This window comes from Trachemys scripta, chromosome 2 (genome assembly GCF_013100865.1).
Source record: "Trachemys scripta elegans isolate TJP31775 chromosome 2, CAS_Tse_1.0, whole genome shotgun sequence".
NCBI classification, from domain to species: Eukaryota; Metazoa; Chordata; order Testudines; family Emydidae; genus Trachemys; species Trachemys scripta.
In genome coordinates this window covers 78,776,358-78,920,536 of record NC_048299.1, presented here as the reverse complement: position 1 = coordinate 78,920,536, position 144,179 = coordinate 78,776,358, and the positions used below count along the sequence as shown (strand labels likewise).

Sequence of the window (144,179 nt, the reverse complement as noted above, 5' to 3'; positions counted from 1 at the left end):
CACCATCGGATGGCAAGCAACCTTCCTTCTGACAAGGGAGGGCTGGACAACACAGAGTCCATCAATATCATTCCAGGCTTCTACCACAAAGGGATTAGTGAGCAATCTGAGGTGCTTTCTTCCCCCAGGAGCCAGGCAAACTAGTCTCTGCAGTGCTCCAGAAACAGGAGCTCATGCTCAGGAACTGAACTCAAATTCCCTCAACCTGATCACCAGGCTAGTCTAGACAGAGACTTCATAATACCTTGATTTTCTTGGTTTTATCTACTGGTCTGATTTTCAAAGTTAGGCGCACACATGCAAACTAACATGACTGTGCTCATAAGGCAAGTATGTGCCCACACAACTGGGCAGTTATGTATCCAATCGGCCATTTGCACATGCAAAAACTCAATGTGCATATGCACCAGCAAACAGAGTTGCCATATGTTCGTGCGCAAATTGAACTCATGAAATTGCATGCACCCAACTTTGCAAATCAGTTCCACAAAGTGCTTTAAGTGAATTTTATGCTTATGTAGGTGATGGAAATTACTTAAATATTAGCTATATTTGTGCAAAACTGGTTTCAGTTCCCAGGATTCATCAGAATCTTTTTTTTTCCCACCCAATTTCATTTCATATGGGCTAACAGCCTGGAAAGCTCAGGGTTGAACAAATCCTGTATTGCCAATCTCATTTGTTAAGAAAATCATGAGCCGGACTCTCCAAAATCATGAGACTGGCTTAAAAAATCATGACATTTAAAAAAAAATAATTAATGTGGGGTTATTCTATTTGCCTTCTGTTTTTTTTTTTTCAGCTTTTACAGTAAATCTTAATGAGCTTTTCTTTGCAACCACAAGGGCTCGAAACTTTTTTTTTTTAAAGGAAAAAAGGTAAAGCTGAGATTCTCATGTCATCAGTTATTTCCAGGAGATGCGACTTCAAGTAAAACATCAAATATTCTGAGATTCATAAAACCGTGAGAACGGGCAACATTGCAAATCGTCAAATCTCAATGCAATGGTTGAAATAGCCACGTTTTGCCTGGTTTTATGTTGAATCTATGTGAAAACACCAAGTTCCACGTGATTTTCATCCAGAGGAATAAACTGGCCCATAAAACCCAGGTCCACTTGCAACTCGGTCTAAGGATACAGCTACACTGCAAGCAGGGGGAGTAATTGCAGCACATGTAGACGTACCTGTGCTAGCTTCAATCGAACTAGCTCAGGTACTAATAGCAGTTGGCAGCCGAGGTGCCTTCAGCATGAACTAGCCCCACAAGTAATGACCTATAATCCCAGCTGGGCTTGAGCAGCCCATGCTGCCATGGGCGTACATGAGCTAGCTAGATCAAAGCTAGCTTGGATATGTCTACACATGCTGCAATCACTGGCCCCACCCGATTGTAATGTAGATGTACCCTGAATTTGCTCAAAACTCAGTCCAAGTTCTCTTGAAACTTTTCCTAGGCTTGCTCAGAACTTGGATCAGGTTCGCTCAGAGACCTGGCCTGCTTTGAGTCTACAGGGAAGCCTAGAACCAGGCTCTTTCACCTACCTTCAGGTTTTTAGTTCTGCTAGTAACACTGGTGCAAAGTAAGCAAAATGCAGGCAAGCACTACACAGGGCATGTGCCACTCCGTCAGCGTACCTCACTTGCGAGCTCCAGAAAGTGTTGCTCTTTCAGTCTGAAATCCCCCAGCCACTGCCAAGCCTATTGATTGCATGGTGGTGTGGGGATGTGCATGTTTCTGTAAAATCCCGATCCCACCTGTGTAAGAGACTTTTCTATAAGTCAATGAAAGATTTTCTATGTCAGCAGGGAGAAACCCAAAGCAGGCTACATTGTTCAGACGGCAATCCTGTCTGCAGCTGTCCCAGGACTGCTGCTTCTCCTCCTCCTCCTCCCTGGCACATTGCGCTGCCTCAAGCCAATGGCCCTTTGCTTGCCTTCCTTTGTCATTTTTTCCCCCAATGCTAGGGAGAAGCACACTGCTTTGCCCCACATTCATCTCCTGTCTCTTTTTCCCATTGACTCAGGGTAACAACAGGAGAAAATGGATGCAGGTGGTTGCCCATTTGGCTGCCCCATTTTGTCCTTGTTGGGCTGCACGTGAAGGTTTTGGCTGAGTACTGGGTTGAACTACATCAGAATCGCTTGAGAGCTGCATGTGGCCTGCTGGCTGCCCTTTAGTCACTCTGCGCTGCAGCTCGTGTTGAAAGGAAACGTCAACTGTGCCATTTTATCTCAGACTCAAGAACATCCTGTGAAATCTGAAACTTGCATTTCATCCAGACAGGCCACTTATGTTGTAGCAGACGTTATTGACATAACCCAAGAATGTTGATGTAACCCAAAAGACATTCTTCCTAGTGTCAACTGTGTGCGCGCAAGTGGAGCCCTTAATTACAGCTCCTTGTCAGAGTCCAGGGAGCAGGTTAAGCAAAGCTAAATTTCAAAGACAAACAATATGCATAAATTACCCTGCTATTTTCAAAACATAGCACAGAGGTTTCAGGCAACCTAAACAGCACTGAAAATTTACCCTTTGATGAATCTTTTCATGAAATATTGAAATAAATATGTTTGAAAGGAGACCTGTGAAGGGAGAGGGAGGGGAAACTGATATTGGGTCAATTTGGGCATCTTTATGATGAATAAAGAAGGCTTGAAAGGTTAATTTTCTATTTGTCTTTTCACCTTAGAAATATCAGGAATGTCAAGTCTAGTCTCTCATGTCATTGCTGGATGACACCTTGGAGGGTTCAGAGATGTGCCTGGTGATCTTCAACCTATAATTGCAGGGAAGGTTGCTTTGTTGAGATCTTTAACAAATACATCTTTTCTTCTAAGTATTTCTTGGGTATTTGAGTTACATATGTGTTAATGGAAATAATTTTCTCACTAACATACCCAAGGAGGAAACCTCCAGCTATTGGCAAATGAATTTAGATAAAGTGCACTCAGTGGAAATGTTTATATTTTTTTAGGGAAAAAAAGGTCTTATTAGTATAGTGACAGTACAGCACAATGTTCAAAGTGTGTAGCTTGAAATGTGAGTAAGTAAAGACCCTGTAAAGAGCTCGGTGTGCATCTTTACCCAGGATTTTTTTAAAATACCAATGTGATGCAAGCTAGTTCATTCCATTGGCAAATACACTCCTCAGAACCCCAGGGATACCTGCTAGAGATAGCTTATCATGCTGTATCCAGATAGGATGTAAAATCCACTGGGGGCAAGGAAACCACTCACCCTTCTCTATAGTCGTGAGTTTTAAGCAAGGATCTCCCATGACCCATTTCCAGCACATATCTGGAGGCACTCCAAATCTGATTAGATAATAGGGAAAGCACCTTGATCTGCACAACACAAAGTGCACTGTTGACACTCAACAAATAATAAATATAATAATTGATAATATCAAGTACGAGTCAGATCTTCAGTTGTTGGAAATCAGCATGGTTCTGGCTCAGTTGGCCTCAGTAGAGATTTGCCAATTTATATCAGCTGAGGACCTAGTCTTGTATGTATATCTAAGGATATAGGTAGTAGATACATAATGGGTTGGTGTGGCATAAAGCTGTTATTGACATAAGTTTCAGATGCCGCCTTTATTCATGACTAACAAAGCCACAAGTGAGTTATACAAGTGATCCCAAGTGAATGACAATCAAACTTTTATACTATGCCACATTGTCTTGTTTTGTTTACAGCACAGAATCTGCAGGGAAAAAAACTAATTAAGAAACATTATTAAAAGGTATTTTATTAATCCCTCCACCTGTAAAGCTAAGTTGCCTTAGCAGAGGCCTAAGAGGGAGAGGAAATTATAACCACTACATTTTAGAAACCTCTAAGCGCTCTCTAAAATAGCTTTTCTATCCATCACAATGTCACGAGTCTACAGCCTTGATATTTTCAAACTGCCATGGCTAGAAACACTTGCTGTGTTGTGACAGGCTGTATAAATCCTGCACCCATGATGAAGGGGGTAAAGAGCTTCTGTGTGCCAGGCTGGCCCTGTCAATCTTGTCAAGGGGGGAATAAGAGCTTAAAATCAAGACGTTTCCAGCAGTTGCTGGGACAGAGCAGATGATGACGCTATAGCTCCTGATGGTGTTCAGGCAGGCTGTTTATTAGCCTTCCCTGCGCTTACTAGGAGACAATAACCCTGGTATACTGGCAAGTGAGTAAGTTTGGCAAGCCCCAGGGCAAGTCAATTGGTGCTGCTATCCTCTACCCCTTTTGGGGTTAAAGCATCTGAGAACAGACCAAGAACAGACCCCAGGGACTAATGGAGTGAGAGCCAAGCCCATCCCCATCAACCTAAAAAGACTATCTAATGATTTGTGTTGTAGGGTCTCCTCTTTAGGCAGATGGGGGTCCCCTAAAGACTTTTCAGTGCCTGTCCGTAGGAGGAGCCTGGCAGCTGCCTGAGGACTGTGGCATGTATCCAGTTGCAAAGGTTGTTACCTAGCTTTTCCTAAAAAGCCTCCATTTCTAGCCTCAGGGATGATTCATGAGATATTTGCCCTTATGACTGTGACTGGCTGAGGACTGAATAGAGTTCAGACAACAAAACAGACTAGTGACTTATTTCGAGAGGGAGGAGTGATTTTACATTTGAGGGGAAAGATTTTTTTGTGGGGGAATTAGATAAAGTGGCTGCAGCAGAAAACACTGCTCAGAGAATTACAGGGATGGGGTGGGGTTTCCAAAGCTGCCAAAGGGTATGTTTACATTGCAGTTAAACACCTGCAGCTGGCCCGAATCAGCCGGCTTGGGCCGTGTGGGGCTGTAAATTGCAGTGTAGACATTGGGACTCTGGGACCCTCTGTACTCGTGGGGTCCTAGCTCAAGCTCGGGGGTGTCCAAGAGCCTGGCTCCAGCCTAAGCCTGAACGTCTACACTGTACTTTTGCAGCCCCACAACCTGAGCCCTGCCAGCTGACATGGACCAGCTGTGAGTGTTTAATTATAGTGTAGACAGACCTTTAGGGAACCAGGTGTGCAATTCCCATTGGAAATCCCACCCAAAAAGTAGTCTTTAGAGGGAATGGCTAAAGTGAACTGGGGGCAGGTGAGTGAGGAGGTCATGATACCGGAAATACAATTAGCCCATGATTCTGCAGTTTAGCACATATATTCTGTGCTATAAATGTGTGTGTGCATATCATATATATAATTACGGGGCAATTTTTCTGACACTAGCTTCCATTGTTGCAAGTGCAAACAACTGTAGTAGTCATTTTGCACCCTTACCTTTTTGTAGTTAAGGTCACTCTAGTGGCTAAGGGCTTGTCTACACTGGAAAGTTATACTGGTATTAACTAGCATGTGAATTTAAACTGATATAGTTATAATGATATAACCCCTCCCCCATGTAGACACTCTTATTCTGGTAGAAAAGGGGACATTTTCTCATTTAGCTTAGGTCACTTAGGAGGGGTTGAAATTAAACTGAATAAAAAAAGTCACTAGCAGAAGAGTGTCCACACAAGGGGTTATAGCTGTATAACTGGTAAAACCTTCCTGCACAGACATGCCCAAGTCCCTGACTCAACTGCAAAAAATGGCTTAAGTCCCTAAGTGAACTACATTGCCGGCACAAAACTGCATCTAGTTATTTGTGCTGGCAGTTTTATACCCACAGAGATGGAGGGTCAATAAAGGCTAAATTGAAAATCTGACCCTGTATATCTATGTATGTTGCTATATAAAGGTATATTATATTTACAGCCACAAACATACATTTCCTATAGCTTATACCACATAGGTGAATGTGTATAGCAACAACACTAGTATTTTACTTCGTGAGTCTGCATGTTTAACAAAGGAGGGCATGGAGAAGAGGGCTGAAAAATCTGAGGTGGTGGAAGTTTATTAAAGCTGTTTCCAACAGAGTGTAAAACGTTTAATAACTACTGTGTAAGAATGGGTCTGTGTGAGATTGGCAGTGTCCACCCTGGTGCGTGTGCCAATCTTTTTGGGGGAAAAAGAAGCTAGAGAAGTGGCTAAATAAAGTTTCACTGAAGTGCCAAGGCTGCTAGAATGTTCCAATATGATTGAAGAGGTGAGAAGGATTGGCCATGGCAGGGCTGGTAAAATTTCCATCAGTATTAAAGATGTTCTATTCGGTTACAAGTTCCTGTGACAACCTTTTGGCCCCAACCCCTCCTGGGGTTGTTCCTCCTGTATATTACTTAAAGCATATTTCTTTTCCAGGGGCAAATGTCTCAAGATTTTATACTTTGCTTTTGTAGAGGAACAGTTCAAGCATACAGAATAATCTCAGTGAAATGAAGGATGGAGATAGGGGAGGGAAAGGTTAGGAAAAGGGCAGCTGAGGAATATCAAACTTAGCTAATAATAAAACAAAAAGTGTCTAGATGATTTACAGTTACCTCTTCTCTTTCTCCTCCTTGCTGGTCTCTTTCCCCAAAGTGAACCTGGACCAAAACCACTGATCTGAACACCCCAAAACTTAGATGTGAAATTAAAAAACCTCTAAATTTTCTAGTGGTATCTCCTCGAGCAAATATTTTTGTATCAGTGATATTTGCATTGATGTTGGACTCATAAACTTTTGCACTATCGGGCCGTCTATGGAAATTTTCAGCCAGCTTTAAATGTGTGTGTTTCTAACGGGTGGAAGTCAAATCATTGTAGAAGTCACATGGTACTTCTTCTGGTTTCCGGATCAGCTGAGTCTAGCCAATGTGCTTCAGGTGCCTCAGCAAAACTAGCCATTTGACTCACTTTCTGAGAGGGAGTATCTTTAATTTATTTGCTCTCTGAACCAATGGGGAAACAACTAAGGTCTTAGGTTTTTTTTACAGTAGCCTGAACTTTGGAGTTTCTTTAACAGCCACCCACAATAGCTTATAGGATATGTCACTGTGCCAGGTCTCATGGTAGCAGGGAGTGGCTCAGTATGCTCCATGGTACAATACAGGGGAAGAAAAAAAGCAGGCTGGAAATCAGTGTGATATGGTCTCTTTGAAGATGGATTCCATTGACATGAACTTGAAATAGTGTGTGACAGGTTGAATCACAGAAACCCCCTTGGGGCTGCTAACTGATGTGCCAAGACTACTTCTGCACTTGCTTTCCCTGCCAGCCTGGGACTCCAGCACCCTGTCTTGTTGAGCCGGACATGCCAGTCTGCTCCAACACAGACCCAGGGTCTGAACCACGTGCCCCAAAGCTGCAGACTTAACTGAAAGCAACTTATGGAAGTGTTCCTGTCTTTAATATTCAGATGCCCAACTCCCAATGAGGTCTGAACCCCAAATAAATCCGTTTTACCCTGTATAAATCTTATACAGGGTAAACTCATAAATTGTTTGCCCTCTATAACACTGATAGAGAGATATGCACAGCTGTTGCCCCTCCCCCCCAGGTATTAATACATTCTCTGGGTTAATTAATAAGTAAAAAGTGATTTTATTAAATACAGAAAGTGGGATTTAAGTGGTTCCAAGTAGTAACAGATAGAACAAAGTGAATTACCAAGTAAAATAAAATAAAATAAAACAAAACACAAATCTAAGCCTAATACAGCAATAAAACTGATTACAGATAAAATCTCACCCTCAGAGATGTTTCAATACGTTTATTTCACAGACTGAATGCCATCCTAGTCTGGGCACGATCCTTTCCCTGGTACAGCTCTTGTTCCAGCTCAGATGGTAGCTAGGGGATTTCTCATGATGGCTGCCCCATTTGTTCTGATCCACCCACTTATATATCTTTTGCATAAGGTGGGAATCCTTTGTCCCTCTGGGTTCCCACCCCTCCTTCTCAATGGAAAAGCACCAAGTTAAAGATGGATTCCAGTTCAGGTGACATGAACACATGTCACTTTAAGGCTTCATTACCCACTTGCTAGCACATAGGTATACAGGAAGACTTACAAGTAAAACAGAGCCATCTACAGTCAATTGTCCTGGTTAATGGGAGCCTTCAAGATTTCAAACCACCATTAATGGCCCACACTTTGCATAATTACAATAGGCCCTCAGAGTTAGATTTCATATTTCTAGTTTCTGATACAAGAGTGATACATTTATACAAATAGGATGACCACACTCAATAGATTATAAGCTTTCTAATGATACCTTACAAGAGACCTTTTTCATGAAGCATATTCCAGTTACATTATATTCACACTCATTAGCATATTTTTATAAAATCATATAGAGTGCAACGTCACATAGTGAAATAGTAAGTCACACATGCTGTCCACAGTACACAAATGCAGATAAACAACAGGTGTACAAGTTGCCTATAGAACAGGAATACTAGCAAAACCTGAAATTTATTTCGTGACCCAGTCACATGATCTGGGACATTGTCCTAATACCCTTGTCACATGACAGGCCTCAGACATGTCTCCAGGGAGTACTGTTTCAATCAGAAGTCTTTAGAAGAAAGGTCATCTCAGGGAAGAGGTATCTTACTGACAATGCCTCAGGCCCCATCCTTGCAATGAATCCTTGCAGATTGGCACCTACACCTCTGGAACTCATTGTAGTAATGGATGCTAAATCAGTAACTTGTGTTAAGAATTGTCCCAAACTTCCAATGGATTAGATAAGCAATCAATGATTTGGGAACATCAACTTAAAATCTATTTACTATTATACAAATAACGCTTAAGATTGCTATAACTGAACAACATTAAAGACAAAGTGGCTTTTTTCCCAGTTTGTTTTGTTGGTGCATTAGACAGCACTTTGTGTCTAGTCAGCTTCACTTCCCAAACAAACATCCCTAGTCAGACTGTGAAAGTCACTAGGATCAGCTGAACAGGGCACTGGAGAACAAACTATTTTAAGAAAAAGTGTATTAAGAGCTGATGGAAAGAGCTGCTCAGAGGAAGTTGTTTGCAGTGTCCAACAAGAAGTTTCACTGGCTTTACAAAACCCAAGAATTATGCTGCTGAGCAGGGCTGGCCTTAGGGAAAACGACTCCCTGGACGAACTTGTATTTTGGTGCCCCTGACCCCTGCTGCCTTCCCACGCTCCCTCCCATCCCCTCATTGTCCCTGGGCCCCCTACCTTCTCCCCCTTCCCCAAGCTCCCTTCGGTGGCCTTGCACCCCAGGCCCATCCTGCTCCTTGACTCCTAACGACAGCACCTCCCTGATCACAGCACCTGGGTGGTTGCCCATCTTGCCCACCCATAAAGCTGGCCCTGCTACAGAGCACCATCTACTGGCACCTTCTATTAACCAACTATTTCCATATATACAGATACATAGCACTCCTGTAACAGACTAGTTTGAGATTGCAGTGCAGTTGTAGCGGTGTCGGTCACAGGATATTGAGAGACAAGGTGGATGAGGTAATATCTTTTATTGGATCAACTTCTGTTGATGAGAGACACACTTTTGAGCTTCAAGGTGAAGTGGTCCCATATGCTAAACAATCTGTTCCATCTTGTATTTAACTGAATACGTTTTCCAGACCTGAAGAAGAGCTCCGTGTGGCTCAGAAGCTTGTCTCTGTCACCACAGAAGTTGGTCCAATAAAAGATATTACCTCACCCACCTTGTCTCTCTGGTTTGAAGTTGCTGGTTTTGCAGTAAACACAGCAGACAGTGGATACTGAGACCTGTAGTACAGGGGTTCTCAAATTGGGGGTCGGGATCCCTCAGGGTGTTGTGAGGTTATTACAGGCGGGGTCGCGAGCTGTCAATCTCCACCCCAAACCCCGCTTTGCCTCCAGCATTTATAATGGTGTTAAATATATAAAAAAGTGTTTTTAATTTATAAAGCGAGTCATACTATATGAAAGGGGTCACCAGTCAAAAAGTTTGAGAGCCACTGCTGTAGTACAACCAGCTACTGGAAACCTGCCCCAGGTCAGCTGACTCGGGCCAGGCAGTTCAGCTTCTTATCAGCCCTCCAGCATGTCATAGCTTTATTACAGCAACCAAGGAACACAGGAAAGGTGATTAAGTTGGCATCCCTGTGAAGCAGAGACTTAGCTTCTGTGCCTCACTTAAATGTCTTTTCTTTGTACCTTTATGAAAGGTTTGAAGATCAAGGGAGAGAGTAATTTCCATTTCCAGTAATATTTTATTGATTTACTTCATATAATGCAGTTCAATAACTCATCCCCAAATAGATGAATCTTTAGCTCCATATAAATAGGTATTAATAACAAGTAAGTTACTGAAGAGTCTTAATTAAGCAATAAGATAGGACAGACAGTACAGTCAGGCAGATTAATGGCACACCTTGGATATGTATTGAGGCATAGGACTAAGCCAAGTGTTTCCAATACACCCATGACATGTAATTAATCAGTGTAATAATAGCTCCAAAACCTTCCCTGTACATTGGTGCAGTCAAAGGTTTGAATGTTGATTCAGCCATGACTATGCAACTTTCAACATTGAATTAATAACTAAATAATAATAATTTTAAAAGCCTAGTTTGGAAGCTACTCCTATTTTCCAAAGCAGCAGAGGTGGTGGGTTTATTTTGCTTTCCCCCTTAATAAAAAAAAATTAATGAAGCAGCGGTGTAGGTCTAGGGGAAGGGTGTGCATGGCGGATGCACTGTCTGGAGCCTAGAGAGGCCTTTAAAAATCATTGTGAAAGACCAAACTCTGAGCCTGTTAATGATGATGTAAATCCAGAATAATTCCATTAAAGCTAATGGGCCTAATTCTAATTTCACTTACACCATGGTGAATTAGGAGTGACTACACTGGGGTCAGTGGAATTAAAGGAATGTAAAACTGATGTAAGAGAGAAGAGAAAAGGGCCCCTGCATTTCTCTTTCTATATGGTGAGGGCAGAACTTGGTTCCTGGAGTGTAGGAGCATTCTATACTCCTTTATAGTTCCTCCTAGAGGACTGGAGGGGTAATTAGCATGGAGCTGCGCCTCTAAGGAAAGTAGAGTGGAAAGAACCGGGTATTTCTGCCTTACACCAAAAAGTAAAACCCATACAGAGGGAAACAAGCCAAAGCAGATTCTCAGCTGGTATAAACTGATTTACACCATCTAGATGTCTGGCCCCCAGGAGTCAGCAGGTTTCGAAGTTGGATCATGTAAGACCAGAGAGAGAAATCCAAATTGCCAAGATCTATGCAGCAATGAGATGCTTCAAGACCCAAGTTTAACAAAGCAAAGAATATAGCCAGAGTGAAAACGGAAAAAAAAAGATGAGTTACAAGCTGGAAGAAGTTTCTAGACTGTGAGACTCCAGTGGAAACGGTATTACAGATGGATAATCCAAGAAGCCAACATTCTTGTCATGACTTCTGAGACCTGCTGAAAACCTGCTAGATGAACCACTATTGCAGGAGAAAAAACACCTATAAGCAGTGAGTACACTAGAGGGTTGCATATTTTGTAGCTTCTGTAGGCCAAGCTCATTGCACACATCAGGGGCTCCTGGCATCCCTTCATTCTCCCACACAAGTTCCTTGTGTGCCACCTTCCAGCTCCTGTCTCCTATTTCAGAGACTTGCTGCAATCTCCACCCCTTCCCTCATGCAAGGGAATGTGTTCCCTGCATTCCTCACTTCCCCATGCTCTGCATGCCCCTCTGGCCCCATGCCTTCCTGTTTCCCCCTTCTACTCATTGGGGGGGTTCCAGGTGCAGGGGCAATGGAACTCTGCAGGGGCTTCCAAGTGAAGGTGGTTGGGGCTCAGTAGAGGAGTCTGGGTGCTGGGAGAGTGGGGCTTGGTGGAGTGGGGGTCTGGATGTTGGGGCTCAGGGGGTGCAGGAGGGTGGGGCTCATTAGGGTAGGGACTTGAGTGCAGGGAGCTCAGTAGGGGTGGTCTGGGTGCAGGGGTGGGGGTCTGGAGGCCTGGGTGCAGGGGGGCTCCAGATGCAGGAGTTGAGGTTCAGTGGGGTGGGGTTTGGGTATGGAGGGCTAAGGGAGTTCTGGGTGTACAAGGTGAGGCTTGGCGGGGGTGTCTGGGATGGGAGGTCCAGATGCATGGGGGTTGGGCGGATGGGGGAGCAGCTCCCTGCACAGTGACCCCTCCCCCTGCAGTTGAGGAGTGATGGGGCAGGAAGTAGAAGAGGATGCTGAGCTTCCTGCAGCTCGGGGGAGGTTTCTGGGGGTGGGTCTGACACAGCCCCAGCCACTCTTTGCACGGGAAGAGGAAGTTTCATCCTCTCCTGCCTCCAGCTCAGCTGGGACTAGCAGCTGATCCTGGCTCAGGGTAGGAGTCACTGGCTGGGGTTTCCCCAGCCCTGCGGTGATTTAACTCTCCACCGGCTGCTCTGGGTGCTTGAAATGATGTACCTGCACAGCTAGGGAGTGATGCGTGACTGCTCTGGCAGCTTCCCTTTGCTTCCATGTCAGAAAGTCATTTTTCTGCAGGGAAGCAAAGAAATCTGCAGGGGTCATGAATTCTGCGCACATGCAGTGGCACAAAATTCCTCCAGGAGTAGTCAGAAGACTGGATACTGGGCTAGATGGACCTTTGGTCTGACCCAATATGGCCATTCTTATGTTCTTAAGCCATTTTTTAAATTACTGTGTATAGAGCTGCCAGTTGCTCAATGGAAAAAAGCTCCAATAAAAATATTTGGCTTTGGTGTAGACAAGGCCACCTATGCATCTTTTCCTTTCCTCTTCTCTCCCTCCCCCTTCTCTCCCAGCCATTAATTTACTAGCAGCAGCTGTGATTGTTTGGAGATATGGAGAGAACCATAAGAGGACCATACCTATGCTGTTAGTTCTGGAATATTAGGGGGATTATTTTTAAGACTTTTTCCTGTTGTACGTAGAGCTGGAATTGAAAAAAGGGAATTTAAGAGGATTTTCATGTAATATATTTGTTATTCTTTTTGTTGTTGCCACCGCATGTGGGATTGGTGGGCATTTAGGATATCAACTTAACTGTGTTCCCTTCACTTCTTTACTTATATTTGCCAGTTGACAAGATGCCATGGTGCAGCAACTGAATCAAGAAGATTTAAAGTAAACACCATTTAGAATATAGGCCAAATAATGTAATGGTAGAGAGGTGGGGGGTTTCACATGCTGTTTTTAACAGAGGATGCATCTCCTAAATGATTGGACTGCAGTCAACTGATGCCTTGAGAAAACAAATCTGCATATTGCCAAATACTTGAATTGTCATCAGTCCCCTTTTTTGCAGGATTGTTCCATTCTAATTTTATTTGCCTATATCTTTTATAGTGTTTTAAAGGGATTGCAATCATTTGTCATCATCATGAGGTTTTGCCTTGCCTGCCTGCATTGTACAGCTGATTATTTTGTTCCCTTTTTCACAGTTTCCTTACTGGATAGAACTGATCAGTTCATGCCTGGGGAGTTGCCCTCAAACTCTGCAATGTAGGACCTATCTAAGCACGTGTGTACAGAGCTTTTGCCTTTCATCTTCTTGTTCTCCTCCTCCGGGGTTCTTTTTTGCAGGTGCCCAGCAGACAAGTGGCACTATGGGTCCAGGCACAGACACATACTATATCCTTTATTTAGACAGGCATTATTATTTTAGACCACACATCTTTCATAATGCACATACCTGTCCAGGGACATACGTGACCCTCTACCTTCTCTCTTTTTTAATTAGAAGCACATGAATTGTCAAACCAATGGTCTGTCTAGTCCAGGATTTTGTCTTTCAATGGCCAGTAGCAAATGCTTCTGAGGAAGATGTAAGAAGTTGTAGTTGTTATGGAATAACCTGCCCATAGTTCTTTGTGTAGATCTTACCTTGCTCTACAATTCTATTTTGTCAAGAGCTCTAGGTCTCTGTCCTTTACATAGGGTGCTTGCCACTTTGGCTCACTTAGTTAAACTCTATCAAACAGGGACTCATATTTGTTTACTGGGAACACACTTGGTCAAGGGGCAGAGTTTAAAAGGATGGTCTCTCTCTTTCATTCGGTCTCTCTCTCTCTTTAAATTGTCATTTTCCAGAAATGGATTACTATGGCAATCTAGAGAAGATACAGTTGAGGGCAAAAACATCCAATCACTATCATAGTGTGTGGAAATATTCCTGCCATAGTCTTAAGAGACTATACATCCTCTGCACAGCTTCTCTTAAAAGGAAAGGAGTCTAGTCTGCTTCTGGGATGTAACAGACTTCATGTACAGCAGAACCTCAGCATTATGAACACCTCGGGGATGGAGGCTGTTTGTAACTCTGAAATGTTTGTAATGCTGAACAAAACATTACGGTTGTTCTTTCAAAAGTTTACAACTGAACATTGACTTAATACAGCTTTGAATCTTAACTATGCAGAAGAAAAATGCTGCTTTTAACCATCTTAATTTAAATGAAACAAGCACAGAAACAGTTTCCTTGCCTTGTCAAATCTTTTTTTTTTAACTTTCCCTTTATTTTTTTAGTAGTTTACATTTAACACAGTACTGTACAGTATTTGCGTGTTTGTTTGTTTGTTTTTGTCTCTGCTGCCTGATTGCATACTTCGGGTTCCAAATGAGGTGTGTGGTTGATCAGCCAATTTGTAACTCAGATGTTCGTAACTCTGAAGTTCTAGTGTAATGCGTTGGGAACCAAAGACTAATTTAACCTGGTTTATTTTGATTTCCAAATGTCTTTCTCTCTTTATGTTCTTAAATAGTCCCACACACGTTCATGGATTTATCCTCACAACAGTGTTGCGAGACAAGGAAGTATTATTCCCATTTCACAGATGGAAAAGGTCACATAGGAAGCCTGGGGCAGGGCCAGGAATTGAACTTGGATTTTATGAATGCCAGTCTAGTGCCTCAACCACAAAATCATCCTTCATCCAGAAGAGCCCCCTGAAAGGTGCATTTCACCTGATAGTTGTCACCATCAGCATTCCAGTGCCTTGTCTCAGTCACTGCTTCTGGTCCAGTGTACTGGACTGGAAGTCAGGAGACTGAGTCCAGTCCTGGCTCTGCCTGTGACCTTGTGCAAATCACTTCACTTCTGTGTGCCTCCATGTGCCTAAACAGTACAATATTGCTATTAATGATTGTTCTTACAGCATCCAAAACTTCATTGATCCCCTTCCTACTCCTATTTGCAGTACAGCTTAAAAGGACACTGTCAAGAACTCTCCAATAGTTTTACTTTTTAAACTCTCTATTGCTTTCAATATCTCATTTAAAAGCTTGAAAATAAAATTTCTCTCTCTATTGATTTTTTTTCCCATTTGGCAAACATTGATTTTGTTGTTGTTGTTGTTTTTAATGGAGCTTGAAATTAACATGAATCTATTTGTTTCTTCCTTGTTCGCATTAAGACAGTTCTAGTAATAGTTGCTTAGGTAGATGTCACTACAGAGTCTGGAACGAGCGCTCAGCATTGCAAAACATTTTTATATGGGATCTATACAAGCAGAAGTATTAAAATAAATTTTCTTTGCAATAGATTTGTGGGTTTTGTTATTGGTCAATTGTTTGGTCAATATTTCAAACCTGGAGGGCATTCCCTACAAAATTCTGACAGCTTTAAAAGTGTGTCAGATTTGGGGCCTTGGCTATTTTTCAACGTTTTCTTAAGTTTCGGTAGATAAAGTTTTTATTCCTTGCATAATATCACTATGTCACCATTCAACATGAGGGGTGATCTGCCCCTGAACAAAGTTGATATTACGTTAGTTGGCACAGCTATAGAAATATCTGTGTTTATCCTCTGCCTGCCATTAGAGGGAAACAAAGACAAACATGCTTAAGTAGATCTGACACTTCATCTAGTAGAGGCCAATAGTAAACATGCATGGAACATTCGTACACGTCCACACTTTATCAAGACTATAATTTGAAATGGGAACACGGCAAACCAAGGGTATCAACTCTACCAGATTAATTTAAAGGAGGCTTGCTTCTGACCAAACCAGTGGCAGCTGTACTAAGCATGCACCAGCAGGAAATTGCTTTTTACCTAAGAACATAAGAACTTCCATACTGGCTCAGACCAATAGTCCATCTAGTCCAGTGTCCTTTCTCTGATAGTGGCCAGTATCACAGGTTCAGGGGGAGTGTACAGGACAGGGCTGTTGGAGTGATCCACCCATCTTCCCCTTCCAGCTTCTGGCAGTCAGAGGTTTAGACCCCTTCACCAAAACATGGGGTTGCATCCCTGACCATCTTGGCCAATGGCCATTGATGGAGCCATCCTCCATGGATTTATCTAGTTCTTTTTTGAACCCAGTTATACTCTTGGCCATTCACAATCTCCCATGGCAACTAGTTTCACAGGTTAATTGTGTGAAAAAGTACTTCCTATTGTTTGTATTAAACTTGATGTCTATTAATTTCATCAGGTGACCCTTGGTTTTTGTAGTGTGGAAAAGGGTAAATAACACTTCTGTATGCACATTTTCCATACCACTCCTGATTTTACAGACCTCTATCATGTTCCCCCCCCCCACCCCGCCTTGGTCGTCTCTTTTCTATGCTGAGCAACCCTAATGTTTTGTTGCCCTTTTCTGAACCTTTTCCATTCCACTGTATCCTTTTCGAGATGAGGCAACCAAAACTTGACAGTATTCAAGGTGTGGGTCACACCATGGATTTATACAGTGGTATGATATTTTCTAACCCTTTCCTAATATACTGTTAGTCTTTTTGACCACTGCTGCACATTAACAGCTAATTCAGAACCCATTACTATAGATATAGATAGGTAGTTGGGATTATTTTTTCCAATGGGCATTACTTTGCACTTATTACTGTTGAATTTCCTTTGCCATTTTGTTGCCCAGTCACACCACTCTATGAGTTCCCCCTGTAACCAGGGGTGCTGGAACTAAGCGGTGCTGGGGGGTGCAGCAGCACCTCCTGGCTTGCAGTGGATTCCATCATATACAGGGTTTACAGTTTGGTTCAATGGCTCTCAGCACCCCCGCTATAAAAATTGTTCCAATGCCACTGACTGTAACTCTTTGCAGTCAGGTTTGGACTTAAGTATTTTGAGTTATTTTGTACCATCTGCAAATGCTGCCACTTCACTGTTCACTCCCTTTTCCAGATCATTAATGACTATGTTGAACAGCAGAGGTCCCAGTATAGATCCTTGGAGGACCCCACTGTTTACCTCTTTTCATTGTGATAACTGACCATTTATTCCTACCCTCTTGTTTCTTATCTTTTAACCAGTGACTGATCCATGAGAGGATCTTCCCTCTTATCCATTGTTAGTTTCTTTGACAGCCTTTGGTGATCGACATTATCAAATCCAAGTATACTATATTGACTGGATCACCCTTATCCATGTGCTTATTGACACCCTCAAATAATTCTAATAGATTGGTGGGGCAAGACTTCCTTTTACAAAAGCTGTGTTGACACTTCATGAACAAACCATGTTTATCTAAGTGTCTGATCATTCTGTTCTTTACTATAGTTCTACCAACTTGCCCAGTATTGAAATTAGGCTCACTGGTCTGTAACTGCCAGGATCTCCTCTGGAGCCATTAAAAAAATTGGTGTTACATTAGCTACATTCCAGTCATCTGATACAGAGGCTTGTGTCAGTGATATGTTACATATCACTGTTAGCAGTTCTGCAGTTTCATATTTGCATTCCTCCAGAACTCTTGGGTGAATACCACCTTATCCTGGTGGCTTATTTCTGTTTAATTCATCAATCTGTTCTAAAACCTCCTCTACTGACACATCAGTTTGGGACGGGACTAAAATTTGTTGCCCAAAAAGGATAGCTCTGATGTATCTCCCCCCACATCCTCTTCATTTAGCTTTTCTGTTGAATGGCCTTGTTGTCTCCCTTGAGTGCTCCTTTAACACCTTGCTCAGCTGGGGGCCCCACTGCCTGTTTGGCAGACTTCCTGCTTGTGATGTACTTAAAAAAATTTTTTACTATTAGATTTTGCAGTCCGCTCTCCTCTGCCTGGTCTGTGCCACTTCCCCAGTGGTTAGGGGAATCTGAGCCCACCCTCTACTCTGGGTTCCAGGGCAGGGGCCCTCTCTTTAGCACCCAAGGTCTGTACTATCCCAGACCATCCTGGTTTTCCCCTGAACCTTTCTTACCTTTGTGGATCTCCACCCCTCTCTGGGTTTGCCAACCCCAACTCTCTTCTCCCAGGGAGTAACTGCAGACCATTTCCCTGAAACCTCTTCTCTGCTATCAGCTTCCTGCTTTTATAAACCGAACTTGTTCCTCCTCAGGTCCCTCATTTGGTCAAGGGATCACTTAAGCCACCTGATTCCCCTCAGCTGTGGCCTGTCTGGTCAATTGGCTCCCTTCTTAGCCTACATTAACATCTTCAGGGCAAGTGTGGGGCGAACACCCCCACCACACAGCTCCTTTTAATTTCTAACAAGCATCCTCATTTTTATGTACAGTATTTCTCCTTTTCAAAGTTAAATATGACTGAGGTGGGTTTTTTGGTATTATCCCCCATACAAGGATGTTTAAATTTAGCTACATTACAGTCACTGTTGTGTTACTATTACCGAGTGGTTCTTGGACCAGATCGTGTGCTCCACTTAGGACTTGTGAATTGTGTCTTCCCTTGTGGGTTCCAGGACTAGCTGCTCCAAGAAACAATCATTTATGGTGGCTAGAAATTGTATATGTACATCACGCCCTGAGATGACATTTATCCAGTCCGTATTTTTATATATTTAGAAAGGATTCATCTTTCTCAGTGTCTTCAGATTACAGTAATTCACAACTGTGCACAAGGTATAACTTTTCCTTCTAAAGGGAGTATAGCACAATGACATACACCTCTACCTCGATATAACGCTGTCCTCGGGAGCCAAAATATCTTAATGCGTTATAGGTGAAACCGCGTTATATTGAACTTGCTTTGATCCACCGGAGTGCGCAGTCCCGCCCCCCCCGGAGCGCTGCTTTACCACATTATATCCGAATTCGTGTTATATCGGGTCGCGTTATATCGAGGTAGCGGTGTATATACACACACAGAGACTATACATACACAATCTTCCCAATGTAGCTATTTTTAATATTTCCTTGAAAAATGCCCTTCATGCATGTTCAAATCACTTTTGATCAGGAGGCTAAAGGTGTTGGTAATCTGCTTGCTTGGATTTTAATAAAATAAAACTAACAAAATACTGAAGGAGGGATGATATGCAGTTCTGCTGAGGTTTGCTTTTTGTGATTGTCTCTGACTCACAATATCACCTAGAATAAGAGACCTCTAGCTTTACAAATTGCTGACTGCTGGTTACTAATTTACTTATGTATATCTTCAGTGGATGGGCACCGAGACAAAGAACAAATGATAATGCTTATGGTCACCTCTGCATTGTAGTATAGTGTAATTGGTGGTTAGCAGCTGCATTTGAAGGGCTGTTAGTGAGGCAAAGTAGAAGTGATATGTGTGCATGATGTAATTACAGCAGTAATTATATAACATTCCATGTTACGTTATTACAGGGTCTATTCTGCCCTCGACAAGCATGCATAACTCCCATTAATGCTAATTGAACTTGTGCACATGAATCAGCAGCTGAACAGACACCTAAATTAATTACATAGAAACTATCAATTTAGGTGTTATAAATCCACTGAAATATTTGCCCAATACAAATATTTATAGCCATAGGAAGACCTATCCTGGGCAGAAAAAGAAGGGGTGGGGAAGAGAGCGCTGATTTAAAATCCCTGTTGAATACTTGGATTGTGACAAATGGTGTGGATGAGGATCTGCGGAAATGCTGGCTCCTAGCCACACCTGCCGAATGCTTTTGGTACATTCTTCCGAAAATACGGAGTTCCATTGGAATGAACAAGATGAGAATTCTACATTTCCATAGCACCTTTCATGGACAAGGTCTCTCAAGCCTTTACAAATAGATGGTTTGTAAACAGGGAGTGGCGAGGCAAATGGGGTGGCCATGTGAACAGCAATAATTGTGCACAGGCTTGGATGTGACACACCACTAGTTTTTTTCTTAGCTCTTGCAAAATATAACTTTCTATACAGGAGCACTTGGATCAAGTGAGCTTGATGGTGACTGGGCAATACAATATTGAAGCCTATGCATGTAGTAGGAGATGCTTGTGTCTGAAATTTAAACTATTGTTCTAATGGTGGGTCTGATCCTGTAAACATTTTTGCATGACTGTCGGGAGGGAGTCGGGGGGGGGGGGGGAAGAATACGGTCCAGAGGACTGAATTTATCCTCTCTCTCCCTTTTTCTTTCTTTTCTTTTTTAAGTACTAGGAGAACTTGAGTTTCAATTTGATGACCACTAGAGGTGGGTACCAAGATCATTGTCAAAACATTTCATTTGAAAGACACTGAATCCCCTTGGATATCAACACTAATATTACCACATTTATATCCTGTAATTAAACTATAGTAGTGGTCCCTTGAAATGTGTTAACTGCTTGATGCTAAACAATCTGTTCCATCTTATATTTAGCTGTGACCCTCGGAGTATCTTTCCCAGACCTGAAGAACAGCTCTGTGTAAGCTTGAAAGCTTGTCTCTCTCACCAGGAGAAGTTGGTCCAATAAAAGAGATTACCTCACCCGCCTTGTGTCTCTTTATTCTGGGAACTTCTAACCAACAATAAAGTCTCTGATCTTTCAGACCCTTGCTCAGGGGATGCGTACTCCTGATAAATAGTCTCACCTGACGTCAATAGGAACTAAGGGTCCCCAGCACTACTGAAAATCAGACTACATATTTATTTGTTAATAGCACTAAATATTTATAATCTGACAGCACCTTAGGCCATTTATGCTAACTGGCATACAGACACAGGAATGGTCTCTGCTCTAAGAAGTTTAGCATTAAAAAACGACAATCTAACAAGATTTAGGTGCTAAACATGGATGTTTAGGCACCTAATTATGAATTTAGATGTCTAACTTTAAGGTCTCAAGTTGAAAAATGTTGGCCTACGTAGTTGCTTGACAAACCAGAATGGCACCACGTGTCAGTCTGTTGGTTTTATTTAGGTTAATAAGCCACATTCTAAGAAAGTCTCTGAATAGAGTTCACAAACCATAGTATAGAAAGGCATTTTATGATCTATAACAGATTTAGGCTCTAATTCAGGCAAGTACTTAAAGACGTGCTTAAGTACTTGGCTGAATTGGGGCCTTAAAGAGTTGCTACAGTGGCTGTCATGCCACTTGTTTGTCTCTTGTTTCCATTAAAAAAACGCAATAGAAAAAGAAAGAAAAAATGAGCACATCAAAAACTCACAGTTCATGGAAGTTGCATTATTGCTGCAGCACAATCCAATGAGAGCAGAGAAGAAATAAAAGTTAAGGCTAGCACTCTGCCCTTGTCTTGTCCTGTTTTTGGTTAGAATTGGAGCACCTCAATGCAATCTTCACAGAAACCAATTACACTGTGTCACTAGGCATTTGACACACACAGCAGAGTTGTGTGTGCATGCATGACAACAATTATAAGCCCCAAGTCCTGCTCCCTCTAAGGGTATGTCTACACTACAAAATTAGGTCGAATTTATAGAAGCCGGTTTTATAGAAATCGGTTGTATACAACCGATTGTGTGTGTCCCCACATAAAATGCTCTAAGTGCATTAAGTCAGCGGACCACGTCCACAGTACCGAAGCTAGCGTCAACTTCCAGAGCGTTCCACTATAGGTAGCTATCCCACAGTTCCCGCCGCCCATTGGAATTCTGGGTTGAGATCCCAATGCCTGAATGATGCAAAACAGTGTCACGGGGGGTTCTGGGTACATGTCGTCAGGCCCCTCCCCCTCCATCAGAGCAACGGCCGACAATCGATTCACGCCTTTTTACCTGGGTTACCTGTGCAGACAGCATACCATGCCAAGCATGGAGCCAGCTCAGCTCAGCTCACCGTCACCATATGTCATCTGGGTGCCAGCAGACGTGGTACTGCATTGCTACACAGCAGCAGCCCCTTGCCTTTTGGCAGTAGATGGTGTATTACGACTGGTATCCATCGTTGTCATACTGCAGTTCGATCAGATGATGGCTGAAACTCTGTATGTCCCCCAGTCATATTCTGCTGCCTTCCCAATGATGATGGCAGCTATTAGTCATAGTACACTATTTTCTGCCAAGCGCCCAGTATTTTCTGCTCGGCACCCAGAAGATGCCGAGGGCTATCAGTCATGCTGCACTGTCGGCTGACAGGTTAAGATGTAAAAAATAGATTTGTTCTGTATTCATTTGCTTCCCCCTCCCTCCGTGAAATCAACGGCCTGCTAAACCCAGGGTTTTGAGTTCAATCTGTGGGGGGGCCAGTCTGTGTGACAGTTGTTTGTGTTTCTCCCTGATGCACAGCCACCTTTGTTGATTTTAATTCCCTGTACCTGTACGCCATGTCGGCACTCGCCCTTCCCTTCCTCCCTCCGTCAGACAATAGTTTCGCGCCTTTTTTCAGACCAGACGCCATAGCACTGGGATCATGGAGCCCGCTCAGATCACCGCCGCAATTATGAGCACTATGAACACCACGCGCATTGTCCTGGAGTATATGCAGAGCCAGGACATGCCAAAGCAAAACCAGGGACCAGCCGATGAGGCGATTGCAGCGCGGCGACGAGAGTGATGAGGAAATTGACATGGACACAGCCCTCACACAAGGTACGGGCCCCAGCAATGTGCAAATCATGGTGTTACTGGGGCAGGTTCATGCCGTGGAACGCCGATTCTGGGCCCGGGAAACAAGCACAGACTGGTGGGACCGCATCGTGTTGCAGGTGTGGGACGATTCCCAGTGGCTGCGAAACTTTCACATGCGTAAGGGCACTTTCATGGAACTTTGTGACTTGCTTTCCCCTGCCCTGATGCGCCAGAATACCAGGATGAGAGCAGCCCTCACAGTTGAGAAGCGAGTGGCGATAGCCCTGTGGAAGCTTGCAATGCCAGACAGCTACCGGTCATTCGGGAATCAATTTGGAGTGGGCAAATCGACTGTGGGGGCTGCTGTGATCCAAGTTGCCAGGGCAATCAAAGACCTGGTGATATCAAGGGTAGTGACTCTGGGAAACATGCAGGCCATAGTGGATGGCTTTGCTGCAATGGGATTCCCTAACTGTGGTGGGGCGATAGACGGAACCCATATCCCTGTCTTGTCACCGGAGCATCAAGCCACCGAGTACATAAACCGCAAGGGGTACTTTTCAATGCTGCTGCAAGCCCTGGTGGATCACAAGGGACGTTTCACCAACATCAACGTGGGATGGCCGGGAAAGGTACATGATGCTCGCGTCTTCAGGCACTCTGATCTGTTTCGAAAGCTGGAGGAAGGGACTTTCTTCCCAGACCAGAAAATAACCATTGGGGATGTTGAAATGCCTATCATGATCCTTGGGGACCCAGCCTACCCCTTAATGCCATGGCTCATGAAGCCGTACATAGGCAGCCTGGACAGTAGTCAGGACCTGTTCAACTACAGGCTGAACAAGTGCCGAATGGTGGTGAAATGTGCATTTGGATGTTTAAAAGCGCGCTGGCGCAGCTTACTGGGCTCAGACCTCAGCAAAAAAAATATCCCCATTGTTATTGCTGCTTGCTGTGCGCTCCACAATATCTGTGAGAGTAAGGGGGAGACATTTATGGCGGGGTGGGAGGTTGAGGCAAATCACCTGGCCGCTGATTACGCGCAGCCAGACACCAGGGCGGTTAGAAGAGCACAGCAGGGTGCGGTGCGCATCAGAGAAGCTTTGAAAATGAGTTTTGTGACTGGCCAGGCTACGGTGTGAAACTTCTGTTTGTTTCTCCTTGATGAACCCTCTGCCCCCGCCCCCCACCCGGTTCACTCTACTTCCCTATAAACCAACCACCCCACCCACCCCTCCCCCCTTCGAGCACCATTTGCAGAGGCAATAAAGTCATTGTTACTTCACATTCATGCATTCTTTATTAATTCATCACACAACTAGGGGGATAATTGCCAAGGTAGCCCGGGATGGGTGGGGGAGGAGGGAAGGAAAAGGACACACTGCAGTTTAAAACTTTAACTCTTATTGAAGGCCAGCCTTCTGATGCTCGGGCAATCATCTGGGGTGGAGTGACTGGGTGGCTGGAGGCCCCCCCACCGTGTTCTTGGGCGTCTGGGTGAGGAGGCTATGGAACTTGGGGAGGAGGGCTGTTGGTTACACAGGGGCTGTAGCGGCGGTCTCTGCTCCTGTTGCCTTTCCTGCAGCTCAACCATACACTGGAGCATATCAGTTTGATGCTCCAGCAGCCGGAGCATTGACTCTTGCCTTCTGTCTGCAAGCTGATGCCACCTATCATCTTCAGCCCACCACTTGCTCTGTTCATCCCGCGATTCAGCCTGCCACCGCTCCTCTCGTTCATATTGTGCTTTTCTGTAGTCTGACATTGACTGCCTCCACGCATTCTGCTGTGCTCTGTCAGCATGGGAGGACATCTGGAGCTCCGAGGACATATCATTCCGAGTCACCATTTTCTCCTTCTAATCTTCGCTAGCCTCTGTGAACAGGGCTGGCTCCAGGCACCAGCCCACCAAGCATGTGCTTGGGGCAGCGCCTGGATGGGGCGGGCTCGCCACCCTCCCCCCAGCGCTCTGGCCGCTGGGGGCTCTCCGCCCTGCTCCCACCGCTCTGGCCGCCGGGGAGAGCGGAGAGCCCTGGACCGGCTCTCCGCCCTGCTCCCGGCACTCTGGCCGCCCTCCTCCCAGCGCTCTGGCCACTGGGGGCTCTCCGCCCTCCCCCCGGCGCTCTGGCCACTGGGGAGAGCGGAGAGCCCCAGCTGGGCTCTCCACCCTCCTCCTGGCACTCTGGCAGCCAGGGAGAGCGGAGCCACGGCAGATTCATCGCCCTCCCCCCGGCGCTCCGGCCGGTCGGGGATTGCGGGCCCGCGCCCGGGCTCGGCACCCTCCCCTGCCGCGCTGGGGGGCGGGTGGCGGTGGGTGGCTTTTTTGCCTAGGGCGGCAAAAAAGCCAGAGCCGGCCCTGTCTGTGAAGGAGAAACATTTGCAGCTGGTGGAGGAGAAGGGAGAGGTGGTTAAAAAAGACACACTTTAGAGAACAATGGGTACACTCTTTCATGTTAAATTTTGCTGTTCACATTACACAGCACGTGTGCTTTTGTTACAAGGTTGCATTTTTCCTCTTATATTGGGGGCCTGCCGGTTTGGTGTGAGAGATCACTCACGCAGTACCAGGCAACAGATTTCGGCTTGCAGGCAGCCATGGTAAGCCACAGTCTTTTGGCTTTTTTAACCTTCTTAACATGTGGGAATGGTTTCAAACAGTAGCGCCCTCATTTCACATACCAAGCACCCCTTAGGTTGGCCATTTAAAATGGGTTTGCAATGTAAAAGGAGGGGTTGCGGTTTCCGGGTTAACATGCAGCACAAACCAAACTACCCTCCCCACCCCGCACACACACACCCAATTCTCTGGGATGATCATTTCACCCCTCCTCCTTACTGCGTGGCTAACAGCAGGGAACATTTCTGTTCAGCCGAGCAGGAACGGGCACCTCTGAATGTCCCCGTAATAAAATCACCCCATTTCAACCAGGTGACCGTGAAGGATATCACTCTCTTGAGGATAACAAAGAGAGATAAGGAATGGATGTTGTCTGCATGCCAGCAAACACCAGGACCATATGCTGCCATGCTTTGTTATGCAATGATTCCAGACTACATGCTACTGGCCTAGCATGGTAAAGTGTCCTACCATGGCGGACGGGATAAGGCAGCCCTCCCCAGAAACCTTTTGCAAAGGCTTTGGGAGGACATGAAGGAGAGCTTTCTGGAGATGTCCCTGGAGGATTTCCACTCCATCCCCATACACGTTAACAGACTTTTCCAGTAGCTGTACTGGCCGCGATTGCCAGGGCAAATTAATCATTAATCATTAAACATGCTTGCTTTTAAACCATGTGTAATATTTACAAAGGTACACTCACCAGAGGTCCCCTGCGTGCCCTCAGGGTCTGGGAGCACACCTTGGGTGAGTTCGGGGGTTACTGGTTCCAGGTCCAGGGTGATAAACATATCCTGGCTGTTGGGGAAACCGGTTTCTCCACTTCCTTGCTGCTGTGAGCTATCTACATTATCTTCATCCTCATCTTCCTCGTACCCTGAACCCGCTTCCCTGTTGCGTGTTTCTCCATTGACGGAATCATAGCACACAGTTGGGGTAGTGGTGGCTGCACCCCCTAGGATCGCATGCAGCTCCGTGTAGAAGCGGCATGTTTGCGGCTCTGCCCTGGACCTTCCGTTTGCCTCTCTGGCTTTGTGGTAGGCTTGCCTTAGCTCCTTAATTTTCACGCAGCACTGCTGTGCGTCCCTGTTATGGCCTTTGTCCTTCATGGCCTTTGAGACCTTTTCTAATATTTTGCCATTTCGTTTACTGCTACGGAGTTCAGCTAGCACTGATTCATCTCCCCATATGGTGAGTAGATCCCGTACCTCCCGTTTGGTCCATGATGGAGCTCTTTTGCGATCCTGCGCCTCCATCATGGTTACCTGTGCTGATGAGCTCTGCGTGGTCACCTGTGCTCTCCTTGCTGGGCAAACAGAAAATGAAATTCAAAAGTTCGCGGGGCTTTTCCTGTCTACCTGGTCAGTGCATCTGAGTTGAGAGTGCTGTCCAGAGTGGTCACAATGAAGCACTGTGGGATAGCTCCCGGAGGCCAATAACATCAAATTCCGTCCATACTACCCCAATTCCGACCCACAAAGGCCTATTTTAGCGCTAATCCCCTCGTCGGAGGTGGAGTAAAGAAACCTGTTTAAAAGGGCCCTTTAAGTCAAAAAAAAGGGCTTCGTCGTGTGAACGTGTCCAGGCTTAATTCGAATTAACACTGCTAAATTCGACTTAAACTCGTAGTGTAGACCAGGCCTGAGTCAATGGCAGAAGTCCCATTAAGTTCAAGGTAGTGGGATGATGCCAATGGCTTGTACATATCTGGAATGCTTTGTATATTTAGGTCTCATTTATGGCAAGAAGTCACAACCCTGTACAAGGAACATGTGCCAGTGGGAGCTCCCGGGGGCATCAGGCCTCAAGCAGCTGCAAAGCTTCCTGCAGATCCTGGTGAACACAGCCACTGTTACCTTCGTAGGGAGTGCAACATTAATTTCCCTTGGAGTATGATCCTCGCTCTTCCTTTCCTTGTTTTGGGGTGACTAGAACTATTAGCAATGCAGAGTTGGTTGAAATTTTTTTCAATTCAATATTTTGACCAAAAAATTATGAATTTTTGTCATGAATATTGCTTCCCATATTTGTGATCAGCAGTAGAACTAATTTGGAAAATCTTAACATTTTCCTTCAATTTCACATTTTGAGGATAAAAAAAAATGGGGAATGGGGGAAATCACAATTATTTTACAGTGTTTTTCTTCTGATTTTTTTTTTTTTAAACCAGCCCTAGGAGCAGTCACTGCACTCAGGAGAGTTTATGGACAGCAGTTGTGTCTGGTTCTGATGTGGTGGTGGTGGGGATACCTTTGCTCCTTTCATGCACCCACATAGAGGCTGAGTGTAACCTGGCTTAACTGCATAACATGAGCGTTGCTGTATACCAGGAGCTAAATTATGTTTCCTTCAGAACAGAAAACTACAAACACTTTTCTGAAAATGGGAAATGTAATAAAAATAGTAATAGTACCTAGCTCTGAGATAGCACCTTTCATCTTCAGCTCGCAAAGCATTTTACAAAGGAAGTAAGTATCATTCACGCCACTTTACGTGGCTCAGAGTGTGGGAGTGACTTGCCCAATGTCAAGAATAGAATCCAGGTCTCCTGATTCCCAGTCCAGTGCTCTCTCCGGTAGGATACACTGCCTATTGTATATAAACAAGAGTTCAGATTCAAAGATATATGATAAAATTCATCCCTGATATAATTCCAATCACTTCAGCCCATGATGTTTAAGTCTTGTCTTTCTCATATGTCTTATATTCATACAGGCCTGGTGTAATCACATTATGTGGGGTGACCAAATATCCTTTTTCAAACATATAGTGGTTAGAAATTTAATTTTATAATTTTACAAATATCAATACATTGATTTGAACTCTACTGCTCTTTATGATATATGTACATCACGTTTTATTAGAGTTTTCCCTTTTGCATTACAAATAACACTTCAGCTGATGGTTTAAATATTTAACTCGGGTTTGTTTTGCTTAATAAAGTGCTAGGCACATCTGTGCTGCTAAATAAGCCATAAATAATCATGACTGATAGGTCAGATACCTCAAAATATAACCTGTCTAATCAAAGGGAATTTGCCTGATTTAGACATTCATGATGGGACGTTTTAGACAGCAGCAAACACATAGGGCTGTTATTACAGTTGTGAGCACTTACGCAGGTAATCTCAGTGAAGTCAATAGAAACTTCTAGCATGAGTAAGTGCTCACCAATGTGTGTAAGGGTTGGCATGATCCAGCCCAGAGCTAGGATCCGGTAGGTAACCTTTATTAGGGCTTGATAAAGGAAGCCATTTTTGTCCTGGCCATCACCTGAGTCTGCGTTCTCTCTACAGCAGGGGTAGGCAACCTATGGCACGAGTGCCGAAGGCGGCACACAAGCTGATTTTCAGTGGCACTCGCACTGCCCGGGTCCTGGCCACCGGTCCAGGGGCTCTGCATTTTAATTTAATTTAAAATGAAGCTTGTTAAACATTTTATAAACCTTATTTACTTTACATACAACAATAGGTTCGTTATATATTATAGACTTATAGAAAGAGACCTTCTAAAAACATTCAAATGTATTACTGGCACGCGAAACCTTAAATTAGAGTGAATAAATGAAGACTCGGCACACCACTCCTGAAAGGTTGCTGACCCCTGCTCTACAGTATTTTAAGGCTGTCTTACTGAGCACTGTTTGTCTTTTTTTGTATCCTTATTCCCCCATCATCCCTCAATTAACTCAGAAGCCATCAGATGTGTATGTCAAGGTGAGAATCGAATAGGTTGCTCTAATACTGCCTTGTTGACTGTTCAGTGACATAGGGCAGTGCATGAGCCTGTGTCAGCAACTCCCCCCTAACCCATTGCTATAACATCTAACACGCCCTGAGTTTACCGTACAATTCTTCTGTGGCTCATTACAGCAGAGGAGCAGGTAGTATTACCCCCTGGATAGCATGTACCTTGCTATAACATATGTCAGTGTTTAAGAACAATCTTACAGAAAAAGAGTGCACAGCAGGCCTCCTCGGTGCTACAAGGAATTCCATTTTGCTGAATCTGAACAGAAAATAATAATACTAATAAAAAACCCTACAGAAAGCTGACATTTTTTTATCTCGGTTCTGGCAGTACTTTGTTTCTCGTTCATCTCAAATTAAATAAAACCTAAGCAGCAGGTGTTACTGTAGATATGGGGGTGGAGGGAAATGTGCCATGCAACACTTATGCTGAAAAACCTAATGAAAAACACACAGCGTTTCCAGAACCCTCTTTCTAGTCAGACCCCCTGCTGAGATAAAAGGTCAGGAAAAGAAAGCAAGCAAGAGAAAAAGGTATTTCACTGGGAAGACAACGGAAAATTTAATACAAGCCAGTACCAGCACTGATAGTCCAGAGTGATTATATTCTTTGAATGTCAGATATTAAAAGCTTTAATAAAGGAAACCCAGATATAATCCATTTAAAAACAAATATAGCCTAGGTAGATTTCCCCTGCTGCAGAGGAGAACTTTTTGAGCTCTGCAGTGCTGTATTCCTGCAGAATAGAAAAGATGGGATGTGGAAGCTCTGTCCTGGATGGTGTGCTGCTGCCACCTGCAGTTTCTGAGCCTCATTGCAGGAGGGGAGGAAGCAAAGGCATCAGCTAACAATGCAATCGGTAAAGAAGTGTCCATTTGTCTCAGAATGATATCTTTCAAATGTCCCCCATTTCAAGGGTCATCTTCTGCTTTTATCCCAAAGTGCGCTCTGTTGTGTCCCCTCACTTTGATTGTTGAAAATGATTGACACTGGAAATAAAGAATCATGGGGGTGACAGTATAAAAAGAGTGGTTTGTGTTAAGGTTGGAATCCCACAGCCTTTTAAGTGTCCTGCATCAGTAATTTTTAATCCCTCACTTTGGGCCACTGGCACACATTTCATCCCACATTTGGGTCTTGACTGAGTGAGAGGCATGCTCACAATTTCAAGTTATTGTCAGGAGGTAAGAATGAATAAAATCTTATTTGCTCCCTTTTTGACGGTGCTCATCGGTTTATGATACTGAGTAAGACACATTCAGAATCAAGATGGGGGAGTGAAGGGAAAATAACAAAATATTTGGTGATGAAACATGGACAATCAGAGCCAGATTAAAATGACCAGAATTTATTTAAATGAGAAATAATGTCCATTTGGAGGTGGGTTTTTTTTCTTTTTAGGGGAGTGGTAGCAAGGCAAGTGGGATTAAACTGTAATTCTCTCTTTACTCAATAACGGAATCATGTTTACCTACATAAAGGCAAGCTACATTCTGGTGCTTAGTTGAAATCCTAATGTAGTCATAAACCAAGTCAGACAACGTCTAGAGCTGCTAAGACACAGCAGAGAGTGTTGCTTAAAACACACACATACACACACACACAAATTTTGCCCCTTTTCTGGTAGAAGGGAAATGCTAAAAACTTAACAAGATGATTTGCACTTGCTAATTTTTTATTTAATGCAGATCGTTTTGTTTTTAGATACGGCAGGTGCTGAGCTATTGACGATAAGCAAATCCAGTCCTCAGCATTTAGCCCAAGTATCTCAGGCAGGTGCTCGGGAGACCTGTAAGGGAAAAGAATTGAAGGAATCCTCTCCCAATGCCATGGAACAGCTGTCAAGTTGCTCTATGAAAGCTACTGTGCAGCCTAACACGCCCCCACAGCATATGAGGATCTGAGCAACAGCAGGCCATCCTGCCCTGCCCCCATAGCTCCCAGGGCTCTTGCAAACATCTCCTTTATAAAGCTACCTATGGTGCACCCAATGAGCTTGTTTCCAGGCTGTCCAAGATGTATTTTCCCCCTGCCTGGCACTCCCCAAATGCTGCCCCCTCTGTGTAGCTGAATCACACCAGTTCTACTGGCAGGTACCTTCCAACTCCCAGATAAGGGCTCTGATGATCCAACACACACACGGCTGCCAATTCTATCAGAGCTCAGGACTCGTCCTAAAGATGTGACAGACCCACTGTTGTGGAATTGTTGAATGATCCCTTTCTCCAGCAGATTTCAGGCACAGATGTGGAAAGCCAGTGTCATTGTGTGTTGTTCTAACTATAGTATCAATAGCTCATGTAGAGCACTAGGCCTGCGTCACCTAAAAAAGGTACTATTTGACCAGTGGGGACCTGCAAGTCTTCTCCCCCACTCTAAGCTTTGATTAATAAATCTTACTAAAGAAACAACCAGCTGAAGCAGGACAAAATTCTGCCCTGGCATCCCATTGATTTCAGGTGTAAATTAAGGCAGAATTTGGACCTTGGTGTAACTGGTTGCAAATATCCCAGAAGTCTCTGAGCAAAATTCTCCAGTGATGTAAGTGGTAGTTGTGAAGTAATTGGCTCTGACTTTAGTGTGTTTGCAAAATAAGTGTAGCTTATGTGGCAGGGCAAGAGGGGAAAGCAGAGGAGGGGTAGGGTGACCAGACAGCAAATGTGAAAAATCGGGACAGGGGGTAGGGGGTAATAAGAGCCTATATAAGAAAAAAAACCGAAAATTGGGACTCTCCCTATAAAATTGGGACATCTGGTCACCCTAAGGAGGGGTAGCCTCCTCTGCTTTATCTCTCACCCTCCAGTTGCTTCCCCCCACACACTTCCTCTACCTTTTGAGTGTTACTAACACTTATTTTGCACCAGCTAAATGCCAGATTGATACAATTCACACAACATTACCGCTTACCTCCAGTCCCATGAATTATCTGAACAATGTGTACCTGATATGTAACTTATGCTACTATTATCTTACCACAGATTGGTGGCGGGAACTACCTAGCAAAATCATTACGTGCGAGCCACTTCCAAACAGTGATTTATTTCTTCTCAGATGGCGATGTTGGTGCAAGAGGTAAATGACTATTGTCACCGCTGCTATGGTTCAGTGAGCTCCCAAAGAGTCATTTAGCTAGGATTGGGATGGGGCAGGGCTTCTCCTACCTCACTTCTAGTGGGGGGAAGTTACAGCTGGACGTGCAACAAAACACCTGAATCTTGGGATAGTTCATATCTAAATCTGGATTCAAACTTTGTAGCCCAATCCTATCTCTGTACTGAGAGGGGCAAACCAACACCCAATACCTGACCCACCTCTGAACTTCAGCTAAGTATGGATCCTAATCTTCACACAAATGTTACAGCTTGGTCACATCTCTAGGAAAAATGTAGATTTTTTTCCTCCTCTCTCCCCAATCAAGATTTTATATAAACAAGGCAAGAGATCCTGTCCCCCCAGCTAAAACTCTCTTCTTGGCCCTCACCGTCTCCCAAGTTGACAACTACTGCAAACTCCTGCTCTCTGGCCACCCTGACACCCACGTTGCCTTCTCCCTGCGGCCCATACAAATGCAGCCACCAAAATCATCTTCCCTGTCCATGCTTCTATCCATGTCATCACACCGAATCATTACATCAAATTAATTTTAAGCTTCTTAACTCACCTTCAAGGCCTTTTACAACTCACCTCCTCAGTTCTTTTATCTTACTGATTTGCTCCCTGCAGTCCATAATCAATCATCCACCTGCTTGTCCACTTAAGAACGTAAGAATGGCTAGACTGGGTCAGACCAATGGTGCATCTAGTCTAGTATCCTGTCTTCCAACAGTGGCCAGTGCCAGGTAGTTTAGAGGGAATTAACAGAACAGAACAGCACAAGACAATTATTGAGTGATTCATCCCATCATCCAGTGCCAGCTTCTGCCAATCAGAAGTTTAGGGACACCCAGAGCATGGGGTTGCATCCCTGGCCATTTTGGCTAATATCCATCAACAGACCTATCCTCCATAAACTTATCTAGTTTATGGAGAACGTTGTACTTTGGCCTTCACACCATCCCTTGGCAATGAGTTCCACAGATTGACTGTGTGTGGTGTAAAGAAGTACTTACGTTCGTGTTAAATCTGCTGCCTATTAATTTCATCAGGTGACCCCTGGTTCTTGTGTTATGTGAAGGAGTAAATAACACTTCCTTATTCATTTTCTCCATACCACTCATCTCTTTTATAAGCTTAAAACTTCTCCCACAAGTGTGTTTGCATCTTCTGTCACCCCTTCTATGCAGTGCTCCCTTTGTATGAATTCATAAAGCCACCATTCTATCCTTCAGCTCCCTCCTTGAGACCCATCTCTACTTTTATCCCTTCAGAACGCTGCCAGCCAAAAATCCTATTGATGCTCTTTATCATTAGCAAAGAAGAGCCTGGAAATGGATAGAAGCAATTGGAGCAAGGAGGAAGAGCCAGACTAGATACTAGCACTGGGGGCCATTGCAACAAAGGAGGAGAAGAGAAAACAGAAGCATTGCTCAGGGACCATCAAGGGGACTGGAGCTGCCAGTCAGCAGCAGGAGCCAGCAGCATCTCACTGAAAACTAGTGGAGGACAGATAGTAGGTAAGCTTTCATGGATAAATAAACTACCATTTACAATAAATAAATAAACCAAGATGGATCAGATTATCATCTGGAGTAAATTAGCATAATGGATTGTGACGGAGCTACACAGATTTACAGTCACTGGGGATGGTATGTGGCCCCAAGTGTTTTAGGAAAAATGAAATAAAACTAGACCGGATGCTTGCTCAGTTAAAAAAATATTTATTCCTCTATAGTTATATTGATTAGTTTGAGGTATGAATAGCAATGCTATTCTCCTCCGCAGAGCATTCATGCCAGTCAATACCAAAATTAATTTGTATACGAACAAATCCACAGCTGTCCAGGAGGGAAATGAATGTGGTATATAATAGAAGGAGTGGGAAGAAGAAAAAAGAGACAGTGAGTGTACACAGAAACCTGTTTATTAGAATTATTGATAAAGGAATTAAATGTTTATAGGATTCAATTGTGTCCGAAAACATTTTATATACTTACTTCTCAGCAATAACTGCAACTGTTTCAGTGATTGCTGTTAGGTGACTAAAATGATTAAAAGTCCTTTTAAAAATCTTTTATGAATTTATAAATTATTATTTGTATTACAGTACCAGCCCAGAGGCCTCTACAGGGATCACTTGTGGCAGGCATCATCCGGTGGTTGGGCATGGCATGGCAGGTTCTCTTCTTTCTGCAGTGGTCTGCCCATTCTGTGACTCAGCCCTCAGCCAGGTCACGTGGATTATGTCTGCCCTTTTCAGAGTATATAAAAAGTCCAGCATTCTGGGTTAGGCCAGGGGGCTTGGGGGCTCCTTCACCTCCTGGGTTGAGGTCTCAGGATCTTGACCTTCTCTCCGCAAGGCCTTCTCTTCCCTAGACTCCCCAAATCAGGGGTCAGCTTCTGTCTTCAGAACCTCCCTAGAGGTTGGTAGGGGAACCTGGGCCCACCCTCTCCACTGGGTTCTGATCTAGGGCACAGTGTAAGCAGATAAGTCCTGTACCACCAAAGTGCTACACTGCTACCTCCCTGGATCACTCTTTCCCAACCGGTAAAGTACTGGGAATCAAACAAAGGCTCAGACCTTCTTAAACTCACAAGTCCCATCCCTTTGAGTTTGGCAGTGTCGCTACAGCCCGGTGTCAAGCAGCGGGTGCTCCTGCATAGCTCCTTCTCAGGAGCTCAGGGTGTAGATCAGTTCACCTCCGCTGGCTGCTGCCCTGAGCTGCTTACTTTTTGGGCTCCTCCTCCAAGCCATACGCACTTTGCAGATGTGGCAGAGGGGAGCTGCCTGGTCCCAGAGCAGCTGCTTAACCCCTTGCTTATCAGTGCATGGTTTGTATACTCCAATACTAGGCCCTAACCCAGATCAGGGCTTCTCTGTGACAGGTGCTGGACAAACACATAGATGAACTGTAAAATGGGGACAATGAGCAACTAAGGGGCTTGCTCAACGTCACAGAGGGAGTCTGCAGCAGAACTAGGAATTGAACCCTAGAGTTTCCAGAGCACAGTCCGGGGTCTGAACAACAAGACCATCCTTCTCTCAATGGCAGTGGTAACAAAAGCGCAAAGAACCTCAACTCCTCTTTATAGTCAAATAATCCCATCTGATGTGCTGTGCACCCAAGAGAGGAAAAGTGAAACTAGTGCAAGACACTTAAAAAGGAAGCATTCATAAGCTCACCCTGGGTGAAATTCTTCCCTATGTAGAAGGCCAGGACAAGGCCTATGTACCTTACCTGTGACTTAAGGGGTGCATGGACTTTGTGCAGGCTCACTGCTCAGGGATGAATTTCATCCCCTGAGTACACTGAAGCACAGACAGTTAAGCATGAAGAATGCACTACAAAGATGGTGATGTGATCTTGGGGGGAAGGTAGTGGTGATCTGGACAAAACTCTGCCAGGTTTGTCCCCCACTCATCTCCTGGAAGTTTTATTACTAAAGCACTTACACCTACTGTAAGCCTAAAGTGAAACAGCCATAGAAAACTGCTCTTGGCCATACACTCTAGCGGTCTGCTCTAAAGCCTACTGAAGTCAATGGCAGGCATGCTCAAAAGCCAGGAAGACCAATGAATGTGGCCAATCTGTATGCAAGAGTCAAGGGTGACCAATGAAGCACAGGGGAAAGGGAGGCAGTAGGGCTTGCTGACTATTATGGTATCTGTAAGAAAGTAATGGCAACCCTCTCAGTCCATACCAGATAAGACAACTTGATGACAGGACAACAAATGACAGTGTGGCCAACTTTTGTGATATATGGTGTTTTTCTTAAAACTCCAGCTCCTGAAGCCGTATGATTATGTGAGAATTACAGTTGTAATCAAAAAATTAAAAAGTAAATTTCTAGCCCTGAGGGTTGTGGCCAAAATCTTGAAAACATGAACACTAAAGGCTTAAAATTAAATAAAACTCCAAAGTGAATTACTGTAAAAATCTCAAGTTTTTAAGACCATCTCCTGATTTGTAAAGGCCTGACTCATGATATATGAACACCACAGCCTGGTGATTGTCACTGCATAAACAGAAGCTGAACACAGAAGCACCACCGGTCACTAAAGCCATGTTGCTAGAGCCTCATCTTGTGTAAGCTGGTGTAGCTCCACTGATTTACACTAGCTGAGCATCTGGGTCATGCAATACAAGCTTAAAATCAGGGGGAAATCAGGTGTTCCAACCCCCCCACCCCAAGTATTTTAGCTTCCTTTCCCCGGGTTCCTTCTTTTTATTTATCTAACTTTTTCCCCCATTTGCATTGGCACTGAAAACATGCCGAAGAGTTGCAAAAGACACGATGATGAAGAGAATTCAAGCTGCTCTGCCTGATATTAAAATATGTGGCATTTGGTAATATTTGGACAGAGTCCAATTGCTAAACTGCTGAACTGCAGTTTGTAACATAAGCACAGCTTGAAGGGAAAGATGCAAAAAGGAGACTAAATGAAAGTTATCAACAGGAATAAAAGAACAAGCAACAGAAAAGCAGCAGGAGGAATACAAACTGTCGGAGGAAGAGGGGGAAATGTACTGAATGCATAAAATGTGATATTAGTAATTTCACACAGCCACATGGTGAAACAGAGCACTGGACTGATGATAAATTGAACTGGGAAAGGACGCAATGAAATAAGTGAGTGGAAGCATAGCATATGGTCAAACTATGATGGGTTAGTAAATGAGACTAACCCCACCTAGAATGTTAAATGCCAAAAAATGATGCTTATTATATCTTTGATTTGAAGAGATAAGAGCAAGCAAATTCACAGGGACTACTCTCAGCCTGGGTAAGATTCTGATCTCGGGGACACTGGTGTAAAGCTGCAGTAATTTCAGTACCGTTACTCTGTATTTTCCTCAGTGTAACTGAGATCAGGATCTGGACACAAGTGACCTAGTTGTATCACCCCTAAGTACACTGTCTGAGAACAATTGGTGGTTGTTTTATAATTCTTACAATGTATGCTGCAATTCCTATTAAATGGTAGTCATGTTGGGTTATTTAAGGATGGGGTGCCAACATTAAGCTTTGAATTTCTTGGATGTTGTCAGTTCAAGTCAGATTCCAGACACTGTTATAGCATACTTTGCCTTTTAAATGTAATGGTAAGATCCTAGAAAGACCACATCTGTCTTCCTGATCAGGAGTTGGGAACAACCAAGGTAAAGGCTACACCCAAAGAATCCTTACCAGGTTTTACCTATGTGGGGGGGAAGGATTTGGGGAATTTGTTTTAGTTACGTCTGCTCCGTATCATAGTTTCTTTGCCGCTGTAATTTCACTGAGACCAATAGAGTCACAGCAACAGAGAATTTGGCCCGATGTCACCAGGGCCGGCTCTGGCTTTTTTGCCGCCCTAGGCAAAAAAGCCACCCGCCGCACCCCCTTCCCCCAGCGCAGCAGGGGAGGACGCCCGGGCGTGGGCCCGCAATCCCCGACCGGCCGGAGTGCCGCGGGGGGCGGGTGGAGAGCCCAGCCTGGGCTCTCCGCTCTCCCCGGCGGCCAGAGCGCCGGGAGCAGGGCGGAGAGCCCCCGGCAGCCAGAGCGCCAGGAGGAAGGCGGAGAGCCTAGCCGGGGCTCTCCGCTCTCCCCAGCGGCCAGAGCACCGGGGGGAGGGCGGCGAGCCCGGCCGGGGCCCCGCCGCGCCGCCCCCCTCCAGGCGCCGCCCCAAGCACATGCTTGGTGGGCTGGTGCCTGGAGCTGGCCCTGGATGTCATGCCAGAGTAAATGCGTTCAATAAAGTTATTCCCATTCACTTGTAGTATATGAAGTCCAAGCCTTCAATGATCTGACACAATTTATTTTGGATGGCGAAAACATGCCCGAACAACGAGACAAACAAAATCAGCTTGTGGCTTGGAGATGTTAATAAACTCTCTTCGGTTTGATACAATGAAAAAACTCCAAAATATTGTCTTTCCATGGATGAAATTCACTCACCTGTGCAGGCTGGCACAAGTCCCACTTAAGTTCAAAACAGTGTGAAGTGGGACATAAATGCTTCATAGATCCTCTGTTGACCTTCTGCCTATGAATTAATTTTCCTCTATATTAGTATTGAAAATATGCAGAAGTTTATTAATCATGTGACTTTTAGTTCAGAACTGTATCACGTTGAAGTAAAAGTGATCTCACTAAAAATTAAAGGGCCTCAATCACTATATTGTACTATAAGACTGATCCTTTGTTCTGGAAGCAGGGTAAATCTCACAAATACAGCCTCTAACTGATATAAAGATCAAGATACATACTAATGGGTCCTAACCAGCAGCCAAGGCTGATGTTGCAGAGGGAAATCTGATAAGTACCACCCAATCCAGTATGTAGTCACTGCTCTGGGCCCGGGAGTCACTTGAACTAGACTTTACAAGTTAGTATCTTTTTAAGTAGAGGCTAAGCAAAACCCAATTAAATTAAATTATTGCTCTTAATTTGTCCTTTTTCTAATTTTGATTTTTACAAATTACTTAAAACCATTTGGCATCATTAAAAAAAAAACATTTAAGGCTGGAATTTTCAAGGAGCCTAATGAAGTTGGATGCCCAACTTCCATCAACATTCCACCGGCATTGAACACCTGACTACCGTAGGTGCCTTTGAAAATGCCTGCCTTGAATGTTTGATCTGGTTGTTGTCCACTAGAATCTAAATAGCTTGAAGTCTGTTGGTTTTCCGTACAAATTTAGTCTGTCTGCAATAATTTACCACAATCATAAAACTGATTTAAATTCCATCCAGTACTCCATAAATTATTTGTAGCCCCTAAATTACAAAACTGGAGCTGATTAGAATGATGTTTAATTTATTCTCTATAGATAGATGGCATGTCAGAGGAAAAAGGGAGAGACTGGCAGCTAAATGATATTTTTGCTAGTTTTACTGGCCAAAATAAAACAGTATGATTCTTATGCTCCAGTCCCATCTTAACGGTGCAGATCAAATATATATTTCCAAAACAGCGGTTCCATCCCTTCTCCCGTTTCTTCTCTATTTAAGCCTGAAGAGAGCATGTCCTAGTTTTACCAGGACAGTTCCTGTTTTGGAGACAATGTCATGCTGTCCCAAGAACTTCTTTGGGGACACATGATGAAATGTCCCAGTTTTCATTTAATCAATCAAAATATTCATTTTTTTTTAAATCACTACAAAATGTTTGTTCAAGACCTATTTCTACATCAATACAAAAAGTTTTGTAAATCCCTGTTTCACTTTCATCACATAGCAAGCATCTGTTTTGTGCCAACATTGTTCCAGGCCGAAGCTTGTCCCACATTTGCCCTTCTTCCTTTTAATATATTTGTAGATTTTTTTAAAATGTATTTATTGTTATACACCTCTACCTCGATATAATGCTGTCCTCGGGAGCCAAAAAATCTTACCGTGTTATAGGTGAAAGCGCGTTATATCGAACTTGCTTTGATCTTGCGCAGCCCTGCCCCCCCCGGAGCACTGCTTTACCATGTTATATCAGAATTTGTGCTATAGCGGATCGCGTTATATCGGGGTAGAGGTGTATCTATATCCTTTGGCTAAGATTTTCAAAAATTACTGGTGATTTTTAGGTCTTAAAAGGCCTTGCCCTCATGAATTAAAAAGGCATGTTCTTAACTAACATCTTGGTAAAATCTTAATGAAGACAAGGCAGTTTGTAGTTTTAACATATGTTAGCAGGTCAAGGTAAACCCTAGGCTTCCCCAGAGCCTTTAACTCAACCTGTTAACTTGTGTGAAAACTTCAAATTGCCTTGTCTTCATTAAGATTTTTACCCTCATGTTAGGTTGAGTTAAGAACACACTTTTTTTCTAATGAAGACTCATCCAAAGTGGCGTGATTTTTAGACGGCAGGGGCTTGGCCTTTTCTGAAAATCATGCCCCTTTAAGATAGTAATCATCTTTCTGTTCTGTGTTTGCACAAACACCTAGCACAACCACGACTAAGGCTAAGATTATGTCACAGTTATTTTAAAAGTCACGGACAGGTCACAGGCAATAAACAAAAATTCATGGAAGCCCGTGACCTGTCTGTGACTTTTACTAAAAACAACTGTGACAAAATGGAGTGTGGGGAGTCCAGCACCCATTGCTGCTGCAGCTCCAGAGTCCCCTTGCCACCCACAGTGGCTGGGAGCTGCAGGGTCCCCTTGCGGCAGCACTGGCTCAGAGCTCTGGCTGGCAGCTGGCAGCTCCCCAGTGCCCCCCACCCATGGCAGCTCAGAGCTCCAGGGCTGGCAGCTGTTGGGAGCCTGCCGCAGCCAAGAGCTCTGGGGCCCCCGTTGGCTGACAGCTCCAGCCCTGTGGCCCCAGGGCTGAAGCAGAAAATGTCATGGAGGTCTCTGGAAGCCACGGCTTCTGTGACTTCCGCGACATAATCATAGCCGTAACCATGACTAGGTCTCCTAGGCACTACAGTAATATAAATAATAATCTGGCCCAAGGTGATTAGTCACTTTTGAAAATCTTGGCTCTCATCTTTTGTTCAGATTGTCTCTTTCCTGTTCTGTACGTTACCAAGACTATCTATGTTCCATTCGATTTGTGATGTTCAGGGATGGTTTTCACTATTGTTTAGGAATACATATTTAGTCTTACTATACTCATCCTTCCACCTTTTCACGTTCTCTGTATGTATAAATATCTTCTGTGCGTTCCATTCTATACATACGAAGAAGTGGGCTGTAGCCCATGAAAGCTTATGCTCAAATAAATTTGTTAGTCTCTAAGCTGCCACAAGTACTCCATCCTTCTCTCTGTAACCATGCCACTTTCACTCTCCCTCCTTTACATACTTTTGCTCAGAAGTATGCAAACCATCTGCATCTATAATATGATGTTCTTAAATAGCTTCCAGGCAGATCATATGTTTTTTAAGTATTTTACTGTGCCCTTCAGTCTGCTAATTGTAATCCTCATAGCCCTTTCAAAGTTCATTGTTACGGTGTTGTGTCTAAGGAAGTAACTCGCTTTCATGATATCAAAATTAAAATTGTGCAGTGATCACTGTTACCCAGTGGCGTTTCTACAACAACCTCCTATACTAACTCATGTGTATTACAGAATATAAGACTGTGGCCTAAATTCTCCCTACTACAAATAGCCCTAGTAAACTGGCATTACACCAAGGCGGTGGTTTTCATATTTTTTGTATTGGTGACCCCTTTCACACAGGAAGCCCCTGAGCATGACCCCCCTTATAAATTAAAAGTAGGTGGGTAATTTAATTTAATGGGGGCTCAGGGCTGTCAGCCCCACAGTGCTGACAGCTCATGACCCCCATGTAACCACCTTGTGACGCCCTGAGGGCTCAGAGTCCCGTTTGAGAATCTCTGCAATGAGGAATGATGTGGGTGCCAAGGGGGATGGAATCTTTCACCATCAACACTAGAGTGGCAACAGAACCACTTTACTGTACATGCTCTTTCTCCACATGGAAGTAGACCAGTGCTTAATGCTACTGCTAGCTGTCACTTTAGTTCAGATGACAAGCTGTCCTGATAAACTGATAGAAAGACATGACTGCAGTAAATGGGAACTGAATTGTCCCTTCATGGAAAACCTACAGGAGGGGATTAAGTGGGAGGAAAACTCCACAAATTCAATCTCATGGAGTTTTCACCAAATTGTTCCATGGGGCAAAGTGGGTGGAGTCAGGTTGCCACCAGGAGCCTGGACCCAAGAATTAATTTATCCTTGAGATCCTGAGAGATCACTGCAGCACACTGCCATTCACACAGAGATCTTATTCCTCTATACTAATTCCAGTGGGTACTCCTGCTATTCACAGCACCTAGAACTCACTTAAAGAGGGAAAATCTCTTCTTAAAAATGAATATCACCTCAATATGGGGTTGGAGATAGCAGCATGGTGCTGCAGAGGCAGCTGATATTCCACCCCTTTTGTGTGATCAGTGCACAGAGCATCCACTTCATGCATGGTTTTTGGCAGGGGAGAGAGAAACAGGATAGCATGATCAAGGTTCAAGTTACTGTATTAACTGGCTTCATTGGAGAATACTTGCTGAGACTGTATATCATACCTCTTGTGCTACACCAAAGGTAATGACTCATTTTCAAGCATGCCAGGTGTCCTTGAAAATGAAATCAGACCTCTGTAACCATATGAAGCATCTCCATTTCCCTTTTCTGTATTGTATTTTCAACTGAAACAATGACAATCCTGCTTCATTATAAATCTGCATCTTCTTAACAGGATTATACATTAAAGCACTGTAAATGAAAACAAAAACAAGTATTGAAGCTTATCAAGAATATTTAAAGCACAGTTAAATACAGGCTTCTGGTGCTCCTGGCATGCTCAAAGGACACTCTTCTCGCCACCTTTTACAGCATATGGTGTTTCCTTTAGAAAGTGTAGCACTGGAACAGGTTACCTAGGGAGGTGGTGGAATCTCCATCCTTAGAGGTTTTTAAGACCCAGCTTGACAAAGCCCTGGCTGGGATGATTTAGTTGGGGATTGGTCCTGCTTTGAGCAGAGGGTTGGACTAGATGACCTCCTGAGGTCTCTTTAAACCCTAATATTCTATTATTCTATGATATAGACACAGTAAGAATAGGATTCTTGTTCTAACTTCTGGTTAGTCCAGTGAAAATCATTTACATGTCCTCGCTGATTTATTTGGTCTTACTTGGAGATAAAATTAACCTCAAGACAACTTAAATATACAATCAGGAGCGGATTCTTTTGGGAAATGTCCCCCCACTGTTACCATTTTCTTATTTGCTTTGGCACATGTATTTGCTTTTAATAAGGCTTGACCAGTCAGCATACTGAGGATTCTCACCGTTTTACTTCTATTTTTTCCATTGTCTCTCTTTTAGACAAAGGTGCTATTCCTTCTGCAGAGCAATCAGCTTCCTTCAAGGCTAGCACCAGGGCTGCTCTGAAATCAACTGCTAGGAATTGCTCAAGAAAGGTGAGACAGTTCCAGTTCTGCAACCTGACAGAGAAACACACTGAAGCCCAAGGTAACTCTCAAACCTAGGCATCTATCGTAGTAGTGCTGCTCTTGTCTGCTGGGCTAGTATCAACTTACTGCTTAAATAAGTAGAAGAACTACTAGCATGGTCACCAATGAATGTTTCATTGTCTCAGATGAAGCAAGAAAAGTTCCTGGAGCCTTTATTTAAACATCAGAAAGTGAAACCTGTGCAAGAGATTTCCATATTAGGCAACCTGTCTTAAGTGTCTGCCCAATAATATCCTCAAATAATATAAAACCTAGCTATTCTATAGCACTTTTCTTCCATAGATCTCAATCCACCCTACAAAGGAGATAGATACCATATTCCCCCAGAGAAAGATGAAGTGACTCCCTGTCATAGTGCACTCTACTGACCTCTGGATGGCACCCCTTTCTGGTGATCAGCTCTGCCCGGTTCAGCACTCCCTTTCTTCTCTTCCATCGTTGCAGCTCTTCTCCCGCTCATGGAGTCACAGTAGGTCTGCTTTGTGCCTTCCTAAGTCACACTGTGATTTCCCCTTCCAGGGGAGTCTTGCAAAGTCCCTCAGCACAAGCAGTCCGCTGCCCTGATTGTGTCACTCCCACAGTGACTCAGGCAGTCTTCCCATTCACAGCTCCAGCGGATGGTATGGGAACTCAGTCCCACTCTCTACTCTGGGTTCCAGTCCAGGGCTCTATAGTGAGCAATTAATATTAAGACTTCAACCGTACTGCTCTCTTCCTTAGACTGCTTCTTCCTGTGCTTCTTTAAGCTTCCCCCCCAACAGCTTTCCTAGTCAGACCCCTGTCTCTTAGGCCTATTAGGTAAACCTCATGGGTTCCTATCCCTTTTCTCAGTTCTTCTCTCCACTTCCTTCTCCCTTACCTGAGGAAAAGAGATTGCAAACTTCCTCCCTGCCAACCTCCACATGACCTAAATCTCCCCCCTTTGCAGCTTAATTGTCTGATTGGGCCCACTTGGCCTAATTCATCTCTTTCAGGTCTGGTGGGGAGAGTAAACCACATCATACTTGCACAAAATCACCAAGCAGGCCAGTGAGAGAGCCAGGGATTGAGTCCCAGTTCCCATGCAGGTGTCATTTTGAGCTAATAGTGTGTCTAATTCTCCTGGTGTGTCACATTAAGTGTAGTGAATTCCCATGTCTAATTAGCTAAATTTTTGTGTGTATCATTCACTTTCCAATGAAATATATCCAATTAGTTATATGGTTAGCGGTAGGTGCAATACAAATAATGCAAAGTTCTCCTGCTTGGAATTCTATAGAACTTAGAGTAAAGGAAAGAAGTTGGGATTCTATATTTACATTTCCTTTCCCTGATATATTGCCTCAAGACCAGCATGTACTTTCATTGTTATTTTCCCACTAAACTGGCAAGCCCACTTCAATTTAATTGCATTTTAGTGGCCTGTGCATCTATTACTGTACCAAGTGAGTAGGGTTTGATGACTCAAAAATACTACACTTAATACTTTGAAATAATTCTTCTCTCAATCTTATAAATTTCTTTCACTACACAATAAGCAGCTCTATTTAAGTGTATTTATTCACTGTGCTCAAACAACTTATCAGTCTTATTTTGAACATGCAGAATCTGTGGCTCTTTTTAATTTTTAGGTAAATCCAAATTCCCTCTGATCCCTTGGCAAGCATTTATCTCCTGATAACCATGTCCCTGGAACTGCCTTGCAGCTAATGTGAAGAGTGTTCAGGCTGTATGAGAAAGATGTAAAGAGTATTTTTAAACTGACAAATAGGTCCAGAAAAGTTTAAGTATGCACTGCTGTACTCACAGATTAACTCATTCTTTCAAATGGGTTTTAGTGAGTTAGAGCAGTGGTTCTCAACCAGGGATACATGTACCCCTGAGAATACAGAGAAGTCTTCCAGGGGGTAAATCAACTCATCTAGATATTTCCTGGTTTTACAACAGGCTACATAAAATGCACTAGCAAAGTCAGTATGAACTAAAATTTCATACAATGACATTTATACTGCTCTATATACTATACACTGAAATGTAAGTACAATATTTATATTCCAATTGCTTTACAGGCAGTTCTCGACATTATGATGTTCAACTTACGATGAACGGCACTTATGACATTTCTGAATGGATACCCTGATTCGAACTACGACGACTGGTTTCGACTTATGACGCTCAGTCCTGCAATGGAGCATACTGCGGTTCCAAGTTATGATGTTTCGATTTGCAACACAATTTTTAGGAACCAAATGTGTTGTAAGTCCAAGGTCTGCCTGCATTTTATAATTATATTGTAAAAATGGGAACGTAAGCAATTTTTCAGTACTAGTGTGCTGTGACACTTGTATTTCTATATCTGATTTTGTAAGCAAATAGTTTTTAAGTGAGGTGAAACGTGGGAGTACACAGGACAAATCAGACTCCTAAAAGGGGTACAGTAGTCTAGACAGATTGAGAGCCACTGAGTTAAAGTATTTATTTTTTCAGTCCAAGAAATATATGTTGAAATGTTCATGGCAACATGCTGTAGATATTTTAAACAAGATTTTTCATTATCATATTACGTTTTCCAAAAAACTGGACTCAAATGAATTTTTAGTGCACATAATTCACTAGTTGCAACACATAACTTACCAACTATTTGCTGTGATTTTCTTTGATATGTGTTCTAAATATGGGCAGAAAACATTTAGAAAAATTCAAACCAAATCCATAAATGCACTAGTGACATTCCCATTTAAATTACATATATTAGAAAATATTGTTTTGAGACATTGGTACTGGGATCACTGCAGGTGTTGTATGACAGCATAAATTTTCATTATGGGCATATTCACTGATTTAGAGTGCTTCAAATCAGATGGATTAGATAACCGTGTCACCTACTGAAATAATATATTTTTGACCACTTATAAAACATGCACAAAAGATAAAATTATTTATCACACATTCAATGTTTTAATACCAATATTATCAGAGTTAAACTAAAAATAGCTGTCTCACACAGCAACTTTAGATCAGCTCCTTAACGAAGCTCTGCATTCCCATTCATTTCACATGTTCTGTCACATAACCAAGGAAATGGGTTCCTGGTCTTTTATCCTATAATTCTGCATCAGTCTACTATCAGCTCCTGGTTACATATAATTACAGAACATACAATACGTCCAAACAGTTTCAAAGGACATAGTATTTTCAAGAGGATTTTGTTGTTGTTGGAAACCACATCAGCTCTCAATGTTATCTTGAATCTCAGCAAGTCCTTTCTGTGTAAGCCATTTAAGAATGGTCACTTTCATCCGCTGTACGCGACAGTAGAAGAGTTCACAAATTAGATATTGTCCCAGCTACACAACTTCATGACTTATTTTATATCTCATACTATAAAATCTGCAGCTTTCCACAACAGTTCCTGCTTACAATGTTTCTACTCTAAACAAACAGTTTTCTATAGCTTAAAAGTGAAATATTTTACAAGCTGTCGGAGATCCAAAATAATCACGAATACATAGACAATTACAAAAAAAAAAAAAAAAAACTTTCTATCCAGTTTTTTATGCATAGCCCATCACCATGGTATCCAAAATGGACTAAATGGCTTTCCCTACATAATCTCCAAGTTCACAGTTCAGATTTCTTTCCTGTGCAAGATCTGATGCAATCACTAAGGATCCAATCCTGTAACCCTTATTCACAGAGCAATTCCACTGAAGTCAGTGCTTACAGGCTTCATCTGCATCCACTGAGGACAGCAATCAAAATTCCCATGGCTTTACTAGGTGCTGAGTCATACACATAAAGACAACAAGACACAGACCCAGTTATTCAGCCCATACATATTGGGGAGGGGGGAGATTTCAAGTTGTACCTGAGAAAAGGTCAAAGATTTTAGTCTCCAAGTTTTTATACTGTTTTGACTGTTAGGGAGGTCAACTCTAACAGGACAAAAATATACAACTATGAACTCAGGTCTTTGGCCACTTAGAAAACAGAAAAAAAAATGTAAATGGGGAAAATGATTTTAAAATATTTTGTTTGCAAATGTATTAATAAGTTTTACATGTACACAATTATATTGCTAATATATGGGATCTTAAACAGCCATTTGTATGGGTTTTATTTTGCACACACATTTAAGTTCTCTTTTAAAAATACAGTCCAAAATACTGTGCATGCAGTACCATCTGAACTGAAAAATTAGGGCTTGACTCTCACCTCACACCAGTTTTATATGGTCTTCCTCTGACATCAGTGGAGTAAAAGGAGAAGCAAGCCCTAAGTCTCCACCTAAAAGATGCACCTCATTTTTGCCCTAATGCTTGTAAGGGAAAGTATGCAAAACAAAAACATGCACAACTCCTAATCATCATTTTCTTCATCATCAAATGAGAGGAGGCTGCTATTTTTAATTTGTTTAGCTGCATTCTGAGGGGGTGTTGAGTCCCTCTTAGTTTTCTTTGATTCTTTTTTCTTCTTACTGGAACTTGCAGTCAGGCCCGAAAATTTCTCTTCTGATGAACGCTTACTTGGCTTTTTGAACACAATTTTTCCATCATCAGGCTCTGGTTCTTCATCTATAACAAAAGATAGCAAAATCAAGATTTCCTTTTATATTATCATACATGCTGAACTTCACTTTTCCTCAGCTAAAATCAGCATGAGAAGACCTCTGAAATAAAAAAAATTCACCAAAATAAAGTGTCCCATTTCCTGTTTACTATAAAGTCATCATGGAGTAATTTCCTTGATGCACACACATGGTTGCTCTGAGGAGTGCATCCACGTATCTGTTTGACCCATTTCTTCTCCCACAATAGCATGGCTTCTGTGGATGTTGTCGGAGTTATAAGGAGAAGAGGGAGCATGCTGCAGAGCTAGAAATCTCTTGTAAACAACCTATTTGTAGCTCCATCCACCTGCAAAAGTAGAGAGCAATTGTGCCTTTAACTTCTCGGCCTTCATTTCACCCTTTGATGGTGATAATACACTCTCAGTAATGTCTCACCAAGCTCTCTGAAGGGCTACATATGGTAAATTTATCTTAGTGGCAAAGGGTAGATGATGTGCATATGCTTCCATAAACTATGTCCAATTGCTGCTTTGAGATTAAAACCCCCAAACCTTGACATTACTTCTTTTGCAAACAACTTCGTAAGGTCTCTTTACTTTATACATCTACATACAGTGTATCTGCATAGTCATCACACTGGATCCTGAAAACGTGTGAGGATTAATGAATTCTGCTCATCTACCTCTGCTAACGAAGATAAGAATTTGAAATGAGAGATATTCTGGGATTACCAAGGTGGGGGAGAACAACTGCTGCATGAATGTACCATCTTGTTTTGGTAAATGTAAAACCACTGTTATGAATTAGAAGCAAAGCCTCATGCTGCAGTGGCTTACAACTGAAATGATTTATAGACAAAAGGACATTCATGAATCAGAGATTCGGCTGTGCACATTTTTCTTAAGTACAGTAATTTGTTTTAAAAATCAATTGTGCAATAGAAACTTCCTGATGACATAACAGCAGTGTTTGACAAGGTTATGGTTTATTGATCTCCATTTAATAATGTACTCTGTGCCCTTTTACCACTATTATCATGAGGTTTATTATAGAGAGGAGGTGCATTGTAACTTTTCAGTGTTTCAGAAAGCCTTGTGAAATCTTATTTGAAATTGACCAAGATTGCTTAAAGTGCATGCTCAGACTGTAAAACTGTCTGATTGTTTATATTATATTAATAGTTTTAGGATCCAAAGATCTCAGATATGCATCCACAGAGCAGGTCAGACAACACCGCTGTTTTAGTAATATATGAGTAATAGAGGAAATATCACCTAAAAAAACCCCAAAACTCTCTCACCTTAACAAATCTTTTCCAGGAGCAAACATAACCTTTAAAGGACTAGGAGTTCCAATCCTGCCAATGACTTATACTGGAGCAGGTACTACAGGCATAATACTGTTCACAAAATCAATCAACTCAGCAGCTTCTTGGTTTTGGAAGAAGAGTAAACTTGTGCACTGTAAAATGTAATGGTGGTTCCCATTAATAAAAATTATGGCTAAAGAAAAGCCCTCCAGTAACCTACTATCAAAAGTAAATGTGAATAAGATATAATTTTTATAGTAATATAAGCATTTTTATTAGCAGGCCTATTGTGAATTATACATAAGATGAATTTGTTGTTCATGCATCCTATTGTTTATTAATTTGTCTTGTATTTAATACACAAAAATAAACTTAAGAAGCGTTCACTCTTTGGCTCTAGAATGGATGGTAAAGATTTGTTAGGTTTTCAACAAAAAATATACCCCATCCTCGACTACCAAAATATCATCACATTCAAATGTTGATACAAGAGACTTAAAAACATTTCCGACGCCCCATCTCTCTATTTTTTTAGATTTTGCTCTCAGAGGTTTAATAGTTAAATAATTCCCTTTATTGAGTATTCTTCGTATTTGACAAACATTGAGCTTTAGTCTATTTGGAAACACGGCTTTGGTTTAACAAGATCTTCTGTTTCTGTGGCATGTGACAAAAACCCCACCACACTTACATACCTAATTAACTTTATACATGAATACACCCAATTACCAAGTATATAAATTTTTGTAGGATCAAAGCCTCTATGCATACCAGCATCAATATATGTCAATACAGCTTTGTGAATAGGATTCACTAATAAATTGCTGCTGCAAAAGCAAAGGAGCAGCACAAAATTTGCTTTGTTCAGTCCTACAAACACAGGGATTACTGCATTTCTGTGGAGCGACAGCCTTTTTTTTTTTTTTTTTTTTTTTTTTTAAAGACAACCAATAATTTGTCCGTCATAATATAAACAACAGTTTAACCAAATCAAGTCTGGGACTAAAATGCTTTGAGAGTTTTTCTGGTCACTACATTTCTTCACTGTATTCTGTGTGCATAAGTTGGCAGAATAAGTTTTAGCACATAGCCTAACCCAGAGACTGAACACGAAGGAATGGAATGAATGTACATAATAAGGATAGGGTTGTGGAGGGACAACTGCATTAGAATTTTTTTTAAAGTAGTTGAATAGTATCTCACTCGAAAGCTTGTGTCTCTCACCAATGAAAGATATTACCTCACCCACCTTGTCTACTTAATAACATTATTCAAGGAGTCAGCATAAACCACATATGACCCTTTCAGACTGACTAGTTCCCAATGGGGAAATTCTAGAAGAATAAACATAGCAAAGGAATGTAGTCTAGTACAGAAGAATGGTGGGTCAGAAGTTCCAAGATCTATTACTAGCTCTTCTTTCTGTTGACCTGGTGTGACCTGGGACAAGCCAATTCACCTGTTTGTTTCCCCATGTATAAAGTGGAGAAACTGGTCAGAGGTCTTTGTAACCTGGTTTGAGGTCTTTATAAGGAAGGGTATGCTAGAGAAAGGGCAAAGGATCAGGGCAACAGCAACACTGTAATTTCCTTAGCATTGGCTTTCAAGGACTGAACACTGTTTATGGAGTATTCAGAAGTAGCTGGATAGAGTTTAGATTTCTGCCTGGAAAGACATTATCAAGTTTTTATTAAATGTTCAAGGACACTCCTTCCAGCAGGAAAAAACAACAAACAACAAACAGACCAATTTCAGGCAGCCCTATATTCTCACCTAAAACATGTCAGTAATGTTAGACAGAGAGAATGAATCAGGTGAGGAAATATGGTCTTACCTAAGCAATCTGTGGAAAGAGTGAGAACAGGAAAGTGAGATCCTAAATCAAATTTATCTAAAATGTTTAAGGAAAGCAGCGTTGATTTGTTAACGTCTGCCAAGAGTGCCTTCTTTCAGCTAGTAATAAACTTCATCTCATCCTTTCTCAGATTACATTGAACTGATTAGTCTTTCTTCCCTTTTATAGGTGTATTGATGACCTCCAGAAATTGATAAAAATGTGTCCTGGAAAGGGTCAGTGAAAAACTTAAAGAATCAACCTCAGCGTTGGAAGTTCTTAAACCAAAACCTGATAAAAGCCAACACCAGGACTACAAATCAGGGAAAGGGGGATTTCTGACAATGTACTGAAAGAGTTGAAGACAGCAGAAAAGTGAGCAGACAAGCAAATGTAAGAATGCAAAATATAATGTTACTGCTGAAAACAAGGACTAAACTGCATTAACAGGCTCTTTTTAAAGCACTGTATGACCTTAGGCATAGTTTCTTTTGCCTGAATCCCAAATCCATATCTTGAAAGTTTAAGAGGCCTGCATTCAAAAGTGATCTAAAATTCTAACTTTAAAAAAAGTAATCTTCTAAAAAATGTGGATTTCCTTTTTGTTACAAGTCACACCTTACAAGATAACTATAACTGAAAGACTGGGGCCAGAGTGGAAAGTAGCATTTTTCTCTAGTTTGCTTACTTTTTCTTTGACAGCAACTTGTGTAGTCAGTTTCACCAGTTTTCCTGTAAAGTCAGTCAATTTCTATTTACATGGGTCAGTCACACAGCAACAGAAGTGATACCAGAGACTTCTGTGTTCTTGGGGAACCAGGGTGCAGTATCCAGCCGGACTCATGAAAGACACACACACCCCCGCCCCAGCCTCTGCTTAAACCAAAACCCATCAGAAGAAGAAAACTTACAGAGAGCAATGAAGGGCATTGGGAGACACACCTAGACCCCTCCTGACAAGGGTGACAAGATTAAGACATCTCCATTAGCATACTGAATGGAGAGCAGAGACAACTCCCCTAGCCTCATCTGCATGAAAGATGGGACAGGAAGACATCTCAATTTACATACAGAATGGAGAACAGAGAACCACACTGAATTCTGGGACCAGAAAAAGCAGGGAAGCACTGCATCCTGGGAATCTCTGCTCCAGATGCTAATGAACCTATGTCTGCACACACCCAGCTCAGCAATTATCAGACCAATTCTAGTAATGAATCCTTAATTGATATCCAAATACTGAAGCAGCCTAGTTGCATTGTGAGCTCCCTGGAAGAAAACACCACCCATAGCTAAGAGTGATCAGCTTTACAGCGCTGCACTCACTGCGCTCGGGGGGGGGGGGGGGGCGCGTTTTCACACCCCTGAGCGCAACAAGTTGCAGCGCTGTACAGCGCCAGTGTAGCCAAGGCCTAGGCATCAGTTCCACTGGAACTCCATCATCTCCTCACTGATTGTGCTGGGGACTCTGCCTGCCTCTTGCCCTCAGGACCCTCAGCTACTACCATCATCTGGGAACCCCGACCAGTTCAAGCTTCAGGGAGCGGTGAGACCGCCTTCTCTCTCTCTCTCTCTCTCTCTCTCTCTGTGTTTTCCTGTCTATCTTAGGTATTAGCCTTTAATCATGTATGTTATGTTGGTTTAGTCCTCCTTGTGTGGTTATCACTATTATTCAATAAATAACTTCTATGGTTAAGTTGGTTGCTTCTCTCTCTCTGGCTGAACTTTACTCATGTGTGTTTTTAGCTTCCCCCATTCACTCTACAGCAATGCTTCTTTTACCTAAGCTAAAGATCCCTGCAGCGCCCAAAATACCGTAGGGTTTGCTCATCGAGTAGGTTACTGCCAGTATAATTGTGTTGGGGGAGTGGGGATAGGGATGTGCTGAATTTGGGACACATAAGGGTAACAGCTTGGAAGTGCTGCTTCCTCCAGCCCAGTGAGTCCAGAGACATACAAGGGGTCAGCTTGACAGTGCTGATTGACCCGGTCTGCTCAGACTTGCTCTCTTAATGTACGTGTGGGGGTGTGGGTGTTCATACGGTTCTGGGGTGGGTGTAACCCAATCCTAGGGATCCTAGGTTCTGCAGGATAGCTCCATTGGGAGAGGACTTGCAGAAGGGAGAAGTAAAGCTCCATATGAAAATACAAGTGACACAAGCAGAACATTGACAGGGTTAAAGAACCCCCTTCCCCAGAGGAGTAACCCAAATAAATGAGCATACCCCAAAGTAATGGCACATCTGGTAACAGAAGACACAAATGCCACAAAAAACTCACAGGGGCTCAAGGTCACATGTAATACATAAAACTCTTATAAATGTGATTGGACTTCAAGTTGTAAGTGTCCCTTTAATGAGAATGACTAAAGAGGTTTTGTAGCAGCCCGATGAATTTCTCTCTGGAGGTTTGGATACAATTGTTTTATAACTGATTAATATATTCTCACTTAGCTGAAGAGTACTTTTGGGCTTTCTCCCTCCATCTCCGTACCTGCCTCACTAACCATTTATTACAGAAACTCTCCAAACCACTGTTTTAAACTATGTAATACTTGATGTTCCTTGCATAATCAGCCTCATTCATTTAAGGAGGTAATCTAAATGCAGTGAAATGTTACTGCAAACTTTTGATGCATTTTGGAAGTCAAAATTGACGTTTAATACAAGGTTTTAGAAACAGCTAAAATCAAGGCCACTTACTAAGGCTACAGACCAGCTAACCAGCAGCTTGACCTCTAGAACTGCAAGAGATCAGGCAGTATCCCCCCACCCCCACCAAGCAAAATGAACAAGCCTGGAATAATATTAAGAGACTTCAAATGAGTAAGGACACCTGCTTCTAAGTTTTGGTCCTCTGCATATATCAGAATGTCTCAGAGACCAGATGAACTAGAAAAGCACCAGAAAAATAAATTCTAGAGCAGGGGTAAGCAACCTATGGCACGTATGCCAAAGGTGGCACGCAAGCTGATTTTCAGTGGCACTCACACTGCCCGGGTCCTGGCCACCGGTCCGGGAGGCTCTGCATTTTAAATGAAGCTTCTTAAACATTTTAAAAATCTTATTTACTTTACATACAACAATAGTTTAATTCTAAATTATAGACTTATAGAAAGAGACCTTCTAAAAACATTAAAATGTATTACTGACACGCGAAACCTTAAATTAGAGTGATTAAATGAAGACTCGGCACATCACTTCTGAAAGGTTGCCAACCCCTGTTCTAGAGATTATAATGAATGCAGGGACAAGATATCTTGTATCAATTACCATTTTTACTTTTCTGCAATCTTATTTTTCATGAAACTATTTTTATTACCATTGACCCTACAATCAATTATTTTCAGAATGCTGCATGAAAGAAAATTTAAGCAAAAAGATTGTTAGTAAATAAATAGCAACTTTTAAAAAACCTCTAGCAAGTCCTCCACGGATAAAATGATTTCAGTAGAGAAGATTACGTATAAAGGTTAATCATAGCTAAAGTGCTCACCATGACTGTATTTCCAAAAAGCCAATGTAAGAGCATTACTAAATTTTGCTCTGCCTCGGAAGGAGGCTAAGTGAAGCTGAAACATTAAATCAGCTATTTTTTCCAGATTAATGCAAGAGTATAGTTCATCGGTTTCAGAAAAAGCCAGTCACAGGGCGGACTGTGGCTTGAAATAAAAAAGGTACAGTCATGTCAAACTGGTTAGTGAACAAAGCTGTATAGGGAGGAATGTAAATGAGGTTTAGAAAATCCCAGAATAATATCCCAATCTGATGTCTGTGGGCAGGGACCTTTGGAATGAAGAATCACTGTAGTCATATTAAATGAGAAGGCAGAACATCAAACCTGGATATTTTAGGTACTTTTGAATACTTTCAACAATACCCTTAGTGTAAATCAGCCTCCATCCACATCTGGTTGTTGGGCACAGGTTGCTTGGAACCTGTTTGCCTTTGTTCTCATCCTGATATGTTAAATGGAATGTTAATTCTGGCATTTTCTTCCTCCGTCTCCATTCAGGCTTCATATAAATACAAGTTAATGAACTGTCTGTGTGATATACACTATTAGAATTACATTCATTCCACTGTCAACTCAGAGGTTGACAACTTCAAAAATAAAATGTAAGAAATAAGAAATTACTCTACAACAATCTTTTCATGATACTTTGCTATTTTAAAACATGGAAAGTAACTGGCAAAAAACACAAACACAATATTCAAAACCTCTAATAAAGAATGGAGCTAGCCAGCTGTACCTACCAATGGTTAACAGAGACCTGAGTTTGAATCCTTATAACTGGAAATTAGGTAAGCAAGGTAAAGATGATTAAAGAGAGCTGCAGTACCATCATACCACAGCCATCTACATGGCAGTAGAAACTTTCACAGCAGAAATCTCCTAGTACAGATGCAAATGCTAGCACTTATGTTGTTTGCTCCCACTGTTAACACAAGTCAACGGAACAAAGGCAGGAGATGAACCCATGGATATTAACTTCATTGGCAGTCAAGCAAAGCATCAGAAGCCTAAGACAATGCAATGTCTAGGCAAGAGAACAGCAGTCATCACAGTGAAGCGTCTCAGAGCCCCTGATTGTAACCAGTACGTGGCCCCTTGCAACAGTGGTTCTAAAGCCCAAGTTGCTACTATTGGCCATATCACAAAAACCTACACAATTTGCCACAACTGATAGCCATTACTCAAAAGGCTTAGGACTGAAGATAAATGCAGAGGTGCTAAAGCTCAGGACTAAGCTACAGTGGCAAAACTGTACAGGTGCATTTGCATATCTCACTGACCCTATTTATGAAAGATATTACTTTTATTCCACACAGATTATTATTCTACCCATTAGAGTAGATCAGTTCAGATTTTTTTCATAGTGTGGACCAGCTCCCTTTCCATATATGATTATGCAGACCACCTCCCCTTCACAGTGATTAACTGAGATTCCTGTGGCTGCTATATCAATTGTTTACATGGAAAAGTAATACCTGAAAAACCATTGAATGTATTTTTCAGAGTGGTTGAGGTTTTTGACATGCTGGAAAAAAAAAATCCACTTCTCTGAAGAACCCTTGAAACCTTTACAAAATGAAACACAAAGCACATTATACTTGAGTAATAAATATCTTTGTGTAAACAGGTTTATGCTTATTATTCATAGTCTCAGAAATTAAAAGTTTGCAATTCTGTGAATAGATTTCGCCCCCACCTCCAGTCTACTAACTGATAAAGGCCCACTACTTTTTTGTATTTTATTTTTAATAGTGATAAGAAGCAAATAATGTTTTCCCAAGTTAAGTACTTAGCCTGTTATGCAGATCAGACCAATACAATCCTGAAGCACTACTAATAAAAAACTTTCATTGCTTTACTGGCTGGACAGGAATGAAAAATCTTTTAAAAACTGGCAGAATTCTGGATTCAATTGTCTTCTCTTCTGTAATTTTACTTCTATAATTTCCCACAATTTTGCTGCAATTAACTATGACACAACCTCCTTCACAAGCACAAATTTTTACTACAAAAACTGTATCTTCTATTTTAAATGGTAGAAAAGAAAGAAGGAACTCAAAATTTCATTCCAGCAGCTACATTTCAGCTTTTCTGTTTTGGGAGGAAGGAAAACATACTGGAAAAAGAGGCAAAAATTCCTAGCTTCTCTGGATCATTCCCCCCCGTGCAGTTCTTGTTCTTGGTTGTTAAGAGATTTCTACTCAGACAACGTCATCATCTGATAAACAGTCAAAGCCTCCAAAACCTCCTTCAATTCCTTTTATAAGTTTAGAACTTCTTGAAATAGTCGCTTGTTGAGTAAGTGCATGCTATGTGTGACAAAGTCCTTTTCATGCTCTCTTCTAGTTTCAATTTACTTAGTAGAGCCACAAACTCTGAGAGTTCCATCATCATCTGTGAAGCTGGGGCATCACTTTAAACAAAACACACAAACAAAGCAGCTATCATTGTGAAGGAACTTCTGAACTTTCACAGTGTGTTTTAGAAATGTGTTCAGAGTTGACAATGTTTGAATATTATTCTGAACACCCATACAACCAACCTTCTAAGATAACTGCACCCATTACATTATTTCATTTCATATTTTACTTACATTGTCCAATAAATTAGAGACCTCCCTAGTGTCATTTTCTTCTTTGTATTCCTGAATGGCCTTTTCAACAACTTGGATACAATTTTCTATGGTTGTCTTTACAGATGGAATCAAAAGCAGCATTAAGTAAGAACATATTTTCCTGTACTTGTTTGTTGCCATTACTGAATCATTTCTCATGTTCAACCAACAAGCTTCCATTTGAGTCACTGGATTCCTTTAGTTCCTCCTTTAATTTTCCACTATTTTATCACTTGCACCATCTTGTACTGTGCATACACGTTAAGATCTGTCTGGAGGAGTATATTTAGGGTGAAATTAATTTCTTTTAAATTGCTCATTTGAGCTACATTCAAAATAATGTTTGGGTCAAAGATTATAATTTTCTTATTAAATTCAAATCTGCCTTTTGGTTTATTTTAAAAATGGAACATTTGAACTTAAGCAGTCTGAAGAAAATGATTTTCTGTACTTTGGGAGGAAAACAAATCTTTTCTATCTTGATAGATTACTCTTGTCAAGGTTTAAATTTTACTAAAGAAGAAGAATTTTATTTTATTTACTTCAATCTATTCAATTGCTTGTTCGCTACCTCTTCTTTCAATTTTAAGCCTGTTGAATGGATAATTCATTCAGATATTTGTTAGTCACTATACATTAAATTACCAATATGTAGTACTGATCAGCTTTCACATTTCCTGGTGTTAGAATGAGAAACTACCACCAGGTGAATTCAACATTGTGGAAGTTGAAAAAGAGGATGAACTACCCAGTTCTATAGAGAACCATGCAAACAGATGTCCTGCTTACCTCCAGAAGCCTCCAGATTCTAACAACCCAAATCCCACTAGCAGTTCAAATCTGCACCAATGACAGTTGATTCCACACACTAGCTATATCCTTCTTTTCTATCACCTAGAACTCTATTGAGACCTCTTCCCTTCTAGGCTTCTAGAGAGTTCTGCAACTTTCTTATTGTTTCTAGTAAGTTTAACAGGCATAACAAGTGATATGCTTATCACTTCTTTTTTAGCATTGTAGGAAAGTTAAATTTTCATTCACAGCTTTAAATTAGACCCTAATGTTCTAAGGATCATATATTTTAAAGTTTCTTCTATGTTCATTTAAATATGACAGAATGGCACAGAAATTGAAAACAAAATGTTAAACCAAACACCACTGAGCTGATTATTCATTAAGGGCAGGTGAGAGGGAACCAAAAATGACTGTCACAAAATCATGGTATTTTTAGCTTATTGCTATTTCACAGCTGCAACCACAGAGCCAAGATCGTGTAACTAGTCAGGTCTCTGGAGATCAGGCAAGTGCTATGCGAACTACAGAGCTCAGCCTGGGAACCACTGGGGCAAATTATTTAAATGAGGAATTGTGAATCAGAGGTAATAAGAAACTGTAGAAAATTAATCTTACATCTGCAAGCATGTTCCTTTATTTGCTTACTGTCTTTTCGTTTTGGGCTATATAAAACAAAAGATTAATATTCTAAAATTCATTACGTCTTAGTACTTGCCTGATTTTGAAGCATCTTTGATCTCCTGTTTAATTTTCATCACTTCTTCTGAGGTCAGGTCCCCTTTTTTCAGTACTACCACTTGGGGTTGTTCATCCTCTTTGTCACTGCCACTCTCACAATCTTCCTCAGGAGCTGGGAGCTGCTCTCTCTAGATGAGAGACAGAAATAAAAGCAACTTTGATCATCATATCAACCCAACTCTTGTGGTAAGGTCAGTTAGGAGAGAGATTTGGCCATCAGTGTCAACCTCTCTCAACAAGCACTGCCCAAATAGCTCGAAGTTATAGTTAAATCATCCAAGAGAAACGGAGACACACTAATCAGCATGACATCAAGCTCAGAACCACATTACTTGCCTTTCAATCATGTAGCACATCATCACAGAAGAATTTATGTTAAGGTATGATTTTAAAACAAAACAAACAAACAAAAACACATTATTGTAACATTTTGCCCTTTTCCATTATTTTTAATACCCTCTTAAAACCTAAAGAGATGCCTTTCCATAACAATGCTCTCCATTTTCTATTGAGCAAATATTAACATTTTCAGTTAGCCATGTTGATCAGAGTTTATCTCCCCCCATTGGTTGCTTGCTTGTTTAGAATAATCAGTAATATCGGTCTTTACAACAGCAAACCTCCAGAAACAGCTCTTTTTGGTTAACATGCTCCCTCTGCTGGCAAATTCTGCAAAAGTAGACTACAATAAAGCAGGTAGTGTAGTAGCTTTTTAGATATATATCTATATATATAAATAAACAAACAAAAATGACAATACTGGTGTCACGGAGTGGGGGGGGGGAGAGACACAAGGCCCTGCACCCCCGGCTTCCTGCGATTCACCATGACTCTCAGCCAGCCAGTAAAGCAGAAGGTTTATTTAGATGACAGGAACACAGTCCAAGACAGGTCTTGCAGGCACAGACAACAGGACCCCCTCAGTTAGGTCCATCTTGGAGCACCACAGCCCCGTTGGGGGGGGTCAGAGCCCGTCCGGGCTCCCCTCCATTACCAGACAGTTCCTGAAACTCCAACTCCCTCCAGCGTCTCTCACCCAGCCTCCCCCCAGCTCCTCCCCCCAGCCTTTGTCCAGTTTCCTGGGCAGAGGTGTCACCTCGCCTCCAACCCCATTCCTGGGTTCTCATGTTACATGCTCAGGTATCTTCCCTAAAGGCCAGTCTCCTATCCCCCAATGCAGACCGTCCCAGCCAAACACCCCACTCAGCATTCAAAGACCACATTAAGAACAGTCCCAGTTCTTCACATCTCTTACCCCGCTCAGTTCGGTCTTGAAGGGGGGAACTTCAGCCAGTGACCTGGGGAAGTTTAAACCTACCCACGTTCCCATGGATGCCCCCGCATCCCTCCCATTCCTTGGTGAGAATTACACCAGGCCCTTCCAGTTTCACCCCCCCCCCCCCCGCCTTAGGTCATGTGTGCTCGATGACACTCGTAGTTCGCATGTGGGAAGGCTTATGCAGCCCGTGCCCTTTTCCCACCCCAATACCCCTGGGGTTCAAACTGGGCTGGGGTCTTCTCCCAGCGTTCCAGTCTGGAGGTCTGTGATTTGGGCTCTCTTCGTTCAGAGCCCCCCTTTTGATCTTGGCCACCCTCTAGAAAGGCTCCTCTATGATGGGCAAGGGTCCTAAAGCCATTTCCCCCTTGTCCCAGGCCTTCCTCATACTCTGACAGGGGTCACAGGATCGGCAGTACTGTCGAACAGTAATAAAGACCCCAGGCCACTAAAAGTTCCGTAGCAGCCTTTGCTGGGTACGCCAGGTTCCCTGGTGCCCTGAGAGGGGGATGTCATGGGCCCGGCACAGCAGCTGGCAGCAATACTTCTGGGGTACCAACAACTGCCTCCTGATCCCCCCCGACTCCATTTTCCCTGGGGGAGCCCATTCTCAGTACAGGAATCCCTTCTCCCACAGGAACCTTTTCCAGCAACCTCTCCCCATGGTCTGTACCACACTGAGGTCGGCCAGGTCCCTTATCTTCCGCAAGGAGGGATCTTTCTGCAACTTGGCCTGGAACTCAGCAGCTGGGACAGGGATGGGCACCTGCACCCTTCTGCTGGCTGGGTCTGAAGCCACAGCCTCCCTGAGCCGTGTCCCTGGGCGTTCTCTCCCCACCAGGTTAGGGTCCTACACCTCGGGCAAGGCACCCTCCCCGTTGCCAGGGCGCAGTGCCCCTCGCCGGCTCTGGCTACAGGTCACGACCAGGGCACCCTGGGAGTTGCTTGGCCAGTCCTCCAGGTCCCCCCCCATTAACACCTCAGTGGGCAAATGGTTGTGCACCCCCACTTCTTTGGGGCCCTCCTTGGCCCCCCACTTCAGGTGTACCCTCGCCACAGGCACCTTGAATGGGGTCCCACCCACCCCCTTCAGGGTTAGATAGGTGTTGAGCATCACCTGATCTGGAGCTTCCACCTCGGGCCGGGCCAGCGTCACCTCAGCACCCGTGTTCCAGTATCCATTGACCTTCCTCCCATCCACCTCCAGGGGAACAAGGCACTCGCTCCGCAGTGACCGCCCCACGTCCACCCTGTAAATGGAGAACCTGGTGTCCGGAGCATCCAGCCCCCCAGAGGAGCTGGCCTGGTGCACTCCTCCCTCCTGAGCAGTTGGGAAGCTGTCAGCCCCCCTTGCCTGGGCCGTCTTCCCCTTGTCCGGCTGGGTCTCTACCAAGTTGACCCTCTGTGGGTTCGGTCTGCTCAGTCTGTCCCTGAGCTTGGGGCACTGGGTCCATATGTGGCCTCTCTGGCCACAGTAATAGCAGCCCATGTCCCGTGGTCCCCTCGAGCCAGTCAGTTGGTCCTGATGCTGGGTGTTCCCCTTGGCAGGGGGTTCTCCACGTTTTCTCTTTGGGAGGTCCCAGGGTCATTCTCTTCTTGCATTGTGGCGGGCCTGTTCCTTTGGGACTCCTCCCTGTCATCCTCTGCCCGACTGTCCACAAACTCGTCGGCCAGCTGGCCTGCGTGCTATGGGTTCTCTGTTTTTTGGTCCATTAACCATCGCCTCAGGTCGGATTGGCACTGCTCATACAGGTGCTCCAGTACAAATAGGTCAAGCAGGTCTTCTTTAGTTTGGGCCCCAGCTGTCCACTGGTGGGCATACCCCTGCGTCCGGTTGGCCAGCTGTAGGTATGTGACCTCTACAGGTTTTATGCTGACTCTGGAATCTTTTCCGGTACATCTCAGGAGTCAGCCCAAACTCGCGGAGCAGGGCCTTTTTGAACAGTTTGTAGTTCCCTGTCTCCGCTCCTTTCATTCGGCTGTCACCTCCATGGCTGTGGAGTCCAGTAAGGGGATGAGAAACTGGAGCCTGTCTGTGGGGTCAACCCGGTGCAGCTCGCAGGCATTCTCAAAGGCCGTCAGGAAGGTATCCATGTCCTCCCCCTCCTTACGTTGGGCCAGGAAGCACTTATCAAAGCTCTTTGCAGTCTTGGGTCCCCCTCTCACTCACCGCAGCTGGGGCCCCACTGCTCCTCAGCCTGGCCAGCTCCAGCTCATGCTGTTTCTCCTTCTCCTCCCGCTGCTTCAGTTCTTGCTTCCTTAACTCAAGCTCTTCCCGTCTCATCTCCCATTCATATTCCAGCCGCCTCCGCTCCAGGGACGGGGAGCTCCGCCGAGATGATCCCCTGCTGGCCACCGGGGTCAGGGTGCCTTCGGTATTCACTGGGCTTCCCCCAACTTCTTCCCTAGGCATAGGTAGGCAGGGTCTCGGGATATCTTCGGCAGTAGTCTGACCCCTCCCAGCCATGTCAGGCCCCGGGGCCCACACTGCATCCGCCGGGCGGCTTCCCTCAGGGACAGGGCTCGGTTCATCCAAGCGATCCTTCTCCTCCAGCTGGGCAATTAGCTGTTCTTTGGTGGACCTCCCAATGCACAGCCCCCTCTGTCTGCACAGCTCCACCAGGTTGCTCTTAAGGCGTTTAGCATACATCTTCCTGCTGGCCACTCGCCAGCCTGTGCTCTCAGCTTTCCACCGTTCCAGGGAGACCCCTAGCGTGCCAGCCCTTCTTCAGGTCACCATCTCTCTGCCAGGGTCGAGCTGCAGACTTCTCCGCCCCTGGGGGACCCTGTTACTGCAAAAGTCCTTCTCTCGTCACACACTCCCAGGGGTTATCGCCCCCTGAAACAGTCTCTTGCTGACTCTTCAGTATGCCTGGTCCCCATCAATCCCCCTTCATTTTACTGCTCCCCAGTCACTTACTGTAGGAAGCGTCGTCCACAGGGTGTAGTAGATCCCACCTCTGCCACCAGATGTCACGGAGTGTGGGGGGGACACAAGGCCCTGCACCCCCGGCTTCCTGAGATTCACCATGACTCTCAGCCAGCCAGTAAAGCAGAAGGTTTATTTAGATGACAGGAACACAGTCCAAGACAGGTCTTGCAGGCACAGACAACAGGACCCCCTCAGTTAGGTCCATCTTGGGGTCCCAGGGGCACCACAGCCCCGTTGGCGGGTCAGACCCCCATCCAGGCTCCCCTCCATTACCAGACAGCTCCTGAAACTCCAACTCCCTCCAGCGTCTCTCACCCAGCCTCCCCCCAGCCTTTGTCCAGTTTCCTGGGCAGAGGTGTCACCTCGCCTCCAACCCCCTTCCTGGGTTCTCATGTTACATGCTCAGGTATCTTCCCTCAAGGCCAGTCTCCCATCCCCCAATGCAGACCGGCCCAGCCAAACTCCCCACTCAGCATTCAAAGACCACATTAAGAACAGTCCCAGTTCTTCACAACTGGATTTTAAAATATTGCTTAGAAGCTGAAGGAGAAAACTATCAACTTTTTTTATATAAAATTATTTTTCTTGCTGTTAAAAGTAACATCTTAGATTACTATTTTTCTCTAATCATTCAGTATGAAGAAATATCTTCCTAGTTTGTTTACTTTAGGTCTTATCCTGTGCTACTGAAGTGAACTGGAGTTTTTTCATTAACTTTAACGTGCGCAGGATCAGACTCTTTATGCATTTGACAGCACTTTAGGCATACACAGTATCCCGGTGTGTTTAAAGAACGTCAGCGGAGATTTCAGGTCAGGTATAGTATCTAAAATAACTTTACAATTAGGCAGTCAAGTACTTTAGGATGCTGACTCAGTTTGGCCAGGTTACTTCCTTTCTTCTCTTCCCTCAAGGTTCATTTGGGCCCAAACACATGCACCTAGGAGCCAGGTGCTACTACTAAAGGCCATTAGCAATCAGAAGCCGAAGAGTCTGAGCTGCAATCTTTTAGCCCACAAAGGTAACAGGAAATTGAATATATTGGATAAAGAGGCAAACAGAGATGAGAGTGCAAGTACTGTCTTGGTTACTATCCTTGAGTCTAGGTGTTAGTGATGACAACCTTGTTATGTGTGGGTTTTTTTTATTACTGTTCTTTTCCCAAAAATCTGGAGTCGAGTAGAATATATGAGATGCTCGATAGACAGTCATTTTATTCTATGTTTTTACAGTGGCCTAAGACAATAGGTCCATGACTAAGATTTCTAGGTGCTATGATAATAAAAATGCTAAATAATATTTACTCAGTTAATTAGAGCATTGGTGTGATACTTACAAGCTAGTGCCTGATCAGGCCCTTAGATGCAATTAACTCAGTTTTTCACTTGTCTACCTTTAAAGATGACAGTACCACTATAAGTACAAATTACTCAAGTCCTCACTTTAAACAGAATAGTTTCTGGACAACACAGTACGGGGAGAGAGAGAGAAGAAGCTCATTTGGGGCTAGATTCTTTTCCCCTTGAACAGGATAGAAAAATAGAGGGAGAGGACCATTTTTGTTTTAAGAAATAGAGAGAGTTTGTGTTATAAGCTTCAGGGCAGTTTGTAAGGCTGCTCTAAATTATGCACATACTTTTAAAAATAACAGTATTAATTGACAGCATTTACTTGAAACAAAGTGAGTTAAAAGTAATTTCAGATTTAAAAATCTTATTCAAGTTAATGTTTAAAATCAAATTTACACAAATTAAGAAGGAAGGTATTGTAATCCCTCATAACCCAAGTCTGACCCCAGATGTACAAGTATCAGTTACAAGGTTCATAAGATATATACATAGTACATAACAAGCATAGACCCAGATTGGGGGGCAGGAGTTTTTAAAACGTCAGTGGATAAGTGATCTCTGGTATGCCACCCATAGTATGTATTTAGAGTCCAAGTCTACATCTGCCTGTGTCCCTCTTGCCCACTTGTGATTTTCTAGGCAGTTTCCCATTTTAAAAGGCATTTGCTCATCTCTGCTCCTGTGTGAGCAACCCACACAAATAAATAGGAGTAACTGACTCTGTAAGGGGAATAGCGGTAATGTACAACGTAAACAAATGAAAAATGGGGGAAATGATTAAGAAAAGTGATCTTAGGAATTGCCTAACAGAAGCGTTAACTGTTTTAAGTTGAGTGTCCCTTTAAAAACTCCCCTATTACACATCTTAGGGCTTGAAGGTTACCGGTTTCTGTTGATTTTTTTTAAATAACTTTATTCACTTGCTAGTGCAGCTGGCTGTTGATGCAAGAGGGCAAAGGAGAGCCCTGATGACAGCCCTTGGCTCGGAAATAAACCTCGACCTCAGTTGGTTTCCCAGCGCCTCCTAGGTCTGAGGCGAGCTCCCTTGGATCTAACGTTCCGGGATCTTGTCGTACAGCAGCGCAGGGCTGGCAGCAGGCCACGCGTCAGGCCCTTCAGGACAAGTGTCCACGGGGGCTGGGGAGAGGGAGACACTTCTCCCTGCTGGGGGAGCAGCCCTCCGCAGCTGCTCCCGCCACCTCTGCCCAGGCCGGGGGCGGCTGTGGTCACACATGGGGCAGCGGGACTCTGGCCTTGCGAACGGCAGGCTCGGGACGGGGACGCTCAGTCTCCCCCACAGGCCGGGGGGGGGGGGGGGGGATAGGGCAGCTCCCAGCGGACGGAGGGAGGCGGCTATGCTCGCCCGGGGCTCACCTGGTCTCCAGGGAGCCCATCCCCGGGTCTCAGCAGCGGGGCGGGCTGTGACCAGCCCCCCCCCCGAGGGGCAGCTTATTACCTTGGTCTCCACCGTGGGCCCCTCCCGATACCCAACCTCCCTCTTGAGGCGGCTCAGGAAGGCGGGCTCGGCCGGCGGCACGTAGGAGACCTGCGTCTTTTTGCTCATGGCTGCCAGAGGCACAGGTAGCAGCGGCGGCGGCGAGAGCAACGACGCACTTCCGCCCGGGCCAGGAACGGACGGTAGCAGCGGCCCCGCTTTCCCGGGTCACGTGACAGGGGCTGGTGGTACAGACATATGCACACACCAATGGCCGCTCCCGGGGTGACTTCACAGCGGGAGACGCTCCCCCCTCCCCAGCTCCCCGCCGGGCAGTTCGCGCCAAATTCAAACCGGCCGCCATTTTGAGCCGCCGAGAGTTCCAAGCGCTGGGGGAGGGGGACGCGCCGGGCGCAGCGGGGTTTGGAGGCGAGGAAGGGCGCCGGGGGCTGCGCGGACAATGGCTCCTGGGACCAAAGGTGAGGGGGGAGGAAGGGGTCACTGCGAGGCGCCTCGCTGGCGGCTGCCCGGGCGACGGCTGGTCTGTTTGTTCCGTTTGTGTCATAAAAGGCTGCTTAGAAACCGCCGCTGGCGGTTCCCTGTCGTGGGGGGGGGGGGGGGAGAGAGATCTGAGCTGGCGCCAGCGCTTGGCCATGGGTCCTAACGCCCCGCGCCCCAGTCTTGCTGCCTAAGGGGTTTTCAGAGCTTCGGTGCCCCTCCCCCCATCTCCCGTAACGGTTTTACCAGCCGTTCCCCTGGTGAGTTGTGCCAAGCGCGAGTCCCCGCCCTGTGCCAGCAGCGCTGCCGGGGGACGTTTCCTTTGCCACTATCAGCCGAGGTTGTCTCTGGGGCGGGGGGAGGTGCCCCATCCAATCCCGAGCTCCATTTTTGGCTCAGCTGAGTGAGGCCCCTGCAGTCAGCTGAACGGCTGCCCCCCCCCCCCCCCCCCCCCCCCCCGTGGTCTCGGTGGCGTTTGCAATGTGGGCAGCCTGGGGGGCTTGTTTCCCAGGCAGACAGCCAGGAAATAAGAACAGGCGGTGGGGAAATGGGGAGGCACACGGAGGCCCTGGCATAGGGAGGAAGAATGGGGGACACCCCGTGCACCTGGCCTGGGGAAGAGTGAGGCCCAGTGGCACGTGATGGAGGGGTAGCCCCTGGAATAGGGGGAAAGGGAGAGACGGGAGGACAACGATATGGGAGGAGAGGGACCTGCAGGACCTATACAGAGCCCCTGGCATGGTGTAAGGGGTGAATAAGAGGACGCAGAGCCCCTGATTGGGTGGGGGAGTGCAAGAGGTTAGAAATAGAGAGGAATAGCACTGAGAGCTTGTGGGGGAGAATGGAGGGATTCAAGGAACCCAATCAGATTGGCTTACAGAAGCAATGAAGTGTGCCAGCCTCTAGCTCAGGGGTAGGCAACCTATGGCATGCGTGCGGAAGGAGGCACTCACACTGCCCAGGGCCTGGCCACCGGTCTGGAGGGCTCTGCATTTTAATTTAATTTTAAATGAAGCTTTTGAAACATTTTAAAAACCTTATTTACTTTACGTACAACGATAATTTAGTTATATATTATTGACTTATAGAAAGACCTTCTAAAAATGTTAAAATGTATTACTGGCACGCGAAACCTTAAATTAGAGTGAATAAATGAAGACTCGGCACACTACTTCTGAAAGGTTGCTGACCCCTGCTCTAGCTGGTGCTGAACAAAAGTCTAAACATGCCTGAGGGCAGCCTGTTGTCCTAGACAACTGCCTTGCTCAGGAAAGGTGCATCCAGACCACAGTCTGGACTCCTCGATTTTGATTGTCTCTCAACTACAGGCCCACCTCCATGGAACAATGATTTTTCTGCCCAGGTTGGGGCAGATGGGGCAAGCATGACGGGGGAGGGGGCTGGAGTATCTCAGGAGGTGGGGCAAAGGACAAGGAGACAGACACAACTCTGAGCAGGGAGGGGGCTAACTGTAGCCACTTACAAGAGAGCGACTTTTTAATTTGTTGCAACTAGGTGGAAGGGCAATGGTCAGCGTAAACAGTACAATCCATACTGAATGTTTTCCTAAAAGATATGCGCTTGAAATTAGTTGGGGGAAGTTTCAGAGGGGTAAATGGACACAAGTCAGATGAGCCCTGGGCGAGCATGGCCGTATCCCTCCGTCCGCTGGGAGCTGCCCTACACCTGCTCCCCCCCAGCCTGTGGGGGAGACTGAGCGCCCCCTGCTCCATCCCGAGCCTGGCATTCGCAAAGGATAAATGGACACAAGTCAGGAATGGCAATATACAAAAACCTGTAAGAGAACACTTCAACCTTCCTGGCCACACAATAGCAGATTTTAAGGTAGCCATCCTACAGCAAAAAAAACTTCAGGGCCAGACTTCAAAGAGAAACTGCTGAGCTTCAGTTCATTTGCAAATTTGACACTATCAGTTTAGGATTAAACAAAGACTGTGAATGGCTAGCCAACTACAAAAGCAGTTTCTCCTCACTTGGTGTTCACACCTCAACTGCTAGAAGAGGGCCTCACCCTCCCTGATTGAACTAACATCATTATCTCCAGACTGATTCTTGCCTGCATATTTATACCTGCCTCTGGAAATTTCCATTACATGAGTCTGACGAAGTGGGTATTCACCCACGAAAGCTTATGCTCCAATACATCTGTTAGTCTGTAAGGTGCCACAGGACTCTCTGTTGCTTTTTGGGGGAAGTTCTGTGCTATGGCCTGTGCTATTCAAAAGGTCAGACTAGCTGATACAATGGTCCATTCTAGTCTATGCATCTAAGAAATGTCACCCAAATAGATATGACTGTAATCCTGCAGCTGATTGCACTGGCTGCATCTTTGCTTCCATGCAGATACACGGTGATCTTCTGTGGTGTTCCACACCATTGCAGTGGTCTGGCCTGGTGCAAATAGACAAATTAAACAAATTGATAAATAGAGAACAATTATTAAAACTTTTAATTGGAACTGCTGCTTGTAATAATAGAAGATGCAATTTTTTCCTACAAAGATGAAATTCAAATTGATACCATCCCTTTAAAATGGAAAATGCAAGCTGTTAGATGAATTGAGATATTGATTACTTACTGACACTGTAGCTCCTATAGATCTCTAGGTGATTAAATGCTATTAATTTTATAGGTTTTTTAAAATTTTGTTAATTGTCTTGTGCTATTTGAGTTGTAATTTTTTTGGCTATGTTGCATATTCCTTTGAAAATAGCAAATGCTGCTTCATAAATTAATAATCTTGTAACAGACTGCTTCAATGTCATTGACTGGATCAGAGATGATATACTGTAGCACTAGTACATTTGGGACTATTTTTCTCTTAGTGGCAGAATCATATTGATGTATCAGACATGCTCATTTTAAGTCTAGCCCCTCTGTGCCTTGATGTCAATAACTTCTGCCATTGAAGTGCAGACTTAGGCTTTGATCCTGCAATGAAATCTGTGCTGGCTTAGGGGGCCTTAATGGTATTTATTATAGGGAGTTTATGACTGGTTATTTCACACAGTAGGTAAATGATTATAGGTTAGACTTGCTCTTGAATAATTAAATCTCATAGCTGTCTCCTGCTAGAAGCAACACATCTCCATGTGAATGGAATTTAGAAGAAATATGTCAAAAGATGCGGACACACTGGGGAGGAGTTGGATACTTTATAGAACTGATTTTAAGTATATTTTTTTAAAATGTTCAAGTAAAAATAAATCAGTTTAGCTTTTGCTACGTTATTTGAAATTTCACATTGCTAATGGGTGTCAAAACTAAATGTGTGTATATTGCTACACCTATATATAGTGCTTTAAAGATATATAAATCTATGGTCCATACCTGCAAACATGCATCTGCTTAATTTTATGCATTTGAGCTGTCCCACTGAATTCAATAGGTTTATTCACATGCAGAAAGTTAAACACAGGTGTTTGCACTGCAGCATCAGGGCCTACTTTATCTGTGCAAAAAACACTAAACCGAATATCCATCAAAGGAAAACGTTAGCTGAATTTTTTTTTTTTTTTTTTGCAGGTCTCTATTGTGCATAACCTCAAAGTCATTTAAACATTTTTATTTTTATTTTTCCAATTTTAACTCCCTCGATATCACTTGCAATACTTTTTTAATGACAGTCATAAATTGTTTTCCTTGACAGTTTGATGTATGTTTTTCTTTCTTTTAAAAAAAAAAAAAAAAAAAAAAAAAAACCACAGGAGATTCACGTGATTCCACGCTGCCTCTATCAAATACACCAAGGTAAAAGACTATTTGCTAATTTTTGTATTAATTTCTCATATACTAACATTAAAGGGCTGTGTGGGGAAAGTCTGACATGTATATGACATGTTTATTGTTTCCATTCATCCCATCAGTTGATAGTGCAATTATCCTTCCCACTTTCAAATTTAGTTATTCCAACCACATTTTTTTCCTTTAAGCAAGTTCAGTTCTAACACTGCAGTGCTATCTATAATCAGTTTCTAGGGGCTCGGCTACACTTGCAAGTTAGAGCACCTAACTCCTGAGGTGTCCACATTAGCAAGGCACTTAGAGCGCCTGGACTCTGCAGCTGGAGCGCTCCTCATAATCCACCTCCACGAGAAGCATAAAGCTTGCTGCGCCCCGGCTGAAACGCCCAGCTGTCAGTGTGGACGACATGTTGCATTACTGTGCTGTGATTGGCCTCCAGAAACGTCCCATAATCCCCTGAAGTCAAGTGGCCACTCTCGTCATTGTTTTGAACTCTGCTGCAGGCATGCGGATATCCCCTTTCAAAGCTCCGTTTCTGACAGCCGGCATGCTTATCTGCTCCAGGACAAAGCAAACCATTACTGTGGAATGCTGCTGTTGTGAGTGTCTGAGAGAGAGAGAGGCGGGGGGAGGAGGATCTGCTGCTGTCTGAACTTACAAGACAGCATGCTGACATACTCTCTGCCCCCCAAAACACACACTCTCCCCCCAAATACACACAACACACTCCCTGTCACACTCCACATCCCTGCATTTGAAAAGCACGCTGCAGCCACTTGCACACTGGGATAGCTACCACAATGCACTGCTCTTTGTGGCATTGCTAGAACTGCTAATGTGGCCACACCAGTGCGCTTGCAGCTGACCGTGTAAACACACAGCAGCGTTTTCCCTGCTGCGGTCTCCGAAGGCTGGTTTAACTCCCAGTGCTCAACATCTGCAAGTGTAGCCAAGCCCTAGAAAAGCATTCAGAAGTGAAGCTGTTAACATACCCAAGTTTGAGGCTGTCATCTCTGCTGACCCAAGAACAGGAGTCTTCTACCCTAATGTGTATTTTGTATTGCAGTATGTTAAGCTTTCAGGGGATCCCTTTTAATATCATGAAATGATCATATGCAAAACTGTATTTGGACTAATTTATTGAAGGACATACCAGTTAAATGTATAATAGTGATTAGAAACATAGGAATTGGCTTACTGGATCAGACTCATGGCTCATTTAGCCAAGTATCCTGTTTCCTACAGTGGCCACCACCAAATGCTTCAGAGGAAGGTGCAGGAAACTTTGCATTAAACAGATACGGGATAATAAGCCCCCTGCAGTAGGTCTCTTCCTAATCTCTTGTAGAGGTTATCTAGTTTAGTACAATTTCAGGGTAAACCTCTGCATGAGTTCTCCACTCAGTCTGACTTCACTAATTTCATATATTTTCTAAAGTAGCTGACAGACATGTTTTCAGACAACCTTATATATAAATATTCCTTCATTAGTACTGAAGGTGATGCCATCAAGGTCTATGTGAGAGTACGTCCCCCTTCAGAGGGAGCTGCATTAGCTGATGGGGATCAAGGCTTGTGCTTATCAGTTCTTTCATCAAACACTCTTCGTCTACATTCAAAGCCTGAGCCCAAGATCTTCACTTTTGATCATGTTGCAAATATGGACACAACCCAGGTAATGGCTTTAAAATGACAAGCTTACTAAAATACGAAAAAATGGTTGCAATAACTATACATCATCTTTATCAATATCTCTTTCCCTGGTTTTTACAGTAACCAGGCTGGCAATGCTCAGTTATAGTTACGCTATCAAGGCAAATTCATTTTCCTCTCCACTGGTTTAAGAATTTCTCTTTTTAAAGTTTTCATAAGAATTGCTCTTTGCATTTGTACAGTGAAATTGCTGGGAAATTGTGCTTAACGATAGATGGGATATTATGGTCCTATAATATATGATGCTGCTAGAGAAACATTCTGTATAAGCAAATTACCACTGAAGCCCACTGCTCTAGGCCTAACAGAATAATACATGACAATAGATGTGAGTAGTAGTTAGGCAATTTATTCAATTCCATAACACTGAGCAATTGATTCAGTACCATAACAAAGTTTACTTACCTGTTTTGCAGTCAGCGTTAGTAAAGGGTTGTGTGGCCTATTGTTGGTGCATTTGCTTTGTTGTGAGGAAGAAAAAAAAAAAAAAAAAGCCAGGTAGTCATTTGATGCATCTAGCCTGGCTATGCATCATTTAATATATAAATACACAAAGTTCTGTATGTAACATTATTGTTTTATAATAGATTTCTTATAATGTGGAAAATACTGGGGAAGAAAGTCTTGTAGAAAGTCTTTTATGTTTATGAAACCTTAATGCCAGCTTCCTTGTCCTTTTTCTCATCAGGAGGCAGTGTTTTCAAGTGTAGCCAAAAACATTGTTGAATCTTGTATGAATGGTTACAATGGAACCATCTTTGCATAGTAAGACATTTACATTTATTTCATATTAAACATGAGAGTTGTAAAAAATTAATTGCATCAATGAATACCAACTGATTTAAGTATCAGGGTATAACTTCATGCTCTGGTGTATTTGTTTAAAAAAAAAAAAAAAAAAAAAAAAAGGCTGCCTTCTCACTTGATGCGTGACATAGTGAGACTTTTTGCAATTTACTTGTCGAAGACTACTTAATTTGTAAATCAGTATTTCTGAGGCTATCTGATGCAGTGTGGTTATAGTTGTGTTTGTCTCAGGGTATTAGGGCGGTTAAGGTAATATCTTTTATTGGACCAACTTCTGTTGGTGAGAGAGAGAAGCTTTCAAGCTTACACGAATCTTCTTGTCTAATACTCTGGGACCAACATGGCTACAACAACACTACTTACAACAATGGTAGACTTCAAGTTTACAGTGTGTTTTTACATCTTCAGCTTATGAGAAATGATTTGTCCATGTCAAACTGCCAATTTGCATGAAAGATGCAGATCAATGAGGGATGTCACTGCTAGAATAAATTTTGCTTATTTGGGATTTTTGTTTGTTCTCTTCTTCTTCTTTAGTGGCCAAACTGGGTCAGGGAAAACTTTTACTATGATGGGTAAGTGTATAAAAGACTCATTTATATAAAGATTTTTTCTCAATACTAGTTTTGAGATATGGTTTAGTTTAAAAACTTTTTTTATGCCCTGTAAATTGTGATTTAGTTTTACCTTCGTCTGCAGGTAATTTTTTAATCTTACTGCTTTTGGGATTGCCAAGCACTCTTAGTGCAGTTTCTGTCTTTCTCACAGCATTCCCAGAGAATGGGGATGGGTACCATCTTGCCCTCTTTTCTTTGAGGTGAAAAAGTCCATTCCCTATTTTCCAGCTGAAGTAAATAGCCCAATGAAATCAAATGTTTGTAGTCAAGTGGTTTTACAAAATTCTAAAAACATCTTTTTAGTTTCCCCTTTTTGGTTCCCAACCCCTCAATTTTTGGAAAAAATATTCTGGTAGGTACCTCTTTTCTATGTTAAATATAGATAGATAGATATAGACGTTTTCAAAAAGACTGCCTTCCTAGTCTGGAATTAAAGGTCCATCTGTATATAAAAGGAGTTTACATTATTCTTGTGCTGTTCATAGCACTGGTAATTTTAAATACAACAGTTAGTCAGTCTCCCTTTTTAGTTTTAAAGAGGGACAGTTGCCAAAACACCAAACTGAAAGGAGTGCCTGGCTCAGGGACTTGCTAAGAATTGGATGAACAAGGCAATTGAATTACTCTCAATCCTTGAAATGGTCCCTGCAGACCACGGTTGAGGAAGGCACATTGGTGGGAAGTTTGCACTGCTACTTCTTGGTCTGTGTGTGCACCTATTCTGTGAATAAATAGATTTTAGTATCCAGAGCTGTAAATCTCTCAGCCTTTCACAGGCACTAATTTAATTTAGATCTTTTTAAATGTCAGTTGACAAAGCAAAATCAACTGATTATTCGAGAAATAGCTTGATTTCTTCTTTCTTTGTTTTGCTGTGAATGATTGGTTAAAAGACTGGTAGTTGCAGTTTTGTATAATGGTATATGAGAGTGCCAACCAACTGCTGTTGTTGAATAGTATTTCTTAATTAAACCTACGAAATGTTGTTTTTAATTAAATCTCTTTAGGGCCATCTGACTCTGATAATTTCACACATAACCTGAGAGGAGTTATTCCTCGGAGCTTTGAATATCTCTTTTTTCTAATCGAACGTGAAAAAGAAAAGGTAAAACTTTTGTATTACTGAGGTCACAGGAATGTCTTACTTATGAAGTAGCTGAATAAATTAAATTTTGATTAGTGCTCAAGTTTCTTGTGTTATAGCTGCCTTGCATCTACTTTACCAGTTTACATTTATTATAGTATCCTTTGTATATTGATAGCTACAAGTGCCAATAGAAAGATTTAAATTTCTATACTGAAAGTAGCTATCTTTCTAAGTAAAAATTTTTCCTTTGGGCACCATAAATGGTATTAAGGTACAGTATATATCAATAATAACTTTATACCTTTATGAAGGAAATGAAACAAACCACTGCCATACTGTGTTAGAGACCAGCTCTCATAAAAACTATATGTCTATAGTAGAAGTTTTCATGTTTTACAGGCTGGTACTGGTAAGAGTTTTCTCTGTAAGTGCTCGTTTATTGAAATCTACAATGAACAGATATTTGACTTGCTGGATTCTGCTTCAGCTGGACTCTTTCTCAGGGAACATATCAAGAAGGGAGTCTTTGTCGTCGGTGCTGTGGAGCAGGTGTTAACCTCCGCTGCTGAAGCATATCAGGTAGTCTGTTTCATTCTGTTCGATATCTGGACATTGCTCTATCAGCAACATTGTACAATATTAGCTCTAGCAAAAATTAAAGTGCCTAAAAATAAAATGCTGATATCTTTTGAAAAATATTTTGTAGAAATCGAACATCTATAAACAGAGAAATATTTTGTTTATTCTAACTTTTCTCCAAAGCATGCATGTTCCACATCAGTCCTTGGTGAATGTTAGAGATTATGAAAGTTGTAGGATTTGGGGAGTATAAAAATGCACTGATGTTAATCATCTGCTGATGTTTGCAGTGGACCTCAGTGGTATAGTAGCAGGTTTCTTTGTCCCACTACGCTGTTGTTCCAGATATCCTTCACACTGTACATCCAGGTGTTGAGTAAGCCTTACTCTTCTAATAATCAGAGCACATGGCTTGTCTGTGGTTTTAAAAGGTTTTATTTGTACAATGTTAACATATTTGTATAAAAACATAAAGAGGGGAAATAGAACTTTGGAAAACAAAAGGACATTTTATATTGCAAAGACTTGGAAAGTCATATCAGTGAGTTGGCAGTCAAAATGTAGCATAGCAATTTTTAGACTAAAGAAATTGTAAAACATGGAATTGGGTTGACAAGAGTGAAGAAAAGTGAATATTTCTAAACCTGTACGCTAATGTTCAAATCATAAACATTGTGATGTTCATTAGGATTTCCAACTGTATTACATTTTTATATGAAGATATTCTGGTGCTAAAAGTCAGTAGTTGTAATGGTTTTTTGAAAGGTCTCATACTGGAATATGTTTACTCTCTGTCAAACCCATTGTATCTGAGTGTTGGGATCACTTTGAAATATGCTAGATGGTGCTATTTGGTGTCTCTTCTTGCTGCTAAGGTGTTAACTATGGGCTGGAGAAATCGCCGTGTAGCATCTACCTCAATGAATAGAGAATCCTCAAGATCGCATGCGGTCTTCACTATTACTGTAGATTCAATGGAGAAGAATGGTGAGGTTGTTAACATCCGATCCTCCCAGCTGAACTTGGTGGATTTGGCAGGGTCTGAGAGACAAAAAGATACCCATACTGAAGGAGTCAGGTTAAAGGTTGGTGCTACATATCTGTGGTTACTTTCTTTTTCTCTTCAGTTAAAGATTTTAAAAAAACCCACCTTGTTTTAATCAGGACAGTTGTCTTCTCACTTTCACTCTTGTATGTTTTAGGAGGCAGGTAACATAAACCGGTCATTAAGCTGCCTGGGCCAAGTGATCACAGCGCTTGTTGATGTGGCTAATGGAAAACAAAGACACATTTGCTACAGGGACTCAAAGCTCACTTTTCTGCTACGGGTAACACATAATCAGTTTTCATTTAATAGTTTTAAAAAGAAAAATACATTGATTTTTATACTGAAAAGAGAAAAACTGAGCTCAGTTCTGTAAAATTGGGCTGCTTGCTTTCACTGTTGTTAACAGTTCCTGGAAAATCAATTTCTACATGATTTCAGAATTATTATCCTTTTGCCTATAGTAAGGTCTTAGGATGAATTGTAAGGATCTGAAAAACACAGACTTTTCAGTTTGTTCCTCTGCTCAAAGGAAAAAGAGAAACTTTGAAAAATATATTGATAATATCTAGACAACAGAAAGATAAACTCGGTTGTTACAATGAATGTCTTCAGTTACCTGTGCTTATATTCTCTCTCTCTCTCTCTCTCTCTCTCTCTCTGTGTGTGTGTGTGTGTGTGTGTGTGTGCGCGCGCTAATCTATTTTAATGAGAGTGGAGGATAAGCTCTATTCCCCAGCCTATATATCGCAGAAGTGTAATAGTCACTGACTTAAAATGCTTCTAACCTTAAAGGTTTTATCTGTCCTCTAACTAGCCACACCAAACGTTAGCAGGATGTAGCTGGTATTAGCGACAGATAAACTTCCTGAAGATTAGAAGATGAGTATTCTCATTGTATGAAGGGCTCTTTTAAAGGGAAACTGCAAAGCAATTATGAGGATTGAGTGAATTCCAGTGTTCTCTGTTGAATACCATCACTAACCAGAATGCATCATTCTGTGACCTCAAATACCAAGTTTGGTTACAATCCATGGTAGTATTAGTGATGTCACAGGCATTTGTTCCCTATTCCACTATGACAGCATTCTACCCATTCCTTCTCCAAACACCTTTTCCATGCAATCGGTTGGTCTTAATCCTCTATTTTAAGAATTTCTATCTCTCTCTCATTCATATAAGTATAAAAAGTTGAAATTCTGTCTGTGTCCATTGTTTTCTTGTACCCCACTCTTATAAAGAGATCCACAACAACAGATCCTTACCCCTAAACAGAACCCCATTGAAGTTTGTGAGTCTTCTTGCAGGACTGGGGTCTTAGATTGTAAGTGCCTTAGGTGATACCTTAGCTATTCTATTCTGTACAGATATAAGTGCACCGCTGGCACTCAACAGATAATACTGATGTTTCTAAAGATCTATATCTAACAGTAAGAAGTTAGTTGTCTCTTTGATCAGTCATTTTCCAGCCTGTCTGCTAAGACTATCAAGTGTCTATGTGAGTGATTTTTTTTGTGATAATGATGCTTATCCAGTAGAAAATGGAGCCAGGTAATCAACATATTTCACATAGGTAGCCAAATGGCTGGCCTTCAAGGTGGTAATAACTTTCAATTGCTATTGACCAGAGTTCTAAAGTGAAAAATTCGATATCTCATTACCGATTTCCTGAGTCTCCTTTTGCCAATGATAGCACACTGCCCAGTTCTAAATTTCTGAAATAATCCTCATTTAATTACAAATCCCTTCACAATCTAACAAGATTAAGGTTCTTGAAACTAAACTCTTATTTATATTTAAGGTTATGTCCTCCTTTCATAACCAGCTTTGAAATAAAGCTTCACAAAGGAATGTAGAGATTTTACAAGTAAACCCATTCTAGTCTAAAATTACATACCAGACAACTTGTGAAAGAAGTATTAATTTCTAGCTCTAACCAAAACCCTTCAACCTAAGCATATTTTCATATTTTTCAAACAGGATTCTCTTGGAGGCAATGCAAAAACATGCATAATTGCAAATGTTCATCCTGGATCTAGATGTTTTGGTGAAACTCTGTCCACCCTTAATTTTGCTCAACGAGCAAAGTTGATTAAAAACAAGGTAAAAAATTATTTAATATCTTTCCTATCATGACTTAAACAAATACACTATTTTGTCATTTATATTATATGTGAACCAATTCATTTTAAGAAACATTTTTGTTTACTATGGTTAACTCAAATGAAAATCATATTGAAAAAACAAATTTGCTTGTTTGGGTTTAGAACAGGGGTGGGCAAGTCCGGCCCCTCAGGACTTTGAATCCAGCCTGCAGGATTGCCCCCATGTCGCCACGGGCCCAGCGCCGCTCTCAGAAGCGGCCCCCGGGTGGGGGGCAGAGGGCTCCGCATGCGTTGCCCTTCCATCCAAGCACTGCCCCCCGCAGCTCCCATTGGCCGGGAATGGGGAACCGCGCGGCCAATGGGAGCTTCTGGGGAGGTACCTGGAGGCGTGGCAAGGGCAGCACATGCAGAGCCCTCCATCCCTCCCTTCCCCCCGCCCCCCTCAGGGGCCGCAGCACTTCCTGGCGGCACCGGGGACAGGACAGGCAGGCAGGGAGCCTGCCCTGGCTCGCACGCCTCTGCCGCCCCGGAGCTGCTTTAGGTAAGCGGTGCCGGGCCAGCGCTCGAACCCCTCCTGCCCCCTGCCTGCACCCCAACTCCCTGCCCTAAGCCCCCTGCTGCCCCCTGCCCCCATGCACCCCAACCCCCTGCCGCACCCCGCACCCCTCTTGCACCCCAACTCCCTGCCCTGATCCCCCTTGTACACCCTGAACCCCTCCTGCACCCCAACCCCCTTCCTGGAGACCCCTCATATACCCCGCACCCCTCCTCTGCCCCAATCCCTGGCCCTGAGCCCCTTCCTGCACACCACACCCCCTCCCGCACCCTAACCTCCTGCCCCGGCTCTGCATACAATTTCCCCACCCAGATGTGGCCCTCGGCCCAAAAAGTTTGCCCACCCCTGGTTTAGAATAACTAAAACTATTTTAAAAAAAATTGAATTAACTTTTCACTATTTCTGCAGTTTATCCTCTATACTTTATTCAGCATGGACAATGGAAACATACTATTTACACTCATTTGTTTTTCATGTGTTATTTGTTCTTTGAATCTGCAGCATTCCATGGAAATGTGTAAATTCAAACAAAGCTTTAATTAAATGCTTTCATGATTATTTTAAAGCTTTGTAATACTCTGTTTTTCCTACCTAAATTTTGGATCTAAGCAACATGCCATTACCTGTTTAAATGTATGGTAACTTTTAAGTTCTTTCTGCATCTTGAGAGAGTTTGAAGGTATATTGGCTTCTGATTTTGCAGCTATGTAGTCTGTTATATGCTGTCTGCCTTTGTTCAGCCTAAAATTTTCAGGATTAAATTCTAGTTCAGCAAACTGTAGACTAAAGTGTCCATGATTTTCAGATATTAAGAAACTATTGAAGTTGAAGATATTCGAAAAAGAAATTGAGCTCTGTCCTGTTTCCAAAGATTCTTCTCTTTTAAAATGATTAACTGCCCGTACAGCTAATCATCTACTACTTTCCAATATTTGATTCTAATTACCTTAAGAATAGATTTTCTCATGTTACTTCATATAAAAAATGTAATCTTAAATATTTTATTCATTGCTTTTAATATTTTCTTTCAAAATTCCTACAAAAGGCTGTGATAAACGAAGACACCCAAGGGAATGTGAGCCAGCTCCAAGCTGAAGTGAAGAAATTGAAAGAGCAGCTTGCTCAACTTACTTTAGGGCAGTCTACTCAGGATATTTCTATTTCAAGAGGTAGGAGAAACAAAAGAATAGAAAGCTCCTGCATTCTAGAGCAAAAAGGAGATTTTAAACTGTTCTAATATTGACTTGGTGAACAAATAGCATCACATAGTTTGTATGCCTTAAGGACTGCATTTTGCGTAGGCACAACATACTATTTTACACAACTATAATAGCAAATGTGTCTAATTTTGCAGGAACCTGTGTTAACCTAATGATCATTTTGTTTTCGTTTTACTCTTACCATACTGTGTGCGTTAGGCAAAACTTCTATCATAGTTTGACTTTTGCTGTTGAAGCTGGAAGAAAATTCTAGACATTTAGTTCATAAAAGTGCTGGAAATCAAGCCCTTAAGATAAACCAAAACGTTTGTTTATGATGGTCAATGTGGAGGGGTTCTGTTTTTTCTCATTAGACAAGTTATTGCACAAACCTGTTGATTCTGGCTTCCTTTTACTCCAGTTTTGTTCATTTCTGAATGTAATTCTAGGAAAAAATATTTTGTGGGAATGAAAATAAAAAGCTAGTTTTATATACAATACAGTAGAGAATAAAGTTAATGGGATTTTTATTACTCTTCAAACTCTACTTGTAGCTTTTCACTGAACTGTTGTATCTGCTGCACAGATCCTGATACAGCTTCCCATTAAGCGTAGTTCTCTGGCTGAAATATGCTGCCCCAGAGTATTTTATTACTATGGTAGCAGTCTTGGCCTTGTAATTCTCTTATTGTGTTCCTATACCAATTGTGGCCTGATCTTCCCAAGACACAAGGGATTTCAATCCAGCACCAGGAGTTACTGCATTTAAAAGAGTTGGCTAATATAAAACATCCTTGCTCAGTTTTTTGCAAGAAAAAAAAAACACACATCTGCTGCTACGCACAGGATTAGAGTTTAAATCATAAAAATATGTGATAATGGTTAACATGTGATATTAAATCGGTCACTCATGCTATCATGTCTAGCTATAGGCAGAAATCTCAACAATTTCATATTACATCCATTACAATAGCTTGGAATCTGGAAAAACTAAAGGATAATTTTTAACAGATTTAAAACATCATATACGTTTTAAGAAAAGAAAAATCTTGTCTGAAAACTGACACAATAGATGTAGTCTGAACAATTAAGAATCGTGGCACACATTTTGAGCTGTAGAAATAAAGATATGGAGTATCATTATCAGTTGATTGTAAAACACAATGGCATTTGAAAATATATATATTAACTAGAAATTTTTTTGATGAATTGATTTTTGGGTGGGGGGGTCTGGAAGCTATTTGTCAAATTTGACTAATAGCTTCAGTTGAAAAAAGTCATTTGTTTCAAGTTTTTCATGTTGAAATTTTTCAGTTTGAAATGGCATTTTGATTTTAAATTTGTCCAATTTAAAAAAACAACACACACGAGGATGAAAACACCTGAAAAGGCCAAAATGAAATGAGAAACACAAAAAAGATTGTTTCAAATTGATCAACATGTTTTGCCTTAACTTGAAACTCATTGAAAAACTGGAAAAAAAATCATTTTGAATTACCTTAAAACATTCTGGTTGATTAGAAACAAAATGTTCTTGAGTTTTTTTTATTTGAAGAAAAGATTGTTTAAAAAATTGTTTGAGTCAAACCGGAATATTTTCACCTTATTTGGTTCTGCCCCGAAGCTGAAAAATCAATTATTCACTCAGCTCTAATCATAATGAGAGAGTTATTTTGCCCTTTAGGTATTATGGTGATTAGTATCCCATAAATATCTATAATAATCCACTTTATTATGCACAGAATGTAATATTAATGTCAAATTCATGTTATAAAATGCTAAAAAAGCATCTGAAGCTAATGCTATATTTTCCATACTTCCTTAGCTGAACACATGAATTTAAAAAAAAAATAAAATAAAATAAAAGCTAAATTCAAAACCCCTTTACTCGTTAGGTACAACTTTGTATGCCAACTTTAATTGAGTGAGTAAAGTTTTGTGTATCATAAATTAACAGACCCTAATAATATCATTAGAGGGTGTTCTAGAACTGTAAGGGTAGGCCCATACATATGTTCAATATATTATTCTGGGAAAAATGAAGTGTTGGAAACACTATAAATATGGTTGTTAAACATGAAAGACAATTTAAATAATTTGTATCTTAATAAATATGGTGTTTCATTCTTTAACTTTCTATGCTGCTGCTCTTGGACAAGGTCAGGAAAATACAAATTACATGAACTGCTTTCTTGAGGCAATGCTGTTCTTGGAGAAATCTGAAAGTGAAAAGAAGGTAAGAATTCACTGCCTTTTCTCTAGCATATCCTGCTTATTTTTTGATTAAAGCTAAGGATGAGTAAACCTACTGAAGCTCCACTATAGTTGAGATTGTCCTGCTTTGTTAAATAAAAAATTATGTTTACAAAGATAGCAAAGTGTAGTTACTGGAAGGAGAGATTATAAACTAGTAGAATTTTGAATTTTTAAAGTAATGTCCAAGTTTCATAAAGAAAAAACATAGGAAACTTTTGATTAATAATCAGATTGTGCCCCATAGTGAGTTGATTTTTTTTTTTTTTAAATCACAAGGTCAGTTTCACTTACAAAAATATGAATGTGATAATAAAATGTTTTAATTTTGTACATAAAATATAATTATGGGTAGTATGGTATAACTTGTTTAAGTTTGTGATGAATACATCTATTTGGAGATTGCCATTGTCCTTTTTTTTCCCCGACTACTAAATTGGTATTTATTGTTTTAAGACTTTGTTAGAAAAAGTTGCTCAACTAGAAGATCTTTGTGGCAAAAAGGAGAAATTCATTCAGTCCAATAAAATGATAGTTAAATTCCGGGAGGACCATATAGTTCGCCTGGAGAGATTACACAAAGAGGCTCGTGGCAGTTTAGTGCCCAAAGAGCAGGATGATCTCATCAATGAACTGAGAGAGGAATTGCGGACACTGAGAGAACAGGTAAATATTTTTACTTATTGTTCCATTCCAAAAAAATCTGATAAAGCTAATGAACAACACAAAAAGAGAGCTTTTTTTACTGTTTAAAGCTAACGAAACAACTGACCTTTAATCATTGTTGGTATTTAGTTCAAAGGTATCATGAGCACAATCTATCCAGTTCTCTAAACTATGAAATTACTGTACTTAATGCTATTTGGTTTAAATCACTGATAGACTTCCTTATGTTAAGGAAAACTCTTATTGCTGGAGTTAGGAAACTCAGCCCTGTGTTAAAAATAGGACAGAAAGACAGACTACTTTAGTAATTCTGTAGTTGAGCCTATATATTCTAGGCTAAATTGTAATCTTAATGTTTCTAGAGGAAGAAGCTCATATGTAATGATCAGGATTACTGCAATACTACAGAATGTTTAAAAATGAAATTTACTGATTATATATGGTAATCGTTTATAAGCTGAATATTTTTGGTAAAAAAGTGACACATCAAAGAGTTGGGGTCGGCTTATAAACAGGTCTACACCAAAATTTGATGTTTTTAAACTCTATGGAATCATTGAATTGAATATCTAATACATTGTCGTTTTGTTTACCTGGAGTGTCTGCAGGCATGGAGCCCCTCAGCTCCCAGTGGCCGCAGTTCGCCGTTCCCAGCCAATGGGAGCTGCAGGAAGTGGTGCGTCACTTCCCGCGTTCCCATTGTCTGGGAACGGCAAGCCGCGGCCACTGGGAGCTGAGGGGCTCCATGCCTGTGAACACTCCAGGTAAATAAAACGTCCCGACCCGCCAGAGGCTTACCCTGAGGGGCTGGGAGCCAAAGTTTTCCAGCCCTTGAAATATAGGATCGGCTTATGAAAAGGTCATAAAGTTTTTGCTATTTTTACTTCTCCATCTTGTGGGGTCGGCTTATAAATGAACGGGCTAATGAACAAGTATATACGGTAATTCTTCAATCATTACTTACTCATGTATACACATTTTGAGAGTAAATTCCAGCGAAGTAATAAAACCAGTTTGCCAGCTCTTTAAGAAATCTGAAAAGTCCTCCATGGTTTAGGGAAGCCCTCTTTTTCTTTTCCTCTACAATTTAATGCTTTTGAAAGGTGACAGACTGGCAGCCCTATATACTGACTCCTCTGTGAAATAGCCTTTTTTGTAAAAACTACTTTGCTTTTTTGCAATACTTTAACAAATATCCGCATGTCACATATGCATAGATGGAACAACATCCACGAATTGCTAAGTATGCCATGGAGAATCACAGCCTCAGAGAGGAGAACAAACGACTTCGTTCCTTACAGTCAGTGAAAAGGGCTCAAGAACTTGATGTTCAGACCATTGCAGAACTAGAAAAAGCTTTCTTGGAGGCTTCAGCCACAGAGAAAAATAATGGAGGTAAAAATACACTGACATATTCCTTTCATAAGCTAATACTCATTTTAAAATGTAGTAATTAGTGTATTTTTGAGAAACTCTAAGTATTTTCTTTAGCACTTAAAATATTTTAAGTGGCAGTGCTTCTAGTGGAATTTGATGGTTTAACATTCTTCTTTATTAAATTCATATTTTAACATATTTTTAAAATGAAAAACTTAAGATGTTGCATAAGCAATCTGTTTGTCTAATACAAAATGCACACATCTCAATGTGAAACACTTTTGCAAAACTTGTATTTTAATTTTTAAACTTTTCATCAATTTAATCTACCACATGGTAGTGTTTAAAACATTCTTTAAAAGGGGCCTTCTTCAGGGCATGTGATAATACTGTGTAGTAGTTGGCAATACGTATTCGTTTTCTATTTCATCCTTTTTTGTGATGTAAAAACATTTGACAATGGCTAAACCACTGGTGTGCTGCAACCATTGTCTATCATACTGACCAATGTTGTCTAACTGTTTCTCTGTTCTTCCCCATTAGTCTGAGTGTATCCATCTGTTGTCTCTTTTTTTTTTTTTTTATGTTTAGGTTGTAAGCTCTTTGGAGCCGGAACTGTCTTTCTCTTCTCTGTTTGCACAGCACCTAACACAGTGGGATTGTGCTTCCTGACTAGGTGTTACAGAAATACAAATAAAAAAATAATTACATAGTGCTTATGTTCATGTGGACTATTGTTAGTGTCCAGTTGGCTTAGTCTGAGTTGCTGGACTGTTCAAAAAATTGTTCTTATTTTGTTGATAGAGCTTATTATGATTTTGAATTGTTCAGGATGATATCAGAGAATATCTTTGTTTGTTTCTTAGGTCATCAATTGTATTCCACCACTACATCAACAGAAAGCAATTCGTTGGTGTCTTTTGAAAGGTTGAAAGCACGCCTGCTGCATACTCAGAGTGAACTGGAAAGTTCAAAACAAGAATATGAAGAATTTAAAGAGCTAACCAAGTGAGAGGAAACAATGTAGAAATGTTTTAAACTAATAATCTTCTGCAAAATATATTTTGCTAGAATAGACATGCATTAATATTCTTTAAGGGTCAAATCCTGGACCCAGAATACAGCCCAAGTAAATTTGTCTTCTAGAGAGAGCCAGAGTGAGGGGAGAAAGGAAAAACATAATCCTCCCTATATCATCACAGTCCATTGAGCAGCAGTTTACAAACATCACATTAGTCTTGTATAGCTGGAGATCCACTTACCCTGCTCCTGCTTCTTCACATTAGGATGTAGGGAGTCCCTGAAGAGCAGATCTTTATGGTATGCAGTCTCCCTAAATCATGATCTGTATAGTAGAAGTCCACTTGGCTACAAAGGGAGAGCTGAACCCATTGTGTTTTACTTTTTCATGATTTTGCCCTGAATCCCAGCAGATGCCTCCCGTGGGGCTGAAGCCCCTAGACCACCCCCCCCCCCCCCCCCGGGCGGAGCCCCCCCCCCCCCCCCCCCCCCCCCCCCCGGGCAGAAGTCCCTAGACCCACCACCCCGCTGCAGGGCAGAAGCCCCGAGCATCCCTCCCTCTAGTGTGCTAGGTGGAGAATATGGGCGGGGGAGAGGCGCCATGAAGGAACTTACATTTTAAAAACCCATATATTAAAGCTTAAGTAGTTTTACCTACAAACTTAATGGTTTAGCAAATACATTGGACACCAGTTTCCACTCTGTCCTGAGCAGCAATAAACTGAGATCCTGCTCCCATTGATACTTATGAAGTTTTGTTATTGACTTTGAGATCAGAATGGGAAGTGGATGGTGATAACACTAAACAGTTACACAAATAATCCATGCTTGCACGAGACTCTTGACACTGCAATGATGTGAATGATGTCCGCTATCTCACTACTGACACACAAAACTACTAAATATTACACAGTGAAAGATCTTCCCAAATTTCTACTTACCTTTAATAAATTACTTTGACTTGTTAAAATAAATACTTAAGAATGTTATTTTAACAATATTTGAAAAGAATATTTAGAGGTTTTTATTAATCTTGTCAAGCTTCAGTTCAGGTTTCTGATTGAAGTTTTGGTATGGGTGATGCGATCTGCTTTTTAGAGGAAACAAAAAGCTCTGAACTCAGGTGTTGCTGGGTAAAGGAGGGAGTGATTTTTCCATTTTAAGGCTGTGTTTAAGTGTGCATGTATTTTGTTAATTATGTGATCACAAAGCTGCTTTGTATTAGCTCTTTTAATGGGGTCCACTTATCCTATAAATAGCATAGTATCAAAATTGAAATATTTTGATGGCTTGGATGAAAGTGTCTGGAATTGTTTTTCAGTATGATAGTTACACAGCACCTTACTGTCAGACTAATGATGATAGAGTGCATGATGACTTTTGGGCTTTGTAGTAGGCTGCCTCTGAGCTGAGGGGTGAAAACATTATCTAATTTTTGTGTCTAAACAGGAAAAGGCATCTGGAAATTGAGTCAGAACTTCAGTCCCTTCAGAAAGCAAACCAGCATCTTGAAAATATTTTGGAGGCAACCAAGGCACACAAACGTCATGAAGTCTCTCAACTGAATAAAATGCACAGAGAAACTATTAAGGTACAGGAATCTGTTAATGAGAGGTTGTAAATACAGCAGTATATAGTTACATCTGAGTTGGATGAAACAAAAGATTTCTTTAGTAAAAATAAGAGTGTAACATACTTTGCCTGACAAGTTTTTCAGTATATAAGCTCACTATATGATTAAAGTGGTATCTTCATTTCTATCTTTTGTTCTGACATACTTCCTGATGCACTACTGCTTGTAACTGAATTGCAAATCAGAAAAAACATGCAGTTGTGTAGAATATAATTGACCAGCTTTGACTGTTTTACTTTATCCTGTATTTTGTTTATAGAATTATGAAATATGTTGCATTATAATTAAGGCTACGATTTTGTCACAGACGTAATGGATTTCGTGACTTCCAAAAACCTCCGTGACTTCAGGCAGCTGGAAGCTGCAGGATCCCGCCACCACCTGCAGCGGCCAGGAGCTGTGAGGTACCCCTGCCACTTGAGGCCCCCAGATCTCCCTAGTGGCGGGGGGGGGACCCCGCAGCTCCTCTCTGCCACAGGCACCGGCGGGGACCCTGCAGCTTCTAGCAGCCACAGGCGGAAGGGGACTCCACAGCTCCAAGTCATGGGGTGGAGGAGGACCCTGGAGCTCCAAGCCCCCATGGTGGTGGGCAGGGCCGGCTCCAGGCAGCAGCTTGGCAAGCAGGTGCTTGGGGCGGCCACTCCGGAGAGGGGCGGCAGGTCCAGCTATTCGGCAGCAATTCGGCGGACGGTCCCTCACTCCCGCTCAGACCGAAGGACCTTCCGCCGAATTGCTGCCGCAGATCGCGATCACGGCTTTTTTTTGGGGGGGGCTGCTTGGGGCGGCCAAAACCCTGGAGCCGGCCCTGGTGGTGGGGGTCCCAGAGCTCCCAGCCGGCCCCCACAGCTGCCCAGCAGCTCCCCATTTTGTCATGGATATTTTTAGTAAAAGTCAGGGACAGGTCATGGGCAGTAAAGAAAAATTCATGGAAGCCTGTGACCTGTCCATGATTTTTACTATAAATATCTGTGACAAAATCTTAGCCTTAACTATAATCTGTGGCTATTTTATATTTAAACTAATGCTTCCTTCATAATTTCTGCAACAGAGCATGACTACTCCGACAAAGGCTTACCAACTAAGGTCTCGTCTGGTGCCACGAATAAGCCCTGAAATCTTTGTCTGTGATTCCATGGATATTCAGAGTTCTGGGGAAGTGGTGGATAATATTTTCAATGAGCCAGTTCCTCCAGAGATGAATGAACAAGCTTATGAGGCCATTGCTGAGGAGCTCAGAATGGTGCAGGTAAATCTTCAGAATAAGAGTGGAAGTACATATGTAATTGGGGTTTTTTTTGTTTGTTTGTTTTGTTTTTTACAAAAGCATGTTTTGATAGTCCATTGAGTAATATCATCTTTTCACCAAAAATAACTTTGGTTTTAATCTAACAATTCACTTATAAAACCAAAGTAAATGTTTAATAAATATTTTAGTAAATTATTGTAATGCCTAGTAGCATGCTATGCTGTACTGACGCACCTTTAGCATTTCCCGTGTAAACTCCACCAAGAGAGTTGGGTATTTTAGTTCAAACTTGTTATGCATTTTCTCTATCTACATATTATTCATTTATATTTCGTGAGAAGTCTTAGTTTAGCAGAAATGGCACGCTCCAGGGCATTTAAACCTGAATACTCAAACCAAACTATTCAATCACAGGGATACTCAGGCAGAGGGGCCACCATCATTCAAAACTGTGGATTAGTTCAAAGGTAGAAGAGACAGCATTATTTGAGAACCTGTTTAAAACTGTGTAAAACCTCAGTCCTTTTATCCTTCTTTTAAATTTCCTGAAAAGATGCTTTTGCCATAGAAGAGCAAAGCAAAGTTTCTGAGATAATCTTGATAATGTGGCTCTATTTTCATTAATACGAAAACTTGTATATAACAGAACTCCTTGCTGAACTGCCCTCAAACATTTCATATATCTCAGATATTCCCAGAAATCGCTAGTCCATTTTTGTCTATTCTGAAGAGCAATTTGATGGATCAGGTCCCTCCATTTAAACTTATATACACACATACTTAAAGTTAAGAATGTGCATGTTTGCAGAATTGGGTCCCATGTTTGTATTTTGCTTTGAGGGATTTCCCAGAGATCTGTGGTACTGATAAACCAATAGTTATCTTTCTGAATGTCCTTGCTTCAAGCCATAAAGACTTAAAATAGTCAAGATTTTTGTATTTGGTGTACACAGAAGGTCTGACCATATGCCATATGAAAATAACTGAAAGAGAAGCTTTCTAATTATGTATGTCTGCCATGGTACAGGAACAGCTGAGCACTCTTCAAATCAAGCTGGATGAGGAAGAAAGTAAGAATATAAAACTTCAGCAACATATTGATAAACTGGAGCATCATTCTGCACAAATGCAGGAGGTGAGGTAGCTGTGTAGATCAGTATTTTGTGAGAGAGTATATACAAAAGATGTGAATATCAATCACACTTCTCAACTATTTTCTGGCCCATCTTTAGTGAATTACTTGGAATTTTAAGAGGCAAAACTGCTAAAATTATAACACCAGAACTGAGCAAAAAGAACAGCCAGCATCGGTGCTTTCTAAAACTTATTTTGAAATATTTAAAGCTGCTTGATCATAGAGGAAAAGTATAAATGGCGAGGCACCCAAGATACTTACTAGTGGTGTTTTTTGCCCAATTTCATGATGTGTGGTAAATTACCAGTTGTCTCAAAAAATATTTTCTCTAAAATTTTGCAGTGCTAAAAATACACCTAGTTCTAGCAGTGAACAAACAAAAGTGTCATTACTATATATAAAGTTTACAGGTCCGCTTTCTTTCTTTTTTCTATTTGTGGATCTACCCAGCCTAGCTAACCAAAACTAAAACAGTTGTGTGGAATATTTTTCTGCAATGTGTACACAATGCACTGTGTAACACATACGATACAGCACCCCCATCTGTGACTGAGTTATGTCACTTAATCTCTTGAGCCCCCTTACCTCCCTAAAGTGGTTATCTATCTCATTAAGGGTTTGGGAAGATTGTAAAGTTCACTGAAGACAAAATACGCAATTTAGGTGTGAGGAATTATTCCACTGAGTTATACAATTCACTTTTGTTGATAGGCAGAGCTTATAAATGGTGATCTCACAGTAAAATTAAGGAATAGATTTTAGGGTAATGCCATAAAGTGGATAACTTGCTCTCTTTGTGGTATAGTGGGAGCTGTAGTGGAAGAGTAGAAAAGATGAGTGTGGTAAAGGGAAGATGGGATTGACAGAGAAGAGCATCAGTCTTCCCCCATGCTTCCATTACTTCAGCTTGGGAGCAGATATGAAGTTCAAAATTGTCAGATGGAGGGTACTTAAAGTGAGGCTGATAGGTCCTTTTTTATCTCTGTTTGCTTCCTCAATTACCTCAATAGTTCTTCTTGCTCTATGGGCTTCCAGTTTACTAAGCTATTCACAACCATAACACACTTGAATGTTCAGGACTCATGTGATTGGTTTGATTATAAATATCCAAAATAACTTTCTCAGCATACAGAGAAATGCATTTTACATAGAGCTGGAAAATACACAACACATAAAAATATTTATATTATTTCAACTATGATTTATACGCTCCTATACTCCCCTTCCATTTTTAAATTTTATTTCTCTTCTAAAGCTGTTCTCATCAGAAAGAAGTGACTGGAATAAAGAACAGCAGGAGCTTCTTGGACAGATAACATTTCTCAAAACACAACTTCAAGACACTCAAAGCAAGACTGATAGTAAGTCTGTGTAGCACTGAAATGCTGTGTGAATTTCTCAAGAGGTTTAATGTTTTGAAGCTACTATGACAAATACTGAATAACTGCTTTGGTTGTGTAATGATATATATAATTCTGTCCTATGAGTAATTTTTCCTGTCCACCCTTGATCAACCTGCATGGTTGGTCATAGAGTTTAAGGTCAGAAAAGGCCACCAGATCATCTACTCTGACCTCCTCTGTATCACAGGATCCCCAGTTATAGACAATGGAAGGAGACGATTCATCCTAAGTGAATATGGAATATTGTTTTAGAAGGTTAAAATAATTTAAAATAATAAAAAGGAAAAGGGTGTACGATCATTCTACCAAGCTACAGTCCCAGATTCAGGAGCAAGTTTTAACCTTCCTTCTTATTTGTTCCCTTCTATCATTTTAAGTTTTTAAAAAATGTCTTCACTTGTCTTAACTCCCACTGGTGTCTATCTACTAGAATGCCTGCATTATATTCTGAGGGCATAGACCTAGCATACCTATATATTTTTAACATTTCCAGTTAGATTGGTTAGACAATTAGAAATATAGTAATGTTTGAACTCATTTTCCTGATACAACTAATATAGAAGCTGTTGGACTTTTCTTTTCCCATACTTCTCATACATGATTAGCTTAGAATATTTAAAACTCACAAGTGTGGTAAACAGGTGAACCTACTTAAGATGACTTTTTAAAATACAAAATACAGTAAAATGTGAGAACACTTAAACAATAAGCAAGTTCTAAATCTACTCTCAAGATTACACTGCCTATAAAATTAAATTGGGTTAACATGCATTTAGTTTACAATTCTGACTTACAATTACATGCCCCCCTCCTAGCATCCTTTTGATTCTGTATACACTTTTTCTACAAGTCAGTACTTCACTGACCCTTCTTTACCTCTTTTTTTCTCCTTAAGTTTTTTTCCCCACAGTGTGTGTGGTGTGTGTTTTTTGAGGAAATGGCCAGTTTTACTGAGAGTTGTATGTAGTTTTGTTTAATTTTCACATAAGATTTTTCAACATCCCTGATATTGCATCTGCAAGTGAGCATTTTTATAAATTAACAAAACTTCATACATTTCTGCATGTTTTTGACAGTATTAAAAAGTGAAGTCCATGACTTACGCATTGTCCTGCAGTCTGCAGACAAGGAGCTGTCTGTTGTAAAGATGGAGTATAACACCTTCAGAGAAAATCAAGAGAAGGAAATGAGTCAACTCTCTATGAGACATATGGATGTACAACTCCAACTGGATAATGTTAGGTATGTGGTCAGTTCCTTCTTAGTGGAAGTTTCTAAGCCGTCCACATGAGAGTGCATCCAGATTCTTAATTCTATGCTAATATGTGCTAACTTTCACTGTAAATAATCATTCCTATAAAGCAGAGCTCAAGTTAACCGCTGTATTTTTTGGTACATACACACACTGCTTTTACAGGCTCAACTATTTCCTGTATATTTAGAAGATAGGGAAAAAAGGTGGTGAAATTAACAGAGACTACAGGGAAGCCTCCTTAATTTCAACATTTGTGCCCATAGCATTTTTCCATTGCAAGTAGAATCTCAGAGTTACGGACACCTTGGGAATGGAGGTAGTCCGTAACTCTCAAATGTCTGTAACTCTGAACAAAGTGCAGTTCAGGCTCAGCAGCTGACATGCCAGGCTTCAGCAGCAGCTGAGCTCCCTACTGAGTGCTGGCCTGAGTCTGCAAGCTTGTCTCCCTCCCCTCTGTGTGTGTGTGTGTGTGTGTGTGTGTGTGTGTGAAAACAGTGTGTCCCCCCCTCCCCAGGGAAGGGAAGTAAAAACAGTGTATCCCTGTCCTGGCCAGGGAGGCAGGGGGGGCAGCACGTCCTCCTTCCAGCCAGGGTGAGGGCGGCAGGGATGAAAGCGCAGACCCCAGTGCTGCTTCTGCTCAGCTGGCTCCAGCTGCCTTGGGCTGGCAGCCCCAGCATCTTGCTGTAAGTGGCTGCCCCTCGTGGGGGAGGGGGAGGGACAGGCAGCCCAAATGTGCCAACCTTTGAGATGCAATACAAGCACAGTACAGTATTGCTTTTTTTTCTTTCATTTATTTATCTATTTATTTGTCTCTGCTGCTGCCTGATTGGTTACTTCCAGTTTCACATGGTGTCCCATTGACGGGTCACTCCATAACTCTGGTGTTCGTATCTTTGAGGTTCTACTGTACATGTGATTTTTCCAGTAAGTGTTCTGACCTCCCTTAAGTAGAGTGAATTTGCTGAGGAAGCCTGGTTTTTTTTTTCAATTCTTTAATGCTAAAATTAAAAGCCTCGCTCTAGTTTGCCCATGATGTCACTGCTTCACATTGTTGTGGGCATCGAAGAATCCATATAACTAAAATGAAAACTTAGGCCTAGTCTTCACTTACCGGCTGGTCCGGCGGCACGCCATCGATGTTCTGGGATCGATCCCGGAAGTGCTCACCGTCGGCGCCGGTACTCCAGCTCGCCGAGAGGAGTACGCAGCATCGATGGGGGGAGACTTCCTGCCGCGTCTGGACCGCGGTAAGTTCGGACTAAGGTACTTCGAATTCAGCTACGTTATTAACGTAGCTGAATTTGCGTACCTTAGTCCGATTTGGGGACTTAGTGGGGACCAGGCCATACATTTAAAATCAGTTTGAAAGGTTGGCAATTCAGGATTGAAAATCTTTCTGTACTACATGCTATAATTGACATTAAGTGCTATTAGGAGCAGGAAACTGGTAAGATTTTATTTATCATTCAATAGCAAGTGATATTAAACAGGCACATTTGCACTAAAGTAACACAATCTCAGTGCATGGGAAATCTTTTCCATTAACCAAGATGACAAATGGTCTTGACTGCATTATTGCATCCTATTGGGATTACATCTTATGTGGCATGTGACATCTTTTAAGCAATATATTGAAGACGGAGAACCATGCATCAAAACTGATGACATGGTTTCACTATTGTGCCTAATTAAATATTAAGAAACTGACCCTTTTAGAGGTGCTCTAGTAAATACCAATTTGTCCAGTACAAATTCTTGTTTTCTAATAATGTCAAAAAAAATTTTAATGAAGGCTAGAACATGAAAAGATTCTTGAAGGAAAAACAAGTCTGCAGGATGACTATGACAATTTACAGGAAGTAATGAAGTTTGAAACTGATCAGCTGAAGCAACAGCTTGAAGACAACAAACAAGAAAGTGAAGCACTGAAAACCGAGCTTCATGTAAGAAAGCCAAACCTGTTACACAGTATAATCGCACCTCTCATTTAATCAAATTATGTAACTCGTCTCATTAAAATGACATTACCAATGTTGGGCCAAAAAAATTCACTATTTTGATAGTCCTATCTGAAGGTGTTACTTCCAGAGTTTATTTAATTTTCCAGCCAACTCTTGAAAACCATTGGTTATAAGAAGACATCAAATCATATTATGCTAAATTTCTGTTGTCTACCAAAGAAATCATTATCATTTGACAGGTCTTGATTAAGATGGGCTAGTTGATAAAGAAACTGGGCATTGCTTTTGAGATGAATTTTGGGAGGAATACCCTGGAGGGTTTAGATTTCAATTCTGGCTAAAAATGGCATCTCTGAAATATTTGAAAGTTGGTGCTTTTATACATTGGCAATAATGGTCTTGTCATAGTGATTTATTATTTCTTGGTGTTAGATCACTGTCCTGCCATCTAGTTGCTGCTTTCTTTGAAAACCTTTCACAGACTTCAGTGATTGCAGAACACAGCAACAAGGCTGCTCAAGGGCTTTTGTAAATGCTTTTGCCTCCTTTCTGTGTTGTATGCTGGCTACCTGATCAGCATACTTGTTTCAAGGTCTCTCTTTTGGCATTTAAAGAAATAACTGACAGACTGGAAACTATACATTCCTTTTTAAAAATAACACTGTATAGTATTATAACTGAAAAAAATTAAAACCTAAATTGAAAATTGTGTTAATTTGTGCCCCTTAGGATCCTAAATTAGTCAAGACTTCTCTAACCATAGGTCTGCTATCTCTCATAATGACAACTGAGGTGGTTGGCACTAGAATTGCTGACTTGTCAGCATGCACTAGAGTTTACCTTTAGAATTATTCAGGACAAGGTTCAAGAACTCTGTTTCTGTTTTGTGTATGCTTTATGTAGCATTTTGAGTGTTGTTTTATTTTTTCTTCCTCCTTTCTAATCTTTTGGTTTTAAATTATTTTTTTATAAATATTATATTATTATTATTATTATATATATATATAATGTTGGTACCAAATATCCAAATGCCTCTTAACAGAAGAGTTTAAAATATTTTTATCGATACACTTCAAACAGAATGTTATAAAAAATTATATTATGTGTTTTAGAATCTTTTAGAACTTTTGGAAACAGAAAAAGGACGTAATCAAAAACTAACAATGCAATTACAAGAAGACAAAGAAAATAATTCAAAGTGAGTGTTGTTGTGGGTTTGATTTCTAATTGAAGTCAATGGTTTCATTCTATGCTAAGCTTCATTTTTTTCGTAGTTCTTGCTATGAAATACATTTCTTTTTCCAAAAATAAAAATGCAAACTTTCTAAATGCATTGTTGTGGAAAATATTCACCTCTGAGTTAACTGCCAGGAATGAATTTGGCCCAAAGACTGGTGAGTTCTTTAAATCTCTGAAATCACTATGCATGGTGTATCTTTTCATGTATTTTGTAATTGCCATTATCTATCTCTTGATATAAAGAGAAAAATGTTTTAGTATCTAAGATATCCGTTCTCTTTCTAAAAAGAGAAAACAATAAGAAACAGATGAGGCAACAATAACACCTTCAGTTCACCTGAAAACACCCATTCAGAAAAGCTTGTTAGAGATTTTTGTCCCCAGGCAGTATAGTGATGATTACGTGATGAATTTTTAGTCAGTGTCTTTACCCACTAAAGACAGCACTACTTCTTTTTAATTATTTTTAATGAACAGTTTCATTATAAAAATGTTCTTTGGTATGTGAAAGGTCTAGCATCAGCTGCAATGTATGGCTGCAAGCTGAACCATTCGTTTTTTTTAATAGCATTAATCAGCTGGTAGTGAAAGAACCTTTAGAACTAAATAGGACCGAAGGCCAACCTACATAGTCAGTTCCTTGTTCAAGCTGTCTTTTCTTATGTTTTGATTAAGTCTCTTACAAGAAAAATATTCCTTCTCTTCTAGAGAACTCTTGAAAGTACTTGAAAATGTACAGCTGGAAAAACAGTCCTCTGAAATGGTGACACGATGTGAGCAGCAGGTATAAAAGCACATTTTGACAATTGGGTTTTCTTGGATTCCCTGTATATTAATGGCAATAGAACTTTTATTAAACTAACTGTTTAAAGTTTAATAGCAAAACAAATTCAGTGCTTTCAAGTCTCAGGAATCACAGTTGCTTTTTAACTACTATGATACCTTTTAGCCCCTCCAGCATATTAAGCAGTACAGCTGTCTCTCTTGCGTTATTCCTAGTGTTACGTTTATACTAGATGTACATAAGAGGTAATTGAGGGCTTTTTCCATAACTAAAATAAAGTTTCTTCCAGGAAGCAAAGTTGCAGAAATTAGAACAGAATCTGGCTGCTGCCGAAGAGGTTATTGCTTCTCTGCAGAAGACTAACACTGCTGACAAGGTAGCTACTTTTTATTGTTGGTTCACAAGTTCTGAAAGAAATTGACTTCTTTGCAGCAGAGCTGGAAGCCAAGCCCTTCCTAACTGTGATAATAGGTGGAAAAAGCTCTCATACATCTGGCACAGGGTCTCCAAGACAGCTGGGGAAAGAAGGCTGGCACAGTGCCAGAGAAAACAGGGTGGAGATATAAGGGGACAGCTGGAGAGGGAAGACAAAAGGGAGTTGTGCTGTCTGCTGGACAAAACAACTAACACAAGGTCATGAACGTATCACCTGTTGATTGACAGGGAGTTTCCAGTCAGGCTCATCTGCTGAGGAATTGAAATTATAAACCATAGGAATGACACAGTAAGAATCTCACTGTAATTCTTGTCAGTAAAGTCAATCCACGTTTCATTTAAGGTAGCTTCACCAGTTTTCTGAAAGCTCCTTTGGTGAATAACTTTTATCATTGAGTATAACATACATTTAAGAAATTATATGGGAACTCATTGTCATGGATGGTCAATCAATTCCTGACTTGCTCTGCTTTCATAACAAAGGAAAAATTTAGGGAGCTTGGGTGGGATTGGAGGGAACTGCCACACTAAATCCAGAGTCTATTAATGGTTTCTTGAAGATGACTCACTCCATTAAGTTTCCACCTGCTTCTTACAGCAACATTCATAACCTTCTACCAGAAGAGGATCAGAGTGGAACTAAACAGTTTTACTACAAAACAGTCTTTTTCCTTTTAACCTTGGAATAGTAAATAAGCTATTTAACTCTTGTTAACCTTAGGGTAAAGCAAGGTGCTTTTTAACATCAAAAATTGTACTGTTCCTTCACACTCTAATCAAAGTAACTTAAAAAAAAACATTCCAAATATTTTCTTGGTTCAAAGTGAAATATGGGCTAAGCAAAAATTATTTAAATAGTAACAAAGTTCAGTGAAATTGGGGTTCAACATTTTTCTTCTTTTACAGGAGGTTGTATCTGACTTGATGAGCCAGATCCAGGAGCTTAGGACATCTATTAGTCACAAGACAGAATCCATTGATGGACTGACAAGAGAGCTGGAGGACGTAAACGTATGTTCCGTTTTTGAAAAGATGTGGGGCAATGTTGGGTATCACAAAAATGGAATGGAATGCCAGGCTGAACACTTTCAATTACATATTTTATCATAAATGTGAAACAGCGTAATTTGCTGTAGGCTGAGTTTCTTTCAACTTTTGTTGTGTTCTTCTGAGCAGTTTATGCCTAGTGTGGTCTTGGAAACTGAACTTTTTCCACATGGTGAGTAGACAGACATTTCTCTTACTGGACCTACTCAGTTCCTGTGAGCTTCAATCAGCTGACACATTCATGTTTAATTTTGTTGAGAAATTGGTGGTTTGAGAGATCAGTAAATGAAGCTGAAGTCACTGAGTTCATTTGTAGGAAAGAAACTGTAGTTATGAGACAACTCCTAGGTTCCAGTCTTGCAAGCACACGTGACTCAATAAGATTCTTATAATAAAGTTATTTGCTTGCATAAGTACTTGCAGGAGGTGGGCCCTTACTTACTAAATTGTGCTTTCTCACTGAAGCTGTGAGACTTTTGTCTTCTGCTTTACAGTGTGCTTTTTTTTTTTTTTTTTTAAACAGAGGTCTTGCAGTCTTTTATACTTTGTTTTATTGCAAACTGATACAGCAACACATGCAGTATTTGACATGTACTGTGAACCCAAAAGGACTCAGCATAGAAATGAACATACAACTTCAGAATATGAACTATAATTTTTCTGTGTGCATATTACATCAGGTACACCCAGCATACACACTTATCCTATAGGAAATAGTTCTCTGTTTCATTGCAATCTTCATGGAAGATCTCAAAGTACTTTCCAAACACATTTATTCACAACATCCTTATGAGGTAGGTTAGCATTATACCTGTTTTACAAATGCTAGAGGTGGAGCCTTTGACTGACCCATGGTCACACAGGATATTAACAGTTCTAGGAAAGGAACAAGGCATGACTATCACTTATAGATATGATCTTAAAATAGTCAGATGACATTGAATTTATAATCTCAGTTTTAGTTCTGATGCAAAACCTTAGTTTGTGGGATTTAGCAAGCAGTAATACTTTATTCACTGGACCTTTAGTATTGTTATCTCAGACAATTCTCTAAACAGTATTTTATAGTTCTGTCATCTCAAGACCCCAAGATCCAACAGCTGAGATGCTTTTAGCAATTTTCTTTGATATCTTGCTTGCATTGTCATAGTCCTAAAACTTAACTTTGCTGTTTTCTTAGTGGAAGTATAATTCTGCCCTGGCTGCAAAAGACAAAAACAAAGCAATCATAGAGGATCAGGAAAGGCAGATTGAGGAGCTGAGAGAAGCCTTGGAGAGAAAACAGGCAGCTGATAAAGTTAATGTAAGAGTGCTAACATCAGTACTATATTGTGATTGTTTCTGCTACAGATGAGTTGGACGTATTTGATTTTTAGTTTAAAGTATTTACATGGATTTTAACCTCACTTGGAGATGTCTGGGTCTGGGAGGTCCTGATGCATGGGGGTTGGGTGGATGGGGAGCAGCTCTCTGTACTGTGACCCCTCCTCCCACAGCTGAGGAGTGATGGGGCAGGAAGTAGAAGAGGATGCTGAGCTTCCTGCAGCTCGGGGGAGGTTTCTGGGGGTGGGTCTGACACAGTCCCAGCCACTCCTTGCACGGGAAGAGGAAGTTCCGTCCTCTCCTGCCTCCAGCTCAGCTGGGACTAGCAGCTGATCCTGGCTCAGGGTAGGAGCCATTGGCTGGGGTGTCCCCAGCCTTGCAGTGATTTACTTCTCCACCGGCTGCTCTGGGTGCTTGAAATGATGTACCTGTGCAACTAGTGACTGGTGCGTGACTGCTCTTGCAGGTTTCCTTTGCTTCCCTGTCAGCCTTTTTTCTGCAGAGAAGCAAAGAAATCTGCGGGGGACATGAATTATGTGTGCACACAGTGATGCAGAATTCCCCCAAGAGTATACATAGTACCTCTATTCTTCAACTTAGCGCCATTCCTACATCTACCAGAACAAACTGTTCACCTCTCAAACCTCCCTTCCTCTGCAAATAGATCTCCACTATGCGAGCGATCTAGGGAATAGTATAAGATTGCAGACTTCACTTTAGACCTTAACTAATTTGGGGTCTATATTACCATGTCTTTGTGAGGTGAATATTTACTTTAGTTCTAACCTTATTTAAACAAAAAGAAAAAGGTAGAGGGAAAGGGACCTTTGTAATTAATAAACCATTACTGTAAACTACTTTACTCCAAAGCAGGTATTTTATTTCTATTTATTTCACTCTTCCTACATTTGTTTGTCTATTTAAATAAAACAGATAGAGCTCCTGTATGAAGACCTGAACCATACCACTGAGCAGCTAAGCATGTTAACAGAGGCTTCTAAAAAACATGCAGTATTGCTTCAGTGTGCACAAGAAGACTTAGTAAAGAAAGAAGCTTTAATTCAGGAACTTAAGGAACAGGTAAAATTTAGGAAGTTCATCCTAAAGAGTCAGCTATTCAATTTTTTGAGAGACTTACATCATACATTGCCATCTACCCACAGTTCCCTAACTGGTTGCTTTTTGTTAACAATCTCTCACTGCATTAGACAGTGATAATTTAAAGGATTTTGAACAAAGGTCTGGATAAGCTTTACAACCTTGCTAATGGGGAGTCCTAAGCTAGCAGAAGTGTTAATTCTGAAGGCTTTGATTTTACATGAGAGTGGAAATAAAGACAAAGCAACCTGAAGTCCGAGCAATACAAAACGGGGTTTTCTTTTTCCTCCTTGTCATATGTGATAGTTTGTTTGTAGATAGTATCATGGGGGTAACTGATGAGCTGTCTAAATGATACAAAGTAAGAAGGTGATTTGAAGTCACCCCTAATATATTTTGGAGCACAAATATCCATCTACCTTAGGGTTCATCTGTCCTGCATGCTCCTTACACCAGTGTGTAGAGTACATACACTGCACACTCCCCTAACACGAGTATTAGTAGTAATGTAGATAGTGAGGCACTGCTTAGGTGAGTAAAGAGACACATGAGCACTCTCTATGTACCTTGTACGGGTTTCCATTCTCCCAAACAGTGCTTCCCTCATCTACGCTGTAATGTCCTGCTGGAGCCTTTCTCCACCACAGGGAAAGACTCTGGCAACAGAGAGAGGCTCTGGCAAGAGGAGGCAGTAGGGAAAGGCTCTGGAAGCTCCCCACTGCCAGAGTGTTTCCCTGCTGCCTTCCCCTGCCAGATCCTTTCACTGACCATGTAACTACACACAGCAGCTTGATTTTCATTGTGTTGTGTACGTACCCCAAGTAGAGTGAGGCTGAATGCTAGTCAAAAAGAAGCAGATTAGCTGCTAACATAGTACCTTGTTTAAATGTTTTTAAATAGTGTTTGCTTGGAGATCAACAAGGGAACAAGACCATAGGTACAGTAAATGTGGAAGAACTGTTGATACGAGAAAACATAGTGTGAAGTCTAATATATTTAAGTACTCAGAATATATAGAGTAAACTTGCATACTTAAAAGCTACTAGATTTTGTTTTAATTCTTTCAACATTCTGTGAACTTTAAGCGCAAACTGAATTTTAATTGATTGGGCTTTATAATAGCTGGACAAAAAAACAGAAGAACTGGAAAAGAGGAAAAGTGACTATGAACTAAAAATGCAACAATTAGACTGTTTTGTGGACTCTGCTGCAATAGCGCTGCCACAGGTATAGTATTTCATTTTAATTATGTACTGTAGTTTACTTCACTGAAGAAGCAAAGCTGTGTGTGTGTGTGTGTTTGGGTGTGGGAGGGAAAACATCTTTAGACTGGGTACAGAAATAGTGATGGTATATTGAAAAGAGTTGTATAGTCTATGAAATCCTATTTCTGTTTTGTAAGGTAAACAGCATTATTGCTGTTTGTCTCCTAGATACGCAGCATTACCAAGTAAAATCTTTTAATGTATACTTATGCAGTATAGGGAAGACTCCTCCTTCTCACTATGACTGTTTTTACTTGTCAGAGTCCAAAAACTCCCCCTAATTTTGGTGTAAATCTGGCAAAATTCCTGGAAACTCAGGAGCAGGAAATAGCAGATCGGAGGGCTTCTGCCATTACTCTGGAACATCTTGTATGTGAATTAAGTGAAGAAAGAACAGCTAAAAATGATGAAATCCTAAGGCTAAAGGTAATGTGAAGTAAACAGAAAAGGTAGTTTTTAAGGTTCAAGTTAATATGAAATGTATAGACTATCCTAGTGGGTTGGTGTTTGGCACTCTGCACTGCCATGCAGGAAGCCTGCTCTTGATCTTCTCCTTTCCTGGGCTGGTAGCATTCAAAAGAAGCCGAGCAATCAGCTGATAGAAAAAAAAAAATAGTCTCTTGTATCACTTTGTTGCAATCTCTGTTGCTGATATACCAGCAACGTTGGCTTTCTGCAAAGCAAGTTTTGGTCACGCTTTATTGGTATGGGATCCATGGGTGTAGTTTGACTTCTGTATTTGCGGGGGGCAATTACAGTCAGGCCAACAGGGCTGCGTGTGGAGTGGAGGGTGGGGGTCGGGAGCAAATTCTGAGCCTGCCTGAGGCTTGCTGTTTGGGGCGAGGGAGCAATGCCTTATCCCCAAATTATGCTCATGATAGGATCTTGACAGAGAATTTCTTATGTCTTCCATTGAACAGTTTCAGAATATTTGTTCCTTCTGTGCTTTACTAGAAATTGTTTACTTGGAAACGAAAACAAGAATTGTGGTGTAGTGTTAAAATAACGTGTTTTTCTTGCTTGGTTTAGGGACAGTTATGTGAACTGGAAAACCTGCGCCTGGAAATGCAGATATTAACAGAGAATAATAGGAACCTACAGAGCCAGCTTGAAGAGTATCAGAGAGAAAGGAAGAACCGGTAAAAGCTGTCCTAACCCTTAAGTGATTATGTAAACTAAATTGTAATTCTTTGTCTTTACTGCAAATATGATATTGCACATACTGTATCAGAACTAGTTAAACTAAGAAGACTCCATTAAACCTATTTTTATGGAAATGCTTTAATGGCCAGTAAATAGTATTGCCTTTGAAATTATAAATGATTATAGTACAACAATTTAAGTTATAAAAGAAACAGGTTTATAACTCCTAACTATCTGTTCATGCAGCTTTTAACTGGGAAAAGTAATAGAATATAAACACTATCCATATTAAGAAAAATAGACAAAATGAAATGCTGTCCCAGTGACATCAATTGGAGTTTTGCCATTGACTTAAATGGAGTCAGGATTCCACACCTCATCTTTTGACAGTAAGAAACATAACTGTTTCTATGCTTTGTGCAAAATGGAAAGATGATTGATGAAAAGACTTCAAACTGGTTCATACCCTTAGATGTAAAAAGTATGATCTTTGAATCTGCAGGCTAAGGTCTTAGTTTTGGACTTTTTTTTTTTGTTTGTTTTTTTCCCCAAATCTTCATTTGTTCTGGTGTTTTTCTGTTTGATGAACTCCCTAGAGATTTTACAAAGTGAAACTTTTATGAAGTTGTTTTGAAGCATAAATCAGTGTAATATGAGGTTTTGTCACTACTAATTATAAATCACTTAAGGAAAAAACTTAATGTAATAAAGGACAAGTCAGACACAAAGGTTATGGCACCTTACAACTGGATATAAGGTAGGACCTGAATCTGCCTTTCCATTAGAAAGCATTGAAAATTAGCATATTACAAAGTTTTTTCTAATTTAAATTCTCTAACTGACAAATGTTCATGGCACAAAAATACTGAAACAGTGACAAGTAGTTGTAGAAGTGTCTTTGAATATTTTAGATATATTTCCACATAAAAAACTAGAACATTATTAAGGTTGCAAAGTCAAGAACTTAAAAGTTAGGAAATCCGAGAATTAAGGATGCCTGTGCAACTTTAATTCAGTTCCCTTGTGCCTATGTATTAGGATACCATTTTTCCATTATCGTATACTGGTTTTTTTCCCACCGGACCCCAGCCTCATTCGGTGCACAGAATAGATGGTGCACACTTAATGAGCAGTTATTCAATATTTTGTTTCCTCATTTTGCAACGTGGTGTCCCATGCCTCATTTACTGCACACTATTCAAACCCAGCTCTGAAGACAGATTTATTAATTTCCTCATGGGCTTTTCTGTGGTGCTCATCACTATAGTATCTGGTTGCTTCATAAACATTAATTTATTTTCACAACATCCCTATGTGTGTCGAGAAGGTATTATATCATCCCCATTTTACAGACAGGGAGCTGAGGCTCAAAGAGAAAGGTCAAGTACCAACTAATTTTGGGTGCCCAACATCAGACACATGGACGTGATTTTTCAAAGTATGTAACACTTAATATGTTTAAACCTCAGCTCCCATTGACTTTAATTGCACCTGCTAGCACTCAGCACTTCTGCAAATCAGATCACAAGGTTGCAAATCAGGCACCCAGTAAATAAGGAATATACAAGAAACTTTTCACAAGAGGTCAGTAACTTGACTAGCATCACACAGGAAGTCTGGCAGGGATGAAATTCAGATTTCCAGGGCAGGATTCAATTGCCTTCCCTGTGAGACAATCCTTTCTCTTCCTGTACACATCTTCTGCAGTCTGAATAATAGGCCTTGCTACCAGCCCTGCCTATAGTATATGTATATGTCTTCTCATATCATTTTTCTAAAATATTAAAGATAATCACAAGTGACTCATGAAAGGAAAATAAACACACTTTTTTACTTTCTGATAGTTTATCTTTTCTTCCGACTGTTTCTTGAGAGTTTTTGTTATCTCCTGTTAAACTCAAACAAGTCTCTAAATATTCTGAATAAAAATCATTTCCTCTTAACTGAGCAAGACCACTGAGTTCTCTTAGGAGGGAGTTGTTTTCTGCAATCCATATGGAGTATCAAAATTGTGGCAGCTAAAAATGTTTACTTGAAACCCTGAGGTTTATCATAAAGCTCTGTATTAGACACTTCTGTTCTTAAACCAACACCAAATGAAACTATTTTTTAATTAAAATGCTGATTTCTCTGCACGTAGCAAAAATCTTTCTTTTGGAGAGAATGTATTTTTGGTAACTAAAACTCTTAAGAATATAAAAGTTTAAACTGCTTCCAGAACTGTATTTTGTGATATATGGTAATCAGACTCTGAGCAAGCATTAAGAAAATTACAAGTATTACTAGTTTTTTCTGGTGCAACTCTTGTTATAAATGGTTCCCTTTGCACATAAGAAAGATAAATTCTCATTCTTGGACTTCTACAGTGGTCACAAGCCCTCTGACATTCAGCACCTAAAAGAGAGAGACAAGGAAATTGCTGAAGAGAGACTAGCAAAGGTATTATATCTTTTTATATGATGTTCAATTGTTTTGCTGGTTGTAAGTGTTGCTGTTCATGTTTTTGTTCTATTTCATATCAATGCAAAATTTATAATTCTCGTGAATTCTAAAGGATACTGGGCCTGATTTTAATCTATCATTGCTTTTACATTGCTTTAACTCGATTGAATTCAACGACAGTAATGATGATTTACAGCAGAATAAGAGAGGAGAATGAGACCCACTGAGCTTGATTAATCTTCACCAGGACATAAAGGCCATGTCTACACTTACCGGGGATCGACGCTGCTGCAATCTATGCAGCGGGAGCTGATTTAGTGGGTCTAGTGAAGATCCGTTAAATCAACTGCAGAGTGCTCTCCGGTCAACTCAGGTATTCCACCAGAATGAGAGGAGTAAGGTAAGTTGATGGGAGAGCGTTGTGCATAGATCACAGGAGCATCGATGCCCAGTAAGTGTAGACATGGCCTCCATGTCCCAGTGAAGATGAATCAAGCTCACTGGTTCTCATTCTCCTCTCTTACTCTGCTGTAAATCATCATTACTAGGGCCCTACCAAATTCAGGGTCCATTTTGGTCGGTTTCACGCTCATAGGATTTTAAAAATCATAAACTTCATGATTTCAGCTATTTAAATCTGAAATTTCACAGTGTTGTAATTGTAGAGATCCTGAACCAAAAAGGAGCTGTGATAGGTGGGGTTTGCAAGGTTATTGTGGGGGAAGAGGAGGGGTTGCAGTACTGCTACCCTTACTTCTGCACCGCTGCTGGCAGCGTCACTGCCTTCAAAGCTGGAGAGCGGTGGCTGCTGGCTGGAAGCCCAGCTCTGAAGGCAGAGCCGCCACCACCACCAGCAGCGCAGAAGTAAGGATGGCATAGTATTGCCATCCTTACTTCTGTGCTGCTCTCTGCAGAGCTGTGCCCTCAGTCAGCAGCCGCCACTCTCCAGCCACACAACTCTGATGGCAGCAGCGCAGAAGAAAGGGTAGCATGATAAGGTATTGCCACCCTTACTTCTATGCTGCTGCTGGAGGGGTGCTGCCATTAGAGCTTGGCACCTGGCCAACAGCCGTCGCTCTGGCCACCCAGCTCTGAAGGCAGTGCAAAAGTAAGGGTGGCAATGACCATGACCCCCCTGCAGCTCCCTTCTGGGTCAGGACCCCCAAGTTGAGAAACGCTGGTCTCCCCCCTGAAATCTGTACAGTATAGGGTAAAATCACACACAAGACCAGATTTCACGGGGAGAGACCAGATTTCATGGTCCATGACACATTTTTCATGGCCGTGAATTTGGTAGGGCCCTAATCATTACTGTTGTTGAATTCAATCAAGTTAAACCAGTGTAAAAGCAATGGTAGATTTGAATCAGGCCCAGTATCCCTTAGAATTCACGAGAATTATTAATTTTGCATTGATATGAAACAGAACAAAAGATGTAGCTGGAGTAGCATAACTTAGGTCGACTTGCCCCATAGTGGAGACAAGGCCAGAGTTGCAGCTTGTACCACTTTCCTCTCCTGAGGTTTCTGCCCAAAGAAAGCAATATTAAGTTACAGTGGAGGCTGCTCATGGCATGTGCTGAAAGAGCCCTGGCTACGCACTTCCCAGACACTGCAACCCAGTCTTACAGCTGCACTGGCTGGTTGTGGGTCATCCAGTGGAGGGATTATGTTTACATAACAAGGACACCATACCTCTTAATAGTCAGCTGTGAATGTTGGTAATATTAGCCACAGTAGTGTTACAGGATTATTTCTGGGTCAAAAAAGACTAATAAGCTTGCTGTTAAATAATCAATTGTATATAAATGCTGTTATAACTTCTAAATTTTACTGATGTGTAACACTTCGTATTTTGAACCTTTTTCAGAATAAAGCGATGGAAGAAATACTGAAAATTAGATCAGAGTAAGTTAAATATTTTTCATCACCCTGAAAACTGGATCATAAACTGCTTTAAATACTGAAAATAATTTACTTACATCTAAAAAAAAGACATTATTTTCCAACTAACATTGAAGATATGAACAAAAAAAAGCTTAAAATCAGAAATCCTGTTTACCTTTTAAAATAAACATTCAATTCTTAGCATTTTTCATCAGTAGGTGGCAGTAGCAGTTTCTACATTTGATACAAAGCTCCTGTCTAGGTAAAGTGCTCTGAAATATGCTGAAACTGCATGAGATTCTTTGAGTATGTGTCAGTGTGGCTTCCACAGTAGGGTATGCTAGAAACCCATATACGCTGCATATTGGGTGGACAGTAGTCAAGCCATGATGGATAACTGTTTTCAAGTTTGCCTAAATATTCTTCAAAATCTGCTTTAATAGGGCAGAGGTCATGTAAACAAAGAAAGAAAGATAGGTTCCAACAGTTGAATCGGTGTCAAAGTAACACTGCTGGTATAAGGAACCAAGAGGATTGCTTCATTTAATGTTCATATCTTAAGTCTTTAGTGCTAGAAATGAATACACCTTTAGAGAGAGGGAAAATTAAGCTTTCCAGTAATGTGTGTAGCATTTGTTTCTAGCCTTGACGTCACATTAGATATTGCACATTACATTCACATCAGCATTCTGATTACCATAAACTTCTCTCTCCACTCCCACCCCACACAAAACGTGGAATCTCTGCTGTTCATCTAAAATCTTGCAAATTGTGTAAACCGTTGTTCTCCAATTTTAGGAATTTGAGACTATTGGCTTCTCCGGTGATATCAGATTTCAAATGGCAGGAATAGGAGGGAAGCAAAATTCTAAACAGAAGAAGCTGATTTTAAACCATGCATCACCTCCCGTTTTTGTCAATATTTGCTGTTGAACATTATATAGAACTTCTAGTTTGTCTATTTAACTTGGTTTTATTTCTGATGTGCCCATGACCACAATAGTTTGGTGCTGCTTAGAGTTTAAATATTAAAATCAATATTTGTATCACTTCCATGATTTCTTCTTCCAGCAAAGCCCCATGCAGCCTGCTGTCATCAGCAGTTCCTTTTTTACATTCAAGAAGAGTGTCAGTGGGCCAAAAGAATTAAAGGTGACTGGCAAAGAATTTTTTTTTTAAATGGGTTTGGTTTTTTTTGTTTTTTTTTGCTGTTTATATATAAAGATGACGTGAATGTCTATTTTTTTCCCCCTAATTGATGTTTTTAACCTTGGAAATATAGAGAATATTAAATCTAGAATCCCCTGGCTTAGCTAGAGGATTTCTTGGGTGAGTAAGTGTCTCAGGGTGTGTACTGTGAGCACTTTCACCTAAATTGAAGAGGCAAAATGCTGAATCCTTAATAAAGACACCTTGTGTCCCCCATGTTCATTAAGCACTAGATTTAAATAAGTGTTTTAACCAGTCAGACAAAAATTCTTGCCTCCTCTCCAATGCTCAGCTTTTAATCTTCTCTTGTAGTGTCATATTTTACTAGTGCTCTGGTCACCAAAGAGTTTTCTAGAGTAGAAAAGACCTGAATTACTAATGTAAAAAGCAAGGTGGGATGGGAGGAATCACCTTTTCCAACAAACCTTTCAGGCTGTTTTTATTGCATCATAAAGAAGCAATAAGGCATGAGGCCTGTCTTTTTCCACCTTTGCAAGTTATCTTTTAAGTGGAGAAAATATCAGACAAAAGACAGAAAAGATATTGTCTATTGGTGTCTCTTCTCATCTTTAGGCCTTTTGTTGCTCCTCTTGAATGTGGGAACAGGACCTGCTTTTTGCACCAGTGCTGGTACTCAGTCTCTCAGACTTCTGGGGAGGAAAAATGGAAGTGAAACTGTATCAAGTTTATGTAAAACATTAATAGGTTCACAAGTGTATATTCATTAACAGTGGAAATACTGGTAACACATACATTTTAAGATCTTACACTTCACAACCTGCCAGGGCTAGAAATGTTTTGGCAGAGCAAAATGTTTCCTGAGCACTGCTTCTGGTCTTGTGATTGAGAAAAAGAATGTTTAAAGCATCAGGCTGAATGAATTGTGAGCCATAATTCTATATGTGAAGAGATGTTCACCAGTATGCAATCAAATATAGTAGTAATATCTTCATATAAGAGAATCTGAGTTCACCTTCTGAATGCTGAATTTTTGTGGGTGACGTGCACTCTAGGAAGTTCCTGTAGGCTAGGATTCCATTTCCAGTTTCATTAGCTTAATTGAGAGAGTTGGAAATTTAAGCTTGAAATGGAATACTTTCCCAGCATTGAATCCCAAGTGAAGGACACTAGCTAGAGTATGTCTACACTGCAAATAGACACCGCAGCTGGCCCGTGAAGCTGACTTAGGCTCCGAGGTCTCAGGCTAAGGGGCTGTTAAATTGCGGTGTAGATGTTCAGGCTCAAGCTGCAGTCCGAGCTCTGGGGTCCTCCTACCTTGCAGAGTCCTAGAGTGTGCACTCCAGCCCAAGTCTGAATGCCTACACCACAATTAAACAGACTCTTAGCGCAAGCCCCACGAGCCCGAGTCAGCTGGAACAGGCCAGCCACAGCTTTTTAATTGCAGTGTAGACATACCCTTAGAAGATCGGGCAATTGAAGATGGTGATTATGTACCAATGTTAAACAGTACCTATTAACATATACCAGGGCACGTATGCCAAAAGGACCTTTTAATAAAAGAACGTGATGGGATATAGAGGAGTGATGTGAATGTATTAACGTGGTTAATTTGATGTGTTTTATAATACTTTTATATCTGCAGATTAGCAGAGACCAAAAATGCCCTTAAGAGCACAGAGAGTGGCTATCTTGAAATGACCATGGAAATAGAACGAACAAGAGCTTTGGAGTCAAAAACATTCCAGGAAAAAGAAGAAATGAGATCAAAACTGGAAGAAACCTGTGAAGAGAGAGACAAAATTAAAAAGGTTATAAACAATGTGTGACTTCCTTTCACTAATTGTATCCAGTAGAACCTCATTGACTGGGAGACAAACCCATGATAAATAGTCAATATTGTGAATTAACCAGCAAACAGTAAAGGAATCAAGGACTGCCTCCCAAAATGTAGCTTTTTATTTTATAGATTATTTTTATTTCAACTATATTTCGTAGTATAGTAATCAAATGCCAAGGGAAGTTCTATGCAGAGATGCGATCTGAAATACAGATCAGCCAACTGTACTTGTCCACTAGAGAAATCTAGTCTAGTAGCCAATGAGAGTGAGTAACAAGTAGGTATCAATTGGTGGATGGACCCACAGGTATGTTATATGCTACAACAGACTTAAATACAGTAGAACCTCAGAGTTATGAACTGACCAGTCAACCACATGCCTCGTTTGGAACCGGATGTACACAGACAGCAGCAGACCAAAAAAAAAAAGTAAATACAGTACACTACTGTTAAACATAAACTACTAAAAAAAAAAAAAAAAAGGAAAAGCAGAATTTTTCTTCTGCATAGTAAAGTTTCAAAGCTGTATTAAGTCAATGTTCAGTTGTAGACTTTTGAAAGAACAATCATAATGTTTTGTTCAGAGTTACAAACAACCTCCATTCCTGAGGTGTTCGTAATTCTGAGGTCCTACTGTAGCAGTATTGCCAATTTCAAAAGGAACAGCTTTCTTAAAATCTGAATACCTCAAAAAAAGACACACATTTGTATTTAATTTATTATTTAATTACAGGAGATGGACTTGCTAAGGAAGCAAGTAGAGTTTCTCGCTGTGGAGAACGGGAAGTTAGTAGGTCACCAAAACCTAAACCAGAAGATTCAGTATCTTGTGAAACTAAAGAAAGATTATGCCAAACTTACTGAGGTATGTGTCCCAGAGATTAGAATACAGATTAAATAAATGATCTGAGGTAAAACAGAAAGCAAAAGCTTGATCAGGAGACTAGAATTCTCATTCCTCTATTTAACTATTCCTGGCATCCTGCAATTCCATGCAACAATGTTTGATTCATAGTTAGTCAGTTTCATCATCAATGTCAGTATTGTCCAGTTTGCTTAATTACTCCTGTAGTTATAAAACACTAAAGAAGTAGTACAGCTTGCAAAAATTAGTTGTTAATGTCATCAGATTTAGGTGACTTTTCTTTTTACAAGTTAGAATAAGTATAATCCCTTGAAGACAGACTTTCTTCTAATTCTGAGTACCATATTTCTCTCTTTACAGGAGGTTGAAAAACTGCGTGTTGAAAATATCTTTTTGAAGGAAATTAAAAAATCTGAATCATGTCAAGAATCTTGATCAGCCACAACAACAAATAAACTTGCAAAAGTGGTCATTTTAAAATGTTGATAGACTTTAAAGAGAGAGTTCTAAAAGTAAAGCTTGTCCTTCATCACTATTAACTAGAGCCCTTCATCAGATGTACTCAGGATAATTAATTATTTCAGTCCGTATAATGTGCCAGGTGGTGGGTTTTAGTGAAACAGTCTGCTTCAGCTCATCTGGCAGATTTTCTAACCCCCCACTTGTTGAAGTTGTTCTACAGCTTTATCCATAGGTGCTGCAGGATTTTCCTTTCAACTTTGTGCTTGTACAGGAAAAGTGACTAGTTTTCATTGGAATATTCTCTATTTCTTGTTTCCTTTTGTACTTTAATTTAGGTCAATGCTTTTTTTTTAATGCTAGGGGTTTTTCACATTACCTCAATTTGTAGAAAGGTAATTGGTACAAATTCAACTAGTATCTAAACAACTTCTGCCTGTTGTTTTTATGGATGTCTAAATGTTGATACTGGAATGATGAAATTCACTTGTAAAGTTGTGAACTGATTCATATTTCTTTGTTACTCAAAAATACATGTTTTATATTAAGGTTTTTTCAATAAAGCAAGAATGTCAATTTAATAATGAATTGATTTGTAAATAGTACTATGAATATTTGGAATCTTGTGGCATAATATTTGCTTCCTTTCCCTTGTTCCACTCTTTCTGGAATTCAAGTGCTCTCAAAACAAACTTATTTTTCACTGAATAAGCTTCAAACAGGGACTTCTGTAGAGTCAAGAAACCATTCTGCACTAGTATTGTTGAGAATAACCTCATTGGCTAACTTGTTTAAGCACTGCATAACTGAAAATTCTATCAAACAGAAGTCCATCCCGTATCAAGAGTTTTAAATATATGCAACATCTTGTAAGAATACAGTAAAACCTCATTAGTTTCCCTAAAGAGTTGGAGATGCGTTGCAAATGACTGGAATATTCAAAATGGGGGGGGGGGGGGGGGGAAGTATTGATAATGCATCACAATATTAATTGGACAAATGTTAATTGAGTTTTAGTTATTTGATAGTGTCACTAAACATTTTGTAATGTTTTGTATAAGTAATGAAGTCTCTGTAATGCAATTCCTTACTACAGCACTTCACTATTAAATATTTGCTGAGAAGAAAGGAGAGACCATTTTGTGTGAACTATAGGGTATGAAGTTTAGTGAGGTTCTACTGTAACTAACTAGGGCCTAAATGACAGTGATTTTTCCTCAGTTTAGCCATGAATTAAATATTTTAAATTCAGATACTAATTTTATGTATGGAAAGTAACGTAATACTCCAGAGTAGTTTCTATTTGAAGTTTTTCAGGAAGAGGAGAGAGAAAAGGGCAATCAAACCTTTAATGATGGGCCTCCAGAAAACTGAGGGTGTTGACTTGCCCTATTTAGACTAAATCAGGAAATTCACTTCTTTCCAGAGATGAAGTAATTTTAGAGATGACTTCTACTCTTGCTCCCTTCATTCGTTGTGGAAAATAAAGGCTTCTTTTTCTGCAATAACTCTCCCCCTTGATAGCAGTGAGGTGTAGAGGTAGGTCAGACCCACTTGATAGCCTATCTGATGTATTGCAGAATTTGTAATACTGTTAGGGAACAAATATGGCAGCTATGGTAATACAATTTGTACTCTTTTTTTATGGCATATGTTTATAATATATAGTAGTAGTGTTCTTCTGGAATTGTGTAACTTTTTAAATAAAGATTTTTGTATATAAATGATTTTATGATTTTTCTATACTGTATGCTCTAACGTTTAGACTCGTGCAAACTTTGGGATAGATCCACAAAAGGACTGAGGTGCCTAAGTATAAAGCAGAGAACCTCAGAACCCCAACTCAGCTGCTACCTAACCTTGTAGGTGTCTAAAGTCCTAGGTGCTAAGTTTCCACCAGTAAAGTCCCCATGGTGCCTACATTTCTGATGGTAGGCTGCTGTGTGCATGCCTCAGTGCTGATGCCTAGTCCTTGCCCAAATCCCAGCAGGATTCACAAATTAGGCATGCCCCCACCTCTCACCAGCACAGCCCAACCTTAGAGTAGGTCTACTGGGTCAGGCCCTATACAAAATACATCCTTATACCCTATACTCCAGTGCTTAGTGCACGCTGCCAGGATATGGGAACTCAAGTTCAATCCTGACTCCACCTGAGTTGGAACAAGGACATGGACCTCGCCATCCCGTATGCCAGGTGAGTGCCCTAACCACTGGGCTAGAGAGTTATTCTTGCTTTCTGGTGAAATGAATATAGAAGGAGAGCATGACCATCATGTTGTGTTTTGTGGTGTTTTTTGTGAGTAATGGCTGACTTGGCTTAGGTACCTAACTCCAGAAGATTCATGGCTGTGACTCCCTAGTGGAAATAAATGCCTAAAGCCTAGATTTTTAAAGATATTTAGGTGGGATTTTCAAAAGCACCTAGGCATCTAATACCCATTGATTTCACCCTAAATCAGTGATCCCCAAACTTTAGGGTGCCTCCCAGGGGGGGTCTAGAGGAATGTTTGGTGGGGCCAGCCCCCACGGGGTGCGGAGAGAGCAGCCCTGCTCCAGCCCCGCCCGTGGCTGCAGCTCCACTTCCGGCCCTCAGCCCCTGGTTCCCAGCCTGGCCATAGCTCTGCACCCAGCCATGACCCCAGCTGTTGACCCGACCACAGACTGGCTGTGGTTCCGGCTGCCGGCCGCAGACAGCCTTGGTCCCTGGGTCCTGGCCCAGCTGTGGCCCCAGCTCCAACTGCAACCCTGCTCCCAGCTGCAGCCCCATCCCTGACCGTGGCCCCACTCCCAATCGTCGCTCCTGAGGGGCGTGGACAGCAATAAAGGGGGGGGGAGGTAAAAAGTTTGGGGCCCACTGCCCTAGATGTGTTTGAAAATTCCACTAAATATCTTAAAAATCTGGCCCTAAATCTCTTGAGGTGAAGATCTTATCCCACATCCTTCTTGGCATTTCCCATTTCAGCTAGCTCCCTGTTCAGTGCTGCCTTTTTGTGTATCCCATTCCTAGGTGAATAACTCTCCACATACATTGTACAGGGAGCCTGGCTGCCTAGCCCAGGACTGAGGATTCTACTGGATGGCAGGACACCTAAAGTTAGGTGCTGTAATGTTGAGCCTAATTCCCCTTTGTGGATCTAGCCCTTTGAATCTGTTTTATAATGGAAGTCATAGAAGGAAGTTGGAATCTGCACAAAATAATGGGTCCATTGGGATTTCTCTTGCTCCTAAATAGCCAAAAAAGTGTGACTGGAGGTATCATTTTTATGATCCACATTCAATGAAGTCCTGCTGCTTTCCTGCCAATAGCAAATTCTTGTTTCTTCTACTCATCCCTATCAGTTTTTCTGAGGAGGGTTTATATGGTCAGCTAGGGTTATAGTTGTGCAGCTAACTGATTGGATTACTGGGTATTTAACTCGCCATGCGCTTTCCCCGTGGCAGTGACCGACGCAGAATTTTTGGAGTGGGTTTACCCTCACAACCTGTCATTGATGTGTCTGTCATGACCGGCAGACATTCTGGCTTCATCAGTCCTTTCACGGCCCCCCCCAAAAGCTTTGCTATATGGTTCCTTACTCATCTATTCTTTTATATAAAAGATGACTGGATTTACCTAGTTAAAAATCACAAAATTTCAAAGCATACAGTTAAGCAGCAAAGCTGGAAGATTAGGTCGTCATGCAAAAATATTTCAATTAATTGTGAGAGCACAAAGGGATTTACAGAAGTGACCACAAAAATTTTGCCTTAAAAAACAGTAATATGCTAGAAGCGTTCTAGGGAAACAAGAAAATGGGCCTACTGAACTTTATTGCCAATCAGAGCGTCACATGGTACCTGAACCACACATTGCAATTACTGCCTTTCTTTTAAATAACCTGTAGTGAAAGGGCGTGGCATCCCAGATGGAGGGAGGGACAGACATGACTACCTCCTAGGGGGCAGAGCCAGGACACCCACACCCACCCTGCCGGAAGCAGAGGGGCAGGACAGGAACTGGAAATATAAAAGTTGGGCCCTCCAACTCTGTTGGAGAGGGACCACCAGAGGAGAAGGATGTCTCCAATGCACTGTTGGAGCTTAGACCCAACAGCGGCCGCTACAGCACCTGAGACCCAGAAGGATTTCCGGAGATTCCAAGGAGCTGTTGGGGCTGCCGTTAGCTGTTTACCCCGGCGAGACGAACAATGACCCCGGGACCCAAGTACCCCCCTTGAATGGAAGTGTAGGAAGTAGCCCCAGGGAGCCGAATATAGTTCGGCTGTGGTGTTGACTGACAGCCAGTCAGCATGTTGTGGGTGGATTCCCGCTGACCCAGTGGCGGAGCACTCTGCCCCATTAGGGCCCTGGGCTGGGACCTGGTGGAGTCAGGTTGGCCTGTATCCTCCTACCCCCTGCTACCACACCCGGGTGTGGCAGGCTCCCCACTCTAGGCCAAGAGGCCTGTGTTTGTCAGCAGTCTGCCAGAGCCAGTACCCCTGACTGGGTGCTCTGCTTTGTCTGGGGGGGGGGGGGGGGAGGTCTGGGCATATAGACTGCTGCCTGCCTTGCCTGAGGGCTTGAGTTTATAGACTTCACTGCTGTGTCCTGACTACAGGCCAGAGTCCTCTAACTGTTTGGTGCCCTGCACTGCCTGAGGCCCTGGGCTCTGAGGTTATTGATTACTCTACCCCACCAAGTGGCAGAGCCCCAGTGCTAATTCCCCCTGAACTGTGCCCCTCCAGAGACCTTGTAGCAAGGGGGCATGGCCTCCCTCCCAGATGGACAGAGGGTCAGCCGCAACTGCCCTGCATAACCACAGGACTGTATAAATTGTCACATTAATGAACCCCACAGGTGTATTCTGACTTATCAGAATGTTTCAAGCACACAGAAGCAGCTTTAGCCTGAGTTCTAGAAGGATGCTTCAAGCCGAGCTTATGCCATTTCCTCTACTGAACACACCAGAATACAGCAGAGCCTCAACATTTTTAGTAGCTTTTCTAAGCATGTGTTTGATCAAAAGAACCTACCGTCCAACTCTGATGTATTTTCTCTGACAGAGTATTAGTCACACCATCAGATTACAGGAAATCCTGGAAGCACAGTGGCAGAGTCTGCTGCAGGTCTGATTTACTACATTCCAAGCAGGGCCGGCTCCAGGGTTTTTGCTGCCCCAAGCGGTGGGAAAGGAAAAAAAAAAAGCCGCGATCGTGATCGGTTGATTGGCAGCACTTCGGCGGCAGCTCCACCTCAGCGCTTTCTTCTTCAGCAGCGGGTCCTCCCCTCCGAAAGGACCTAGAGACCCGCCGCTGAATTGCCGCAGAAGAGCTCTACATGCCGTCCTTTCCCCTTGGCCGCCTCAAGCACCTGCTTGCTGAGCTGGTGCCTGGAACCGGCCCTGATTCCAAGGTAAGCTACGAACCTCAGCACGGCAGACTGCTAATGGCTACATACAATAGCCTCAGGGTTGATCCAGCTTGTGCCAGTAAGTTCAATTTACCATGCAGTGGAACAGGGTCAACAGGAGTCCAGTTGTCCACTTTATGATACCACACACACTCTTTGTGCTGGTGTGACCAGAAGGGCCCCATCCCATTTCCAGCCACTATTGGCTGTGCACTGTGGTGGCTGGTGAGTGCGGGCAGGCACCCGGCGGTGGCTGGTTATATGTCACCTCTGCTGCCCACCTGGCAGCCCTTTACATGCTCCCCCTCTCACTGTCCTCTCCCTGCTTTGCCCCTTCACCCCCAGACCCGCTGCACCTCCCTATCCCCTGCTCTGCAGGGCGCGCCCCGCTCTCAGCGCTGTGAACCAGCCCCGCCCCTGGTCCAGCAGGCTTCTTCCTTCCCCCACTGCCTCTGGCTGGGCCAAGACCCTGGGAAAGCCTAAGACCCTCTGGGCCGGGCCACAGTGGCCAGGAGGCACTGAGCCCTGCGTGTGCCAGAGCTCTGCAGAGCGCGCTGGTATGGGGAAGCCTATCCACCCCACACCTATGCTCTGGAGTGGTGGTGAGAGGGAAGCAAGCTCCAGCTTGTTCGTGCCCTGACTCTGCAGGCTCCACAGCAGCCCCCAGGCAGGGGCTTAGCACCCTCTTCACCCTGCCCTCCTCCCCCACCAGCCCTGGGTCCTGCCCCCAGGGAGAACGGGACTGCTCTGTCCCCAGTCACCCTCCCTCTGTCTGGGTTTGCTGATAGTCCTGCAGTCAGGTTCCCTGAGCCCTGCTGCACAATGCATCCTTAGGCTTAACCCCTTCCTGCACGCGCTGTAGCCCAGGGACAGGAGGCATCTGGGTTATGTTGATGGTCAGCAGACGCCTGGAGGCGTCAGCTGCCTTTCGACACTGTGCAGGCAGGAAGGGACAAACTGCGTCCAGCCACCAGGGAGCTGGAGGGGTGGGGGGGGAGAGATGAGCTCTGCAAAGTCACAGGCCAGGTCATCCTGTCCCTTCCCTCCCATACAGTGCTGAAAGGCTGCTGTTGACCACATTCTGGTGTGAACCCTGACAGAAATCTGGGGAGTGGGGCATGTGACCGTGCCTGCCCCCCACCAATGTGTTGCCTTGGAAAGATAAGGCACCAGGTACCAGGAGAGGCGGGTCTATCCTGGGGGCCCAGTCAGGCATGTAGGGCCGAGAGCGAGGGACAGGGAGGGTCAGGTCGATCATTCACAGGTGTACAGGAGTGTGTGTGTGTCACCTCTTCCCATATGATTGTGGGGTCAGGGGTGTTTGTGTCACCCCTCCCTGTGTGAACCCTAAAGCCTTAAAGAAAGAAGACAAATAAAAAGAATCCAACTATACAGTATTTAACGAGGGCTCAACACCAAGTTGACTAATTTGAATGTTTGTACTGCATGATTCTGATTGATTGCCATTGAACTCATTTGAATACCTGTAATTTTTCTAGGTGTCCTGTATTTAGCATAAGGAAATATGGTCTCCCTATTTACAGCAGTATTTTATAATGATATGGCAGTTGCCAATTCCTTCAAATATAGCAATAGAGCTGGTTGAAATTTTTGTCAAAGTAAGTGAGATGAAAAATGGCTTTTTGTCAAACAAAACTTTTCATGGAAAATAGTCATTTTTGACAACATTTGCCACTCTCTTAATGGAAAACCAGAAACGGAAATGTTTTCAGTAAAAGGATTTTCAAAAGTAACATTATTTTAGTTTCTTTTTTTTATTTAAAAAAAAACAAACACTGTAAATGTTCATGGGAGCTTTTAACAAATACATTTCCTCCCTCTCCCCCAATTCCCCATGAAGAATAACTGGTATTTTTCTACCAGCCCCCTCTAAAAGCATCTTACATAGGGTGACCATATTTCCCAAAAGGAAAACAGGACACCGTATGATGCCAGCCTGAGGCCACCCCTTGCCCCCCCTCCTCCGTGAGGCTTGCCTGAGCCCTGCCTGCCCTCTGTGCAAGGCTGGGGTTGCTGCTTGCCTGAGCCCTGCCACCCCCACTCCGTGAAGTAGTCATTGCTCGCTGGAGCCCTGCCTCCCCCCTCGGCGCGGAGCTGGCATCACCCCTCGCCCCCTGCACATTCCTCCACACTGCACCCCACTTTCCTGACAAAAGTGGGCATTTGCTCTTGTCAACTGATCAAGTCGGCAAGAGCAAATGGGACAAATGCCCACTTTTGCCAAAAAAGTCAGGACAGGGCTTAAAAAAGGGACTGTCCCGGGTAAAACGGGACGTATGGTCACCCTCATCTTATGGACAATGACCATCCACTTCCTTCTACAAGGTGGACAGTTAGTTCACGTGTAAGGCTCCAGTCCTGCCAGGAGGACCACAGAGGCAGACTTCTGGATTCGCCTGCACAGAGAGCATTGTGGGTTTGAGCCTAAATCAATTAGAGCCTAATTACACACCGGGGGGAGAATGCCTTAACCAGAGTGCGCCACAAAAATCCAAGCCTTTTCATATACGCTCATTGGCTACAGCACACTAGAATAAGAAGCAATAACAGAGTTACAGAACCCAACAATAACAAGGTTTATTGTCATGAAAGAGACAAGTGCAAATTAAAAAGAATTTACGCAACAGATAATAAAAGGGGGACTGTTCAGAAGACCTCTGCTTGGGATCCAGTTTTAGGCTGTTCCTTTAAGAAAAGCCATGTTATGTGTGGTGAAACCTCACAGTATGCTACAATGAGCACAGTAATGCATAATACCTGCATATCAACCATGACAGTGCATGATACTGTCAGTCCGGTAACATATGATACAGCACAATCCATCCTATGAATTGAGGCATACATGGAACACCAAAATGGGCATGACAGTAATGGACAGATAAATCATTACTTCACCCAACGTGGGAGTTTAAAAAGGCAAAACAGTGTGCAGATACTGATAGCATTATCATTACACAAAGCTTGTGATTGTTACAAAAGGAAAAGCTAACCCCAGCGTGAGCCAGAGTCTAACCATTCCCACTTTCTCAAAACAAGTCCTTAATCATCATAAACAGACAAATACATACATGTGAGAGTAGATTAACAATCTTTATTAAATCCCCATTAACTAGAATCAAAGCAACTGTGCCCTTAAGCCACTTACATTACCTTATCTCCTATTATAGCCTATAATCCACTAATCAAGGAGGCAGGCAGTGCCAGTGACATCCATCTCTAGTACATATTCAGCAAGACCAAGACTGACACCCTGTTAAGATATTCAGTAATTCCCCTAGGCGGTGATGGTAATCGTCTTTTCCCCAGATATTCCTTTGACTTGGTTAGAGGTCAGTTTGGCTACAATTTTTTTCTCTCCTGTTTTATTTGGAGCACATATTATTTGGGATTTAATGATCCTACCAGGCATTATGTCCCTAAGAAGAAGAGGGAAAAAAAAGACAGTTACTAACACAATGCTATATGTATTCATTCCTTTCCAACGGTTTCTTTGCGAATGAAATATAGCTTTCGTAGTCAACATAGAGCTGATATTTCCTGCAGCCTGAATGTAAAGTAAAACAAAAATTCTAATAGGGGTGGTGGGTGGGGAATGAATTAATGAGCCAATTGGTGGTTAGGGACTAGATCCACAAAGGGACTTAGGCACCTAAAGTGGCTGTTAGGCACCAAAGGACAACATTTAGGCACCTCACCGCTGAGCTCTACCTAACACTAGTGCCTAAATTTCTGCAGGTACACATGCACAAAACTGCCTAACTCCTGGTGCCCCAACCTGCTCAGCACCCTCCTTCACGCCTAGGTCCCAGCAGGATTCTCAGAATAGGCATTTCCCCACCTATCTTGCCTTCAGTGACTGATCCATTAGGTGTTCCTAGAGCATGTCTAAATCGTCACAATGGACTGCTGGGGCGAACAGATGGGGAATTTTGCAGACTGGGGCATATCACCTTCCCTGTGATTAGAGCACTTACCTGGGATGTGGGAGGCCTGTTTTCAAATTCCCACTCTGCCTGATTTGGAGCAGGGACTTGAACTTAGGTTTCCCACGTCTTAGGTGAGTGCCCTGACCACTAGGCTATCAGCTATAATGGGTTTTGATTTTGGGTATTCTGGGTTTTGGCTGCAGGGCCACAGGCTACCTAAGCAGCTGACTTGGCGTAGGCACCTAACTCCAGGAGAGGATGCACCCGCCGGCCTGGACTTAAGCGCTGAGCACCCTGAGAGGGGTGGGACTTAGCCTCAGGGTTTCCTACTTGCTCACTTAGGTAGCTCTCCACTCACTGTGCTGGCTTCTGTGAATCCCCTTCTTAGGCACCTAACTCTCCTCATGCATTGTATGCTGGGAACCTGGGTGCCTAACTCGGGGCTGTGGACTCCATCAGGCAACAGGCTGCCTTAAAGTCCGGCATGCCTACGCCTAAGTGTCCTGTGTATTTAGCCCTAGGTTTCTTTTCACTTCCTCCACTTTCCTTGGTAGACCATCCCAACCTCTTATAAGGCTAAAGTCATTGAAAGGAAAAGGCAAAGAAAATCAATTCTTTAGCTGTATATGTTGAATAAACCAAGGTTAGATGGGCTGCTACACAGAGACACATACTGTGTGGCGTTGCACCTGCTTGCATCAGGTCTGACTAGGGACAATAGACTTTATAAAGGCAATGAGACATATTATTGGATGAACCTAATTGTTTTTAAAAAGTGTACAAATTTCTACAGACAGCAGAAGTTGTATATTAATCTAATGCAAAGTACCACAATTATCTTAAGTGTAATCTCACCCTTGATCAATCGTTTCCATTTTAAAAATGCCCAGTCCTTCTACATGCAATTTGCATTTTTCCAAGGGAATAGACAAGGTATTTTTGAAGATAAAGGAGCAGATAAAATCTTCATTAATCTTTGCAGTTTCTGGCATCTGCAAAATAAAGAAGGATTACAGAGGCACAGATTAGGTGCATCCTCTTATTAAAAAGCAGAATAGAAGGTGTTTATGGCAGATTGCATTAAAAGAGAGACTGACCATGAGAAAGTCATGCCTTAGTCAAAAAGACAAACAGCTGAGGTCAGAGAGTTAACTGAAACCAGAGATGTTAGTCATCTGGTCCATTTCCCTGCCAAGACAGAGTTGTTTTCCACATAGATTCTCCAGGGCTTTGTACGCTCCAATTTTAAATGACTCAAACAATGTCGTTTTCACAACTTTCCTTGGGAGTCTACCATCTAATAGATTTCATTGACAGGAAATAGACTTTAATATTCAACCCAACATTTAATTTGCTCAGTTTCATTCCATGCCCCTTCATTATTGCCACATGTGCTCCTCCCACTCCTCAGTGTTTATATACAGGTAGCTGATTCTCATGACCATCCTACCTGTCATTCAGACAAAATAGTCTGCTCTTAATTTTTCCTCTGAGGTCATTCTCTCCGGTTATTCTATTTATTTGGCCTCTGAATTCTCTCCAATTTGTTAACATCTTTTTTGGGAATAAGGAGCCCAGAGATAGAAATGGGCCCAAACCAAACCTCCCAGTTTGAACACACCCAGACTTTGGAATCTGAGGCCTGGTCTACCCTAGGGACTTACATTGGTATACCTACCTCTTTCAGGGCTGTGAAAAATCCATATCCCTATGAGACATAGCTATACTGCCCTAACCCCTAGAGTAGACAGTGCTAGGTCGATGGAAGAGGCTATTGCCTCTCGGGAAAGGGGATTATCTATAGGTCGTGTCTACGCTGAAGACTTAGCGTGGCACAGCTGCGCCACTGTAGTGTTTCAAGTATAGACATACCCTGAAGCTAGATTTTCATTTTATGATTACTCTCCATCTTGATAATGGCCAAACCAGAACTCAGAGTCTAAACAGCCCTGGGCTGGAGGGTTTGTCTAGGCTGCAGTCCCAGGTCCAGATTTTGAAGGCCTGTGGACTCTTGGCTCATCTCTACCTAGAAATAATCATAGCATTCTTGGTGTGGTCTCACCAGTCCTGGGCACAGTGAGACTATCACCTCCTTTTTGTCTGAGGTGAAGCCTCTGTGATTCTAGCCTATATTTGGTGTTACTTTAAATGCCCTAGAGAACCAAAACACTGGCTGCCCCCCCCCCTTTTTATTTATTTATTTTTTTTTTGCATTTCAAACTTCCATCTAATTTGTGGTCCTATATAATCCTAAAATAGGTTTTTTTCCCCCATTACTGCTTTCCAATTAAGTTCTGGGGCCTTGAAATTCAGTCTATCCTGGATTGCATTTTCTGCCCTGCAGGGTTAATTCCATTGAATAGCATCAAAATCCTGTTTAAAAAAAATCCCTTCCTTCATGTAGATCAGGTGAAATATTAGGGCTCTGGGACTATTTACCCTTTATCAGATCGCTATATTTTGGATAACTATTCCCCGGTTCTATCAGTTTGCATTTTATCAGGATGTAAATACCTATTGTATTTCCTGTCCCTGCTTCAAACATCTCTCTATCACAGTGTATTATTTCTAACATCATCAGCTTCTCTTTTTTTTTTTGCTGTACTTGTCTGGTGCTGCACGGATGGACTAGGGGAGAAAGAGGGCTGATATAGCCCCTTACTCTCATGCAAGCACAGGGTAGGATCTAGGATCTCTCCCTAAGATGTGAGATTGCCAAGGGAGGAGGATGTCCATCTACAGTGCTGACTTGTGTATTTTAGGAGTCCACAGGCCAGTGAGGATGTAAGCTGCAGTCAGCACACGTAGCTGTTTCTTTTCACAGGTGCATTAAAACATTCTCTTTCCTCACTATCCTCAGGCCCACCAGTGTAATACCACCCTGGCCAGCAGCATTAACTACAGAGAGCGATGTGTCTCCCAGAATCCTGGCTCGCCTTTGTAGCACAAGCCAGAGAAGGATTTGGCCTTTAGTCTACAATAACATTGAGTGAATATGTTATTTGGATCATTAATAGAAATGCTGAATGAAATCTTGCCTAGCCCTGATCCCTACGGCACCCACTGGCCTACCTTGGTACATATCTGTTTGTCAGTAGCCTCTGAGGCAGTTTTCAATGGACATGAACGTACACAGAGTTATACCAACTGGAACTCATCTTTCAGCCAGGATTTTGTGAGGGACTGTGCCAAGGGATTTAAAGTCCACCTTTATGACATCTTTAAAATGCCACAGCAGTGCCCAGTCAAACACTGCAGCCACCTTTGTAACAAGAGGAGTTGAAAGTCAGGCTCCTCACTCTGGTATTTAGCCCTATAACAAGAGGCCTGGTTTTCAAAACAGCTGAGCTCCCAGCAGCTCTCCCATCATAGGAGCGTTGAGTGCTCAGCACATTTGAAAATCAAGCCACTTATTTGGGTATCTAAATATAGATGGAGGAGCAGAGTTTCAGGTTCCAATTTTTGAAAATCTTGGCTGCGATGTTAGGTTGAGGTAGTTCAGGGCACCTCCATTTATCTGGAAGCAGGGCTCCATGTCCTTATTTTGGAAAATATCCAGATGCTCAGTTCTCACTAGCCTTTCTAGTCACAATTCTAGCTCACTTCTTTACCTAGCCATCCACGCATAGGCATTTGTAGAACACCCATCACCAGGGTATCTATGCACAGCTTCATCCGTCATTTAAATTCTTACCTCCATCTTGAGAGGGGGGTATTGGAATGTTAGTGTTAGCTCATCAGTGAGCTTTTCATTAGTTTCCTGAATCTCAGCAATAACGTTGACTGTGATGAGAAGTTCATCCTCAACAGATGTTATAGTCTTCATATAAGCATCAGCTGCTATATTCAGAGGGAGCTGAATAACTGGACCAACAACAGGGAGAAAAAAGATGTTAATGCAGCATATTCTGTACACAACAGAAGGTTGAAGCAGAAAGTCAGTTGATCTTCATGAAAATGTTTGGTGATATCTATTCTACATAGACTTGATGTGCTGCACAGCTTTAATTATGGACCAATAATGGTGACTGTTTTGCTTCTGGTTTAATGTGGTTCCAACTAGAGATGTAAATAATGGTTAAAAAAAGTAACCGTGTAACTGGGGAACTATGGGTGTGGGGGTGCTGCAGGATCCCCACGTTTTACATGGGGCTCCACTGCCAGCCCCTGCTGCGGGGTTTCCCGGCTGCCGGCCCTCACCGCTGGCCCCAGTGCCCAGGGACTCCGCTGCCCACCCCCGCGCCCAGGGTTTCTCCTGGCTGCCGCCCCCGGGGCAGCAACGGAGTCCTGGGCTCAGGCAGCAGCGAAGTTTAACTGAAACAGATAAGACTGATGCTTATCCATTAACTGGTTAAACTTTTACATCCCTAGTTCCAATATGGGCAGAAGGTGAATTATCTGCAGAGGCCGTGGGCTGAAACTCACAGAAAAGGGTGTGGCTGCAGTTACTAAGCAAGCCATGGTTAGGATTGAGGAATGGAACTCCAAAGAAAGTCCCACCCAGGCCTCCCCACAGTAATGATGGGGCCTATATGTGCGAGAACCAGGGACATGAAGACCCTCTGGGAGAAAAGTTAAAGTGAACAATATCTGATTGACAAGGGAAGATTCTGTCCCATATGTAACTCTTGGCAGCAGCGCTCCACATTTATTAGTTATAGTGTGTTTCCTTGATTCAGAAGTAGTTTGATAGGATGGATTGTAAAGTGCCTAAGTGTGTTATAATTATATAGACTCCCCTGCACAAATCCCTCTTTGCTATGCCATAAGCATCGTCAGACCACAGGTCATACACCTGTGTTGATTCACAGTCATTCCACACTAGCTCTGTTGAAGACACATTGCAGTATCATAAGAGAAAGCACATGGGATAGGACAGATTCCTGGACCTACCAGGTTTGCCTTCGGTCTGGACAGTCTGTTTGATGGATCCAAGATTGGCCTCTACTTTCCCGGTGTAGGACTGCAGTTGGCAAGAGGCAACGAGATTGATTGTCCATGCACCAGCAGAACTGTTTTGTACAATGATGTTCAGATTAATGGGATTGCCCAGCCATAAAACTTTTTCGCCCTCTACGTCCAGTTGGATCCCAGCCTGGAGGGGTGGAAGAGGAGTTGAGTTCTCACAAACTGCCAAATTTGAAGAGTTCAGATAGGAGCAAGCCTTTTCCACGGCTTTCCTTTCCTCTGGAGAGCCTGAATACCAGGAAAAGGAAAAGCAAAGCTAAAGTCATAATAAATAATATGCACTGTAATTTCCTCAATCTGGTCCAATTTTTCCTGTTTATCCTTCTGCTAAAATATAGACAGCATAGCAAGACATGCTTCCCAGCACTGAGCGCTTCATGTTTAAACTAGTCTACATATCTCTCCGGATTTTACTCTACCATAGGATCTAAACAGTAGGTGAACACACCAGGCCAGATTTTCAGAAGTGACTAGTAATTTTGTGGGTTGTCAATTTGAGACACTTCAGGGGACCCTGATCTTTAGAAGGCAGGTGCTCAGCACTTCCTGAAAATCAGTCTCTTCAGTTGGGCACCCAAACCACACTACTCTTTTTTTGAAAACTTAGGCCACCAGGTTTACACAACTCAGGGGTGAAGGAGGATGACTGCGAGTCAATATCAATATACGTGGTGACCAAAATCTACACTAAAAGTGTTCCATAGAACTTTGTACATACAGAATGGAGCGTGAAGCAGGTTCAGAGATCCCAGGCTTCTGTTCACAAGAATGGGCTAGCACAAAGACCTAAGACTGCAAGAGCTGAGGAGAAGTAAACTTATCTAAAATATCTATATTGGAAGGCTGGTGAGAAGAAGGATCAAATGCAGAGTCTAACTTAAATGCCTTTCTGCAATGTTCCTCTGATTTCCCAATTTGGCTGTTCCTCAAATGAGATGTTTGAATAGTCACATTGCTTAACATAGCAAGTTTTGGGTTTGTGGTAAGGGGGGTGGGGGAAGGAGCGGTTTCTTGAAATATGATATAATTTGTTGATAGAAGAAGATAAGAAATGGAGCAGTTTTGGATCAAGCAGAACTGCTGAATCTATTGGGCCTACTTCTCTTGTTAATAGCATGCTTGCTACAACCTCTTACTAGAAAACAGCCAGCAGGTGTCACTGCGGACACAAAGATACTCATATGCGAATTTTCCTGATTCCCTCGCTGTTTCTGAATGTATTTTGCTGAGTAGTACACTTTAAATGTGCATTACTAAAGCAGCCGATCGGATTTCCACACTGATAAAGCATGTGACTACTCTGGTATCTGCAGAAAATCACATGACCAGCAGTCTCATCTTATCTTCTACAGGATGCAGGAAAGATCTCAACCGGTCACCTTCTGGGAATTTGTACTGTGTCGTAATGTCTTCCCTTGTGTTCTTCCCAACAGCTTTGGTGCTGATACTCTTCCCAATGGCCTTGGTCTCCTCACGCAGTTTGACAAGTTTCTGTTTGCCATTCACGTTCTTCACTTGCCAGAAGACCCTGTCGGCATTCACTTCAGCAAACACAAACTTGGAGTCGTACAGCAAATAGACTTCTCCACTTCTGATGGCTTTTAGTGGACAAGGGCCGCACTGGTAAACACCTAAAGAGTATGTTGAATGTTACTTGCTTTTCACATGTATTAAGTGAGGCTCCATTTTCCTCAATCACCACATACACATAATATCCCTGACCTCCCACAGCAGTGGCCCACCCCCATGGTAACAGAACCTGGCAATAAATACTCCTCCACACTAGTTCCGAGCCCAAAACGTTTTCGCTCCTTTAAGTAGCAGATTTTTTACACGATGCAATGTGACTTGTATCAAAGGTGCAAAGCTCAGAGTGGCCTGTAAGAACTTCTATATATTTTACTCTCTTGAAGAAACACAGAATGAGAAAGAGACAGTCTTGTGACTCAGGGAGTTGGACTCTGGAACCCTGGGTTCAACTCCCAGTTGTGCCATTGACCTGCTGTGTGATCTTGGGTAAGGCACTTTAACCCTCTGTACCCCAGTTCCCCATCTGTAATATAGGATAATACTACCCTATTTGACAATACTTCCTGTCATTTACAGATGTATAGAACCAGGGCCAGTAATACCTTCCCAGGGAAACCCTACAGAAAGGGCAACATTACATGGGAAACCTGAGAAGCTGCAATTTGTGGTTTCTGACTCACTGTCCGGTTGGGGAGAGGAAATCATGGTCCTCCTGTTGTGAAGCCTTTGCAGAAATCCCATGGCTCAGAAGGTATTGGAACCTTGATGCTACTCCCTGGGCCTCCTGGCTAGCAGCACAGCACCTGCCTCCTCCTCTACCATAACCCATTCCCCAAAAGAAAGCAGTGTGAGAATGTTATGATAAACTGCCATGGAGTTTGCAAGAACACCAGGTAGAGAAACTGTTCCATGACGATGCAATCTCTGTCCACCTTCCTGAAGCCTATGAAGCCCTAACCACATGGGGTTTCCCTCCATAGGTTCAAAAAAGTGACACCCTTCCCTCAGCTGTTTAAAGGAGTGGGATTTCTCTTCCTTTCAGCCCATTCGCAATGCAGAGTGGGGATGGAAAAGGGATTGTGGGTCAGATAAAGCCCCTGAAGTATGGGCTACTGGACTGAGACTCAGGAGTCCTGAATTCTATTCCCAGCTTTGCCACTGACCTGCTGGGTGACCTTGGACAAAGCACAGCTCTGTGCCTCAGTTTCCCCATATGTAAAACAAGGATAATGATACTGACTTCCTTTGTAAATCAGTTGAAATCTACTGATGAAAAGCACCATATAAATGTTTTATTGTTATTTGAAATCTGATTGTTGATTTTGTAAGGAACTTTTTTTTTTCCTCAAGACACTGGGAACAATTCCCCATAAGAACCATTCAGGTTCAGTGCACTAAGGGCCTTGTCCCAGTTTAAACTTCCTATTATTCATGACACTCTGTCCCCTTCCCTCCCTCTGCAGTCCCCTAGTGCTTTGTTAGATGCCATCTCCCTCCAGCCTCCTCCTTACTCTGGAGTAGGAGAGATCTGATAAATAATCCTATTCTTTGTACGTTCATTGTTGGTAGCCCTGGTTGCCATCCCCAGCCGAACTGATGCTGCTAGGAATCCTACCACATTCTCCCCTATAAAACCAGCTGCAGACATGCAATTTCTAAGCAGGTTTTACAAAGCAGCAAAAGATTTCCGAAGCCCAATATCACGGCGCTTCCTGAGCGCCCTCAATTCCCACTGACTATAACGAGAGTTGACAGAGCTCAGCACCACGCAGCACTGCAGGATCAGGCCCTTTGCATCTATCTGCATGTGCTGGAGTTCAGCATCTTTCAGTTTGCAATGATATTTCTAGGCCTTCTTTATTTCAGCTCTTCTGACTCCTGCTACAATTATACGGTTGCTGACTACTCTGTTCCCAAACCCAAAATGGCAAGGGACAGCATATTAAATAGCATCGGTAACAGGGGCTAATGCACAGGCCAACCCTTTGAAACCTGCTTTATCTGTAGGATCTAGAGATGTATACTGATGGATGTTGGAAACTGACCCAAAAAGGTACAGGTTGAAAAAAGTGTGTCAACAGAATTTACTGTAAAATAAAGAGAGTGCTTTGCCTTTCTGTAGTGCTTTTAATCGTAGGACATCAAAATGCTTTGCTAACATTAATCAATTAGTCTTCACAACACTCTTTTAGGCAGGTAACTATCATCTCCTGGTCAGTATTGGGTAAACTAAGGCCCAGAGAGGCAAAATGACTTGCCCAAGGTCACCCAATAAATCCAGGCAGAGATGAGAACAGAACCCAGATCAGGAGCCCATGCTCCAACCCCTTAAACCAACCATTTTCATTTCCTAGTGCCATTAAATGTTTGATTTTCTGCTTGCAAAAATGCCATAACATTTATATCCACAGCACCAGCAGTGAGGCCAAAGGACTTTCATTTAAGAGGTCAGAGCATAGGGCTGGGAACCAGGAGATCTAACTTCTATTCTCAGCTCTACCCCTGTGTGAACTTGGGCAACTCACTTCACTCAGGTTTGACGTGAATTGGATTAGTCAAGTGCTTAAAGTGTTTAAGTGCTTTGCTGAAAAATTTTCCTTGTAGAATATCCCTCCATGCCCCCCCCACCCCGCCTCCCAAATCACAATAGAGTCTCTTTGTTTGTAAATCTTACCTTGACTTATCTCCTGTGGGGTGGCATCAACTGCCTGCCAACCATCAAAACCCTGGGGCAAGTCTGGCCTTTTCATCCACACATCATTCCACACGTGAAAATTCCTACATGCAATTAGGTTGCAAAGTTAAAAACAAAATTATTTGCACCCTGCAATTTAACATGCATGTTCAGCCAAAGAGCTGAGTGATCATATTGATCCCCGAGAGGAAGAAGTGGGCTCAGTTTTGTACCCTGACTCATTTTTACAGCAGATATACTTTTTTAAAGAATGGGGGGAGGAAATCTGTATTTTCCATGCATTACGTCCTTTGCACGTTGTGAGAAGAGAGCTGTAAACCACTGCAGCAGTCTTACTTCTTTCTGTCTTTAATTGTCTGATTGGGTCAGATTGTGATCTCCTTACTCACACTGACTGGTAGTCTACACTGCAGCTTTACCACGGGTGGCAACAGGGCCGGCGCAACCCATTAGGCGACCTAGGCAGTCGCCTAGGGCGCTACAATTTGGAGAGTGGCGACTGCGGCGGTATTTCAGCAGTGGGACCATCCGCTGCCTAGGGTGGCAGAAAAGCTGGCGGCGCGCCTGGGTGGCAATGAGACTAGTTGGGGAGCCACGTGCTACTCAGCCTGAACAAGGGGGCCACAGTCTGGCCCTTTATGTGATCGTTGCTAAAAAGACCCTTAATGTTATTTTTAAAAATGTACCACCTGATCCAATGTCCACTGTAGGCCATAAAAGTCTTCCGTTGAGTTAAAAGAGCATTGGATTAGGCCCTTACTGCTCATGGGCAAAGTATGATTTTCAAAGGCTCATGTGGCCAAGTCAACACCAAATTGCATCAGGTCACTTGGAAACACTTCTCTGGTCCAAGGGTTGTTTCCATGACACATGTCAAGCACCAACCATGTAGTAGGGGCAAAAGACATATCTAGCTTCAAGGCTAAGCTTGATAAATTTATGGAGGGGATGGTATGATGGGATAGCCTAATTTTGGCAATTAATTGATCTTTGATTATTAGCAGGTAAATATGCCCAATGGTCTGTGATGGGATGTTAGATGGGGTGGGATCTGAGTTACTACAGAGAATTCTTTCCTGGGTGCTGGCTGGTGAGTCTTGCCCACATGCTCAGGGTTTAGCTGATCGCCATATTTGGGGTCAGGAAGGAATTTTCCTCCAGGGCAGATTGGCAGAAGCCCTGGGGGGTTTTCGCCTTCCTCTGCAGCGTGGGGCATGGGTCACTTGCTGGAGGAGTATCTGCACCTTGAGGTCTTTAAACCACGATTTGAGGACTTCAATAACTCAGATATAGGTTAGGGGTTTGTTACAGGAGTGCGTGGGTGAGATTCTGTGGCCTGCGTTGTGCAGGAGGTCAGACTAGATGATCATAATGGTCCCTTCTGACCTTAAAGTCTATGAGACACTAGAACTAAGTAATACGTAAGGTTTTTTTTCATAATGGAAAAAAAAAAGGCATTTTTTTCATTTTCTTCACCCACAAAGATGGCTGAAACACTTTTCCATGTGGTTTGCAGGAAAATTCAACTTCAGAAAGAGACCAAGCATGCAAAATTTCAGCCGGATAGGACAGAAAGATATGAGCAGGTCAAAACAAGAGCTTAGAATGGAACAGCTTGGGAATCCTTAACTACAGCTGCAGCTAAGGCTAGAACACAAACACTGCTAGAGCCCAAACTGTCTATTCCTCTCAGATGCAGGTCGAACAGGGAAATGCCTATAGAAAATATTCAAGCTACCTCTTATTGTTCAGCTGCAAACCCAAAATAATAGAGAAGTTCTAAAAGAAAAAGCTCCTGGTGCTTAGAAATACAAATGAAAGTTCTACAGGAAAGCTTCAGGAGTACAGGAATTATCTAGCGTTCTTTAGAGTTACCAGACAGAGTCTGATGTCATGTCATCCAGTTTTTCGCCTTTTTCATTCAGGTAGATGTCAACTTTCAGATTTTCCTCAGTATCATGAGCTGAGGCGAAGTTAGTCACACTTCTGGCTGGAATCCCCAGGCAGCGCATGGCTGAAATATACATGAACGAAACCTCACTGGAAAAAGCGGTTTGGAAAGTTCCCCACCACCAGCTGCACTGTGAGGAGGAATCTCTCCCCAGAGTTTGGTGTATCGGGAAAGATGGATGGTACCGTATTTTACCTGTAGTAAGAACTCCAGAGAAAACCCAGCACTGACCAAAGCAGATGGGTTTTTTTGTTTTGTAGTATTTCTGCAAAATTGGAGCACTTCCTGTCCAGGCCACGGGGGAGGTTCCACCAGTATAGGTTCCTGACCAGTTCCCAAAAAGGACTCCTGAGTCATCATTGGAATTAACCTCAGACACAGAGAAGAGAGAAAACAAAGTCAGGCAAGAGACCCAGTGGAACTCAGACTTGTCACGGAGATCTCGTCTGTGCCTGCACTTCCTCTGGGCACAGGGCACCCACTGCCACTGTAACTATGACAGTTAGCAAGGCTGTCTTGCTATCATTAGCTGGCTTCCCTCAGCCAGCTGCCCATGTTCTTCCTGTAAGGCTCAGACATCCAGAGGGGAGGTGTAACTGCTGCTCAGAGGAGCTGTAACTCAGCATGCATTTTGCATCATAAGTTCTTCTAGTGCACTGAATGGGGAACATACCATGTACAACAGCTGTTCTTCTGATTCTTGCCCTGCAGAGAGTACAACTTCAGCATAGCAGCCATGCATCAGAAAGGACTGGCTAGATAATGTGGGGATGCTACATTGCAGCTATCTTTCCCTCTACCAGTTTCTTCAGACCCTCCTCCATGTGAGTTATAAGCAAAATCCATTTCAAATTAGGCCTGTAATGGGTTTCTAAATGCCAGGGGCGCAGACGAGATTGAGACAGACAAACAAGAGGAAGAGGGGTTGGGCCAAACTGATTTGTAGCAGCAAAACAAAAAGAAATGAGTCAATGGCAAGTCACTTCTCAGAGAGACTCACCAAGGCAGACATGGCTCTGGACACAATCACAGGATCTTTTCTAACTTTTTGCTTGAGTTTACTTTTGTCCAGGAGATACATACAGGAGTCCAAGACATCTTCCTCAAACTGTTTTGGAGAGGGAAAAAAAGGCCCGTTTACTTGCTGCTCCAAATGCAAACTGCCTGATTCTGACAAGTCTATTTGAGTTTTCTTACAGCAACTAATTGATATGACTCAGAGTAACCTCCAAACCTTATTATGTCAAATGAATTTAGTGTTCATGAACGGTACTGGATTGACTTCCATGGAGACTGAAGTTCACCGGTTATCTGCAGAACAGGGCCCCAGAACTGTCATACCCCTGTCTTAGGCTGAAATGGAAGGACCTCGAATGGGGTGGGGTGGGGAGAGGCAAGCATAGACCAGTCTTCATGCATTAATATATAGGACCTTATCCAGCAATGCTTACTCATGTGAGTAGTCTTTAGTTACATTAATAGTCTCACCGAAGTCAGTGGAACTACTCATGTGAGTAACAAGTAGAATGAATAAATCTATATATTGCCACCTAACCGTAGAGAGACAAGGTGGGGGAGGCAATATCTTTTATTGGACCAACTTCTGTAAATGAGAGACATGCATACACAGAGCTCTTCTTCAGTCCTCTGAGACCTTTCTCCCTCGCGGGGTCTCAGAACCCAGGCTCCAACCTGAACGGAAACGTTTACACTACAATTTTATAGCTGCTGCAGCCAAAGCCCCACAAGCCTGAGTCAGTTGATCTGAGCCAGCCACAGCCATGCAGTGCATCTTTTATTGCAGTGCAGACATACCTCTTACTTTGTTTTGTTTATTTATTTATTACTTGTGTGAACAGAGAATTCAAGAAATATGCCAGAGAGCACTAGAGGTTAAAGCTCTCTATCTATAGCACACATACAGATTTCCTCCACTTCTCTGCTAATGGTATCTCACAGCTGCCTTGGCGAGTGACCTTTATGAGTTACAGGGTAGTTCACCCACTGCGCCCATTCAGTCACTGGTCAACCAGTATAGTGTGTACATTACATGATGAGGTCTTTAGACCATTTGGGCCCAGTTCTCCCCTTTCTTACACTGATGTAACAGAGTGGAGAATCAGGTCTTTTATTTCTTAACACTTTCTGAATATCATTATCACACTAATAACAACCACTTTTTAAATCAAATCAATCGTTTAGGGTTTTAGACTGTCTCCAATCACGGTAATATCTGAGTGCCTACCATGTTAAATCAACAGCAATAGCAAAGTCCCTAGTGGAGTCTCTGGCATGTCTCCCTTTTCGAGGTAAAAACCTCTGCTTGGACTAGGGTTTTTGCTTTCTATCTTTTAGATTTCATTAATTTACCTTTTAAAACCATGTCTTGGGGGACTGCGGGTTGGTATCGGGGGGTTGAGTAGAAGGGGTGTCCGTGATGTGTCATTCATACAGTGGGGAGGCCTTTTTGAAGAATAAGGTTTCACAAAGTTTCCTAAAGATGGTTAGACTCTGGATTTGCCTGAGATCCTCTGGAAGTTGGCTCCATAGCCATCTCCCCTCTACCAAGAATGCTTTAACCATGTGTGTTACTTTAAGCATGTGAGTATTTGCATTGAAATGAATAAGAGTACTCATTACCTCTGAGATATGTGTGTGCTTACGTAGCTCCTTGAACTGGGGTCTCAAGAAAGGTCACATTTGTTGGAATAGCACCTGCTTATGTTGAGAGAGAGAGAGCGCGCGAGCGAGAGAGCGAGCACACGTGATCATGCCCATATTATTACTGTCTTTTACCTGTCCAAAATTCCAGGGTCTTCCAACTATATTTTGTATTGATCCAACATAGATGTAGCCTGTGTCACTGAGAACGTACTCCAATCTTTCAGTATCATTAGGCATGAAAACTGTGTCAGCTGAAGAAAACACATGAACATGTTACTTGATTTTCATGCACTTCGTAGAAATCTTTTCAAAGGCTGAACAAGTCTTTTTTGTTCTTGAAACAAAGCTAGTGAAGCTTAGAGTTAGTAGCACTGGTTCCAGAAGAATGATTAAAGAGCGTTCAGATTTAAGTCCTGAACTTTCTTCCATCCCTGGAAAAATAACCATGTTCTCTACGAAATGGTAGAAAACGTCTTTATTTTTAACACCTACTTGTTCACAATGAACTGGAGGGTGAACCCCTTTTTCCCCATTGATCAGCCGCTACTCAGAGAAACGGTGCCATTGGCTTAAATGGGACCATTAGTGTGAATAATGGAGCACCAATGGGAGTAAGGGATTCAGTGTCACAGTCCGGCCAAGTATCAGTGCTAAATATTATTGGCTGACGTTCCATGGCTTGCAGAATTAGGCATCAGTGTTTTAAAGAGAAGAGGAGCAAGAAACTGAGAATAAAGAGGAAAGTCTCATCATCTCCTATAGCAGTCATTGTAACCATGTCACGAGGCCATTTCTATTACCTTCACACCAAGGGTTGAACAACACGTAGACAACTTTGTTTCCAGGGTTATAAATGTGAGGCCCAGTTTTCACACTCAGAAAGTATTTTCCAACAGCTGCATCTGCCGGACTGGTCACAGCTACCAGGCACTAAGCAAAGCACAAGGCAGGCGATTATCCATCACATTGCCCCCTCTTCAATGTGAACAAATGTGGTACAAGTAACACTCTCCGATCTTACAGCAACGAATCTAGTCAAGCCTGTGGCACGTGCTGAAGGGAGAAATGGAGGGGATGAGGACGAGGCAGCTGTCAGAAATATAGTGATAGAGCGATGAATTAAACGGGACGGTGTTTCTCCTATAAAGCTAGCGAGCAGGCAGCAGAAGCCAATCTCAGAGCTCGGAGTACTCTCCCATGTCTCCCAATTAACTCCCCTTCCCATATTGCAGTAACTCTTTCCCAGGCACAGAAAAGGGCACAGCTTCCCTTGAAGCCTGCTGACTCTGTTCCACCTTGCATCCATCTGCCTCAAAGGGAGCCTTAGGGAGTGACACAGGTGTTCTCGCTCTCCCCAAAGCTGAGTGTAGTCCCTGCTTCCACAGCGCCCTCAGGCCCTGGCATACCCAGAGCACCCACTCTGCCACTGCAGCACTGAGTGGTCCTTTCATTTGCCACTTGAATGAATTATGTGTACAAGTGATCTGTTTACCTCCTTCCCACTGGTGTTAGAGATGTTGGCACACCAGCACCGGGAGTCCTGCCCAGACCTCAGGTTCATCGACAAAAGGGTCTCGTTGGATTCCATTGGTTTCTCACCTGGAAATAGATCAATACAAAATACAGAGGAGGTGTGAATCAGCATGTGATAAAATGACAAGGTCTAATGGTTAGACCAGGTGTATGGTAGTCAGGACTACAAGGTTCTATTTCCTGTTCTCATGCTTTGATCTATAATCTAGCTACCAGCCACGGTCTGGAAGAAATTAAGTCTCCACCATCATGGTGTAGTATAAAATTGGCCTGGTGCATCCAAACCTTCACCCTTTTCTGTAGCAGCATTGGCTAGTCGAGACTGGATACCATACACGTCTGGTCGGGCTAGTGTACCCCAGTATGGCAACTCCTGCATTGCTAGACATACCGCTGCGAGCTAAAGGGTTGTGTTCTTACCGACACTGAGCTGCACCACCACTTCGTCATTGTCTTTCAGCTCCCGGTCAAAGGTCAGCTTTAACTGAAACACCTGCCCTCGCCTCACAATCAGACTGGTGGTCTCACGATATTCCTCAGTGTGATGAAGACGGGCATTTTGCTTTTGGAGCAAATCAACTCCAAGGGTCTTCAGGCTGCTGGCTGGAAACAGTGAGCAAGGAGGGAGAAAGAGAAACGGTTTGATGTTAAAACACTCCAATGGGGGGGAAATTCCAGTTGCTTTTACTGTTTATTTTGTTAAATAATGAAAACAACTGAGTGCAGTTTCTATTCTTAGTGGAGTGGGACCCAACTCCCAAGCCCATCTACATGTGTTTGATGACTAAGTGCAAACAGCCTTTAAAGAGATTTAGGACCGACTCACGTTAGGACCCCAAACAATCATCCTGCCTCTAAACTCCCCCCGCCTCAGTGTTAACTAGTCAATAACATCGTGCAAGGAAGGGTGAAAGTGACTAGAAATAACAGCGAAACAGAAAAGGCTCTGATTACCCAGTGCCCAAACTGAACAAAATGTACAAAATACAAATAAATTAGATTCTTAAAATTCCTTCAGTTTTCTTAAGTTCAGATGTCACTGGCAGCAAAGTATAACCAAGCCATAGCCACAAAGGGCCCCATTCATTTCTATACCCAACCAGCACTAGGCAGAGGGCCCAAAACGGGAGGGCAAAGGTGACTTTATGCCACTTTTTCCTTACCCAATCTGGGTGCCAATGTAGGACTGCTCTCCCTTGGGCCTGGCTGCCAAAGGCCCCAAGGAGTCATCGAGGCAGGTGGGAACTGCCAGAGCTCAGAAGCACTCCACTCATGACTCCATTCCCTCAGGAATAGCCCCCAACATGTTCCCTGTTTGGGGACCTGCTATCGTAGCTGGCATTGAACAATCTGTGCTGATGCTATGCCACATGGGGGGCTTCCCTTATCTCAAGGGCATTTCTCAGAGCAGCCGGCGTAAAGGGACTGCAGCACAGGGATGACATAACTGGCATCTAAACAGCCAACATGCAGCATCAGGAGTAGTACCCAGAACCTTCATTTCCAAAAACACCGGCCACTACCACACAAATTAAGCTTGTGCTGCTCCTTCAGCTCTGCTTGTAGAGGTCTTCATTTTTGCACCTGTAGGAGCTAAGCGTTCATACCCTGTGGCGAGGGGTACGGGATGGTTGGAACAACAGATAGCTAAATTCTAGTCGGATGCCAGATGTGTTCAGTTTAGTTGGCAATTGTGTTGTTTGTGCCAGTTGCTCCTCTGGCACAACGGAACTCTACAACAAGGGTAAAGTTCATCTGTGGGGGACAGAACTTTCTCAAGGGCTGGCCCAGGACTGTGGAATGAACTCCTATAGGAACTAAAGTATGAGGTAGCCATGTTAGTCTGTATCCACAAAAACAACAAGGAGTCTAATATTTATTTGAGCATAAGCTTTCATGGGTAAAAAACCCACTTCTTCAGATGCATGGAGTATCTGAAGAAGTGAGGTTTTTTACCCATGAAAGCTTATGTCCAGATAAATCTGTTAGTCTTTAAAGTGCCACCGGACACCTTGTTGTTTTTATATGAACTAAAGACCATCCCAAACCTCACCACCGTGCACTCCGAGTGCAAGACACATTTCTTTGACTTTACCTTCTTTCATTTACACATAGAACAACATGCATGTGTATAGATATTAACAAACAAATAAACAAAACCACTCCCTGGTACACACTTCCCCTCCTGGGGTGAGGGCGATAAAACAAACGTGAGACAGATGTTAGCTACATTGTTTAATGTGCTACCAGAGGGTGCTCAGATATAGTGGTGATGAGCATGATATAAGAACCTACATAGAAGAGAGTAGCTTATCTGCATTGCTCTCCAAAACATTCGGATACTGGGTTTCTGCAATGCGCTTCCCTCCTGCCCCTTCTAAATACAATAAACGATTAGTTGTTCAGGATTTTTTGTGATAACTGAAAACAGAACGGAGCAGAGCAAGGCGATTGCCAACTTTTGCCACGGCTGCTCATGCACACCCTGCTTCTCGGGGGATGTGAGCACTGTCAGCTCTATACAATGTGCCTTGTGTAACCATTTTCTTGGTCAACAAAAGCTTGGATTACATCCTTGTCGCTTACGGGGACGTTGCCATGGTTTGGAAATTAAACTTTACTCTAGAGTTTAGTCTTCTGTGCTACCAGCTGACATGAGCTAGGCAGGTGCTGAGCTGCGTCTCCTGCTTATTGCATGACAACTGCATCCTGACAACAAATTTTGGATGGGATATTAAACCTCATGCTTCAGGGCTTCAGCCAATCTCTAGCTATTAGACAGCAATGAGAGACCTGGGGGGGGAGCAGCTTACTCCACACCTGCCTACTGTGGAGTTCTTATACCTTCCTCTGCACCAGCTGGTATTGGACACTCTCAGATACTATGGACTAGATGGATCTTGAATCTTATCCAGTCTGGCAATTCCTGTGTTCCTAATGCTTCATTGATACCTCATTCGCTCCCTCACCCCACATCAATTTGTCTCATTCATCTGTTGTGCCAGCTCATAACCTAGACTATGAATTCTTTGGGGGTGTGGATTATCTTTTCACTGCATGTCTACACAGCACTTAGTACAATGGGGTTTTGTTCTTTGAGCAGCACCTGTATGTGCTACAGCAATACCAATCATCGTCGTCTGTGTTAAAATAAATCGTACCCGCATCAAGCTCATCTTTGAGACTCCTGGGGAAGTTTGTTCTTCCTGTTGCTCTCCAATAAGTACCATAGTGAAATATCACAACCAAAATAAGACTGATTACATTTTAGGCATAGACGCTTCATTATTAGCCCTTTAAAATAGATTTCTGAAGCTCTTCGGAAGGGATCTCCTCAGTGGACCATCAGTATGGTTTTATTGCAGATAGCGAATACTGTAATCACTTCAGTTTATGTATGAGGAAAGTACTCATGTCCAGGCCTGTTCAGAAAGTTCTAAAAGGTCTGCACTGGCATTTAACTAGCACAGCGCAGCTTCAAGGATCTGTCCTCTTTGGGTTTTACTTCTAAGGGTATTCTCCTTAGAGCAAGGATTGTCTCTGTGTCTGTATCTTGTACAGACCTGAGCACATCATTTGTGCTTACCAACTAATAAATAATAGTAACAGCAGGTGTCTCATTGAAGCCATATTTGGACCGCTAAGATTTAGAGTTTTAGGGTCCAGTCCTGCCAGGTGCAGCGTATCCTTAGTTCCTAATGAATTAGACTGTGCTGATGTCATTGGGAGCTCAGAGCAATGGGAAATAGCATCCCACAAGACACTGCAGAAGGCACTCAGCACCATGCAGGACCGGGCCCTTGTAAACTACAGTATTACAACTAGTAAATCTCATTTGGGAATCTGTGCTCATGACCAATTGAAAAACATTTCACCCAGGAACACCCTGACCAATCAAGAAACAAAAGGAGCATTAGAGCAACAAAACGTTACTCAGCTAAATGTATTGTCAGACTAGAGTGGGGGCAGTGTTTAAACTTTAGGGGTGATATCCCTAAAGTCAAGGGGAGTTTTGCTCTTGACTTCAATGGGGCCAGGATTTCACCCTAGTAGCATTATTCCGGTTTACGTCTAGTAAAACAATCAACCATACAGATGCCACATTCTAAAAAACTCCTCCTGATGGTTATTGCTCTATTACTGAAACGACACAGGGGCCCCAATTCTTCCCTCCACTGAGGCAGCTTTGTGACACTCACCCAGAGCAAAGCAGCCTGGAAGCCACTTTCATCATAGTGGCCCCTACACCACCTCCTACTCTGCAGTGAGTGCAGGCAGTTTGGGCAGGCCATCCTTGCACCCCAGCAGTCTCCTGCTTTCATAACAGCTTTCTGGGGCGTTTGGCAGCCAATGTAACTTAGAGCAGCTTTCAGGCTGCTCTAAATTTATTCCAGTGCCCAGGTAGGGGTAAAGGAGCACCTTTGTACTCCACCCTTTGAGCAGCATGAGTGCCCCTTAGCTGCAGCAGAGGCTCAGAGCTATGGTATCAAGTCAAATCCACTATGCTACCCGAGGCAAAATAAAATAAATAAATAAAATTGCAGGGGTCTGGCAATGGCAGAACAAAGCTAACAGTCATATTTAAAATAACTATTCTTGGAGCAGTCCTACCTTGGTTTCTTGGTGTTTGATTGCAAAGGTGTGACAGCACAAGCCAAGGAGTGCCAGGCTAAAGCTTAGGTAACTTTCTATTTAAGTGCCCCTAATGCTGTTTTTATTTACACTCTAAGCTTCCAGACTCATTTATAAGTACTGTGTAAATCTTGGTTGCTTATGACTACGGCAGACATAATTTGTGGCTGTGACAAGCATGTGTAGAAGATCCAGGAATTTAAAAGGGTCTCATGACAGCAGAAAAAGAACAGTCAAAGGCCAGGGGGGTATTTCAAAGAGAAAAGATCCTATAGGATGGCTGGACAGATGTAGCTACATTAACTGCACCATGGGAAGCAAGAAACAGTCACAATATCTACGAAATAAATGCAGTGCCCAGCCAGTACCTGTTGTATTAGCTGTACTACATTAGATGCTAACACAGTTAGGGCTTGACTCATCTAGATCAGACCAACAGCTGCATGAGGAAACATTTGATAATTTCCCAAACATTATTTGACAGCTTAAATGGACCCCAGCATGCACTCTCAAGCTCCTTAGTGTGACAAGTTAGACCTACAATGACTATATCAGAGGCTTAGAGAAAAATATTTGTGCCTATTTTCCCATTTTGTTTACTTTGTGTTTTTGCAGCTCTGTGTAGAATCAGTTTCACTATTTCCCCTGCAAACTTTCCCCTACGAGCTTCACAGCAAAGTTAAATCGAGTTATAACTCATGTGGTGTCTAACTCCAGAACTGTCCATACACAATATCCCTTAATTTGAGCGTGGTGGTACTTTCAATTTGAGTTGGCTGGCCTGTCTGGGGGAAGAGGCTGCAGCTTGAGTCAGTACAACTCATCAGCTGCTAACACAATCACTCTGTGCAGCGCAACTGAGATTTTGCATTGTGGCTGCTCTCACCCAAGCTAGGCTAACTAACTTGAGTGTAGATAACTAGAGTTAACTGCAGTAGAAGATACAGCCTTAATTAGCTATGCAGAGTCCTCTGTAGTTTGTCTCTTTCAAACAGCAACAAGGGAGAGAAAAACATTTCTAAATATAGGAAAATATACCTGTAAAATGAGAAAAAAAATTGGCAGAATCTCATGTGCAAGTTTAATGGCTGAAATGACTTTTATTTTGTTTTTTTTTAGTTGTCTAGATTTCAAATGGACAAGCAAACAGATCCACAAACACTCATTTGCATGTGCAAAAGGATTAATTGCATGTGCAAATGGCTACTTGTATGTCATTATGTGTGCATGTGTACTTACACATTTGACATGAGAAAATTGCTCTCAAAATTACCTTTTTATTTATTTTTCAAGCAAAATACCTAATTTTGATAATTTGGTCACAAAGGTGGATTAAATAGAAGTCACAATCAAAAATTATTTATAGAACATAGTGAATTATTTATAGGATACTTTTACATCATATTTCCTGAAGTTCATTGGGATATTATTAGTTTGCAGTTACCAGAGGTTTTTGAACTTCATCATTATAATAATCTTTTAAGTCTGTGTTTTCCTACCTTATGTATGTTACTTATGTATTTTTTGATTAACTGAATTGACTCAGTTTGTGCATACATAGCATACCTGAGAGCTAGATTTATCTCTCAGTGTATTTTTGCCTGATAAATGTTTTAATAATAGGCATAATACATAATTAATAATAATTATAAGCAGAGCCGGTTACACAACTTACAGTTAAGGTTTTTCAACACTTCCCATTTTGACACTTGTTTATGGTTGCTTATAATTTTCCCAACTTTAAACCATCCAGGTTGAAAGTTCCCATGCTAAGTGTCTGCCTTATGCTGAATTCTTTTGGAAAATCTTAAATCTTTTTTGCATCCTTAGTTTTGGCATTTGCTAACTTCTGAGTGCTTGACTTTCCAATGTTCTAGTAAGATAGTTTTTTAATATAACATGTATAGAGAAAAACGGTAAAGAGAAAAAGGAGAGAGAGCATATAGATATATTGTCTGCATACTAAAGCCTTGACATGGTTCTATCCTGTGTGTGCGCATCTGCATAGTTAGTTAAATAGATAGAAATATACATTTGTTTTCTTAGCTTTTCATTATTTTGTTCAAGGCAGCTGCAAACAGTTCCAAACACTGGGTGCGATTGTCCCTTTATGTGGCAAAAGACACAGAAAGGGTTTTTTGGTTGAAAATCTCCGTGAGATTTCCCTTGTGGAGGTTCCCCCAAATTAGTCTCTCAGCCTAGCAGTGCACTACCTTGTTTGGGTAAGGTAGTACAACACCATAAGCAAGGAGAAGGCTCAGATATATATGGTGGAGTGGGGTGGGGTGGGTATGGTCTAAAGAAGAGAAGGTGCAGGGGAGACATGATAAGTTTTCACATATGAAAATGGTTATTATAAACAGGACCGTGATCAATTGTTCTCCATGTCCACTGAGGGCAGGACAAGAAGTAACCGGCTTAGTTTGCAGCAAGGAATATTGAGGCTAGATATTAGGAAACACTTTCTAACTATACGCACCAGAACTGGTTACCAAGGGAGATTGTGGAATTTCCGTCCTTGGAGGTTTTTAAGAACAGGTTGGATAAACACGTCTCAAGGATGGTCTAGGTTTAGTTAGTCCTGCCTCAGCATGGGGTGGGATGGACTAGTCACCTTGAGAGGTCCCTTCCAGTCCTACATTTCTATGACTCCATGGAGGCAGTTGAACCCACCTTCCATGAACAAGGGAGGAGAGCCACATGTGCAGGGGCCCCTCCATACACAGACTGGGATCATGGTCTGGCTCACTGTTAGGCCTAGCATTTTAATGCTTACCGCTCCTAAATCTAGTAATTACAGAATTAATTTTAAAGTGGGGGTGGTAGAGGGCGTGTGTTTGGCTTCAGTGGTAGTAAGGATTACTCAGGAGAGCTCCTGCATTGTGGAATTGAACCTTTAAGCTTTGGTAGGATAGTTTAGAGTCAGGCCAGGTGACAAATTACAATTTGGACTGTAGAATTTACTACCCTGATTTAACAGCAATCATTTACCTCTATGACGGGGACCTGTGCGCAAACATCTTCTCACAGCCAAGCTCAAAGCAGCAGAGATGAAAGAGTCCCTAAGAACTTCCCACCGAAGCCTGCCCATGGCATGGGGATCTCTAGCACAACTTGAACTCTGTTCACTTTAGGTGATGATTTACCTCAGGATCTGTATTTTGTAAGGCAGCCCAGTTTCTTACATAACAAGTGGCACAAAGGGCCATTGTACTGTAAAAAGTCCAGTGACAAGCTATTCTTCATTGCACTGGACTTAACAAGGAAAAGGGGAGCTAGATATAAAACATATGCACCCACCTGCATTTCTATCTGTTCGTTGAAGTTTCAGGAGAGAAGCTGAAGCAGAAGAAAGAATTTGTATACTTGGGAAGTACACTTAGGGCCATTAGAGGGAGTTCTGAAGAACTGAAAAGAAGAACCCACTGGGCATGGGCAGCAGTGAAAGAAATGGCAGGAGTGCTGTGGGACCAGCAATTCAGTAACAAAGCGAAAGGAAAAGTGCATGCTGGGTGTATTTGTCCCTGCCTGCTCTGTGGTTTGGAAATGGTCAATCCTACAGAGATGGAAGAAGAGAAGATACATAGAGAGTAATAGAAAATAATACACCGAAGATGGCAGGCAAGCAGCTGGTTGACAGAGTGCGCATGGAAGAAATTAGGGGGAAGATGAACTTGGGACTCTCAATGGTAGGCTTAAGAGTATATGTTTGGACACATAATACGAATGGGAGAAGACCAACCAGCACAGAAAGCACGGGAGGAAGAGGACAGAAAGAACGGCATGGAAGACTGAGGGGATATGATGGAAAGATTCTCTCAAGAAAAGCCTGAAGAGAAAAGGGCTGAAATTCCAAGACCTATGAACCCGGGCCACAGACCAGAAAGACTGGCAAAGAATCCTGGTCCCCTCCGATCCTGTGTAAACAGGAAAAGGAGTGGAGAAGAAGTGTATTTATCTTAACTTTAGCTTAACTTCTGTACCTGGAAAGATAATGGAGCAAATAATTAAGCAATCGATTTGCAAATACCTAGAAGATAATAAGGTGATAAATAACAGTCAGCATGGATTTGTCAAAAACAAATCGTGTCAAAGCAACTTGATAGCTTTCTTTGACAGGGTAACAAGCCTTGTAGATGGGGGGAAGAAGTAGATGTGGTATATCTTGACTCAAGTAAGGCTTTTGATACCGTCTCGCATGACCGTCTCATAAACAAACTAGGGAAATACAACCTAGATGGAGCTACTATAAGGTGGGTGCATAACTGGTTGGAAAATCATCCCCAGAGAGTAGTTGTTATCCGTGGTTCACAGTCATGCTAGAAGGGCATAATGAGTGGGGTCCCACAGGAATCGGTTCTGGGACGGTTCTGTTCAATATCTTCATCAATGATTTAGATAATGGCATAGAGAGTACAGTACACTTATAAAGTTTGTGGATGATACCAAGCTGGGAGGGGTTGCAAGTGCTTTGGAGGATAGGATTAAACATCAAAATGACCTGGACAAACTTGAGAAATGGTCTGAAGTAAATAGGATGAAATTCAATAAGGACAAATGCAAAGTACTCCACTTAAGAAGGAACAATCAGTTGCACACATACAAAATGGGAAATGACTGCCTAGGAAGGAGTACTGTGGAAAGGGATCTGGGGGT

At 42.3% G+C, this 144,179-nt stretch overlaps 3 protein-coding genes across 4 annotated transcripts in view; 1 reads left to right on the top strand and 2 right to left on the bottom strand.

The window, feature by feature from the left end:
- Positions 1-46,463: 46,463 nt before the first annotated feature.
- Positions 46,464-65,509, bottom strand: KIAA1143 (KIAA1143 ortholog). The gene is made up of 3 exons (XM_034760988.1): positions 65,322-65,509; positions 58,286-58,436; positions 46,464-47,506 (listed from the first exon to the last, which is right to left on the bottom strand). Exons 1-3 carry the CDS (start codon positions 65,427-65,429, stop codon positions 47,292-47,294), a joined length of 474 nt encoding a protein of 157 aa, XP_034616879.1. The 5' UTR covers positions 65,430-65,509; the 3' UTR covers positions 46,464-47,291.
- A 117-nt stretch (positions 65,510-65,626) lies between these two features.
- On the top strand, positions 65,627-111,168 carry KIF15 (kinesin family member 15). Of its 2 annotated transcripts, none has more exons than XM_034760986.1 (35): positions 65,627-65,779; positions 69,527-69,569; positions 71,055-71,238; positions 71,965-72,041; positions 72,621-72,658; positions 73,708-73,805; positions 74,187-74,366; positions 75,242-75,451; positions 75,569-75,694; positions 77,392-77,514; positions 79,118-79,241; positions 81,431-81,507; positions 81,981-82,190; positions 83,408-83,585; positions 84,434-84,575; positions 86,037-86,178; positions 87,269-87,466; positions 88,494-88,601; positions 89,857-89,962; positions 91,081-91,246; positions 93,052-93,202; positions 94,333-94,418; positions 95,168-95,243; positions 95,533-95,619; positions 96,585-96,689; positions 97,906-98,028; positions 98,982-99,128; positions 100,269-100,373; positions 100,673-100,837; positions 101,441-101,550; positions 103,921-103,993; positions 105,866-105,903; positions 108,695-108,860; positions 109,623-109,754; positions 110,115-111,168. In XM_034760986.1, the coding sequence occupies exons 1-35, from the start codon at positions 65,761-65,763 to the stop codon at positions 110,187-110,189; spliced, it is 4,188 nt and encodes a 1,395-aa protein (XP_034616877.1). In that variant the 5' UTR covers positions 65,627-65,760; the 3' UTR covers positions 110,190-111,168. The 2 variants fall into 2 exon arrangements, with proteins under 2 accessions (XP_034616877.1, XP_034616878.1); XM_034760987.1 differs by lacking the exon at positions 65,627-65,779 and adding an exon at positions 65,995-66,058.
- A 7,008-nt stretch (positions 111,169-118,176) lies between these two features.
- Positions 118,177-144,179, bottom strand: part of TGM4 (transglutaminase 4) — a 27,056-nt gene continuing 1,053 nt past the window's right edge. The window contains exons 2-14 of the mRNA XM_034760983.1: positions 135,312-135,494; positions 134,851-134,957; positions 134,159-134,288; positions 133,491-133,609; positions 131,695-131,802; positions 130,890-131,064; positions 130,619-130,757; positions 128,723-128,826; positions 125,898-126,149; positions 124,444-124,746; positions 123,245-123,414; positions 120,406-120,542; positions 118,177-119,040 (exon numbers count right to left, since the gene is read on the bottom strand). Of these exons, the coding sequence (XP_034616874.1) occupies positions 118,899-119,040; positions 120,406-120,542; positions 123,245-123,414; positions 124,444-124,746; positions 125,898-126,149; positions 128,723-128,826; positions 130,619-130,757; positions 130,890-131,064; positions 131,695-131,802; positions 133,491-133,609; positions 134,159-134,288; positions 134,851-134,957; positions 135,312-135,494 (2,069 nt within the window). The 3' untranslated portion in view covers positions 118,177-118,898. The remainder of the gene's footprint in view (positions 119,041-120,405; positions 120,543-123,244; positions 123,415-124,443; positions 124,747-125,897; positions 126,150-128,722; positions 128,827-130,618; positions 130,758-130,889; positions 131,065-131,694; positions 131,803-133,490; positions 133,610-134,158; positions 134,289-134,850; positions 134,958-135,311; positions 135,495-144,179) is intronic.

What these genes read in the sequence shown, in the direction of transcription:
- KIAA1143 (XM_034760988.1), bottom strand. Translation starts at nt 65,429, where the DNA reads ATGAGCAAAAAGACGCAGGTCTCCTACGTGCCGCCGGCCGAGCCCGCC. An exon ending in GGCCCACGGTGGAGACCAAG is followed by an intron (nt 58,437 to 65,321) that starts GTAATAAGCTGC and finishes TCTCTCATCTAG; the next exon opens with AGAGAGCAGCTCCCAGCTCC. An exon ending in CAAAGATGCTTCAAAATCAG is followed by an intron (nt 47,507 to 58,285) that starts GCAAGTACTAAG and finishes CTTTTGTTATAG; the next exon opens with ATGAAGAACCAGAGCCTGAT.
- KIF15 (XM_034760986.1), top strand. An exon ending in GAATTTAAAGAGCTAACCAA is followed by an intron (nt 84,576 to 86,036) that starts GTGAGAGGAAAC and finishes GTGTCTAAACAG; the next exon opens with GAAAAGGCATCTGGAAATTG. An exon ending in GAGAGCTGGAGGACGTAAAC is followed by an intron (nt 96,690 to 97,905) that starts GTATGTTCCGTT and finishes CTGTTTTCTTAG; the next exon opens with TGGAAGTATAATTCTGCCCT.